This window comes from Thamnophis sirtalis, unplaced genomic scaffold, assembly GCF_051295495.1.
Source record: "Thamnophis sirtalis isolate CommonGarterSnake01/CBP01778 unplaced genomic scaffold, rThaSir2_p1.2 scaffold_1, whole genome shotgun sequence".
Taxonomy (NCBI): Eukaryota; Metazoa; Chordata; class Lepidosauria; order Squamata; family Natricidae; genus Thamnophis; species Thamnophis sirtalis.
In genome coordinates this window covers 63,266-207,444 of record NW_028261381.1, presented here as the reverse complement: position 1 = coordinate 207,444, position 144,179 = coordinate 63,266, and the positions used below count along the sequence as shown (strand labels likewise).

The 144,179-nt window shown below is 41.7% G+C and overlaps 2 protein-coding genes across 7 annotated transcripts in view; one reads left to right on the top strand and one right to left on the bottom strand.

Annotated features, from left to right (window-relative positions):
• The window catches only part of UBE2F (ubiquitin conjugating enzyme E2 F (putative)), a 68,131-nt gene extending 13,652 nt beyond the window's left edge, over positions 1-54,479 (top strand). For 3 of the 4 annotated variants that reach the window (XM_087706190.1, XM_087706164.1, XM_087706173.1), the window contains 6 exons: positions 9,801-9,868; positions 19,572-19,642; positions 24,394-24,451; positions 38,323-38,355; positions 44,555-44,617; positions 53,115-54,479. In XM_087706190.1, coding sequence (XP_087562316.1) covers positions 9,801-9,868; positions 19,572-19,642; positions 24,394-24,451; positions 38,323-38,355; positions 44,555-44,617; positions 53,115-53,165 — 344 coding nt within the window. In that variant the 3' untranslated portion in view covers positions 53,166-54,479. The remainder of the gene's footprint in view (positions 1-9,800; positions 9,869-19,571; positions 19,643-24,393; positions 24,452-38,322; positions 38,356-44,554; positions 44,618-53,114) is intronic. The other variant, XM_087706181.1, reaches the window with a different exon arrangement.
• A 4,359-nt stretch (positions 54,480-58,838) lies between these two features.
• LRRFIP1 (LRR binding FLII interacting protein 1) lies at positions 58,839-139,251 on the bottom strand. 3 transcript variants are annotated; one of them, XM_087706150.1, is made up of 14 exons: positions 139,100-139,251; positions 115,914-116,000; positions 109,348-109,380; positions 104,618-104,743; positions 102,210-102,380; positions 101,688-101,780; positions 99,340-99,432; positions 90,757-90,849; positions 90,097-90,241; positions 84,164-84,213; positions 81,417-81,531; positions 79,351-79,430; positions 62,976-63,080; positions 58,839-59,409 (listed from the first exon to the last, which is right to left on the bottom strand). In XM_087706150.1, the coding sequence occupies exons 1-14, from the start codon at positions 139,208-139,210 to the stop codon at positions 59,299-59,301; spliced, it is 1,413 nt and encodes a 470-aa protein (XP_087562276.1). In that variant the 5' UTR covers positions 139,211-139,251; the 3' UTR covers positions 58,839-59,298. The 3 variants fall into 3 exon arrangements, with proteins under 3 accessions (XP_087562276.1, XP_087562259.1, XP_087562268.1); XM_087706133.1 differs by lacking the exons at positions 58,839-59,409; positions 62,976-63,080; positions 79,351-79,430; positions 81,417-81,531 and having other exon boundaries at positions 84,160-88,991; XM_087706142.1 differs by lacking the exons at positions 58,839-59,409; positions 62,976-63,080; positions 79,351-79,430; positions 81,417-81,531; positions 90,757-90,849 and having other exon boundaries at positions 84,160-88,991.
• Positions 139,252-144,179: the final 4,928 nt, after the last annotated feature.

Genomic DNA, 144,179 nt, shown 5'->3' with positions numbered 1-144,179 from the left:
GGCAAGAAAAAAAACATTGAAATACAAGATTACAAAATACTAAGAATTGGTGGTCTAAATATCAAAAATGGTTGACTCACATCACACATCTAAGCAAAACTGAAGTACAATCTATTTTTCCTTTTTTTAAAAAAATCTTAATTCTAAGATTTGTATTACTGTTTTCATCGTGACTGTTTTTTAAACCAGTGGCAAAGAGCTCTCTCGCAAGCTGAACTAGAATTCGATTGGTGGGGTTTCCTGCCCCTAACAACACCATGCATGATCTCCCCGCCCACCGACCATTTTAAAAAACTTTTCACAAGCCAAGCCGGTCGGTTAAGACGCTGGTGGTGTTGGGGGGGGCGGGCGACTGAAGCGGTGCGCCCCCCTCTCCTGGGAGGAAGGCGGTGATTGGGGGGGAGCATGGTGACGTTGCTTAAAGGGAAACCCACAGTTATTTCTAGGTTTATTTGGGTAAACCCCAGGGGGAGGTACCACCCACTTTGGGAACCACTGATGTAGATGGACTTTAAATAATACTATATTAAAAGAAAAGGATTTTGTACAGAAAATGGAGAAATAATTGGCGTTGTTCTTCAAAGAAAATAAAAAAGAGGACACATCAATGCAGAATCTCTGGGGCACAATGAAGGCCTCTGCTAGAGGCTTGATAATAGACTATACAAGAAAAAGAAATATTAAGGAAAGACAAACTTTTAAAATACTGGATGATGACTACAAGAGACTTGAAAAAGAGCTTCAGAAGGCCCCACAAAAAAAGGATATTCAAGTAAAAAGGGGTACAACTAAATATAAAATGGGGCTAATGGAAAAGGAGGAATTGGCACCAGAAATTAGAAGTGCTAAGAATTATTTTGAAAATGCAAATAAACCAGAGAGATGGCTAGTGTATAAATTGGGGAAAAAAGAGAGAATCAAGAAAAATATTGCAACTAATAGATGGCCAAGGGCAAATTTGTTATGGAAACAGAGAGAAGAAAAAAATTATACAAGAATACTATGGGAAATTATATGAACAAGAGAAGATAGAGGAGGAGAGAGTTAAACAATATTTGCAAAAAGCAAATATACCTCAGATAACTAAAGAAACTGAAATGATGCTAGAAGGTAATATAACGATGATGGAATTTGTTGAAGTCCTTAAAAAACAAAAGCTCCAGGCCCAGATGGACTACCAGTGGAATTTTATAAGACTTTACAGGAATCGTTGTATCTCCCATTGTTAGAAGTTATGAATGAAGCCATGTTAAAGGTGAAGATACCCAAATCTTGGTCTGAAGCATATATAACACTGGTGCCAAAGGAGGACACTGACCTACAGCAAATTAAGAATTATAGACCAATTTCCCGGCTAAATTCAGATTATAAAATATTTGCTTCAATACTGAAAGACTCCAAAGATACTTAATAACTTTATTCATCCTAATTAAAATTGATTTCTGCCAAAGAGACATGTTAAAGATAATATGAGAATAATCCTGGACACTTTGGAATACTATGAGGCACATCCTGAAAAACAAATGGCGTTGATATTCTTAGACGCTCAGAAGGCCTTTGATAATGTGAATTGGCAATTTATGTTGCTACAGTTGGAACAGATGGGCTTTGGCAAGAAATTTATTCAAATCATACAAACCATATATCATAAACAAACAGCAAAGATAATGATAAATGGAGAATTGACAGATTCGATTGATATTGGGAAAGGGACAAGACAAGGTGTCAGCGTTCCAAATATCATGCAGAATTGAATCAGAGTCCAAGGCAGAGCTATCCTTAAAGTTCCAATTTAATAAGACAGACATGTTGGCACATCTGTGGAAAACCCCAAATCTAAAAACTTCCTGGGATTTCACCCAGTTGAAAGTTCATGATCTTATCCCCACACCCATAAATCCAACACATGGTCCAATCTTCTTCAGCCACGCTGGCATTTCCACCCATCTAGTTCCGGTCAGATGCAGAGGAGTGGAGACAAAAGATGACCTTGGCTTCTAGAAAAGAATGACAACAATACATTCCACCATTCTACTCCTTTCTATTCCCCCCTCCCAACTACTACACTAATGAAACAGCACAGTGAAATAAAAGAGTGTGGCAGACCAAAGATCCAAAAAGGAATATAATTGCAGGCCTGACACAACGTTGCCCACTATCACCCTTGTTGTTTGTGTTAACGTTAGAAGTCTTAAATAGAAACATTAGAGAAGACATAAAAGGAATGGAAAATTAAAAAGAAGAATACAAATTGCAAGCATTCGCAGATGACCTAGTTTTCATTTTAGAGGATCCATTGCAAACCACACCTAAAATAGAGGAATATGGAAAAGTAGCAGGTCTGAAAATAAATAAAGACAAAACAAAGATTTTAACAAAGAACAGAGTTATTATAAACTTAAATAACAAATTACTATAGACTGGCCAAATGGGAAAACTTACAACTATCGCTAATAGGAAGAATATCAACAATTGATGAATATACTACCCAGGATTTTATATTTGTTCCAGACAATTCCAATTAGGTTAGGGAAAGATTTCTTTGAAGACCTTAACAAAATAGTACTGAAGTACATTTGGCAGGGAAAGAAAACGAGAATGAAACTTAAATTGTTACAAGATGCTAGAATAAGAGGAGGATTTGGCCTACCTAACTGGGAGTTATTACCAGGCAACAAGCTTGATGTGGGTTAAGGAATGGATAACGTTAAGAAACCCTTAGATTATTGACCTTAGAAGGTCATGATTTGTTGTTGGGTTGGCACGCTTTCTTATGGTATAAGGGAACTGAAACATGGGGGTATTTCAGAAGGCATTACATACGGGAGGCCTTGTTATTCAACTGGGAGAAGATTAAAAGGCAACATTTAAAATTTCAGTCTGGTTGTCAACTATTGAAGCATTTTCATATTCAGTAATATACAAAAAGGAACAGTTAGATATGGTGAAATATTGAATGCCAAGGGTGAACTTAAATCTATGCAAGAATTAGAAGAACAAGGTATAAGAATGAACTGGTTTTCATACACGCAAATACATTCTAGATATGATAAAGATTTTAAAATAGAAGGTTTTTATGATAAAATGACTGACTTGGATACAGTTCTGACAGGTACTGATGAAAAGGTGATTAAAAAATTATATGGATATTAGAGGTTAAACTAGAAGAAGAACAAGTTAAAGAATCTATGATTGCTTGGGGGGGGATTTGATCATGGAATTGATTTAGAGAAATGGCAAAAATTATAGTCACAAAATTATAAAATGACAATGTCAACAGCATATAAAGAAAACTTGTATAAGATGTTTTACAGGTGGCACTTACCCCCGCCAGAATAGCAAGAATGTTCAAGGACAAATCAGAAAAATGTTGGAAATGTCATCAGATATCGGGTTCATATTACCATATGTGGTGGACATGCGTAGAAGCTAAAAGATATTGGACTAAAATCCACACTTGGTTGGAAAAAATGACTCAGAAACATATAGACTTTAAACCTGAGATATTTTTATTGGGAATATTACCAGAAATATACAATAGCGACTTGAAATATTTGATTGTAAACGTGTTAACGGCAGCTAGAATTGTATTTGCAAAAAATTGGAAAAATGAAAAAATACCAAGGCAGGAGGAAGTTATTCAGAAAATAATGGAAGGTGCTGAAATGAGCAAATTGACATTTGAAATTGAAGAACAAGAAGATGAACAATTTTATAAAGCATGGGATTTATTTTACCAGTGGTTAGATTAAAAAAACATGGAAATGAAAAACGGGGAATTTTTATAATATAAGAATAATAGAATAATACAGATAACAATACAAAGGTATATGATCATTGAAGATTTAGGATGATGTAATGAATTGTTATAATATAAATGAATCCAATATCTAGAATATTTCGTTCAAAATGAAGGAATAATAATTATAGTCAAATACATGATATACGATGATAATAATGTGTACATATACACCAGATTGATAATTTGTGATTTTATATACAATTTAAAGTGAGGACTATGGAAATGATGCACAAAAACTTTGCAACCAAGCGACATGCTGTATGTGATTGAAGAAGGTTCTATGTGTTATGTGTTGTCTGTCCAAAAAAGAAAAATATTCTTTTTAAAAGAGAGAGAGAGAGAGAGAGAGAAGGAAAAGGAACAAGAAATTATATTCACCGATTTTTTGGGTTTGCGGAAATACCACTCCATGAAAATATAAATTAAGAGCTGGAAGAGACACCTGCAACAATAGAAAAAGGAAGAGAGGAGGAGAGGAGAGGGAGGGGGAAGGAGAAAAGGAGAAGGTAGGAAAGGGAAGAGGTAGAGAGAAGTAGGGGAGAGGTAAGGGAAGAAGGAAGGGAAAGGAGAGAAGGAAAGAAGAAAGTAGAGAAGAGAGGAAGGGAGAGAAAGGAAGAGAGGAAAGATGAGAGAAAAAAGGGAAGGAAGATAGAGGAAGATGGAAGGGAGAAGGAGAGAGGGTAGGAAGGAGAAGAGGATGAGGGGAGAGGTAAGGGAAGAAGGAAAAGAAAGGAGGAAGGAAGGAAATATAGAAGGGAGGGAGGGAGAAAAGAAAGGGAGAAGAAGGTGGTGTCAAAACAGGCGAGGGATGGTAAATAAAGCAACCCAAATGGAATATTATAATTCTATAAATGGAATGACAAATGTATAAATGTATATATAAAAGATGTGACAGAGAAGCTTATCCAAATAATTAAGCCCATTAATTGTTATTCCTTTCTCTTTCATGTTGGGATGAATGATACAACAAAACAATATGATGAATGGCTAAAGGAACTTGTTAGGTTTAGCCTAATGGAGAGAATGTTCAGGGGAGACATAGCGGAAGTCCTCTAATACTTGAAAGACTATCACAGGGAAGAGAGCGTCAATTTATTCTCCATAGCACATGAAGGCAAGACAAGCAATGGATGGAAGCTCATCAGAAATAAGGAATTTCCTAATAATAAGAACAATAAATCAATTGAACAACTTGTCTCCCTGAGTTGTGGGTGCTCCGTTACTGGAGGTTTTCAGAAAATATTGGAAAATCTTTTGACTGGGATAGTATAAGGACACCTGCCTTGGGCAACAGGTTGGACTAGAAGACCTCCAAGTTCCTTCCACCCCTGCAACTCTATGATTCTAGTTTTGCTCTGGTCCTGAGTGTGCACCTCAGTTATTATATTAGGGAATATCAGTGGAGCTTTCTGGATGTTGTAGAAATTGTTGTAGAAACTAAACAAATAGTTACTAGTCAAAAAGCTAATTTGAAAATACCTGAACTGTGATCTATGAAATTTGGCAAGTTTCATCCCCTTACAATATTATGCAGCCACCCAGCAAATGCTGACTTGCCTTGGTTAAACCAAAAATAAAATAATAATCCAAAAGTTATTGGTTACCAAAAAGTCCATAGGATGGTAGAATGCCAATTTATCTTCAAAACGAGTGAATTGAAAAGTGAAAAGATTTTAGTATTTTAAAACTGAAATTCTAAAAGAGTACATTTTACAGGTAGTCCTCGACTTACAATCATTCGTTTAGCAATTGTTTGAACTGCACTGAAAAAGTGACTTGCAGTAATAGCACTTTCATTTAGCCTTATACACCATTTCATAGTGCTTTACTCTAAGCAGTTTACAGCATATTGACCCCAACAATCTGGCTCCTCATTTTACTGACCTTGAAAGGATAGAAGGCTGAATCAACCTTGAGCCAGTGAGAGTCAAACTGTTGGCAGTCAGCAGAATTAGCCTGCAATATTGTATCCTAACCACCGGGCCACCATGGCTCTTACGACCATTTTTCACCCAACGATTTCAGCATTCCCACGGTCACTTTTATTGTGGTTGAATCGGGTGAGCAGGTAGCCTTGCAGGGAACAATCACATATAAAGTGCTATCTCAGACTGCTTCAAAACTCTTCGAATTTGGTACTCAACACATTTTGAGGTGCAAATGTTGTCCCAATATTCTTCATTACTGGCACAACATTCCAGAATCCCAGAAACAATTAATGATGAGGACCGAAGTATCACTGTACCTAACTTCAACAGCAAACAATAGCATCAAGTTATAGTCCTATCACAGGTCCCTCAGATGTGCAATCCTGTCTAAGATGACTACCAATTGTCAGATCCAGACTAGCTGGTGCATTGCTAGAACTCATGTTGCTTCATTTTTATACTTGACTCCCTCAGAAAGCCAAACCTGTCTAACTCCTTTAATCTTCCTCATAGAACTTGGTTTCTAGGCTCCTTATCTTGGTAGCTATCCTTTGAAAGGAGCCCAGGTTTCAGACTGCAGTGGCAAGGACTAGTTATATTAACAGTGTGTGATATCTAGATGCGGTGTTTGTATTCAATGTGGCCCAGGATTGCAATGGAGCTTTTCCCTATAATATTGCATTGCTTTTTTGGGTTCAGTGGTCCCCTCATCATCTTTTTACATGGCTGTCAACAAGTCAGACCTTCCCATTTCAAATAACCATTCCCTTTTTTTCTGACAGGGTTTAAGACTTTACATATAACAGAATAACAGAGTTGGAAGGGGCCTTGGAGGTCTTGGTAAAGCAGGAAACCCTACACCATTCTGGAAAAATGGCCATCCAACTTCTTCTTAAAAACGTCTAGTAATGGAGTGCCACAACTTCTGGAGGCAAGACATTTTTTTTGATTAATTGTTCTCACTGTCAGGAAATTTCTCCTTAATTCCAGTTTGGCTTTGATAAGCTCCCCTCTGGCTCTTGCCCTTGGTGCTTTGGAGACTAGATCAACACTGTTTTCTCTGTGGTAGCCCCTCAAATATCGGAAGACTGTTGACATGTCACTCCTAGCCCTTTGTCAGACTAGGCACACTTAGTTCCTGCAACTGTTCATCATACAGTTTAGCCTCCAGTCACCTAATCATCTTTGTTACCCTTCCCTGCACTGTTTTTGAAGTCTCAATATTTTTTAATGTCATGGTGACTAGAACTGGATGCAGTATTCCAAGTATGATCTTACCAGAAGAGTATAAAGCGGTACTAACATTTCTTGTGCTCTTGATATTGTTCTCTGTTGATGCAGCTTAGGACTGCATTGGCTTTTTTGGCAGCTGCAGCACTTCTGGCTCATAGTTAAGGGGGAGTCCACTATGACAGCTGGATCCTGTTCACAATCACTACTATTCAGTGAGGTACCACCTATTCTCTCTACCTGTTCATTTGGTTTTTCTTGCCTAAGTGAAAGACCTTACTTTTGTCACCACTGAATTACATTTTATTGGATAGAATTTAATGTTCAAGTGTGTTAACATCCTTCTATATGTTGAATCTATCTTCTAAAGCGGGGGTCTCAAATTTCCGGCCAGCAGCTGGATGCACCAGGTGCTGGCCATGCCCATCCCCGTTTTAGAGAAGGGGGGGGAAGTCATGATACACATGATGACAATATGATTACATAAGTTTGATACCCCTGTTCTAAAGCATTAGTATTGCTCCCCCCACTTGTTATCATCTGCAAATTTGATGAGTTTACCTTCTATCCCCTTATCTAAATAACTGTGAAGATGTTGACGAATATTGGGTTTAAAATATCACCTTGAGGTACTCCACTGCATTTCAATCTTGAGTACCCCAATTATTGTTGAATATCTTCCTATTGGATTTTACTCAGAATTCAACTCTATTGATATAATATTGAATTGTACAATCCCTGTTAAGATCAAATGCAAGTTTGATAAGCATCTCTTCTCTTTCATTTAGGTCATTTATAATTGTTTTGGGTTAATAATTTTTCTTTTGGAGCTCTCCAAAAGAAGGAGACTACATCAAAGGAGACATTGTTTATATAGTTCTCTCTAAACCCCCTTTTGTCCAAAAGGATACTCAGAAGCATAAATAAGCATCAAATGGAAATTCAGAGCAGAATAAAAAGAATTTGAATGGCTATAAACCGTGTCCAGAGTTGACAGTAGTGATTTTTCCATTTTTCTAATTTTTTAATTATACATCTCCTATTACTTTGTAACCTCTCCTTCCATCAACATGGCTGGATCTCAACAAAGAATTTTCCTCCATATATCTTCTCTTAGAATTCAAGTGAAGTTAAGAATGCTCAATAAGTAGATGATCACTGAAGTGATAAGTATACAAAACACAGCTATGACCTTTTAGCCATCACATAACCTAGGCATCTTATACTCCAAAAAATACAATACATCTATGTAACTGTCTGCATTTAAATAACAATTCTATAAACTTCAAATAGATGAATAATAAACTGGCAGGGATAGTCAGCATCCCAGAACACAAACTCATGATCCAAAAAGATCTTGACAAACTTCAAACTTTAGAGCAATGGGCCCTCTCCAACAAAATGAATTTCAATGTGGAGAAAAGCAAGAGTTTTACATTTAGGCAAAAAAAAAATCAAAGGTTTGATTACAGATTACGCGAGACCTGGCTGAAAAACAGTAATTTTGACCTTGGAGTCAAAGCGGATGAACATTGAACATAAACCACCAGTGTGCAGCCACCGGCAAAAAAGATAATACAATCCTAGGCTGTATAAACAGAGGCATAGAATCAAGATCATGTAAAGTATTGGTGCTGCTTTACAAAACCCTACATAGTAAGACCACACCTGGAATACTACAACCAATTTTGGTCACCATACTACAAAAAAGATGTTGAGACTTTGGAAAAAGTTCAGAGAAGAGCAACTAAGATGATCAAAGGCCTGGAGACTAAAACATATGAAGAATGGCTGCAGGATTTGGGTTTGGCTAGTCTAAAGAAAAGAAGAATTAGGGGAAGCATCCCACAAAGAAGAGGGGGTCAAATTATTTTCAGGAGAACCAGAGGGCAGGACAAGAAACAATAGTTGGAAACTAATCAAAGAGAGAAGGAACCTGGAATTAAGGAGAAGCTTCCTAACAGTGAGGACAATTAACCAGTGGAACAGCTTGCCTCCAGAAATTGTGGATGCTCCAATACTGGTTATTTTTAAGAGTCTAGACAGTCACTTATCTAAAATGGTATCGTTGTGCTTGAACAGGAGGTTGGACTAGAAGACCTCCAAGGTCCCTTCCAACTCATTCTATTCTATTCTAAATATAAAACAAGGTATAGTGACTAGTTATTAAAATAATAACTAATGAATAATGAGCTCATTTATCATTGTGCTTTAGTACTGGCGTTGCATAATAAAGCATTATGGTAGTATATCTGCAAGTGCTTTATGATCTCAGCTTCTTTTCTTTCTGAACCTGTCTGCTTTTAATTAGTTCCCAAAATGATTCACAAGGGACTTGATCTGAAAATGATTGGCCATCACTCATTGTCATTATTTATGTCTCCCTAGCATCTCTGATCCTTCTCTCATTTGTTTTCATAAGGGTTCATCCTGACAATGAGCAGGATATCCCTGAGGTCAGCAAGACATATTCTTCCTGTTCACCGTCTCTTCAGGATGATTTAGGTCCGATTGGACCACCCAGCGGCAAAAGTATTGGCTGCAGTCTCAGAGCATCTAGACCGCATGCCCATATCGTCGCGACGTTGGCTCCTCCTCCACCAGACTTTCAATTTTAATGTTATTGTATTGTTTCCTGCATACATACATACATATTCTGTGAACTTCCGTAGCCTTCATGGCCCATTATAATGTTCTACTTTGATAAAACAAAGCAGGTGTTTTCAATTCTTGTTGGCTAAACTTAACTCATGCTACTTATCAAAATTAGAATTATTTCTGTTTAGAAAATGCAAACTAATATTTCTATAGAATTTCATATAGTTTGTTTCTCTCAACAGATGAAGGTTATTATCGAAATGGAACATTTCAGTTTGAAATAGAGGTTCCTGATGCCTATAATATGGTTGTAAGTAATTAAGATTGTTTAATTTCTCCAAGATTATTGATTTAAAAAAGGTACTATTTCATTAGGTTTTTTTTTTCAAATACATGCTTCATCACTGGAGGTTTTCAAGAAAAGATTGGGCAGTCCCAGATGGTACTAGGTCTCCGGCCTTGGGCAAAGAGTTGAACTAATAGATCTCCAAGGTCCCTTCCAGCCCTATAATTCTGTTTTTCCATGTGTCTCAGGGAGTTCATAGGAATGACAAAGGTACTTAATGCTAGCATGATACAAGTTTTTCTGATGTATGTTCCAATCCTTTTAAGTGTCCTCAGTTTGTTTCGTTGCTTTCTGTCATAGAAAATAAAATTTATAAAAGAAAAGTCATGTTTTTAGACAAACTTCAGTGCGTAGAGTGCTTTTCTAAATCAAATCTTGTAAGATTTAAATATAATTTTCTAATTATCAAGACAAAACTGCTTGGTGTTAAATGTGCATGTATTCTCTAAAGATAATTCTATTACTAAATGTTCATAATGTATGTACATTTTATGTATCTGTGTTGTATGGAAATAGAATTCCCACTACATTATGATCTGGCACTTTTAATATTATTTATCTAGCATCACTATTTTTTAAATAGGAAAACAGCATTTCATTTTTTTCATTAGTTTTTAGTTACAAATTCAGAGAACAGAAAATTAATAAATTTAAATGTAAAAATGCTTAAAATGGAATGTGATTTTGAGAGACTTGGATCCTTACACTAAGTTGTAATTTCAGGGTGGGAGGGGGGAGATAGTGTTTCAGTGAGTTTGTTGCATATTTTAATTTTGCTTTTATATGTTGTCATTTGTTTAACACAAATTCTTTAAATGTGAAGCACACAGAGACTAATTGGGTCAATGTGCTTGAAATTACAAACCTCTATTGAAATGTCACAATAAGTATATTGTAACCAAATTTAGATATCAGTCTTCTGTCATGTAAACTAGATTGAAAACCAGAGGCTGTAATAATTGATACTATAGAAGAAAATGGCTTACAAGATGGCTAAAAACCAAGAACATTCATGTAGTGAAACATTAATTAGGATTATTCATAGCCCAAGCCAACAGTGAGAAATAAGTCACTGAAATGGGTGACTCATTTGGAGTCATATATATATATATTCTAGGCAGTTTAAAAAAAAAACAGTCCTTTTATCCATAACTCTTGAAATACATTTTCCACCTTGGAGGACGACATCCTAGAACCTGGATGGCAAACCTTGGTGGCATGCAGGACCCTCCCTCTCTGTGGGCAGGCGCACTGTCGCCAGCTGCTCTTCTGTTTCTGGTGCGCACACGTGTGCCGGCCAGTTGGTCTTTGTGTGTGTCTGGAGAGACCAGCTGGGCGGTGTGCATGCTGGTCTTCAGGTTTCCGGGGTTCCAGTGCGCGCACACACACGCACACACACACACACACAGAGACATTCCAGTGTGGGCCCTCGGTGCCCAAAAGGTTCACCACCATCCCTGTCCTAGAAGACGTAGCCGCAGCCCAGTCTTGAATCATTTCACTGCATTGTTCCCAGATTAACTTAATGAGCAGAGCGGTTGTGCCTCGGCGGAGTTTCTGAATGGCTAAACTTTGACCAATCTGTCTTTTGAAAAGAATAACAATATTCTTTTCTGTGCTGCTCCACTGTTCTGTTTCTGTTGGCTTCATTCTTTCACAATTGTTCACAAATGCCCCCTAACTTAATAGGCTGTTATGTCTTGGAGCAGAATGCAACTATAGACTTCAAATATAGCAAGACTTCCTTTTGATCTCCAACTGATCAGTTTAGCAACAGCTACTGAAGGGTCCCAAAGATTACGCAGGTTGGCTGGTCTTTATCTCCTGGCTTCAATCCACAGCTCATCTGATGGATGCTGTGCCAGTAAACAAAAGGAAATGCTGTTCCTGACCGTCTACACAAAAGCTTAACCAGCTCAGAAGACAAATGTGAGCCTAAAGGTTGCATTTTAATCCCTCCTTACATAGGCTGGGAACTCTATGCCTCAGGATGCAAACAGAGGTGGTGATAGGCAGGGACACAGAGGAGATATCCCCACCACTTCTGGACAGCAAAAGAACAAGTTGCCAAGCCAAAAATAGCTTCTACATTCCCAAATTACAATTTCCAATGAAGAAGACTCATTTCAAGCAGGAATTATTTGAGCCAAGTTTCTCTAAGTATCCCTCAGAGTTTTATCTTCTCTATTTTCAGAAACACAATCTTCTTCAGAAAAGAGAAGATTAAGGTAAAGCCAGAAGTGGGATTCGCTTACCTTCCCTGCCAGTTCACAAATGTGAGTGCGTGCACACGCACGATCACTTCACTTGCACTCGTCTCATCTGCACGTGCGCACCACCCTTGCACATGCGCAGTGCTCTTGCATTATGTCGGGGTGGGTGGGCAGAGCCCCCTGCAGCCACCCAACAGGAGAGAATCAACTGAATGCCACCTCTGGGTAAAGCCTGTAAGATTTCCAAAAGAAAATAGAACTCCGCTTGATTCTTAATGGTTCAGAAACTTACCGTATATTCTGGGAGTTTGCAGGAAGGGAAATGAAAGCTTCTGATGACAAGAAATTCCATTTCCAGCTCAGGCAGGTAGCAAGACATTTATGTTGGCTGATACACAGCAGGCAAGCAAAATCCTGCACCTTCTTCATCTGAAGTTAAAGCAGCCTTTCAAAAGAGATGGTTCAAGTCCTTGCCTTGCTCTCCCAATTCTGGATACCTTTGCCCAATCCTCAAAGAGGCAACTCCAGCCAGGGGCAAACAGCAGAAAAACTAGCAATTTCTAATCTCCAGTAATACAGTGGAAGAAAAGTCCCTTTTAAAGAAGTTAGTTTGGGCAGGATTGGATTGATAGCAACCGTCTTTCCATAAAATGCGACCTATCCTGAAAACAAGCCCTAGCCTGATTTTCACATCTGCGCCTAATATAAGCCCTACCCCCAAAATAAGTCCCAGTTAGATCCCTGCCTCCCACTGCCTGGCTATATGAGGTGGGGTAAAGCCCAGGTGTAAAAATCAAGCTATGGCAGGGGGGGGGTTGGGGGTTGAAGGTGCCCCATGCGCCCATTTACCTCATCACGCCATTGGAGCTGCTTGTGGAAGAACGCCACGAGGCTCGTTACGCCAATGGAGCCACTCGTGGCAGAACACTGTGAAGCCTGACACACTGCTTGAGCTGCTTGCATGCGCAACGGCACAACACACCACGCAGCATCCAACGGCCAGCAGCTCCACTGGCGAAACGAGTCTCGCCATGAGTGGGTCCACCAGTGCAATGAGCTTCGCAGCAAGCGTCACGCCTCCTTCCAACTTTGCAAGATCTTTTTTTGTATTTGGGAAATTGGAAGGTCTGAACTATTTTGTTACTGTGGTCCCACCGACTCCTTTTGTTGCCCTGCATACGGCAAAGAACGGATATGGAAAGCAAGTCAGTGAAGGGATGTGGCTGCCTTGGGGTGGGGTGAGGGTTTGGCATGGGTGGCCTGACTGAAGGGCCCTCAGGTAAGCTGGTGTGGGACGCGTGGGCAGCTCTGTATCCCCTGCCTTGTTTTGTCCTCTACCCCCCCCCCCACTGCATTGCTTCGTTCTTCACAACGTGCAGCCTCTCACAGTAACGAGAGTTGCAGTTCCGGAAGATTGAGGGAAGAGCGTGCCTATGGTAGAAGCAATGTGCAGCCTGTCCCTTTCAAGTGATCGTGTGTGTGAGAGAGAAAGAGGGAGAGAAGGGAGAAAAAAACAGCAGAGGGGAGTAACGAGAATTGCAGGCAACGCTGTTTGAAAGGGTGTCCCATCCGCTGTTTCTCCCTCCCTCCCCTTCCCTTCCTCCCTCCCTCCTCCCCTCTCTCACTCACTCACACACACACATGATCGCTTGAAAGGGACGGGCTGTGCATTGCTTCTACCGTAAGCAAGGCCTGCATTGTCAAGTGTTTGGGCTGCTGAGCACCAGCCTGCATACCTACTTGGTGCTGGTGCCGGGGTACAGCTATGCTGAGTCCGGCGCACTTCAGGCCCTGGCGGCCACTGCAGCTCTCGTGCTGGCTGTGGGAGACGAGCATGGAGCTGTCCCTGGTCGCCTGCAGCAGCTTTACAGCCGCCTCGCCTTCTGCCCGGTTGCTACCCAGCAGCCTACACTACCTCCTGCTGGAGCTACCCCACACATAGCAGGCATGAGAGTTGCAGCGCCCGCCAAGCCTATAGCCCAGTGCCTGCAGCACTGAATAGGTGTGCAGGCTGGTGCTCAGTAGTGCAAAAGAGACCCCTGCCAGCCAAAGTTTCGTGTCCCGCCGGTTCTCAGGACTGCTCAATTCTCAACCAGACTGCTGCATGGTGGGAGGGGGCTTCCTGCCCACCTGAAAGAGTCTGGGTTACGTGAAGGGACTTTTCTCCCCGAGACTCTCGCAAGTGTTGGGCTCTGCCCCAGGGAGTCTAAACTGGGGCCAAGCTCCCGTCATGCCCTGACCCCCACGTGCTCTGCTAGGAAAGCGAATATCCACTGTGAGGCCAGCATGGTGCTTGCCGTGGTTGAGAAGTGTCCCAGTAGCAGCTGGTCAAGCAGGCAGGGCCGAGGTGTGCTGAGAACGTGGCCCGTTGCGGCCATGGGCAAGCAGACAGTGGGGCGGAGAGAGTGGGGCCAGCAGCAGCTGTGCTCCCACTCCCATCGGCTCCTGCACGCGCTGCCTGCTGCACATCAAGAAAACAAGACCGCCCTGAAAATAAGCCTGAATGCTTATTTCGGGACCCAAAAGAAACACGGGGGAACACGGTGATACTAAAGGCATAGTTAACAGAAATCAGCTTGATGCAGTCCTTCCACAGACCATTTTTAGAATTTTTGCTCTTTAGCCAGGCTTGGATTGAAGACTGGCAGGGGCAGGGGGGGGCACGGTGCAGGGGCACCCGCTACTTCCCCCCCCCCCATGGCTGCTGCTGCTGCTAATAAACTTTCCTTCCTGGCGCAGTCGCAAGGGAAGCAGGAGGAGGAGGAGGAGGAGGCAAAGAAGGAGAAAAAGGAGGACTGAAGAACGATGGCAGCTGTGGTAGCACCCTGGAGTCGCCTGCTACTTCTACTCCTGTGGCAGCTGCTAACAAACGCCCAACTGTTTAACTAGCTTTTCCTCCTGAGGGGGCTGCTGAGGTAGGAGAAAGAGGAAGAGGAAGGAAAAGAAGGACTGAAGAACGGCAGCAGTGGCGGAGTGTGGTGCAGGGGCGCCTGCTACTTTTGTTTCCATGGCAATTGCTAATGAACTATTCCTCCCGCGGCAGCTGCTAAGATAGGAGGAGGAGGAGGAGAAAGAGGAGAGAGCTCGGTGCTTCTTGACACTGTTTCTAAATCCAGGTGCTGAAATGCCCAGGTGGCCAAAGAGGTTACTCAGAAGCATAAAGAGGAGGGCAATTCCAGTAGAACCATTTGTGTCTCACTAAAGTGGACTTTCAAGTCTCCTAGAAAGGAAGAACCTCCCTTAAGGGTTGTCAGTCTCTTCCAATTGACAGCTTGGGAACTGAATAGTTGTGATTAAAGATCAAATTCTTAAGACATTGCTTTATCTAGAATACTTCTTTCACAAGGTCAATTGGAAAATCTTTCTCATGTGGTCTAGGACTATGGGCAAGTGTCCTCCGTTAAGAAAATCGGTGAAATTTTGGAATTTCTCCAGGAAATAGTCTGGAAGCGTCTAGGAACTCATATGTAAGTGTTGAGGACTGCTTTCAGTAGTATTTTGTCCTAGAAAGACAAAAAGTCTTACTTTGGTGCCTCATGTTGAGAGATATTATTGAAAGGGGCGGCCCTGATATTTCCAACCAATCATATGAACTACTTTTGATGGCAGCCGTGGGTGTAACGCTTGAACCATTTGTTAAGTAGAACTTGAGGTTTCTTATTTTTAAGGCTTTTCATTTGGTAGTCCGGCTGGAACCTGACTTTCAGATAACAAGTTTTGAATTTTTCATCAGGATAATTAGATTCTCTGGTCTTATTGCTCTTTTAACATCAATTACAGAGCCAGCACAAGAGACACTTCTATTTTCTTTTTGCTCTAATCCTTCTCAACAGCATGTGCTGTCCAGTCTTTTCTAGAAAACGTCCAATGACGGTGATCGCATGACTTCAGCATGAAAGCTGATCCGCTGATTGATTCTCATATTCAGAACATTATTTTTATCTAAAATTTGGATCTCTCACTGTTTCCATCCCATTGGTTCTTGTCTTATGCTTGGACGCTGTGGAAAATTAATCCGCGTGCTCTTTTCTATAATAACACTTTACGTATTGGAACACTGCTATCGTGTCTCTCCTAAGCCTTCCCTTCTTCAGGACAAACACACTGTATTTTTCAGAGTATAAGACGCAGCTTTTTTCCTCGAAAAAGAGGCTGAAAATCTGGGTTATACATTGAATGCAGCATTTTTTCCCTCCTGAAGCTCCACCCCCTTCCCCCCCAAAATGGCCATACGTAAGCCTTTAGGGGGCTTTCAGAGAGCTCCTGGTGGCGCCCACTGATTCTGCACTACATATACAAAGAGTTATGGTGCAGGAATGTCCTCCTGTTCCACGGCTGGCTCAGAGAAAAGGTCTTCCCTGGGACCACTGAGGCCCAAGGATCACGGAGTGGGATTGGCTCCCATGCCAGGTTTTGAAGAGGCAAACTAAAATAAAAAAATAGGTAGGGAGATAGAGAGAGAAATACAGTAGGTAGGTAGGGAGATGTTTCCAGGTGTATCTATCCATGTGCTGGAGAAGGAAATCGCTGACAACCTGCAGCACCTAAGACTTTGTTTCTGCTGGCACAGCACTTGGTCAATATGTAATTCTCATCAATCACTCTAACTAAAGAGCTTTCCAAAAGGGGGGAAAAATAAGTTTTTGCACTCTGCAAACCTCCCCGAAACGGCTGGTTTTTTGCAAAAACGGGCCCGTTTTTTTTCCAAATAAGACATGAATAGCCTTGGGGGGCTTCCAGAGTGCTCCTGGGAGGTGGAGGTGGGTAAAAAAGAGCAAAAAATGGCCCGTTTTTCACCAAAATGGGCCTGTTTTTTGTCAAAAAAAAGTGCGTGCATAGCTTTATGGAGGCTTATAGAGTGCTGCTGGGGGTTGGGGGGGGAAGTCCAATTTTTTGCTCATTTCTGCCCATCTCCACCCCCCAGGAGAACTCTGAAAGCCTCCATAAGGGTATGCACGGCCATTTTGGTGAAGGGGGCGGGGCTTCAGGAAGCAAAAAATGCTGCATTCGATGTATAAGATGCACCCGGATTTTCAGCCTCTTTTTTGAGGAAAAAAGGTGCATCTTATACTCCGAAAAATACGATAATTTTTGTACAAGATTCTCTTAACCATAGTTGCCATTTGTTCATTAAGCAAGTGCTGTAGCTCAGGAGGATCCCCAAGTTACACAACAATTCTAGATGTGGAATATTTCTTTGTTTAGAACTGAAGATGAGATCTGTTCCAAGCCGGTGGGTTTATGAACTTTGAACCTTCATGCCTTACAGTATTAAACCTTACCGTGTACCTCTGGTATTTCAGCCTTAAAGTATTTTGGACACCATCACTTCATTCACTCAAAGTTGGGTGTCAAGAGTGGACAGGTGATACCTGACCCTGTCTTGATGGGTAACTTCACCTGGTGACTTCATGTAGATGTTGAATATAAATGAAATAAAAGTTGGTCACTGTAGGTATCCTATAACTGAGAGTTTAAAGTTTTGCATTCTATAAACATTTTCATAGGCCTATTCAAATGTGTTCATTTTTATATAAAAAACCCCAGATCATATTGCTTTGTTAGGTTACCTTTAAATTTTTTATTAAGAAACAGAACTTCAGGGTAAAACTAAAACAAAGGTACAGTTTATTAAAAGTAATAAAACAAGACAAAAAAAGTAAGTGAGAAAATGAAAAAAATAATCACGGCAGTAGAGGAATGGATAGTGAAGAAGCCAGAATTTACAGAAATGGCAAAAGTGGTTTCATCAGAGAAAAAACATTTTTTTTCTGAATGTCCTTGCTAAAATAAAAATAAAATGATCTTCAAAAATAAGAATTTCACAGAAAAGCAAGGCCTCCAAGGTTCCTTCCAACCCTATTATTCTAGGTTCTATGATTTATGGATCTGAAGATTAAGAAATACGTGGATTAAATGAGAGGCTGAAGAGACTTGTATTGCATCTCAGGAGGAATAGGGAAAATAAAATTTTAATTATCTGTTGGAAGACATTCATAATATTTAATTTTTCCCCTCATTTAAATTTTTTCACACTTATTTCTTTCACTTTTTCTTTTGGTTTGTCTTCTATGAAGATAAATAAATTTAAAAAGAGATTGGAAGAAAATCATAAAATTATTTGTAAATTATAAATATTTTAATTCAAAATTAATTATTAATACTTTTGTGATTTTAAAGAGAAATACAAACATTTAAAACATCTATATTTTTAGCATGGAATAACATTTGTACAAACTTTATTATGAAAATAGCATGAATCCTAATTCAATAAATTTATCCTTCATTGGAGGGTTTTCCAAACTCTTGCGTTAATTTTTCAGACAAAACAGCAGGAATGGAATCAATTCCTTTAACTCAATTGAATCAGTTTCTTCTGTTGTATCAATTTATGTATGTTAAGGAATATAGATATTAAACCAATAGTAGGATTTGTGCAAAAGAGCTGATCAGAAGTTACATCTTAATATCAAGTGAGTCAAGCACCTTTATTCCTTCACAGTCAACAGTTGGTCACTTAAGCCCATTAAAACTCATGAAAACTTATATTCATCTACTTCATTTATTTGTAATTAAAACCAAAGCTTCTGTTTAATCGTAATCTTAATCTTAAACCACCACCACCACCACCCCCGGAAGATAATTTGGGTTTTTTACATTGCAGTACAGAATACTTGTTAAATTTATTTTATCAAGTCATCAAAACTTATTATGAAGATAACCCAAAGGTTTAGAACAGACAATATAAATTGTAGCTCTTCTAGATTTTGTTAGCAAGTGTATTCCAATTGGTACAAATTACCATATTCAATGGCATGGCCAATTTTTTTGTTCAGAGTTTCTGATGAATCTTATGAAAATCATATATAACACATTAGTAATTGCAATTCTGCTATAAATTTCTGTATCTTCCCATTCCTTATATTAAACAGAACTATCATTTGCTTTAAAAAAAGGATGATTTAGGAATGAAGGTACAGAAGGAAAGTAAGGAGGCAAAAAATGTTTCCATTTTTTCCAAACTTCTAAAATAAGTTTTCACTAATCTTTAAGGGAATGGATGCTCTGTTTAAAGAAGTCAGAAATCAGATCACCCTAATCAGAACTGAGCCCAGTGCTAACTTGATTTGTATCCATCAGATATCATTTAGTTTCCTAATAATACTGTATGAGTTGGCTCAAGTGAGAGACATTAAAATGTTTCTAATTTGATATATGTAAACCTTTGTTATTATTTTGTTAATAATGCATGGTTTGCCCAATACTCGATTTTTATAGCTAAGTAGAAAATTAAGAAAAAAACATGTTAGGAGGGGCAGGGATAGGAATTGCCTGTCTTTCATGTATCTTCATGGAGCTGAGATACACAATGCCTAGAAGGTAGGGAGACAGAGAAGGAGCAATTTGCCTTTCATATATGTCATCTCTGTAATCTCTCTTTTATTCTTTGACAGCCTCCAAAGGTAAAATGTTTGACAAGAATCTGGCATCCAAATATAACAGAGACAGGGGAAATCTGTTTGAGGTAATTCATTATTTAAATAGTTCAGTTTTCTTTTATTATTATTTTATCAAATATGTATGTAAAGGGGGTGGGTGGGTGAAGAGCATGTATAAGTTTAAAAAGAAAATGGAATGCCTACCATGTTTCCCCGACAATAAGACGGTTTTATTTTCTTTTGCTGCACAAAATATGGCCTTGGGCTTATTATAGGGGGAGGGCTTATGATTTTCTGGGGCAGGTGAGAAGCGAGGCACGCCTTTTACCTTTCCAGCTCTGTTGCGTTCCTCGCCATTGTGTCCAGGGAAGCCGCTGGTAGAAGAACACCCCTTCTCGTGAGTTAAATCAAACTTCTTGAGAAGGGTTTTGTTTTACCAGGGGCTTCCCTGGACACAATGGCGAGGAACGCGAGGGATTTGGAAAGGTGAGAGGCGCGCCTCGCGGCCCAACACCACCCACCTCGCCTCAATGGTAAAGGCAGCCTGCCTGGTTCCTTTCCCCACTGTCCCTTTAGCAAGGGGTGGCAGGTGGGGGAAGGAGATTGGCCATCTGTGCCCCAGGGAGGAGGGGTGCTCCCGATGGTCTTGCTGAAGGGGCAAGGTGTTGGGCTGATCCTTTTGTTGCTGTATGGAAGGAGCCTAAATCCCCATTCCAGTACATTGCGGAGCCTCTACCCGGGAAGGCGAACATGGGCTGATTCCACTTACATTCAGCTGTCCGAATTGGTCTGGGAGGCCAGTCAGAGACTGACTGCATGAAGTTGGTTGGGATCCCCAATCATCGGAGCGCTCGCTTGGCGTCTACTTTGGTCCCCTCCACTCGTGGGTCAAGGCTGCCCTCGCACCCCCCTGTGGCTCCAGCAGCAACTCCTTAGGGGAGGTAAATCCCGAGGCTTCATCTTGCAGAGGTAGTTCTGGTTGCAAGGGAGGCCTAGGGGCTGGCTCTTTGCGCCTGGCTCCCAGCTGGCGTTCCCTCTCCACGGCTTCCACCACGGCTTTGGAAGGCACATAGATGGTCTCAACATAGACAGGCGATCTGTCATCTGCTGCTTTCCCCGTGGCTTTCTTCTCCTCCTCCATCTTCACTGAGGCTTTGGGCCACCCAAGCTCGGGTCGATGCTGGGGCTCAGGACCCATATAGCACCCCGAATTTTGGGACAGCTGGTGAAGTATTTTAAGGGAGATTCGGGTTAATGTCAGGGTTCCAAATAGTATCCAAAATTAAATCAGAGTCCAAGGCAAAGTATTGCTCAAAGTTCCAGTTTATTAAGAGAGCCATGTTGGCACATCTGGGGAAACCCGAATCTGAAAGCTTCCCGGTTTCCTCCAGCCAATTGAAAGTTCACGATCTGGCACCCACACCCACAAGTCCATCCCATGGTCCAACCTTCCACTGCCATGCTGGCAGTTCTACCCATCCAGTTCCAGTCAGGTGCAGAGGTGCAGAAACAAACGATGACCTTGACTTTCTAGAAAGGAATTTTATTTTGGCTACATAGCATCTAACACCATACAATCCCCCCCCTACCATTTCCCTTCCAATAGAAAAGGCCTAATAGAATAATAGAAAGTGCCAGCCGCTGCTCTTCTGGGGCCTCACTTCCCCCTCCCCCATGAACCACTTTCATTTTTTTTTCATTTTATTAGGATTTATAGGCCACCCTTTTCCCTGAGGGGACTCAGGGCGGCTTACAATCATAGGGAAGGAGGTGCAATACAAAAACAAACAATATGTGAACAAAATAAAATGATAAAAACACAACTTGCATTCAACACTCAACACTCGGGCGGGGTGAATTTAGAAACCTATCCCCAGGCCTGTTGGGATAGCCAGGTCTTAAGGGCTGTGCGGAAGGTCTGGATGGTGGTGAGGGTGCGTATCTCGACGGGGAGGTCGTTCCACAGGGTCGGAGCTGCAACAGAAAAGGCTCTCCTCCGTGTAGTCGCCAGTCGGCATTGACTGGCGGATGGAATTCGGAGGAGGCCCAGTCTGTGCGATCTAATCGGTCGGAGGGAGGTAATCGGCAGAAGGCGGTCTCTCAAGTACTCAGATCCACTACCATGGAGTGCTTTGAAGGTGGTCATCAACACCCTGAAGCGCACCCGGAGATCAACAGGTAGCCAGTGCAGCTCGCGGAGGATGGGTGTTATGTGGGCGAACCGCGGTGCGCCCACTATCACTCGCACGGCCGCATTCTGAACTAACTGCAGTCGCAGGATGCACTTCAAGGGCAACCCCATGTAGAGCACATTGCAGTATTCCAGCCTAGAGATCACAAGGGCTCGAGTGACTGCTGCGAGGGCCTCCCGTTCCAGGTAGGGTCGCAACTGGCGGACCAGGCGAACCTGGGCAAAAGCCCCCCTGGTCACAGCCGACAAATGATGGTCAAAAGTCAGCTGTGGATCCAGGAGGACTCCTAAGTTACGAACCCTATCTGAGGGGTATAAAATTTGATCCCCCAGCCTGAGTGATGGAATATTGGCCAAATTGTTGGGAGGGAAACACAACAGCCACTCGGTCTTGTCTGGGTTGAGTACCAGTTTGTTAGCGCTCATCCAGTTCTTAACGGCCTCAAGACCCCGGTTCATCACGTCCACCGCTTCATTGAGTTGGCACGAGGCGGACAGATACAGTTGCGTATCGTCCGCATATTGATGGTATTTTATCCCGTGCCTCCGAATGATCTCGCCCAGCGGTTTCATGTATATGTTAAATAGTAGGGGGGGTAAGACCGAACCCTGCAGCACCCGATATGTTAGGGGCCTCAGGGACGATCTCTGCCCCCCGACCAACACCGACTGCGACCTGTCCGAGAGGTAGGAGGAGAACCACTGCAAAACAGTGCCTCCCACCCCCACCTCCCGCAGTCGTCGCAGAAGGATACCATGGTCGATGGTATCGAAAGCTGCTGAGAGGTCAAAGAGAACAAGGATGGACGCATGGCCTCCACTTCAGACTCACACCAAGTTAGCCTTGCTTTGAAGGCACCAGGAACGCTGCACAGGGCAAGTTCACCTGCACCCCCTTGCAGGCTTGCCCTCTCTCGCTCCTCTTCACCCCGACCGAACTGCGGACCTTTTGGTCCTTGGATGCCTTGAGCCCATGAAAATGAAGAGAAAGGCAGATTCTCTTCCCGGAGGAAGAATGTGCTCCAGATCCTCTGCAGGCGACTGCCTCTCTCTGGCTTGCAAGGGCTCTGGCTGTATCGGGAGTTCAGGCAGGCTCCATTCCACCGCCTTTGTGCTCAAGGGGAAGCGAAGCAGCCAAGCTACTTTTGCTTTGGGCCAGTCCAATGGAGGCGCCCGTTTAGTTTAAGTACTGGGTGCAAGGCCCAAGCGGAACGTGGAGAGGGGGTTTCTAGCAGGGCATGGGAGAGAGAAAGAGGCTCGTTGGGCTCCTTCCACCTCACGTGGAATGGGAGTTGCAGTCGGGGAGGGTGGGAAGCCCAGCCCGCCCGTCCTGGCCAACAGCTCTCTTCCCTAGGAAGCGACCGCCGGGATTCCCTCTCCACGTATTTGTGCACGCAAGCTGGTTTTCATGCAAGCGCCAGAAACCAGACCAGGTGGCCGACGTGCATGCACATGCCGGAAACCGGAATATCATCTTCCCGGCATGCGCATGTGCACTGAGCAGCCACTATTTCAGTTTTTGGCACTCCGGTGCACGTGAAGACCAGCCGGCGGGCGCACCAGAACCCGGAAGAGCAACAGTGATGGCTCCGTGTGCCCAGAGAAATTGTTCTGCGTGCCACTTCCTGCACACGTGCCATCGGTTCACCAGTATGGTAATAGGGTATGCAAATAATGAATAGTGTCTCTAAATCCACACTACAATTTTTTTTTTAGGATAGGGACATTTTTACACCATTGGTTGTTAATATAAAAGCAGATACCTCCTCCCTTCTTTTTACCAGATTTTCTGCAGTTCTGTTCAGTCTTAAGAGGGCTAGCGATAGCTAGTGTTCAAATAACTGAAGCTGACATAAGAAAGATATTCTTTATCCTACCAATGATAACAGACTAATAGTCAGGTTTAACAGAGTAATAGTCAAGCAAGAAGGTAGATTATGAGGAATATGAAGAACAAAAGCCCTATCAATAGTGATTATTTCAATAGTTCTCATCTGAAGAAATCAGGTATAGCTCCATATCTTTTTAAAAATAAAGATACAATTATATATCTGTTCATACGCGTTATTCTCGACTTATGACCACAATTCAGCCCAAAATTTCTGTTGCTAAGCAAGACAATAGTTAAGTGGGTTTTGCCCCATTTTATAACTCTCTTGCCACAGTTGTCTGATGAATCTTTACAGTTGTTAGTAACAGTTGTTGAAGGCATCTGGCTTCCTCACTGACTTTGCTTGCCAGAAGGTTCATCGACAAATCACATCCCATCCCGTGACTCTAGGGCATTGTAACTGTCGTAAGTATGAACTAGTTGTCAAGTATCTGAGTTTTGATCATGTCACCATGGGAACGCTACAACAGTCATAAACGTGAGAAACACTCCTAACTCTCTTCAGTACTTTTGTAACTTTGAACGGTCACTAAACAAATGGTTGTAAGTCGAGGACTACCAATATTTGATATAAATGCCATGATATGATGCTTTCCCAACTTTTTATAATGTGAACATACTTTGGCAATACTTGTAAAATATTAGTCTATAGTATTTATTAAGTGAATATGCATGTTTTGATTGCATTTCTAAAACCTAGCATATTTAAAAATGTGAATTGTCCTTGTAAGATAATATTTTGTTATCTTTTTCAGTTTGTTAAGAGAACATTCTATTGATGGCACTGGCTGGGCTCCAACTAGAACCTTAAAGGTGAGTTATATATAAATATTTCTTTCATTTTACTTTGGATATTAGAAACATTTCAGAAAACAAATGCTTAAGCTAATATTGATTTCAGTGGGAGTTTAAGCTCTAGTCCTCTAAAGTAGATGGGACTAAAAAAAATTACTTAGAAATTTACATGGCTGCCTGTTTTGTAAAAGACAACTTTGGGCACAATAAATGTGAAACATTTTCAGAGCACCCAAGGAACTATGGGAAATGGGACTTCCACTCCTCCTTCAATCAAAATAGAGCCAGAGGGGACCTTGGAGATCTTCTAGCCCAATCCTCTGCTCAAGCAGGAGATCCTATACCATTTCAGACAGGTTGCTGTCCAGTCTTTTCTTAAAAACCCCCAGTGATGAAACACCTACAGCTTCTGAAAGCAATTTCTGTTCCACTGGTTAATTGTCCTCACCATTAGGAAGTTACTCCTTAATCCCAGGTTGCTTCTCTCCTTGATTAGTTTCCATCCATTGTTTTTTGTCCTGCCTTCTGGTGCTTTGGAAAACAATGGACCTCCTTTGGGGCAGCCCTTCAAATACTGGAATATTGCTATCATGTCACCCCCAGCCCTTCTTTTCTCTAGACTGACCGTGCCCAATTCCTGCAACCGCTCGTCTTCATACGTTTTTCTCTCCGGGCCCTTAATTATCTTAGTTGCTCTTCCTTGCACTTTTTCCAAAGTCTCAACATCTTTTTTTGTCATGTGGGTGGCCAGAACTGGATGCAGGATTCCTGGGGTGGCCTTACTAAGGATTTGTAAAGCAGTACTAATGCATCAAGTGATTTTGATTCTGTGCCTCTATTTATACAACCAAGGATTGCATTAGCTTATTTGGCTGCTGCCATACATTGCTGGCTCATGTTTAAGTCATCGCCCACCAGGACTCCCTCTCACAGTTAACTGTTTTTGAGCCAGGTTTCACCTAATCTCTACACGGGTCTTTGGTTTTTCCCTGCCTAGGTGTAAAACTTTTCTCTACATTAAATGTCATGTCGTTGGACGAGGGCCTGCTGTTCAAGCCCGTCAAGGTCTTTTCTGACCCTGGGTTGCCTTCTGGTTGGCTATTCCTGCCAGCTTAGTGCCATCTGCTAATTTGATGAGTTCCCCTTCTATTCCCTCATCTAAGTCATTTATGAAGATACGGAAGAGTGCTGGGCCTAAGACAGAACCTTATGGCACCCTGCTGTTACTTCCCTCCACGTGAATGTAGCGCTATTAAGCACTGCTTGTTGTGTACTCACTGTGTGCAGTTTGTCAGCAAGTTATGAATCCATCTGGTAGTGATGCTGTCACATTGTTCTAATTTACTAAGAATTAGTCTGTGATGCACTTTATCAAATGCCTTGCTGAAGTATATTATCTCCACAGCATTTTGCTGGTCTACTAATCTAGCCACTATGTTGAAGAATGAAATAAATTTGGTTTGGCCTGATCGGTTTTTAACCAACCCGTGCTGGCTGCTAGTTATAACTTCATTTATTTCTAGATGTGTAGAGGAGGTTTGTTTTTTTATTATCTTTTCCAGAATCTTCCCAGATATCGTAGTTTCCTGGCTCTGTTTTCCCCCCCCCTCCTCTTGAGGATGGGAACCACATCAGCTCTTCTCCAATCCTGCAATCATTTTATTTCTTTCTGAAATGGATTTGCTGTTCCTTGTTGTGCCATTGCCTCTATTAACCTTTGCTTTAATGGCCTGGAGGTTGCTAGTGTTAATGTAAATCCAGATGGGCCACCAGGTTAATCCAAAATCTAAATCAAGAGGCCGCTTCCCATAGTCTCTAAACAGCTCCCGGTTATTCCACTGATCCGCTCTTGCAAACGTAAAAAAAGACCAATTCTCTCAGTCTCCAGGCCATTTCGCAACACCGACAGTAACCATAATCCACAGCAAGTTTCCAAAAGAAAACATTGCCTAGATCAAGAAAACAATCTTCCAGGTGCTGTTTGCCTCTCCCTTTGGCTTTCTGCCAAGGTCTTTCCCAGCAATGTAATAGAATAATATCTTTTTTCACCAGTAGGTGTCACCCCAGTTCTAACTTCCAACCTTGAAGCGAAAGATACAGCAGCCGATTGTTAAATAATCAAAATGTTCATTTCTCTTTATAAGGTTCTTCCAGTAGTCAAAAGATATTGTTATCTAAAGGTTTAAGTCACTTTCCACAGTATTATAAGTTCTAGTCTGGTCTTTCTGTATTTTAAGGCTTAATAGTCTCCCATTAAAGTTTCATTCCTCTTTTGGGTCTGTTGTCGATCTCTGCGTATTAACTCACTGCTTTTTCTACGCTTTGGAGAGTCTTTCTTTCAGAGAAAAAAAAAGCACTTTTATTTAAGGATAGGTCTTTAATGTAGAAATTGAAAATAGTCTTATGCAGTTCCAATGCTCTGTTCACCAATAGCTCGTTAGCGGTTCTTCGGTTACCACAGCTTCAGTCCGACCATAATGGCAATCTCTCTCCTTCGTTAGTCGGGAGGGTGACCTTGGCCCCAGTGGGACAGCCGGCGCTCTTCCGCAATCAACAAGGAGATCCCTCTCTTCTTCATCACCCCTCCAGGGCGACTTTGGCTCCTTAGGGCCATGATGGCATCTTCCCACCTTATGGATTGGCTGAATCCACATTCGGGCTGGAGGGAGGGGTTCTAAAGCCCTCCTATTTCTAACTGTTTGGTTTGGGAGGGAATTTAGAGTCTGTTCCATCTATCCTGCTATCTCATACTTTCTCAATAAAAGATTCCTTTTGAAATACCGCGTTTTCAAGAGTCTTCTATACTTTCTTGGGAAAGGAGGAGAGACAATAACATTTCTTCATACGATGTATCTGTTGTTCCCTGTTGAATCACTAATATTTTAGGTTTTATTCAATGTTCCACCATAATTCCATTATCTCAATTTTCTAGAAACACTAATAAAACCAATTATTAATAAGATTTAATCAGTCCCGGGATTATATCTCCAATTCTCCTGAATTTATTTTCCTTGAAAGCTATAAGTTTCAATATATTTTTACATACTGTTAATAATACCATGTTTCTCAAAAAATATGACCCACCTTGAAAAGGAGCCCTATCATGTTTTTGAGCACATGCGATCAAATTAAGCCCACCCACAAAATTATCCCTAATTAAGACCACCACCACCCCGCCCACTCGGGTGCAGGGAGAGGGGCGAGGCACACAGGTAAAAAATAAGCTAGGGTGGGGATGGGGGTGGAGCTGCCCTACTTACCAGGCCTCGCACACTCCAACACCTGCCTTGCCTTCTTCCGTGGCCGCCAGCTGCCACCTGCACGCATCTCCCTGGCCTTCCTTTCACCTTCGGAGGCCGGGGCAGTGCCTGGAAGTGGCGGCAAGCAGCCGCAGAGGAAGTGGGCCAGCAGCTGGCTCCTGCTGGGCGGGGCTGTGGATGCCACCGCTGCAAGGTGGGTCAGTAATTAGAGCCCCCTCCAAAAAGAAGGCCTAGCCATTTTTCCAGGGGTCAAAAGAAAATAAGACCCGGCCTTCTTTTTGGAGAAAGACGGGTAATGAAACATTTAAATGTACCTAATCATATTCTTCCACCTCCTAACCTTAATATATTTGTGGTTATAATAAATTGTATCATATGTCAACATGCATACTACTTTTATTATACTTTCTACTTTTTTCTATTAGTTTTTAACACAATCACTGTATTGCAAGATATTTTCGGGAGATCTTCCTTTTTTTCCTCTGTTCTATTGTAAACTCTTAAAGAATTATCTATTTGTTTCTTAGTACTTATTCTTACTGTCTCTTCAGTGTTTTTGTCTTGTAAATTATTTTGATTTGTCTCCTCCACCACTCCTTCTAATTTCTCATCTGTCTTCTGAATATTATGTTCATCTTTTCCACCATTTGTTGAGGGTCTTCTACATATCTTTATCTTTGAACAACCCCATCATCTCCTTATGATTCTTTGTCACATTTTCATAAATACTTTTAAGCATCACTAACATTTCTTCATACGTCTTATCTCCTATTTGATTCACTTTGTAATAATATAAAAATTGCTTAATATACCACTAAGATTCCTGTGTCCAAATATTTAAAAACTCTAAAGAAGCCAGTTATTAATAAAATTTAGTCAAGCCCAGAATTATACCTCTAAATCCCCTAAATTTATAATCCTTAAAAGCTATAAATTGATCATTTACAATCTTTATCATTTTCCAGTTTACACCTGCCCAGTTGTCCAAATTTTAAAGTCTTATTTATCTTTTCTTCCTTTTTCCTTTTCTTATATCACCTTTCTTCTTCTGCCTCATCAGATGTTCTGTCAAGTATCATTAGTAATCCAAGTCCAAATTAGCCCACCCAGTTTCTTCAAGTCTTTCAAGCCCAAATTCTTCCAGTAAGCAGTTTTAATAGGGTTTTAGTTTTTTGCAATCCAGTTTGTCTTAAAAATCTTCAAAAATCTCATTAGATATTTCCAAACATCCAAATTGCCTACTAAAACCAAATCAAGGTCAAGTGACACCTTCCAGGTGTTCTTTACTTTCTCTCCTTTCTTTGTGTATTAGACAATTATCACTTTCACTGAGGTTCCCACGCTGCAGTGAATCTTCTTCCTCCAGTAAATAGCTCCCCTGCTCTACATCCAACATTAAACAAAAAACAGCTGATTGTCAACCGATCCAGGTGTGTGTGTTTAAAAATGGAAGTGTAATGGCTCCTCTCCTAACTTGAGACAGTAAAGACTCTTGAAACAGATTATTTCAAAAGGAACCTTTAATCAGGCAGGATGGAAACCATTAGAGGCAAAGCAGCATCTGAAAACCTTTAGGCCATGCAAATGGGATTAAGCTGATAATGACCCCTCCCCTTTGTCTGAATGCAGATTCTGACCAATACACAAGTGTAAAGATGCTTCCTTAACTCTTCTGCCCTGGGAGTCAATAAAACACACATTCCCATGGCTATCTCTAGTTAGACATTAAAGTAAGACATCCCACATGGCTATCATAAACATCCCTCCAGAGATGTTGGGACCTTCAGTCTTCCGGTGACAGGAAACCAGTTGTAAAGTTGTAAAACTCAATTGTTACAGAGGTAGCTAATGATTTAACCCTGAGGCTCCCCTCCTCCCAATTGAATGGCAGTATCACTTTTAGGGATCTGACAGAAAGTAAAAGAGACAGTTTCTCCCAATAATCACTTTTCAAGAGGTTATTAAATCTTCTTCACTAGCTTCTTTGCGGATGGTAAGCCTGAGCAAGCAATGAAATGAGCTTGCTTGGAAAATAATTCAATGACTATCCAAATCACTTTATTTCCGCCACTGCCTGGTAGTTCTACAATGAAATCTATTGCGATCTATTGGGATGTGCTTCAGTTCGAATTTAAACCTTCTGAAATGCGATCTTGCTTTGGAGACAGTTTCTGGGGGCTTTTGAGGGCTTTGAGGATTTTATGGTCAGTACAGACCTCGAATGGTACGCTTCCCTCTAGAAAATGTCTCCAGGTGAGAGTAGCGCCCACTGGGCCACATAGGTTTCTTTCTCCCAAATGGCCACCTTCTTTCTGTGGCGGTGAGTTTTTTTGGAGACATAAGCGCATGGCCAGAGTTCTCCCTCTTTATTCTTTTGCAACAGCATTGCCACTACAGTCACTGGCATCTGCCTGGATTATGAATTGCTGTTCTGGGTTGGGGTGTTGCAAAATGGGTTATTTGGCAAAGACCCATTTTAATTCTTCAAACGCCGTCCTCCCACCTTGTAGTAGGTGCCCATTTGTCCAACCACACAAGCCCCAAGGTGATTGATCCATTCGTTTTTGGTGCTGTGATGAATCCGAGAAGTTCATAGTGGCGCCCTATTTGCAACTTCACCAAGTCGGTAATTAGCTTGGCTAGGGCCCCTCCAGTTAGCATTCCCATTTACTTGCTGAAACCAAATGGGATTGCCCAGCTGCTCTACGATGGACGTGCTGATTAAGCACCGGGTGCAGCCCTTGTCCACAACTGCCTCAACTTTCCCTTTTACCCCTGTCTCCGGCACTATGAGTTTGGCTTTGATGGCCAAGGGGTGGAATGGTGCACTTACCATCAGGTCGTCTTCGCTGCTTTTTTTCTCCTCTGAACTGGGAGGGGCTTCCCTATCTGGCGGAGTCTCCTCAAGCTGGGGATTGGATCCTTCTGTTTGTTGGGCGAGATAACTCTTTTTGGGTGGTTTTCGGGGGCCTTTTTTTGTCCCACAGGCGGCTTGGGTGTGCACTTGTGGGATTGAGGCTGAGGCCAAGCATTCCGTTGCTCTGTGCCCATGTTGACCACACCGATAATATTTTATTGCTCCTGCAGACTTTTTTTGGGGGGGGAAGCGTTTTGGCTTGCTTCATTTGTGTTCGGCAGCCCAAAGATCTTCTAGCAAGCTTTCCACAGTGGGTTTTCAATGGGGGTGAAACTAATTCCTTCAAAGGACGGCCAGCCCGGCGCAATACTTGGATCTGCTCTTCTGCTTCCACTTGTTGGGCCAATTGCTAAATCGGATTCGCATCAGCTGAATGAACCTTTCTGCATCTTCTAATTCAGGAGATGTCTCGTCGTGGAGCTCCGCTACCCATTCGGCTGTTTCTCCTTCATCCCGTCAGTTATCGCTGAAATCAGCTATTGGTCGGGAGGGTATTGATCTCCAAATTGATCAATGTGTGCCTAGACTCGATTTAGGAAGTAGGCTAGCTTCCAAAAGGTCCCATCAAATATTGCCCAAAATCGAGGGGGCGCAGGAGCTGGTGGGGCTGGTGCCTGGGCTTGCACGAGTGCTTGGGTAGGTGTTTGGGGCTGGAGCTCCCCTCGCGGCTCTGCTCCCTGCAGCTGAAGTTGGGCAGGAACCTGTTGGGGCATTGCGGCTGGAGGCTGCCCCTGTGGCAGCAGTTGGACCAGAACCTCACTCCCTGGGGTTGGCCAGGGCCAGTTACCTGAAACGGTGCCATCTGCTGAGGAGCAGCAGGTGTCCACTGGTATTGTGCCCATCCATGGCCCAGAAAGAAGGCCCACCCAGGTGAGACTTGACTCGCAGGCTGCAACCCAAACATCAGTGGCTGGCTAGAGAGCCAAATCCCCCACCGCTTCTACTACTGGCTGGGTTGACTTTCCCATCCTGATCCCGGTTGATGGGGCATCTGCACCCCAGGGTGAAGGGGCGCTGCCATTGGTCTTATTCCAGTGGCGAGGTTTTGGGCTGACCTGCTTTTCACTGTACGGAAGGAGCCTAACTCCCCACTCCATTGCGTTGCGGAGTCTCGACCCGAGAAGGTGAACATTGGCTGGGCCATGGTCCACCTGGGTGGTTCAGAGCTAAGGCAAGGGTTGATTCCACTCACGTGTCCGAATTGGTCTGAGACGCCGATCAGAGACTGACTGAGTTACGGTGGCTGAGATCCCCAATCATCAGAGCGCCTGGTTGGTGTCTGCTTTGGTCCCCTTTACTTGTGGGTCGAGGATGATCCTGCTCCCACCTGTGGCTCCCACAGCAACTCCTTAGGGGAAGTAAATCCTGTGGCTTCATCTTGCAGAGTCAGGTCTGGTTGCACCTGTCTCCCAGCTGGCATTCCCTCTCTGCGGACTCCTTGGCTTCCACCAGAGCTTTTGAAGGTCCCCACAATCGGTCATCTGCTGCTTTTTCTGTGGGCTTCTTCTCTTCCTCCAGCTTCACTGAGTCTTTACGCCGCCCAGGCTCAGGTCGGTGCTGGGGCTTAGGATCCCAGACAGCACCCTGAAATTCGGGGCAGCTGGTGAAGTATTTTAAAGGAGATTCGGGTTAACGTCAGGGTTCCAAATAGCATCCAAAAGTAAATCAGAGTCCAAGGCAAAGTATTGCTCTAAGTTCCAATTTATTAAGAAAGCCACGTTGGCACATCTGGGAAAACCCAAATCTGAAAGCTTCTCCATTTTCCCCACCTAGTTGAAAATTCAAGATCTTCCCCCCCCCCCCCACACCCACAAGTCCATCCCACGGTCCAATCTCCCATTGCCATGCTGGCAGCTCCACCCATCCAATTCTGGTCAGGTGCAGAGACAAAGGATGACCTCGGCTGTCTGGAAAGAATTTTGTTGTGGCTACATACAATTCCTTCCCCCGTTTCCCCACAATAGAAAATGCACAGCAGAATAATAGAAAGTGTGGCAGGCCAAAGACCCAAATGGAAAGGTGGCTGCAGGCCTGACACTCAGGCCTTGTTGGTTGGTTTCTCTCCTCTCTTCTTTGTTCTGCTCCTTCTACATTTTCCTCTGTTGTTTGAATTTTTTGTTAACCATCCATTATCATTTGTTGGCGGTTTTTCTATCTCCAATCCATATCGTGCATCAGTTCCCTCATCTCCCTATGATTCCTTATCATGGTTTCCTTGATATCTTGAAATATCAATAGTATTTCCGTTTGGAATGTATTTATTTCTGCTTGATGTAACATTTTACTTTATTTAGTTGATTAAAAGTTATTTAGTAATCCATCCAAGTCCCAGAGCCCCAAGTTTTCAAGAACATCGAAAAGTCAATGTTAGAAGAATATGCTCAGTCCCCCAACTGCTCCTGAAGATCCATAATGTTTGTAATCCTCAAAGTCTGCTGTTTTACTCCCTCTGAGTTATTTAAGTTTATGTCTTGTTTATTTTCCCCCCTCCTTTCGCCTCTTGGAATATTCTATCAAATAGTATTTGTAATCCAAGATGGCCCACCAAATTTCCCCATGACCCGTTAACTCACAGAATCAGATGTTCAGTTCCAAGGGCAATTCCCATCCTTTATAAACCACATTGGTTTCAAAATTTCAAAAGCTATTCCTCAGCCACCAAAAAATAACAAGTGGAGACAACAGGAAAAACAGCCTTCCAGATGTTGTTTGCCCTTTACTTCTCTTCCTATCTCCTCCTATGACACTTTTCCCCCCAGATGTTTTTCAAGGTCTTTCAGAGACCTATATCAATATAGTAGGCCAGTAGATGGCGGTACAACTCTAAAGTTCAATAGGGGGCTGCCGGCTGATTGTCAAAGTTCAACACAAAGAAAAAAAAATCTGTTTTTCTTTATATACGTAATTTCTCCCAACAGCCAACAGACACTATTTCCAGCAAATCTAAGTCACTTTTCACAACATAACAAATTCCAGTTCAGTCTTTTAAAAACTTCATATTCTTCCATTAGGATTTCATTTCTCTTTTGGGTCTAACATTTATCTCCATGTGTTAATTTGTTACTTTCTCCACACTTCGGAGTCTTTCAAAAATTCTTTTGTTTAAAGTGGTCTCTAATAAAACAATTAAGAATCGCCTCACCCAGTTCCAATCCACTGTTCACAAACCACTCCAGCTCCTTCCTTTCTTCAGTTGCCCCAGCTTTGGTCAGCCATAATGGCCATCTCTATTCTCTGTTGGACAGGAGGCTGTGCCCTTGGATCCAGCAGAAGAGCCGCCTTTCTTCCGCGACCAGCAAGCAATCCTTTCCTCGTCACCTCTCCAGGTTGACTTTGGTTCCTTAGGGCCATCCTGGATTTCGCAGAGCCCTGCTATCCTGACTGTCGCTGCGACGTCAAACCGGAAGTCTGGCCTAAGACAGAACCTTGTGGTGCCCCACTGCTTACTTCCCTCCACGTAGATGTAGTACCAGTAAGGGCTACTTGTTGAGTATGGTTTAACAGGCAGTTAAAAATCAATCCGATGGCGATGCTATCTATCCCACTTTTTTCTAGCTTGCCAAGAAGTAGGTTCTGATCTACTTTGTCGAATGCCTTGCTGAAGTCTAAGTCTATATTATCTCCACAGTATTTCACTGGCTTGCTAAGTTAGTTACTCTGTTGAAGAATGAAATAAGACTCGTTTGGCTTCATCTGTTTTTATCAAACCCCTGCTGACTTCTAGTTATTACTTTACTCGTTTCTAGCATTCTGGCAGATCAGTTTTTTATTATTATCTTTTCCAATATCTTGCCAGGTGTTGATGTTAGGCTGATTGGGCTGAGGTTTCCTGGGTTTTATTCCCCCCCCCCCTTTTTTGAAGATGGGAACCACATCAGTTCTTTTCCAGTCCGCTGGTAGTTCCCCATTGAAAGATGTGGTACAATGGTTCTGAGACGACATCTGCCAGCTCCTTTGGAACTCTGGGATGTAATCCATCAGGTCCCGGTGATTTGTATTCATCCAGATCATGCAGGTGTTCTCTTACCATTTATTTTATTTTTTTTGCTTATTTTAACTTTTATTTCTAGTCTGACTTTTACAGTTATGTTTTTGGCAGGCTAGACTTTTTGCGTGAAAACCAATGCAAAGAATGAGTTATGCAGCTCTGCTTTCTCTCTGTTGCCTGATACTTCTTTCTTTGCCATCTTCTCTCTTTAGTTGACTGACTGTTTCCTTGATTTTTTTTTTCTTGTTATTTATATGTTGGAAGAAACGTTTTAAAATTATCTTTGACTTTTGTTGCAAGTCTTGGTTCATTCGGAGCCTTCGCCTTCCTGACTCTGTCTTTGCAGATTCTGGCGATCTGCTGATATTCCTCCTTAGCTCTGTGTCTTCCTTTCCATTTTTTGTACTTGTCCTTTTTGTCTTTCAATTTCTGAGAGGGATCTTTGTGCAGCCATTCTGGTTTCTTGGATTTCTTGTTTTTCTTTTTCTGTGGTATTGTGCTGGACTGGGCTTTTATTATCATATTTTTCAGAGTTTCCCAAGCTTCTTGAGCTTTTTTCCCCTTCAGCATTTTCATCCAAGGAATCTTTCCCAAGTTCTCTCTGAGTTTGTTAAAATCTAGAACTCTGGTATCATTATGTTCTATTACTTGTGTTTGTGTTATGTTGAATTCTAGTATGACATGATCACTCTCACCCAAGGTTCCTGCGATTTCAACTCCCTCTGTCTCTTATTCTGTGTTTGTAAGAATTAAGTCCAATATGGATGTCCCTCAAGTTCTCTTCTCTATCTTTCGGAGAACAAAGTTGTCAGCTAGATTGGTCAGGAACCTATTTGATTTGAACCAAATAATTTATATCCAGGTAGTCCTCGACTTATAACCCTAATGGAGCCCGGAATTTCTATTGTATGTCATGACAGTTGTAAATTGTGGCACCCATGTGACTGGCCCGATTTTATGATATTTTTTGCAGGAGTTGTAAAACAAATGTCATAATTGTTAAGTGAACCAATTATCCATAATGGGTGGGGTTGTTTTTTTGCCAGAAATTAAAAGTAATAGCCAGTACATGTAATCATCAATTTATGACCACAAATGAACTCAAAATAGGTTGTTAAATCAGATATTTTCTAAGTGAGTTTGCCGCATTTTATGACTTCTTACCACAGTTGTTAAATGAAGATAAGTTAATAATGTGGTTGTTATTAGGTGAATGCAACTTCCCCATTAACTTTGCTTAGAAGATCACAAAAGGTGATCATAGGATCCTGGGTCATCGCAACCATGATGAATATGACTCGGTTGCCAAGGGTCTGGATTTTGATCATGTGATCCTGGGGCCGCTGTAACAGTTGTAAGTGTGAAAGTCATATTTTTCAGTGCTGTTTAATTTCGAATGGTCACTAAACAAGCCTGTAAGTAGAGGACTACCCCTGTACTGGCAAAGAAGCTTTTGTAAATTGTGGTCACATGACCAGGGAATGCTGCAAAACAGTCGTAAATTTGCAGCCCTCCTTCTTCCGGTCGCTGGAACTTCTAAGCTGGGTCCTGTATCATAGCTTTGAATGGCCCTAAGCAACCAATTGGAAGTGAAATACTACCTTTAAATATTAAGTAATAATGACTCTGGTGACAATATTCAACTCTGCTTAAGTCACCTCGTGAAAATGATTGCTTGAAATTAAACGAAGGGAGAAGGGAAGCCTGGGGGCGTTACTGGAGGAAAACCCATCTCAAGGTTGACTGGGCACTGATAAAGAGTGGCTGGTTTGAGCCTAGACACATGGGCAATACGAGTAGCAAAAAACTAAACATTTTGTGTTCGTACTGAATCTGCTTAGTGCTGTTTACTAGAATCTTCAAAGGTGACTTTTAGGAAACAATTCTAATTTTAGGGAATAATACCCTCATTTTTAGGGAATGATCTCCATGAACACCTGAAGGGCCTTATGAGGAATACTTGCAGTCATTTTATAAGCTGTCCAGAGTCACTGCAACAGGCAATGGGCAGCATATAAATTCAAATAAATTTAAACAAAGCAGGTGAAACAGCTCAAATTTGAGCAAAGCTTGATAGTACGTGGATAGTGACAGTGCAGATGACTGGAACTAAATGTTGTGAAATAATCTGGGATCAGTGTGTATCTGTGAGACTGTGATACAACAAATTTTAATATTGTCTTCCCCTACTTCTCAACTGAATTTTAGCCCCTCATAAGGCCTCAATAATATTTTCACGTAGGAACTAAGAAACAGCCATTTTCAATCACTAGACTAGATTTAAAAATGATTTTTAAAAACTTTTTAATGCATTTCTTAATGTACCTACAGTACATTTTTAGGGGCTGGAGTAGAAGACTTCCAAGATCCCTTCCAACTCTGTTGTTCTGTTATTCCTAGTGGTGGACTTTTTCTTTTTCTTTAGAAAAATTGAATCTTATTAAGTAATAAAGATTTTTTTTTTTAATCTACAGTTTGATGTACAGAAGTGCAAGAGAATCATTATCAATCAATTTCATGGTTCTTTTTACAATTTATATTACGTCCTTTCAGTAATTTTGTGGGAAAATTTTAGTATTTCTATTTTTAACTCAGAGGCCAGGAATGTCATTTCCAAAAAACCAACCAAAAAACCTTAAAACTTAGAATTCTGACTCCCACTGATCCACTTCAGTATCTGTTAAAGTATTTCTACTGTCAAGAGCAAAGAATAGTTCACTTCATGTGCCGTATTATCCACTGATACTTTTTTTTTTTCATTTTCAGAGAAAGACTTGTTTAAAATGGATTTTGTATGTAGTGATAGAACTGTTAAAGCAAATAAAGCCAAATAATATTTTAAATGGTGAATGGTTCAGTATGTTTATTTCCATTATTTACCACCTTGTGGGAACAAAACCAAGAAGCTACAAGTAGCAGAAAATAAATTATATGTTTTGGCTAGTTGACACTGGGTTAAATCCAGTTGGTGTAATTCCATTAACAGAATACTCTTTGATCCTTGGAAGATTTCTATCAGTGGATTAGAGAAGAAATGGTTAGCAGATCTCCTCTACAGTGCTTATAAACAGTACCACACTGTTTTCATAGTAATAAAGGGAGGAAATTGCCAAAAATGATTTCTTTAAACCATTGTTGATCTCCAAAGTGATATGATTAGTCAAGCAGCCAACTAAGCAGCATATTCTATTCCCATCACTTGGGTAATCATTTAGCTTGGAGAGTCTGAGAATATAGTCAGAATGTAACGGGACAGGCAGGTCCCACCTTTTGCGCTGCCTGAGCTGCTACATTGAGTGAAGAGGGATTGTTTTGGGCTGCATATAAATATATAATATAGTTAATGTTGTATAATGTATCTAATGTATAGTTAATGTATATGCACACAATAATGTTAAGAACTGATGGTTTTGTGGGTCGAGGGCCGTGTGCCCTCCTCCGCTGGACGTGCCTGCTGTAGAGCTTTAAGATGAACATACCTGATGGCAGGGAGAAAAAATCAGGAACTAGGGAATTTAAATTTAAATGGTTGCATAGTGTCAAAGATTTGCATTTGTTTTTAATAGTTTGCAAATCAGATTCTTTAAAAATTCTGAAATTCATAAGGATGTTTCCAGTAGCTTCATGATCTTCCTGATTGTCTGCCTATCTTATCTATCTGTTTTTATATATAATGCATTTGAGATATTTAATTTTGGTTGAATCATTTTTTTTCCCTTTTCAGGATGTTGTTTGGGGATTAAACTCTTTATTTACTGTAAGTAACAACCTCACTGAATGTGTATTTTGATTAATCTGCTAACATAATAAACCAGCCTTAATAGGACAGATTAGTCATCACAACTTCCAAAACCTGTATTAGTCTATTGATTCAAAATCTACATGGTTCTTGTAACTTTTGAAAACTAACAGATTTATTACGGTGTAAATATCTTTGGACTAGAATCTCCTTTATTAGATATATCTGATAAAGTGGGCTCTAGTAAAAAAAAAAAAAAACAACTGATGTTTCATTAGCCCCATTTTTGTTCCTTCCTAAATTACAGTGATGAAAATTGGTAAACTAACAAAAATGAAGGCATGATTTCCCCTGTTTTCAATCCTCCCCCCCCCCCCTCCAAGTAAATGTAGACTTCTATCTTGGCACAAATACAAAGGAAAAAAACATCCCCCATATCTAACTGAAACCTGAGCTCTGGCCACGTATGCAACATGCAACCATAGCCAGAAGAGCCTCAGAATCGGAAGAGGTTTCCTCCCAGGGAGCTTAACTCTCCACCGTAGAACCACCATGATGGTTCTGCTCCAGGTTGCATCCTTCATGGAGCATCCCAAAGCTTTGGCTTTGGTAAGAACTCTGCCTGACCTCTCCTAAAGCATAGCCATCTAAAGGCAACTCCTATATTTCTCCCAGATTGTTTTTTTTTTTTAAATCACATCTGTGTAATTTCAATAATCTTAAATTGTTCCTTTAAATTGTTCCTTTTCTTTCCAGTCTTTCAGTTGGCGTTTTGGGTTCACTTGGGTTTATTTGAATTTTGCTGTTCTGCTTCTTTGCTGTTGAGTACTTTGGTTTTAAGGGCCTGTCAGGGTCCCTTCTGCAAGTATGCTCAGTAAATCACATGCTGCTGCTAGGTAAACTGGTCCCCCCTCTCACCTATCCTAGGAATAAGCACAAGAGTTCCAGAAACCCAACACTCGCTCCATAAAGGCATAAATGCGGTCTAGCTTTTCAACGGGTCCCTTTGAGCAGGAGGCCCTTCATGCCCCCACCATGCAAATAGGCCTATTCCTCCCTGTTACTGCTGCCTAGGAGACTATAAAAACAATGTTTTCTTCCTCCTCCTCCTCCTCCTCCTCCTCCTCCTTCTTCTTCTTGTGCTTGTACAGTAAGCACTGGTGTGTGCAGTGCAGGAGTGGTTGTGCTTCCAGTACAGGGTGCACTTTCAGATCTTGATTCCCAGATTGGATTGAATACATGCTTCATTCGTGATGCTACGGAGGTTGACCTTTGTCATCTTCATCTTCTTACCCACCTAAATATAGTTTTTTTTAAAAAGGCTTCTGAGTTAAATGATCTGCTATGCCATTTCTAAGCACGTTGACAGTACTGAGTTAATGAAAGGGACTGTATAGGTAATCCTCAATTTATGACCACTATAGAGTCCAAAATGTCTGTTGCTAAGCAAGACAATTGATAAGTGGGTTTGGCCAATCAGTTGCCAGTGAACCAATTGCCAAGCATCCAAATTTTTATCATGTGGCCGTGGGGATGTTATAAAGGTAAGTGTGAAAAGTGTGAATAACGGTCATAGGTCACTTTTTTATGCCACTGTAACTTTAAACGGTCGCTAAATGAGTGGTTGTTAGCCAAGGGGCTTGACAAGTCCTGCCTCTTTCTTTAAACACTCCCTAACTCTACCATAATATCCTTGTAACCACAAGAGTACTTGGAGCAACAACACGTAGAGGGAGAGAAAAGTGAGGTCAGGCCTGCCTCTCTGTTCAAAACCCACGAAAGAAACCCCCCCCCCCCAACTCCATTGAGATGGAGAAGGAGCACTTTGACTGAGTTTGAAATGATAGCAGCAAAAGCAAGACAAAATCTGACTCAAAACGTGTGAAAGTTACAGATTGAAACTTTCCCCGAATCCCTCCCCTCATACTGGACATTGACGTCCAATCAATGTCCAGTATGATCTTGCGTGAAGCTCATTTTCGGGTATTTTGCCCATCCGGAGTCCTGGGACGTTTGGCCTCGACAGGATGTAAACAACTCCACTCAGCGGTGCCGTAATTCTAGAGAGCAAACCTTCCTTTTAATTCACCTGGGACCTCACTAGCTCACTAGCCCCCAACCCAAACGCCACTCCACCCTTCCCCATTACTATGGCAGCCCATAGCAAGCAGGCACCCAAGTAGAATCCCGTGCTGGAGATCTGGCTGACAGGAAGAGGCTGAATGGAGCATGAAAATGTGGAGATCCGTCTCTCAGGGCATCTCCTTCTCTTCTCCGGTCTGTTGGATGGCAAGAGGCCAATTTCTGCTGCTTTGAGATGACAAAGGTCATCATCTGGATGGATGGCAGCATGAAAGCAACGGTGAATTTTGTAGTGTTTCATTGCTATTCAAGAGCGGGCAGAATGAACACACAACGCATGCACACAGCAATAAGTAAAAAAAAGACTGAACATTTTAAAATACATCCCGAATCTTTAAATGTGTGCAGTGCATATAATGCATACTCTACACACACAAACACATACCCAAATTCAACAAACATGACAGTACAGGTAATCCTGGACTTAAAACCATTTAGTGACCGTTTGAAATTACAATGGCACTGAAAAAAGTGACTTATGACCATTTTTCACACTTACGACTGTTGCAGCATCCTTGTGGTCACATGATCAAAATTTGTACACCTGGCAATTGGCATGTATGACGGTTGCAGTGTCCTGGACCATGTGATCACCTTTTGCGACCTTCTGACAAGTAAAGTCCATGGGGAAACCAGTTCCATGTAACAACCATGATACTAACTTAACAACTGCAGTGATTCATTTAACAATTGTGGCAAGAAAGATTTTAAACTGGGGCAAAACCTATTTAAGCAGAATCTCTCAGGATGTATTTGTTAGGTTAGAACAGGGCTCCCCAAACTCTGGACCACTGCCGAGTCGTGACCTAATCGCCGTCAAGCCATGTGAGTGGCTGGCCGTTGCACAGTTCGCACCTGCGCATGACTCCACTTCTGCAAGCCTCATTGAGGGCGCCTGCGATCCCACGCGGACAAGCCTCATTTGTGGGTGGCTGTGGCCCTGCTTGCGCAAGTGTCGTTGCAAGTGCTCGTGTTCCCACTCGCATGACCCTCATTGCAGGCCCTTGCAGCGTCACGTGCGCGAGCGTCACTACATGTGACACTGCCCCTCCCACAAATCTGAGCAGCCAACCGGGAAAGGTTGTGGAATTCTGGATTAGAATATTATTATAGCTTTAGTTTGGCAAGATTCCGTCCGTTAGGTGTAAGCAAATTAAAGAATTGTACCTGATTGGATCTTGCTGTCTTCATTTCTGGGCTTGATTAACATCTTGATTAACTAAAGCTATAACTTTTTAACCTAACTGATACCCTGAGGGGTTCCAGGTCATTGCTCAAAGTCTACCCCACTGCTCCTGCAGGTGCACATTCCACCACACCTGAGCACTTCCTGTAGCTTCTTCACAAAGTAACAGTGCAGTCGTAAAGCAACAGTGGTGCTTTACTACCACCTATCTGTTTTTCCAGGCAAATGTATCATTATTTTGAGTACCATTTGGCATGTTAGAACACCCAATAGTCAAATTATGTAGTCAATTATTTACCTTTCAGATCAAATATATTCTACATTGTCCTCCTGCATCTGAAATAAATAATATTGTGCAGTAAAAATGCAGAAGAATCCTATATGATAATTAAAATCACAATCTACTGAGACCTATAACATCCTGTGCAATTTGCTAACTTTAGTTCTACTTGTGTATTTGTGCTTTCTGCCATATAATAGCCCAAGAATATAAGACATGGAATTTGCCTTTGGGTTCCATAATGTTCTTACAGGGAACACCCCATTCCTTCACCAGGATACGCTGCTACCGGCAAAACAACTGAGGAGAAAAGAAACCACAGAAATTCAGTATAGGAAGAGTCTACCCTTATTACTATACAACTGGCAGCAAAATTATATTTCCAAAATAAACTTAAAAGAAATAATGCCACATCTGGCTAAGTATTTGTTTATTTGATGGAATAAATAAAATAAAATAGAAATACTATTCATAACAGAATATTAACATTTTGTATCATTTCCAGCACGAACTAGTGCAAAAGTCTGAGACTCACCTAAACCTTGGACAGATAATCTTTTTCTGCCAAAGAAAGCTATATTCGGTAGACATGAAATGATCAACTCTTCTGCCAAAGTGAATTGACATGAATTGATCAACTATTTTTGTCCTTCATAATTGCTTCTTTGCTCCAAGAATGTTCAGGATTTCTGACATTTTGGCATCTCTTCAGCTAAAATTTGTTTAAATTCAGTATATGTTTCGGGTAAGCAAATGACCACATGAGAAGGTATCCCGTTGGGTGTGTTCAGGATCCATTGGAGAGTTTTTACCAGTGCAGGTATGCCTGCCTCCATCTACAAGTGTCCAAGGCTGAGTGCCATGTTAGCCCTGTGAGGCCTATCTGATAATACACACGAGCACCTTTAAATGAACACATGGCTTACAGACATAACCATCCCAGGTAGATATAATACATGTATATGACCTCTTAATATGCTCACAAACACATTCTGGTACACAGATGCACATCATAGTATCTGTCCAGTCTCACACATGCACACAACCTCCATAAACTTACTTATAACTTATATCCTTATATACTTAGTTAGATGAGTAATTTTGGAGCAGCACAGCTATTTTGAACATTTTCTTTGTGACTCTGAGCACCATATAATAAAAAGAAATAACAATAAACTATTTTTTAAAATGCAGCAATTTAAACCCAAAATTGCTAAGAATGGGGTTGCAGGTGATCCTTGAGTTACAAACGTAAATGGAACCTGCCAATTACATTCATAACCAAAGGATTCATTGAAGTGAATCATGTAAAGTGAACATGAAAACTCCCTGCTTTTACACACGCATTTGCTAATCAAATGTGCAGATCATTATGTGCACAAGTTATCTCTGGGTGAGGAAAGCTGTAGGGGGCATAGCAGAGGTGGGTTGCTCCTGGTTTGGGGGAACCGGTAGTGATAATTGGGCATGGGTTGCCAAAGTGGTAGTGATGGCTGGCTGGCCACGCCCCTGAACTGTCTCGCTCCGACGCTCGCCCTGCCTCGTCTTCATCATGTGCATCCACACAACTGCCTCTTACTGCCCACACACAGGTGAGCAGCATGGGCTGCTCAGGGAGCCCCGAGGTTTCACAACAAACAAAAGCACGCACTCCTGTGTTCAGCTCGGCGCAGCTCGGGTTGCTGCTTTCTTTGGCCTTTTTAAAAAAGTTTTTCAGCATATTTTATTTCCTATCTCCAGTCTGAAACATAAATTTGCCAAGCCACGCCCACAGAACCGGTAGTAAAAAAATTGAAGCCCAGCCCTGAGCTAGGATACCTGTCCAAAAACTAGAAAAAAGTCTAATGATATATGGCGTCTTTTGAGGTTCATGGAACAGTAATGCAACCTCAAGTTAAGGACGGCCTCATTAGTACTTGGAGATCATCTTGGCTTAAAAACGCCCAGGGTAAGATTCATTTACAGATGAATCTTCTCTATAGAAAGCCTGTGTGGCTCTGATGTGGCCTGCAAGCAGAGCTGGCAGCAGCTTCGGACAGTGAGGAGGGTTGGGGAGGAACCTGGGCCAGTCCTGGAGTCTGGGGAAGGCTCTGAGGAAGGCTCTGTGTCGGAGGCAGAGAGGGGGACAGGGCCATCTGACAGTTATCAGCTGCCTTCAGAGTCAGACATCAGTGAGGCAGATGAACAGCTGGAGCCTGTTCCCAGTGGGCGCATGCGCAGAGTGGCCAGACGAAGGGAGCAGCTAAAGAACAGGGGTCAATTTGGGAGTAAGGCCACAGGTAGATGATGAATGGCCCCTTCCAGAGGACATAAAAGAAGAGCAAAAGGGGAGGGGAGTTTGCAGGAGACAATTAGTTTGCTTAATTGATTCGTGACTCTCCAAGACTCCTTGCCAAGTTTTGCAGATATCAGCCTGGCTGCTCTCCAAGCCAGATAAGGTCTGTGACTGTAAATCCTCCCTTGAAAGACTTTGCTGGATGTGAATAAGCAGAATTCACAGCAAATGAATAAAAGGGTTTTTTGTCGGAACAAGGAGCTTGCTTCATGCTCTTGGGAAGCCTCGGTCAGAACATGCTCATTAGGTTTTGTCAATATTTTGTGTTTTTCAGGATCTCTTGAATTTTGATGATCCTTTAAATATTGAAGCTGCAGAACATCATTTACGTGACAAGGTGAGTAGCAGGGTATTGAAAATTACAATTCTACTGCTCCTTTCTTAAAAATTAGTTTGGTCATTTTCAAAAGGAAAATATGTATTGATACCTTGAAAGTATCTAAAATGGATCTGAGGTCAGATATAAAGGAGATATAGCCACCTGAAAGGTTATTGTACACCAAGAATATCAAGCCAACAGACAACACGTAACAGTTGTTACATGCTTATGCTTATGAATAAAATTATTGCTTAAAGGAATTTAAAAATTGTCCAATGGGAATTTCTATTTCTTGAGTTGGCTTGAGTAGCTATGTTGAAGGAGATGTGGCTTTAAGACTTTGCAATTTTAGACTAATTTCTGCAGAATTGTCAGAATGACAATTAAGTAGCAATGTGCAACAAAAACACCAATATTTTTAGAGAACTAGAGCAAGCTGATTATCTGAAATGAGAATTAGAGCATTGTCTGAAATTAGGAGGGCCATGACAGTATTTTTTCACTTGTGTGAATCTAGATTGGGAGCCCCAAAGTCAAACTCAAAGTTGCCAATTGCAACAAGAATATTTATTTATTTATTGTTTGTTTGTTTATTTGTTTGTTTATGAAAATTTATGTTGCTGTGTACTCGAACATGGTGACTCAAAGCAGCTTACATGGATATAAAAACACCATTTAAAAGAAATAAAAAATAAAATAACCACCCACCTTGGCAACAACACACATTCATACAAGCCATTTAATGGGCTCCATCCAGGTCTGGGTTCCCCACGCCCCCTGGCGGAATTGCGTCTTCAGCACCTTTCGAAAGAGTGTTAAGAGTGGGAGCCAATCTAATCTCTGGGGGAATAACTTTCAGGAGAGAGGGAGCTACCACAGAGAAAGCCCTTCTATGTCCCACCAGGTGTACGCCCCTAAGGTGGGGGTCAGCAACGTGCAGCTCTAGAGCCCTCTTTGGGTCCCCTCCTGTGGTTTCCTGTCAGATGATCCCACCACTGGGTGGCCCCGCTCCTCCCCCTCACTCCTCACTGCCCTGAGAAGGGAGACTGGCGGATGGAGACTCGCCCCGTATTCTAGAACGGGAGTGAAGCACCCCTCTACTTGCCTCGGGTGGAGAAAGACACGCAACTTTCTCCGCCCCGAGACACCAGCTGGGGCACATCTCCCCATATTCCTCTCGCGGTCTCCATGGCTGCTTGCTGCTTTTGCACTTGCGCGTAGCGCACCCAAAGAAAAAGAAAGCACAATATCAGCAAAAAAACCACAACCCAACCCTCGCCTGTTTTTGGAAATGGTTCAAGAGGGAACACACCCACACACACACACGAGAGAGAGATTTTGGGGGGGGGAGAAAGAGAAAGATGAGAGAGACAGAGGGGGCTGCCTGCGGCAGTCGGGCAGCAAGAGAGAGAGAGAGAGAGAGATTCAACTCCGTCTGCTCCCCTCAAGGCAACCTGGTGGCTCTGCTGTAGCAGCCTCACTCCTTTTGCAATGCAAGATTTATTTTTGCATCTTTCCAGAGACAGAGAGAACGTGGCCAGATTTCCTTACAGTTATTCCCTGGGCCTGGGGGCTGAGGAGTGGAAGTGGGAGAGAAGGAGGAAGGAAGGGAAGGGGAGAGAGGAGAGAGAGAATGAGAATCTATACCCCCTAAAATCCTTGGTTTGTCTTATCTAATCCGCTGAGCTGCAGAACAAGAAGAATCACAAGAAGACAAAAATCCTGACAGGGATTTATAAAATCCGTAACACAACAATCCATGTCTTGCTATTTATTCTTCATTTGAGCATTTTACATTAGAATACTTTCTCCCAAACTCTGTGATGCTCTCTGTAAAGGATAAAATACAGTTCCTATGATTTTTTAATGACTATGACCTGAAATGGTAGTTACTATGTGAGGAATGAGTGACTTTGAGACGAGAGAGGGGGGGGAGAAAGAGAGGAGAGAGGGGGGGAGAGAAAGAGATGGGAGAGGGGGGGAGGGAGAAAGAGGGCAAAAGAGGGAGGGAGGGAGAGGGATACCTATTTCCCACAGAAAATAAAACACAGAGAGCCACAGAACCTGAGTGGGAGAGACTCAGTGGGAGGGAGGGACTTGGTGGGAGGGAGTGATATTGAGTTAGCCATGCTCAACCAGGTTTTGTGGCTCCTGGTGTTTTGTTTTCTGTGAGAACTGGGCCAAATGGCTCTTTGAATGTTTAAGGTTGCAAACCTATGCCTTCGGGCTATGATGGGCAAGCCTATGGCACGCGTACCACAGGTGGCATGAGGAGCCATATCTGCCGGCATGCGAGCTGCCACACGCATGCGTGCACCGGCCAGCTGATTTTCGGCCTTCCAGAGGGCTGGGGGGAGCTGTTTTCAATCCTCCCCAGACTCCGGAGCCTTTCCTGGAGGGCAAAAACGGCCTCCCCCACACACCCCGGAGGAAATACCGAGCTCAGCTTGGAGGCGAGCCATGCGGCACACATGGGGGGGGGGAGTTGTGCTTGCATTTGCATGAGGGTGGCACTTTGCATTATGGATGCCAGCATCCTACCCGCTATTGTGCACGCACACTCACATTTTTGGCATCTAAGAACAAAAAGGTTAGCCATCACTGCCCTAGAGGATGGGATCCATTACATTCCTTGCCTCCCTGCACTAGTGGGCTGGGTAGATGTGATCAGCAAGAGACGGTCGCTCAGATAACCTGGCCCCAAGCCATGAAGGACTTTAAAGGTGACAACCAGCACCTTGAATTGCACCCGGAAGCAAATCAGCAACCAATACGGTTCCCGCAGGAGAGGTGATACATGTGCACACCAAGGTCTGCACAAAACCATGCATTGTGCACCAACTAGAGCTTATGGATGCTGTTCAGGGGCAGCCCCATGTAGAGTATGTTGCAGTAGTCAAGACTATTGCGTGACTAGGACATGAGTGACCATGAGGAGGGATTGTTGGTTCAGGAAAGGGTGTAAATGGCGTACAACCCGAGATGGCGCAAAGGGCTTCTGGCTTTTCCAGGGTTCAGTTTCAACCCATCGCTCCCTATCTAGCCCCCCCTAACAGTCTCCAGACCCTGTCAGAGGGAGGTCACTGCGTAGCTCACCGCAGGCTGAGGCTTACAGCTTTCATCAGTATATTGAGACACCTCAGTCCATGGTGACGAATGATCTCACCCAACGGCTTCATGTAGATGTTCAATGGCAGCGGAGAGTGTCCTGAGCTGTTATGATCCAGGGTTGGCGCACAAGCAACACGTGTTAGGTGAAAGCTTGTGAGCCTTTATTCATAATTCATCACCATCCCCCCAAATCCCCACAATCCAGCAATTCCCAGTCTGTTCTCCCAAATCGGTGGAGACAGCAGCCATGCATGGGTTAACTCAGCCAGTAACCAATAGGACTGAGTCTACCAAAATGACGTCATGGCCTCTGAGGAGTGTCCTCCCGCTTTTTTAGGCTCAGTTCGATCAGGACTGGGTCGCAGAGGGACAGTGGTGAGGTACCCTTGAGCAAAGATGGACAGAGAGCAGTCGGATATCACACAGCGCTCTACTTATCTCCTTCATCAAGAAAGCGGGAGGACACTCCTCAGAGGCTATGACATCATTTTGGTAGACTCAGTTCTATTGGTTACTGGCTGAGTTAACCCATGCATGGCTGCTATCTCCACCTGCCCAGAGAAGGGGCGTATCAGGTTAGGGTTAGGGTTCCCCAAAGTCTCTGCCCACAGGGCACACCTATAGCCCAAGAGCAAGGCTCAAACCCAGGAGCCTGTACATGCTTCGTGCAACTTCCTGCCAGTGGAAGTCCACCGACATCCAGGCAAAGAATCAAACTTCAGTCAACCACCAAAATTCTTCTTCCAGAAGCCATGGAGAGCATTGCTGCAAAATCCAACCCTTGTCCCCGACAAAAGCCCCTCCCCACAGCCTCTCCTTAAGTGCTGCTATTCTCCAGCTGACCCTCCTGAGGAGGGGTGGGGCACCTTTCTCCCGAGTAGTTGGGTCACCCTGCGCTGACTCTTCCCCCTCTCCACTATCTGCACACGGGGGGGGGATCGGGTGGGGAAGCATTCGCTTGTTTCCTGAGCTCCTCTGCTCCACTGCCTGCGCCTTTCCATCTACTCTCCCCTCCCTTGATCTGCCTGCACCCTCCCTCCCTGTCTGCCTACTCCTCTGAGGAGGCCTGAGAGACCCAGGACTGCCTCGTCCTTGTCCCTAGGTCAGACCTTATAGGCCACCCCCTTCATTTGCCCCGGCTCCATCTCCTCCTCGGACCTCCGACAGCCTTCCTCAGGAGCAACAGGTTGAAACCGTTCCCAGATAACAAGGCACGAATCTTCCCCGGGGGGGCTACCACCAGAACAGCCACCGTGCCAGCCTCTTAACTGGGAACCCAGTCGAGTGATTTTTGTCTTCCAGAAAATCTGCAAATTCCTCAGTGTGTCTCTTAGGGTGGACCTCAGTCTCTTCCCTCCCCAGGAGGAGACGGTTCGCCTTAAAGAGGGTCGCTGGTTGATTATCTGCAGACATAATTACTATGTATTTTTAAAAGCAAAGCGAAAAGCTAAAAATTCTCAGTGTGAGTTAGAAAAGGATACAAAAGCTAATACACTTTTGCTTTCTTATTGCAAAACCATAAAATGTCACTCCCCCTATTTAAAACAACCATTTTATCCAAGTCCTTATTAAAGATATTGAAGAATTTTTGGGACTGATACTTGTGGCACCCTACGTGGTATCTTTCCCCAGTTTGTTGGGAAGCCATAAGTGGGCACTCTGGCTACGATTGAGAAACAGCTACGCTATATAGAGTGCATTCAGAAAATATTCAGACCCCCCCTTCATTTTGTCAACTTTGTTATGCTACAGCCTGATTCTACAGTTGTTGAAAATAATTTTGTTATCATTAATCTACACTCAGTTCCTCATAAGGTGTTGAATACCAAGCGGAAGTTTAAAAAAGCAATAGCAATAGCAATAGCAGTAGACTTATATACCGCTTCATAGGGCTTTCAGCCCTCTCTAAGCGGTTTACAGAGAGTCAGCATATTGCCCCCAACAATCTGGGTCCTCATTTTACCCACCTCGGAAGGATGGAAGGCTGAGTCAACCCTGAGCCGGTGAGATTTGAACCGCTGACCTGCTGATCTAGCAGTAGCCTGCAGTGCTGCATTTAACCACTGCGCCACCTTGGCTCTAAAAAGGACCCTTACATACAGTGCATTCAGAAATTATTCACTTTTATCAATTTTGTTATGCTGCATCCTGATTGTTGTTGTGTTGTTGTATATTAATCTGTATCATAAAAACAAAGCAAAAACAGAATTTTAGAAATGTCTGTAAATTTATTAAAAAGGAAAAACTAAAATATCACATTGGCATAAATAATCAGACCCTTCGCAGCAACATGAGAACTCTGGGGCCTCTAATTTCTCTTGATGGTTGCTGACATGTTTCTAATTGGAGTCGACCTGTGGGGTAAATCAATTGATTACATACGATTTGGAAAGGCACGCCTATAGAAGACGTCACAGCTGGCAATGCATACATGGCCTTGACAAGGTCGAAGGAGCTGCCTGCACAACTCAAAGGCTGGATTATGGCAAGAGACAGATCTGAGAAAGGCTACAATAAAATTTCTGCTACACTGAAGGTTCCCATAGTGGCCTCCGTAATTCTCAAATGGAAGATCTTTGGCACAACCAGGACTTTTCTAAGAGCCGATCGCTTGGTCAAACCGAGCAATCGGGGAGAAGGACGTTAGTAAGAGAGGTGACCAAGAGCCTGACGGTCACTCTGGCTGAGCTCCAGAGACTGTCTGTGTGGAAATGGGAGAGGGCATCCAGAAGGGCAGCCCTCCACTGGCCTGAGCTTCATGGCAGATGCCTCTACTCAGAGCAAAACACATGAAAGCCCGCTTGCAGTTTGCAAGAAAAGCCCCTGAAGGATTCCCAGGCGGTGAGGAAGAAAATTCTCTGCTCTGATGAAATCAAGGCTGAACTCTTTGGCCTCAATTCTAAACGTTACGCCTGGAGGAAGCCAAGCACCGCTCATCGCCTGGCCAGCAGTGAAGCCGGAGGGTGGCGGCATCATGGTGGAGGGGTGTTTTTCGGCAGCAGAGACTTGGAGACTGATCAGGGTTGAAAGAAGGCTGAATGGAGCAAAGTGCAATGCTATCCTCAACGAAAACCCGCTCCGTTATTGTTCCAAATTCAGACTGGTTTACTGCCCAGCGTGACAGTGATGCTAAGCACACAGCCGGGGGCCTAGGGACGCTTCTGCGAATGTTCTGAGTGGCTAAATCGGAGCCCTGGCTTGAACGTCTCCGGAGGGATCTGAAAACGGCTGTCACCGACGGTGACCGTCCAACCTGACTGAGCTTGAGAGGATTTGCAAGATGAATGGCAGAAAATCCCCCAATCCGAGTGTGCAAAACCTGTCAGGTCACACACAAAAAAGACTCTGGGCTGTAATTGCTGCCAAAGGTGCTTCAACAAAGCACTGAGTGAAGCGTCTGAATTACTTAATGCCAATGTGATATTTCAATACTTTCTTCTGAATAAATTTGCAGATATTTCTAAAATTCTCTTTGTCGTTATGGGGTACTGAGTGTATTGGGAGGGGGGGGGAAAGAATTTCAACAACTGTGGAATTGACAACAGTGAAGAGGGTCTGAATACTTTCTGAATGCACTTTATGCACTCAGTTGTCACATCCTCCAGACGTTACCTTATCAGGTTATTTATCAGCACATCACCTAATTGTATTTGTTGAAGTGCAAATTAACCACTATGCCTTTTTCACAAACTGTTAAGGAAGCTATGCAAGCAAAAATAAGGTAATATTAGTCTGAAAATATTTCTGCATAACCAATCCACAATAAACTCTATTACTTTACAGTTTTCAAAGTTTTAATTAAATAATCTCTCTGTCAAAATCCCTCTACAGTCTAGAGAATCAGAATCAGACTAACTTGTTTCTGCTTTGAAATGTGCATTTCACAAAGAGGTTGGTTTAGATGGAAACTTTTGTTCAGATCTATTATATTAGTCAGTCACAGCTATCTCGGCTATCATTTTACATCTCCTCTCTTCCTTTGGATGCACATTCCAAGTTCAAGAGCCTGAAAACCGTTTCTGAGTTAACTGTTTCTGATTTTGGCAGTAGAAAAAGGGTGCTGGCCTTGAGAAGAGGGAGTATTGGGCCCTTTTTGTTGCTTCCTTGAGTTACTTATAAAGGCAGGTTATCTGTGGGACCATCTCTCCCGAAGGACATCTGCTCTTTCTATCAGATCAGATAAGGGTGGGCGTGCTCCTGAGCCCAGGTGGCGCAGTGGTTAGGGTGCAGTACTGCAGGCCACTTCAGCTGACTGTTATCTGCAGTTCAGCGGTTCTAATCTCACCGGCTCAAGGTTGACTCAGCCTTCCATCCTCCCGAGGTGGGTGAAATGAGGACCCAGATTGTTGTTGGGGGCGATATGCTGACCCTGTAAACCACTTAGAGAGGGCTGAAAGCCCTATGAAGCGGTATATAAGTCTAACTGCTATTGCTATTGCTCCTAGTCCCTTTCCTTAAACAATTCCACTCCATGGGGACCAAGAAGTGTGCCTTTCCTGTAGCTTGGAGAATTATGTTCAGTAGCAGACTCAAGCAATCTGTATTAACTGGGCAGATTCTTTTCCAGCATCGTCACTGAGGCCTCATAAATTTTATGGCACAATTTGTGTAAGTACCGTGTTTCTCTCAAAATAAGGCAGGGCCTTACTTTCTTTTGATTCCCACAAATAAGCACTGGGCCTTATTTTCAGGGAGGTCTTATTGAGGTGCAGGAGGCAGCGAGTGTGCTACTGCTATGCATAGCTACTGCTATGTTGCAATATTTTTAGGGAGGGCTTATTTGGGGGGCGAGGGCTTATTTTAACACATGTGCTGAAAAGCCCAATTGGGCTTATTATCTGGTCTTATTTTTGAGGAAACAGAGTAGAAGAGAGAAAGGACCAATTTAATAACAAGAAAACCTTGAACTATCTCCATAGCGGCTGGGGTGGAGACTGAGGTGCCATCATTAAACCATTAAGATACTTTGCTATGATGAATGTGAAGATAAATCTTAGTTGAGGGGAAAAAGGTTACATTCTCTTGGCAAACATTTAGTAGAAGTAGCAGCTAATTTCAAAGGCACTCCTTTTTGTGCTAGCAAGATCCATAGCTATTTCTACATCCTACAGCAGGCCTGTCAAACTGGCGTGGCCCGCGTAGGCCAAGCCCAGTCAGGCTCCGCAACAGAAAAAACATCCCCATAGGTCACCATAAGGCCCACCATGCAATCGGGTTTGACCCCCAGGCACTACGGGTTCCTTTTCTTTCAACAGCTTTCCTCCTCAAGAAGTCTCTCAGAGAGAAAATCACCATGCAGTCAGATTTGCTCTGCTGGAATGAAAACTATGTATTGAAATTTTAATGTAGACACGGTGCAGGGCTACTGTTTCTGTAAACGTATTTCTTTTCCAACTGCATACAGGAGGACTTCCGAACTAAAGTTGAAGATTACATTAAGCGCTATGCAAGATGATGATGGGAGATGGATAGCAAGGCCATGAACGCACCTTGATGTTTTCCTAAAACCACCGCCACAAGAAAGAGGGGAGGTTTTTTTGTCTTGTGTTCATGTTGTTTTGATTAAGAAAACAATCCTCTTTGTTCAATGAAAAGTTCACCCATACAGCAAGATACAGATGTTGGCTACAAAAAGATGTTTAACGTTCAACAATCTCTTTTTGAAATCGTATCATATATTCAGAAGTGAGATCTCCTTGATACTAAAAAGAAAGCCCTATTAAGATCATTTATTCATTTTAAAATTTTCTTAATAGCTAGTACAGAATATTTAAGTATGGCAATAAATAAATGTGGGCCAAAATTGAACAAGCATTATATTGAGCGCTTTATATTAGCTCTGTCTACTGTTGCTGTTAAATTTGAAATTGCTGATACTCGTTCATTTTTTAATCTACTGTTTTCAATTTGCATTTACTGTGCAAAGCACTTACTGAAGTGGAGGCTGAGTCTGAACACATATAAATACAGTGTATTTCTTTTAAAACCTAACTATTTTACATGCAAATGTAATGAAAGGTATAATAGTTTTTAAATACCTTTAGTTTCCGGTGTGGAGAATTGCTATTTCAGATTATTATAAAACAAAATAATTTAAATTTTCTGATACCAAAGCTTTAGTAAAAAGCTAATCCTTGAGATCAAATTAATGCTGACTGTAACTTAACGGTAACACTGTAAGAAGCCATTTTTTTCAGGATAAACATGGTATAAAGAACTTTAAATATAACTTCAGTAGCTCTAACTCATGTAAAGATGTATGAACTACAAAACTATTTTGGTTGGGCGTACACTGTGCAGATTCTACATGCAATGGGTACATATTTTATCTTAACTCTTTTTTAACAAAATGATCATTCAAAACAATGAGAATCGTACCCCTCAAGTAATTTAAAATTAATTAAATTATTGCCAAATAATTGACAAATAAATGTTTGCTTAGTTTCATACACATTGTGTGCATAATATTTTTGCCTCAACTTTTTTCATATAGAAGAATCTAATTTATTAGGTCCTTCTGTAATTTCCCAATGCAATAAACCTTCAATTTAATGGTCTCATTGGGAGAAAGAGATGTCTATAAAAGCAGGATGTCTGCTGATTCTGAATAGAATTTTACCTATGCATATTTTATGCATTTTTTTAAAAATGTAAAATTAGAATGAGATTTTATGCATGTTTGGAATGGTGAATGGGATTTTATTCATGTATAGATTTTAATCATTGCATCTGAAGTCTGAAAGTATTAAATCAAATGTTTGCTACATCATACTTTAAATTTTGATAGTAAATTTATTATAATTACACCTCAGTAAATATTATCAGTCATGACTCAAGGAGTCTACATGTCTCAGGATAATGTTGTAGGATCCAATGTGGCTCAGTCATGGGACCAGAGGTTTTGTCTTCTGGGCTTTTGATTGGAGCCCATCTTCAGGGAACTTCTTCCTAACGGAGTGTGTGCTGTTCTCTGTGTGATATTTATGTGGTGCCTGTTATATGTGGCTTTTAGATGCTGATTGGGGTGTGTTGATGGCTGGCTATCAACCATCAGGCCAGCCATCAACACACCGCAGTCCACATCTAAAAAGCCACATACAACAGGCACCATATAAATACCACACATAGAACAGCACACATTCTGCTAAAGAGAAGAAGTTTCCTGATAATGGGCACCAGAATGAGTCCAAAAACTGGGAAGACAAAACCTCTGGTCCCGATGACCGACCCAGATTGGATCTATCATCAGTGTAATGATATTCAAAACAGGGCACCCTGAGTTTCAGTTGGCATGAGAATTAATTGAATACATGGATTAAATGTTCATTGCAATTAATGGTCCTTAGAAAATGCTTATTTGTTCAAATAGAAGTTTCAAAATAAAAATTATTTCTTTGAAATTTGAGTTACTCAGAGGTTCTGAGAAAAAAGAACTATCTGTTGTCTGTCTTTGGGAAATTATTTACAAATGTTTTGAGGCAGTAATGCAGTGGGCAGATAGAAAGAGCTTGTTTCCAGTAGGATGTTTTCACAAAAACATTGTTCGCATTTTGAAGAAATTTAACCAAAATTACAAAATGAGTATTGTAAATTGACACACATTAAACGTCGTTTTTCTCCATGAACAATGCAAAATTCGTAATACTCACAGATAGCCATCTTTTCATTTTCCAATAAATGATTGAGAAATAAACTACTGTATAGAAAACTGTGAACAGAAATAATAGCTGAGAAATGACAGAAGAATACAGAAAACAATTGGGACAACTAACACAACTGAGAATTAGAAGCCATTGTTTTATGCTCACAATACTAAAGATAGTAGTTTTCCAAGGAGAGATCCAAGGATCTCTGCTTGGAAAACTGGAACATCTGGGAGATGTTGGTTTCGTGCAACATCTGCATGCAGCTGGGAGGGTTGACTGGAGCACAGCTGGCCTTTGGGAAACTGGTGTCCAATGCAGCTCAGAGTAACTGGTGGACACTGGAATACCTAAAAGGGGCATTGGAGATCTATAAAACTCAGGATCCATGAAAGAATAGAATACGCCAGTTTCCCAAGTGACTTAAAAGTTCTTTGGAATAATTGTTTGGATTGTGGTTCTGTTCCAAGTGTGGCAATGCAAGTCCCTTTAAACATTAATTTTGCATTCTTAATGGACTCTGTGGTTCTGGGTCTGGACCAGCATTTGAATGCAGCCACTTTCATTAGAGCTATTGGGACACCCCCCCCCCCCCGCTTGAGTGGCCGTGACTGTAGTTCCTGTCTCTCAATGTACTGTGGCTTGTGCAGTGAGGCTGGGTCTCCTCCCCCTCATACCTGCAGTCCATTGTTTTGGAGCCTGAAGGGCAACTAAGCCATAGGGTGGGAAATGGGGGGAACTGACAGCTTCCAAGTGAGTGAAGGCAAACTGGGTGGTCTTTCTCTGCACCAAAAGATGAAGTAAACAGGATTGTAGGTGAATGTTGAACGATGCAATTGAGGGGTGTGAACATGGCCTTGAGCAAACTGGGATCACTTCACAGTTCTGAGCAATGCATCCCAATGAATTGGCACACTTACCATATGCAGACACCATGCAGATTCAAACTTCCCTTTATTGGGTGCAGAGAACCCGTAGTACGTAGTGAAATGAAGCTGGCTCTATCAGACTTCCACATACCAGTGGCATAAGAAGGCTTGACAGTCCCTGCCCCTCCAGGTGTTCTCAGGTACGTGGGACAATCATCCGTCACTTCTCCCTTGGTCCGTTCTCAGCAGCCGCTAGTCTTGATCACTGGGTCCAGTCACTGTTAACATCCAGCTATGTAGGAGGGCACTCCCTCCGTCCACTCCCACCATCCCTCTCCGTACTGAGGCCTCCCTCCCCATGTGGGGGGAATGAAATGGAGCACAGGAACACCAGGCTGTGGCCGATGTTGCTTCGGAGAAATTGACACCACCTCTTCCCCCTCCCAACACCCCAAAGGTACATCAAAGCAGAGAAAAGGGACAAACAAAAATCCCACGCAAGCATAACCCAAATCCTCCCCCCCCCCTCTCCATGTGATATGTGGAGTCTTTCCAGGCCTCTAACTACTGGGTGGGCCCATGGTGTCACCTCGAAGCAAAGATCTGTTTAATCTCAAAGTGTTCACCTTCTACCATAGCAGGTTACGGTCTGGGGTGGGCGTGGGGGTTTAGAACGAGGTTACTTCGGGCTTTAATAGGCTGCAATGGAAGATTGGGGTCACTTGCCACAATGGTTAATTGCAGCTCCACTGTGACCAGGTTAACAATAATAATGATACGGGTGATGGGGATTTTGGTCCTAAGGATTTTGGTCCAGGTTTTTTAAATGGTTGGACCGGAAGAACCGAGTGGAAAGGTAGACTTTCGGCCCCCAACTTTAAATGATTCAGGCTCCACTCTCTCTGTCTCTCCCTTGGGGGCGGCTCTTGCTTCGTCTGGGACTTTGGGAACCATGGGGGCCAGGTGGCCTTTAGCTGGTTTTTTAAAATATTTTTTTTTCTAAACAATCCATTTGCCATTAACCAGTGTGCTGTCTGGATATATATTTTGTGCCAACATTAAAATATACAATCTTATTCATAATTTAATCTCATTTTAGCTTAATTTCCCATACCTTAAGTATCTAATATTGTAACAATCCTATTGTGATTTATTTAAATCTATTAGTTATGTTAACTACATTTTCTATACTTTTGATAACTTTTTTTTTACTATTAATTCTGATGTCTATTCTCTAACCACTGGTAAAAAAGATTTCCAAATTGTATAGTAATAGGTTTGTTCTTTCTCTTTGACAGCCAGTGTCAATCTGCTCATTTCTGCACATTCCAATATTTTCCTAATCATCTTCTCCTCTGTAGGGATCTCTTCTTCACTTTTCCAATTTTCTGCAAATACAATCCTAGCTGCTGTTATAACATGAATAATCAACTATACATTTTCTTTACTATAGTTTTCTGGTAATATCCTCAGCAAAAATATTTCAGGTTTTAAATCAATATGTTGCTGTATCATTTTTCCCAGCCACGTATGTATTTTAGTCCAAGCAAAGCCAATGGGACGGCCGCTGTTTTGAAAAAAAGGCCTGTTCCTTGAGTTCTCTGGGAGTTCTACGATGAAATCCATAGAAATCTGATCCAGGGTGAAGGATCAGCTGATGCTTTGCCGTTGTGCACGAGGGGAGGCTGGCAGCATAACTTTCAGTGTCCTTGTTAAGGGATGGCCACCAAAATTGTCATCTCGGGAGGTGCAAAGTTTTTACAAACCCAAAATGCCAATTTGGAGTCATGGCAGGCTTGCTTGGTTTTTAGTCCTTTGCTAGCTGGGACATAAAGAGTTTTCCTCCCCACCACAGCCGTCCATCTTGCATGGAGCAGGGGTTTCTGTGGTCAAGGGACCAAAGGTTACAGTGAGGGCAACATCCACAGGGGGGGGGGTCCTTTGCTTGAGATCTTGTGGTGACCCGTGCTGCTACCATGTTTTCCCGAAACTCTGACCTTCCCTGAAAATAAGTCCTAGCTTGATTTTTTGGGGGTGGGCCTAATATAAGCCCTACTCCAAAACATAAGCCCTGACCAGCACAGGAGGCAGCCCCTCCCTTCCCCTTTCACCGCATGGTGGCTTGGCCCCTTAATCACAGCCTGCAGATCAGCTGAGCCAGTGAGGGCTGGAGCTGCCTCTCGCTCTGCCCCTCTGGGCTCCTGGAGGGGCCTCTGGTGCACTCATGATCATCAGACTGTGTTTAGCAATAACATGTATAATCATTAAAATATGAAATACTATATAAATTTTAAAACATTGGCTTGTCTTTATTGCAACATTACATTCTTTATAACAAATCATTTAACTGAATTCCAAATACAGAGATTAAATAATAATAAAAACTTTTCTTCTTTTTTTTAAAGTAAAGCTATTGCCATTTGATCCTGAAATGAAGTAGTCATAAATGAACAGGAGAAAAATTGCTTATAAAGTTTTATTTGATGAAGTCAAATAAGGTCACTTTTGCTTCCAAGACCATTTTCATCCATGATTTCAAAACTGAACATTTGTTCTGCAATGGCTTCTGGTTCCAGGGTTTTTATATATATATATATATATATATATATATATATATATATATATATATAAGAACTTGATAAGGATATGCTAGGGTTGCTATTCTTTCAGATGCAGCCATTACAGGAAATCTGAAAATTAGTCTTAAAAAAAACTAATTTCCGGAAAGAAAATTCAAATTTCCAGTTTAACAGGACAATAAACGTCCTTTCAGTATTGTTTTCAAAATGCCGTATCGAACTGAGGACTTAAAGGGACATATCATGTGCTCATTGAATTGCTTACAGCTACAGTATTGAATCTGAGAGAGTGAAATCATTTGGAGCAGTTGTTCATAATCACAGTTGTATCAGCTCAGAATCTACATAGCCAAAACCTCAGGAGGTTGGCATGTGGGCAGATGGATTCATGCATGAGAACTGTGTTGTCTTCAGAAACATGGAAGGATCCCAAACAGGTGCAGCCATAAGCCTGGGCAATCAGTCCAGCAGGCCCAGCAAGAGCTCTGCCATCTTATCTATTGCTGAGAGAGCAAAGCGCTTCTATTGGCTTTCATCTTCTCTAGGCGTTTAACTAGGTGGCCATTACTGACTTCAAGCTCTTCCGTTTTGTCTAATGCTGATCGAAGCTGGGAAAAAAAAAACCATTTAAAAGAGACATTGGATTCAAATTAAAGTATAGAAAGTAGGATGCCCCCCCCCCCCCCTGACCTCCAGCAATGACTGATATGCCAGATGGAAAAGAGAGCCTGCTTGGAATCTTTTCAGCTTAAGAGATTATCTTCTGGGGGATGATTCAAATAGGATCTCTACACGGAACAACATCTGGAAAACTTTTACAAATTATTTTTAAGCTCCAAAAGTTTAAGATGTCTTTTTGCTTATATATTGTACAGGTCTACAGACTTAGTCCTTCAGCTTAGATTAAAAGGACACCAAGATTCCAGTTCATTTCTTCTGTAGGAATAGCGACACATTTTTTTCAAAAAAAATTCTAACTAAAGAAGAAGATCTGCTCTGGCAAAGTTCTGAACAAAGAGTTCAGTTGGGATTGAGGTCAGAATAGTCAAGATTTCCTTTGATTATCTGCGGAAGAGTAATGCATCAGCAACCAAGCTTTGCTGATTTGAAGGTTACAGATTTTTTTTCAAGTATTATATCTACTATCCAGCCAAATATTACATTTGACAGATTCTGAAAAATTAAGGGTAAAAATTAGGTTTATTTTATGAGACATTTTTTGGTTGGCAAAGGATATTGGAGTGAGAGACCTGTTTCCAAAAATTATATAAGAAACATGAATTTTAATGTACAGGTAATCTTCGACTTACAACCAGAATGGAGCCTGCTCATCACAGTGGCAACTCATGATGGTCATTAAGTGAGGTGATCCTGTGACCACTTAACAATCCCTACCCATTTTCCCTCATGTGATCATTTAGTAGAACTCATAGAACCTCAGAGGAGACCCTGCGGGGCTTAGGACAGACGTGGGTTTGCCTGCCCCGGCCCTCCCAAGGCCTCCTCCAACTCTGTTCCCACACCAGCAACGCCTATTACTGATTGCTCATTTACCTTCTATAGATCTCCAAACGGTAAATGCTCTACACCCACACTCTCCTCCTCCCCTCCCCCCCCCCCGTGACTGCTCACTTATGTGGAAATGGGCACAAGTGTGGCTGCTCTGAAAACGACACTCCTTCCCAGATGGAAGCCATGTGATTTAGGGGTGATGTCAAGGAATGGAGTGGCCTGCTCCCCTTCCCCAATATATGAGCCAGACATATACAAATGATCTATACCCACACCCTCCTACCCATCCCCCAATTGCTCACGTTTTGTAGATTTCTGGTTTGTGTTTGGGAAGGAGGGCAGGCCACTTAGCCCCCTGCATGGGTCTCTGCCGGTCCCATGGCCCCATCTCAGAAGTGGACACCATTTTTTTGGAATAGCCACAATTCATTGGGGATCCTGAGGAGCAGAGTGGCCTGCTGTTCTTCGCAATATGAGCTCCAGAACATTGACAATCTTCCAATGCTAAGTATGTGATAGGTCAGTGATGGGGAACCTGTTATACCTTTCTAGGGTACCTGCCTTCAAACAAGAACGGATGGGACACAAAATAGGCAATAAAGAGAAATGAAAAAGTAAATTGCTCTGGACAATTTAGTATTAAAAGAGACAAGTACCTGTAACACCCTAGATTTAACAATTGCTGGTAAGAAAGTCAAATAACTTTGGATAGTAAACATGGTAGTACCTGGCGACACCAGAATAGAAGAGAAAGAACTCAAGAAAGTCACAAAAAAGAACTCTAAATAGAAGTAGAATGGCGATAGCATCAGAAGTAAGGTAGTACCAATAGTAATAGGCAATTTTTAAACTTTCAAAACATTTGGAGCGCAACTTGAATCCCCAAAGGCATAATCACCACCAGTCAATTGCAAAAGGCAACTTTACTAGGAAACACTTAACCTACATCTGTGACAATACCTTTAACACCCTCCAACATCTCCTATCCCAACAGAAATGCCAAATCTAATCTAAAGATCTGACCGACTGTATGACAAATGGTTTTATTTATGTCTTTGAGTAATTGTTGATTCCTACAACTACCTGGAGAAGCCCTGCAGTTTTTTTGGCAAGGGTTGCCTTGCTTACTCCCTAGGGCTGAGACTGAGGTGGCAGTGAACAACAGCAGTAGGCAGCAGTGATGGGCAGTGACAAACGGCAGTGACAATTGCCGCTGCGTACAACGGCTGATTGGCAATATTCCAGGAGGCCGATGCAACCACCAATCAGCTGCTCAGCAGCAAAGGCTCCAGTGTTCCCTGGCAGCGCCAGCTCAGCTCAGTTGACTGGTGGTGAGCACAACAGAGCGGTGCCCTGAGGAGCCACATGTGCAATAATGTGTTGAAGCTGACCAGGCTGTTTGCTGCAAGGAGACTGGCCAGAGGAATACCAGATGGATCCTGGAAGGCAGAGGGGCAGATTTTATTTTTCTTATTCCTCTAAAGCCAATGTGCGTCTTATGGTCCCGTGCGTTCTATAGTGTGAAAAATGCGGTACTTTCTGAAGAAATTAAGATGGAGAAAATAGAAATATCACTTATAGGAAAGGCAAAATGCCAAGCTTAGATAAATTCTTTAAGGTGTACACAGATACATTGATTCCTAAACTTTAAGATTTTTTTTAGTTTGTGTTTAAATCTAGAGTTGGTTTTCTTTATGAACAAATATTTCTTTAATTCTTAAAGGAGCCAAAATTATACATATTACACAAATTACAAAACTGTTTAATTAATGAATAAAACAAGGTAGATGAGTCCCTGTGGATTTTACTCCGCTAGTCGTTGCCAACTGTAAGGGGCAGCAGCGCTCATCTCCATCGCAAGGCCATCGAGCCAGCGCTATCCATAGACCTTTCTGTTATGTGACCGTTATGGAGCGCTGTTACCTCCCCACCAAAGTGGTGCCTTTTTATCTACTTCCATTTGCATGCTTTCAAATTGCTAGGTTGGCAGGAGCTCAGCTTGCGGCCTGGTGTTTGAATCTCGGATCTGAGCAGCCAACAAGCCCAGCGTCTTAATCGCTGAGCCCCTGCACTGCCACCCTGATCAATGAATGCAGGTGTTAAAATGTTTTGTCTGTTATTTGAATTTATCATCTTGAAAATCAAGTTGTTAAAAGCTAATAGCTTTTCCTGAATAATCATCCTGCATAGAAAAGGAACTAATTATCTGTGATTATTAGTAAATTGTGTAGCATTAAATTCAGCTGTAATTACAGTGTTTCATTCATTAATTGGGTGCATATTATAAAACTTTGGGCAATATTTATTTTTCATTCTGTTTTTTCTTCAATTTTGTTTTGCTTTCCAGAACCACAAGTGAGAACTAATGGAGTCCATTCCCCTTTTTAGTAAGCAAGTTATAGCCACCTGCTTTATCTTCTTTATTTAATTAGTGTCTGAAAAAGGCTTTCTTTTACTCCTTTGGCACAAGCAGGAAGGAAATATAAAACACTCCAATCTGCAGAAGGTAATTTCAGGGACATTATTCATGGGTAGAGGCTGTAAAGGTTTTCATTTAATAAAGAAATGATTAATCTAGAGTCCTATTACTCATATTAAATTTTTACTTTTTTTTAATTCAACCCTTTTTCTTAATTCAAAAGTATATAGTAATGTAGGTTACCTCTCTTTGGAGCTTACGTTTCTCTGCTTTCAATTCATCCTCTATTCTTTCGGCATTTTCTGCAGCTGTTTTATAGCGAACAACTTGACCTTCTAACCGAAACACCTAGCATATGATATGATAGAACATTATTTATTTTAATAAAAATGTATACTCCATCTTCATTTCAAAGGATTGTCTATGCAAACTAAACAGAAAATGAAATTTTATAAAACTCTAAATATAATCAGAGCTTCAAAATAAACAACATTAGCACATAATTCTAAAATTTTAAATAAACTACTTTTAAGATGTCTATGAAGTAACTGGCTTCCCAAAAATGACAATATTGATTTAAACATTTATACAGGCTGCAAAACATGTTTTACTTCAAGCATGGAAAAAAATAAAATAAAATTGAAAGTATAAACTTAAGAACTAGAAATAAATTCCTACAAGACTGCAACCCATATCAGTCCGCTCCCAACATTTCAGCTAAATTGAAAAATGGTGCAAATAGGGAGATTTACATAACTAAACAAAACAAAACAAAAACTTGTTCAGAACACACTGGGTTAGTGGCAGAAAGAATGTAATTTAGCAGGTGAATTGTGCAATGCTTTGAAGGGTTTGGTCTACAAAAGTTGCTTTAGAATATGGATCTACAAACATGGCATCAAACTCCTTTTCCTAAAATAAGTTGAGCCTCTGAGTGTTCTGAAATGCCTTTTGGAATTGCATCTGGGATGATGCACAGGCTCTGATTAACAGAATCTGATCAGACTCCTGGACTGTAGGAACAAATGTGGATGCAAAGGTTTGTTTAAAAAAAACCTGTTTAGGTGAGGACTTCCTGTGGTGACGTCATCGTGCTTGGAGCTGAGGAAGGGGAGCTCTCCTAACCTCTAACTCTTAACTTCTTCGTTTGGGCTCATTTCTGAGCGCTGTGGATCCTGAAGGGACCAGCGGATTAAGGGGGAAGCTCTGAAGACGCTGGGGTGATAAGGCAAATACCCCAGCGGGTAGGAGAGACCCACTAAACGGACGAGGATCTATCCTGCCACTTGGTTAGGACTGGAGCGATGGCGACCGCTTAAGAAGGAAGCAGAGAGAGAAAGCAGTTGGAATCGAGACATCTGTTACTATTATTGACAACCCAAAGAAGAGGAGGAGAAGGCGAAGTTGGCAGAGAGGGTGAGCTGGAAAGAAAGAGGCTCTGGGAAGGAGACTGTTTTTGCAGTTCAGATTTTTGCCGAAAAGGAGTGAGAGCAGAAAGACACTGAGTTGGAATTGACAGGCTGAATAACTTGAAGGAAATTGGCTACAGTGAGAACGAAAACCCGGCATGGACAACAGGGAGTAGAACACAGTAACTGCTGAGAGGACCTGGAAGGCACAGAAAGGATTGTTTAACAGTCGGGTTGGTTGTTGACTTTTTTTCTTCTTGCTCTTCCTTCTACTGTTTTGTTTTTCCCAAAGAATAGTTGAACTTACAAGTATTTGGTATTTATTCGCCTTGGAAATTGGAATGGTACCAGAGACAGTAGAGAGAGAGAACTGTTTTGGAACGATCAGAGGGCGTCTTTACCCACCCCCCTTTATTTCCCTTTGCCGCTGGACTTGTTGTATTAACTGGTTGACACTAACAGTGATACTGAGGAGAGGGCGACACCTAGCGGACTATTAATTTGAACCGTGAAGTCTGATGCAAGAAAACCAACGGTGACATAAGCTGATATATATATATATATATATATATATATATATATATATATATATATATATATATATATATATATATATATATATATATATATATATATATATATATATATATATATATATATATATATATATATATATATATATATATATATATATATATATACACACATAGAGAGAAACTAATTGCTAGAGTTGAATACCTGTATAACTGACACAACTGAGAGACATCTATTTGTATAAGATAACAGTGTGATATATAACTCTATGATATATAATAATTAAGGATCAAAAACAGAATAGAATAATACATAGGAATGTTTAGATATTGAAATGTGATATTAAGGAAGGTTAATTATTGTTGAATATTGAGATATATAATTATTGATACCATTGATATTGCTGATAAAGTAGAAGTAAAGTAGAATTTATATGCAATTGTGAGCAAGGATAAATAGGGGGATAAAAATGGCAACTTCACTAAAGTTAGTGAAAAAAGCTACACCAAATATGATTTCGGCAACAAAATCCCCCTCCTCAAATCAAAGATCAATTGAGGGCGCAATGGGGCTGGAGAAAGGTAGAATGATGGCAGGAACAACAGGACCAGCACCAACAATGCATAGTATGCAATTGATGCTCCAGATGATACAAAAGAAGTAGAAGTCAAGAGGAAGAAACATCAGAAGACAAGACAAGAAACAGGAGAGAAGAACAGAGGCAAGAAAGAGAGAGAGAGCAAAAAAGGAAGGCGCGAGAGGGAAAAGTCAGATACAAACCAAAGCAACAAAAAACACCCCATCGAAAGATGGACCAGGAAATAACAATTATTTGAGAAACTTGAATGGACTGAACGCACCCAAAAAAAAAAAGAGCACAGATGTTTAATAAACTTAAGAAACTGAAGGTAGATATAACCTGTATACAGGAAGTGCATATTAAAAGGGAACATAGGAATTTACTGGAAAACAAAAAACTAGGGAAATTATATACAGCACTGGGAGATTAAAAAAAGAGGGATAGCAACCCAGATAAAGGAAAAAATAAACTCCAAAGAAGTCTACTCTGATGAAGAAAGCAGGATGCTAATGATTGAATTAGAGACAACAGAAAAACTGATATTATTAATAGTCATATATGCACCAAATCAGAAACAAGAGGAATGCTATAGGAAATTACACAACAAAATAAACAAATTAGAATATGAAAACATTTGCTTAATTGGGGATTATAATGCAATAGTGGATTAAAAAAATGGACTATGAAAGCAAAAAGAAAAATAAAACAAAAAAAAAATACATTACCCAAATCCTTTTTTGAGATGGCAATGGAATATATAAAAATTTTTATATAAATATAAAAAGAGCCAAGGTGGCGCAGTGGTTAAATGCAGCACTGCAGGCTACTGCTAGATCAGCAGTTCAGCGGTTCAAATCTCACCAGGCTCAAGGTTGACTCAGCCTTCCATCCTTCCGAGGTGGGTGAAATGAGGACCCGGATTGTTGTTGGGGGCGATATGCTGACTCTGTAAACCCCTTAGAGAGGGCTGAAAGCCCTATGAAGCGGTATATAAGTCTACTGCTAAGTCTACTGCTAAACTACATGATATTTGGAGAGAAAGGCACAAAACAAGAAAGCAATATACCTTTTATTCGAACCCCCACCAGTCCCTATCAAGAATTGACATGGCCTGGATATCATCTGGTCTATGTAATCAATTAGACAAAACTGAAATAGAAGCAAATGAATGGGCAGATCATAATCCAATAAAATTAAGATGGAAAGGTCAAAGAAGAAGAAAAGGGTGGATGATGAATTCAAATATTGTAAATGAAATAGAATACACTCAAATGCTGGGGAAAGAATTAAAACTATTCTTTAGAATAAATAAAAAAAGAAGACGCCTCAATTCAAAATCTCTGGGACGCCATGAAAACATACACAAGATTGGCCTTACGATTCAAGGTGAGAAAAAACTAGAAAACAAGAAGAGCAACAAGAATGTATGGGAAAAGAACTTATGGAAGCCGAAGATGAACTACAGAAAGACCCAAAGAATAAAATTAAAAAAAGAAAAAAGAGAGATGATAAAATCAACTTAATAACTCAAAAGGAATCAGTACAGAAAATTAAAGCAGCCAGACTTTGAACAAGCCAACACACCTGGACGATGGCTGGCATACAGATTGGAGAATGAAAGAGAAAAAAGAATGATATCTCAATTAAAAGATGATGAGGGAAGACTTCAATACAAAGCGGAAGAAAAGAAGCATATTATTCATAAATACTTCGCAAAACTATACGCGCAAGATAGAATGGAGGAAATCAAGATAAAACATTATTTAAACACAGAAAAGATAACATTAACATCAAAAGAACAAAGGGAGGTGATAAACAGGCCAATAACGTTTGCCGAAGTGGAGTTAGTCCTGAAAAAGCAGAAAAATAATAAAACCCCAGGACCAGATGGAATACCGGTGGAGTTATACAAATATAACGAAATAATATCGGAAGAGCTAGGAGTGGAAATTTTTAACAAAGTTTCAGGAAAAGCCAAGATACCTGAATCATGGAGAGAAGCAATAATATCGCTAATCCCAAAAGAAGAAACCAGCCTACAAGAAATTCCCACCTCCTTTAATGGCTTCACCAGCTTTTATGACAAAGGCAATCCGCAGACTGATGTGCTATGGCATCTTCTAGGAACTCTTCCAACTTCGGACCGGACCTCTTCTTTGGGTGGGGCTGGCTGCGGTCTCCACCTTCCCAGAGAATGAGAGTCTCGGGAAAGCCAACGCCCATTCTCCATTGTTGGTGGAGACAGCAACCAGGAATGGGACCTATCAAAGCCAGTACTGTCCCTACGGGTGGGCCTGCGACTGGGCTGAAAGTTCTTGGTCCTCACGCACCCACTGCAGAACCTGTCTTTGTGTGCCTTTGCCGTCACAGTGTTGGTGCAGATGAGAACATGTTGCCCCTTCAGATGCTGGCTGAAGTGCAGGAGTGCCAGGTGGATATGGCTTTCAGCTCCAGCCAGTTGATGCTATGCTGTCTGTCTGACGGGGACCAGAGACCCTGAGCGATATCTGATCAAAGATGTGTCCCTCAGCCTGACAGGCTGGCCTCATTGTCACTGTGTTCTGGGCAGGCTCCCGGAACAAAGCTCCCTGAGAAATCGCCGATGACATCCATCATCTCAGGAAACCGCGCACCGCCGGGGTCAGGATCACTTTCGCAGATGAGCTGGCTCTGTCTGCCCCCTGATGAGGAAGAAGGAACCACTGGAGTGGTCTGCTGTGCAGTCTCGCCCATGGCATGATGTGGAATAAGGACACCATCTTCTCTGCAGTTGAGAGAGGACAACCAGCGTCCGATGCCATCGATCTTAGACTGGTCTGGCGTTCCTGTGAAAGATAGATCCTTCCCTCCGTTCTATCTATGACCGCCCTCAGGTGAAGGATCCTGGTGGTGGGAGAGAGGTAACTTTTGCCCAGGTTGATGGAAAACCCGTGGTCCCTTAACAACTGGAGGGACAGTTGAAGGTCCTGCCTGGCCTGGTAAGGGGATCTGGACAGAATCAGGATATCACCCAGGTAACAGAGAATCCTGATAGAGCTGGGCACCGAGGAGTGTCCGAACGGAAGTGCCTTGTATTGATAATGCCTCCCTCAGTAGCAGAACCTGAGAAACTGTCTGTGAGCTGGTAATATAGGTATGGGAAGTACGCCTGCGCCAAATCCACTGAGGTGAGGAAGTCGTCCCTCCAGACACTTTCTAGAATGGTCTGAAATGATTGCATCTTAAAACGCCGATATACTATGTAGCAATTCAATCTTTTGAGGTTGAGTATGGCTCTCCAGGCCTACCCCCAAGGCTTTTGGAACTATGAACAGAAGGGAGTAGAATCCTAGTCCTCTCTGATCTTCTGTAACAGCCTGAATTGCCAGGATGTCCAGGTGTTGTATTGCTTATTCTACCAAAAGCCTTCGGCCCCCATCCTGCAACATCAGGCAAGTTCTGAAAAACCTCAGGGGGTAGGAGAGAAACTCAAGGGAGAGGTTGTTTGACACCGTCTCCCTGATCCAAGTGTCTGAGGTTATTGCCTCCCATCGGTGGGCAAAGAAGGCCAATCGGCCCCTGCTGGGAATTGTCATGGGGCAGTCATTTCTGACACTGGAAGGGAGGGCTAGACCCGCCTCGGAAGGATCTTCCGGCCTGATAACATTGGCCTACCCTTGTTGGACTTCTCTTGTTGGTGTTGCTGGCACTGAGACGGGCTGAACTGATGTTGGAAATGAGGGGAGGAGAATCCTCCCCCCCGCGCCTCGAAAGGGTGACCTCCTGTAGGAGGTAGGTGGTTTCCTATCTGGTTTCTTAAATTGGGAAGACAAGGCCTTTTTTTGTCTTTGGATTGCACCAACATGGCTCCAAGTGTGGACCCAAAAGCTGCTGACCTGAGTATGGGGCCGATGCAAAACTCCACTTATGCTTGGCATTGGGCTGCCACTGTCTCAACCAGAGAAGCCGTCTTGTAGCAATGGAGGCGGCCATGAACTTGGACATGAACCTAGAAGCACTAAGTGAGGCGTCTGCTGCAAACTCCATAGCAGCCTTTACCTTGTTAAAGTCCTGGTGTGCCCTAGCAGTGCTAGTAGGGATCCTATCCTGCAACCTCTTGAGCCGTTTTAGAGCTGCTCTACCAAAGAAGGAAGAACCCATAGGGCTTTTGATGGCCTGCTCTGCCCTCTTATCCTCAGGACGGAGGGATTCCGCCGGACCACTCGTGACTGCTGATGGAGTCAAAACGGACACTATCGGTGCATCCACCATGGGGACCTCTAGCGTCTTGTTCAACTCAGGTCCAACATCATAAAACCTTTTATCAGTGAGAGTTGGGAAAGGAACCCGACCCCGGGGAAGTCCATTGATGCTGAACTATGTCAAGGAATAGTTTCGGGGATGGCACCACCTCTTTGGGGGCTGCTGGTTCCAAGAATAAGGGATCGGTGTTGTCCCTTTGGCTGTCCCCATCCTCCCCAGAAGAGGATGACTAACTAGGGGACATGAGGGAACACTCTAGGTTCAGATCAAGCCTTTTTGGAAGAACTTTTCTTCTGGATGATTTGGGAGGGACGTTTATCTGCCTCTTTTTGTGCTCTGGCAAATTCACGATCTGGGGTCCACTGTCTCTTCTCCTCTGCCAGTTGCGTTGCCTTAGAGGCCTTCTTGGAGCGCCCTGTGGCTTTGGGAGAAGGGGCAGTCCTCCTTCTGGTAGTTGGTATCCCTGAAGGCCTTGAGACTTCCTCCTCCAGGGAGGGAGAATGGGAAACCACCTCCCCTGAGTACCCTTCTGATTCTGCTATTATCTGCTGAACTGGCTGGATCAAGGGCCTGTCGCTGGTCTCCAGGCTCGAGGGTCTGTTGCTGCTTCTCCTGGGAACTAACGGTGGTGGCAGGTGGCAAAGGCTCCACTGCAGGGCGGACCGGCTCGTGCTGTCCTCAATCCACAGCCGATCCTGCAGGTGGAGACGCAGCGGGCTCCCCAGAGCCACGCACATCAGTAGGCCTCAACAACACCGGCGGAAGAGCTCACCTGGGCCCCATCGCCTAAGGGGTCCTTTCCGTGTCCAGGCGCTTTTTGAGCCAGAACAAAATGGTGGCCGTGACCAGAGCACTTTTTAAATGGCGGCTGCCAGAAGAAAACTCCTCCGACAGCAATCTAAGCCACAAGGAGCGAAGCTGAAGCCGTGGTTACCTTCCCCTGATGCATCGCCGCTCTCCTGGGCTCTCTTGACACCTCCAATGTTCATCCCCTCCAAACGGTCTTAAATGGAGGGGGGCAGAGATCTGCCCAATGGGCAGAAGCCCTTCGACCACTTCAAGGCTTCTCCAAATTCCTAGGTTTCCCCTGTGCTTGCAACGATCTAAATTAAAAGAAGCCAGGGGAGCAAGTTAGTAAAAGGGATAATTGGACCAAATTGAAGAGTTCAAATTAGCATGTCTTATCCCTAAGGAAACTGAGTCTTAAAAACTGGTGAAGCCAGTAAAGGAGGCAGGATATACAAATCTTCAGAGTCGGTCTTATTGGATGATAACAGAGTTAACTCGTTCCTTTCTGCTGTCTCTACCAACAATGGAGAAAAAGTGTGTTTTGACCACTTCATACTTATGACCTTGCAGCATCCCCATGGTCCTGTGATCAAAATTCAGACATTTGGCAACTGACACATTTAAGACAGTTGCAGTGTGCTGAGATCATGTGATCACCTTTTGTGACCTTCTGACAAGCAGTGAATGGCAAAGCAAGATTTACTTAACAACTGTGTTACTAATTTAATAACTGCAGTAATTTAATAACTGTAGTGATTCAGTAAATAACTGTGGTAAGAAAGGGTGTAAAATAGCAAAAAGTAAACAAAAGGGCAAAATTAACAAAATTAAATGTCTCCCTTAACAACTAAAGTTTTGGGCTGAATTGTGGTCATAAGTTGAGAACTACCTGTATTTTTATTCCGGACTTGCAACCATTTGTTTAGCAACCATTCAGTTACAGTGGCACCAGGGGTGGGTTCCTCCCGGTTTGCCCTGGTTCGCGCGTACCAGTTGGTCGGTGAACCCGGAAGTAATTAACTTCCGGGAACGCCGGTACAGGTCCTGGCCCGTAGCTGCAAAGTGCCCTTTTGCCGGGGCATCGCAGCTCACTCGCTCGCTCCCCCGCCCATCCGCAACTCACTTGCTTGTTCCCCCGCCCGTCCGCACTAAGCCCAGTCTGCCGCTCACTGATTGGCTGGAGTCCAACCAATCAGTGAGTGGGCTGGAGGCAAAGCGAAGTGTTTAAAATCTTCGTGCTTTACCTCCATTTGAAAATTCCCTTCGGCCTTCGCCTTCCAGGAGCTTGCTGCTTTCCTCTCAGGTAAGCAACTAAGCCTTGGCGGCGGGACTCGGGAGGCTTTGGGTGGGTGGCAGTGGCCCAGCTTTCGTGAGGGAAGGTCTTCCCTCGCAAAAGCCACAGGCTGGTGCACACCACATGGCCAAAGCCGGGTGGAGGGCGGTAGCGTCGGTAGGGACTGAAGGCGGGGGGCAGCGGCCTAGCGTGAAAGACGCGGCCTGGCGGTGAAGGCAGCCTACCTTTCGCAAGGGAAGCCCCCTCCCTCTCTAGCCTCGCCTGCCTGGCTAAGCCTACCAGGCGACCTGCTTAGTGACCCTAGCCTTGTCTGAGGGTCCAGTGTCTTACCTCTTCCTGCTGCCTGCCTGCTCCCTGTTGCTTCCATCCATCGCGACGAGGATCCATCCATCGCATCGGAGTGCTGCTGATTCTGCCTGGTGGTAAGTGACCTGGGTTTTTTTTCTTTTATTTTTTTAATGTATTTTGAAATAATATTTTATTTAATGCACAGAATTTTTTAAAATAGTTTTACTTAAAAGTATTGAGTGTAGAATATTTTAAAATGGTTTACTTCAAATTATTGTGTGTGGATTCTTTTTTTAAATTGTCTTAGACTATTTTAAAAAAGATTCTATGCAAAATAAATCAAAATAAACTATTTTAAAAAATTCTATACTCAATACTTTGAAATGAATTGTGCATAGAATTTTTTAAAATAGTTTTACTTAAAAGTATTGAGTGTAAAATATTTTTAATGGTTTCATTTTAAATTATTGTATGTGGATTCTTTTTTTAAATTGTCTTAGACTATTTAAAAAAAGATTATATCCAAAATAAATTAAAATAAACCATTTTTAAAAATGGTATACTCAATACTTTGAAATGTATTGTATTGTATTGTGTATTTTTTAAAAATTTTTTTAGTTTTGTTGTAATTTATTGTGTACGGAATATTTTTAATGGTTTCATTTTAAATTATTGTTTGTGGAATAGTTTGAAATGGTTACAGTGTAAATTATTGTGGTGAATTGGACTAATGGTTACAGTATACTATGGCTAGTACAATAACTTAAAATTGTTACAATGTAAATTATTGCTGGTGGATTGAACTAAAGGTTACAGTATACTATGGCTGGTACAATAACTTAAAATTGTTACAGTGTCATTAATAATGATCTAGTAATATTAATACTATCTAGTAATTAGTAATATCTAGTAATAACATCATCTTGGCCACTCCCATCTGGTCACATGGGCGGCAAGCCACTCCCATCCAGTCACATGGGTGGCAAGCCACTCCCACAAAGGAGGCCACACCCACAGAGTAGGCTACAACAATTTTTGAAACCCACCCGAGTGGCACTGAAAAAAGTGGCTTGTGGCCCGTCTCACACTTACAATTATCAAAGCGTCTGCAGTCACATGATCAAAACGAGAGCCTTGGTGGCACAGTAGTTAGAATGCAGTACTGCAGGCTGCTGCTGCTGACAGTCGGCTGCCAGTTCGAATCTCACGAGGCTGAAGGTTGACTCAGCCTTCCATCCTTCTGAGGTTGGTAAAATGAGGATCCAAATTGTTGGGGGCAAAATGCCGCCTCTATAAATCATCACCGTGAAGCGGTATAGAAGCCTAAGTGGAATCGCAATTGCAAAATTCAGGCACTTAGCAAGTGAAATGTTTTTATGACAGTTACAATATCCTGGGGTCACATGATGGCCATTTGCAACCTTCACAGATGGTTTCTGATAAGCAAAGTTAATGGGGGAGGCTGCATTTGCTTAATGACATGATTCACTTAATGGCAACCATGGGAAATGTCAACCTCATTATCCATGACATCTGTTCCTACCATCTTCATTGCCCCTCTTGGGCTGCTGTAGCCTCGTCTCTCTCTCTCTCTCTCTCTGTTCTGCTCAGCACTGGAACTCAGCCGAAGCAGCCGAAGCAGCCGAAGCAGATGTTATCAGCAAGCCAAGAAGCCAAGGAGCTCAGTGTAATCAAGACTTAACAGAAGCCTTGAGATTATCAGCGATCTTCCTGGGAGGGTGTGAAACTGCCAAAATGAACTGATCTTCAACGGATGGAGGAGCAGACCAGCTGAGAGGGGGGGGTTGCTTGCGAAGCCTTTGACTTTATGCATTCCAGTAGGGCACCGGGGATAGGCTCAGGGGTGGGTGGGGAAGTGATTGGCCGCTGGGCTGTGCTGGGTGGGGGGGCTCAAGGGATTGGCCTGGAGGGCAGCAGGGAGCAGCAGCTCCAACAATTATTCCATTTTTTCCCCCAAGAATGTGGTGGTCAGTTAGTACCGGTGTGATAAAGAAGCATTCAAACCAGGATGGGTGGGGTTTTTTTTAATTGTTTCATTGGAACCTTGACAGGAAAAAGAGTTGTAAAATTAGACACGAGTCATATAACAACAGCTTTGCTTTGCAACAGAAATTCTGGCACTGGAAACCAGAATTTCTATTGCAAAGCAAGGCAGTTTTTACATGATACCACATGACCCCGGACACTGCAACTGTTGTAACTACATATAAATACCACTTGTCACGCCCCTGAATTCTGATCATGTGACCGTGGGGAAGCTTGGAGTGTGAGTATGTGAGAACTAGTCATAAACAACATTTTTCAGTGCTATTGTAACCGAATGGTCATAAAACAAATGGTTGCAAGTCAACAATTACTTGTGTAGAAAATAGTTTGGAATTTCATTTTCTTGAATTACATTACATAGTTGGGCTCAAAGAGGAAAAAAAGTGTGTAGCAAATAACACAGAATTTTACACACACACACACATACAGAGTCATCACCACACACACTAAGTAAAGGTTACCCCGTGTTAACAGTCTCAGCTGGTATACATATATATTCAAACATGAATACATAGCAATAGCAGTTAGACTTATATACCGCTTCATAGGGCTTTCAGCCCTCTCTAAGCGGTTTACAGAGTCAGCATATCGCCCCCAACAACAATCCGGGTCCTCATTTTACCCACCTGGATGGAAGGCTGAGTCAACCCTGAGCCGGTGAGATTTGAACAGCCGACCTGCAGAACTGCAGTCAGCTGAAGTAGCCTGCAGTGCTGCGTTTAACCGCTGCGCCACCTCGGCTCTTTACATGAATATACACATGCATTCAAACATGAAGGTGGCTGTATAAAAAGCAGTAGAGGACAAGAGACATGGATCAAATGGAGCTCTGAAGAATGGTAATAAATGCAATGTGAATTTTTTTAGTTGCATTTCATCACTAGCAAGGGTGAAATATTTTTTTTTTTTTGTATGAAAGCTATATTACAGGTAAATTTTGGCAGGCAAATCATGAGTGTTCTGTTGTATATTTGTAAAAAAGAATAAGAAATGCTTCTACTTTTCCTGGTAATTGACAAGTCTCAACAGAGCCTCTAAGCCATTAAAACAAAAGATGTGTGTGTTTGTGTGTGTGTATGTATGCAACCGTTCCCTTCCCATAGAAAGGGACAGCCTTCCAATCCAGCTGCCTGTCAGGGTTCCAAACAGCATCCTCAATAAAATAAGAATTCAAGGCAAGAGATTCCTCAAAACACCAATTTATTAGAAGAACCATGTTGACACATCTGGGAAAACCCGAATCTGAAAGCTTCCAGGTTTTTTCCCCACCCAATTGAAAGTTCAAGACCCCGCCCAACACCCATAGGTCCATCACGTGGGTCCAATCAGTCAGTGCCACAGAAGAAGATTCCTCCCATCCATATCCATCCAGGTGCAGAGACTAGGTAACCTTGACTTTCTGAGAAAGGATGTTATTTTGGCTACATATCTCCCAAGCTCCATACAATCCCCCCTCCCAATTTCCCATAGTAGAGGCCCTATACCCCGATGCCTTCCAAGCCTGTCAGGCTGTCCGTCCCCCCCCATCAGAAGAGCATGTCGTGAAACGAAAGTAACACACGAGGTTAATCAGCTACCTAACCCCCACCCCACCCCACTCCCCCCAGGGAGTGGCCCCTTTGGCTTATCAGGGTATTTGTCATGGAACTGCTTAACTAGACTATCTGCATTTACATTCCAACTTTTTACCCACATCGCTTCTGACAAAGGTGCCCTTTCCAGTGTATTCAGTATTGTAATTGACCCCCCCCCCCATGCAATGTAGAGTCTAGAATCTTCTTCACTTCATAATAGGTTTCCCCTTGCACTGCTGCAGGAGGAGGTGGGGCCCAGGTCAGAGGTCGTAACCTAGATCCCAGGGGCAGTTTTAGTTAGGCTATGTTTGAAATTTGGCAGGCTTGAGGCCTTATACCCCGACGGGCTTCCAAACCGGACACTGCCAGCCACAGCCATCCAGAGACTGCCCTACACCACAGCTGTTGACGTCCCCCAGCAATGCCCACCATGGAGGCCAAATTGTGCAGGTGTCTCTTTGCAAGCACCCACCCCCATGCCACCTGTCTCTGCCCCCTACAAGCATCCTCAAGGAGAGCCCCCCCCCAGTGCTGCCCCCGTCCCACCTGCCGCTGACGTTCCCCCGCCTGCTGACACTCCTGCCGGTGGACACGCCACAAGTAGAGCCAATTCTCCCATGTGGGGAATTCGGTGTGGAGATTTGTGTCGCAGTGCACCTGTGAATAGATAGCATGGGAGAAGAGGCAGGGTAATAATGGTGGCAATATAGCCCCGGGGAGGGCCAGCTGTGGGCAAAGGCTGGCAGTGGGTTGCCTGGCATGGTTTTTTTTACTTAAGAGTCCGTGGAGGCCCGGTCAGGGAGAAACATCTGCAGTGGGTCAGCTGAACTGTGGAGGCCGTGTGTGGTTTCCTTAAACGCAGCCACAATTACATTCTCTATTAGTTCTACATTTGTGCAAACTACATCCCAATTCACCATATTTGAGTTTTAAGAGTCAGGATCTTTATAAATCCTGATCATTGTTCATGCATGTCCTGTTTTCTGCCCTCACAATCTAGATCTTTGTTGATGTGTCTTTTAAGGTGTTTTTCTTACTGTCAAAGAATAGAAGAAGGAGGAGGAGGAGGAGGAGGAGGAAGAAGGAGGAGGAGGAGGAGGAGGAGGAGGAGGAGGAGGAGGAGGAGGAGGAGGAGGGGGGGGGAGGAGGAGGAGGAGGAGGAGGAGGAGGAGGAGGAGGAGGGGAGGAGGAGGAGGAGGAGGAGGAGGAGGAGGAGGAGGAGGAGGAGGAAGAAGGAGGAGGAGGCCAGTTTGAAGCAGCTGCATTTTATCTCGTTTGCTATTTATATGAAAGTCCAAACAAGAGACTGCATAGATCCGGACTGGTGAGAAACAAATACTTAAGAGAGAAACTGTACAATGATTCTTAGGGGGTAAAAGGAGGACCTGGGTAGTGGCTTAAGGCATGATCTCCACCTGACCCAAGATCAATGCAAAACTGAGAATGCCTGCTCAAACCTCGCTAAAGCTCTCCTCATTCATTATGCATTTCAAAACCCACTTTCAAGTGTCCAGGCTTTTAGAATGCATAATTGAGGGTTATCAGGTGTCCCCCCCCACCCCCCACCCCCCACTAGAAATACATCTAGAAAAGTTCTGTTGGTCCACTACCCTATCTAAGCTTTAACATAACTCGCTAAGTAACCAGGGTGCCAATCCAAGAAGGAATCGTGTCATTCTAATTGGTGACATTTGTACTCATATCCCACCACTGCTCACAAGCTTCTGGATGCAATTCAAGGTGCTGCTATCACTTATAAACCTTTCCATGGCATAGGACTAAATTGTTTGTGGGACTAACAGGAGAGAAGTGCTGTGGTTCCTATTGATTAAAAATGTTATCTTGTGAGAACGAAAAAGTGTATATTTTTACTATGTATTACACCCCCCCCTATTGATATTGATAAATTATACCTGTTCCATAGAAATGGATGTAGCGGTTTACTTCAAATTAAACAAACTCTTGAAGATGAAAAGCTTGCACTGGCTGCCTATAAAAGCATTGAAGCAACTAAAAAAAAGACTAGATTTAATTCTGGTTGCAAAGAGGAAAATGCGGATAACTGATGTGGTAATACCAGAAGATAGCTGAATAGAAAACAAATTGGAGAAGATCAAAAACTATCAAAATCTGAAAATTGAAGTTGAAAGATTATGGCATAAACCAACTGCAATGGTCTCAGTGGTTATCAGCACGCTGGGTGCCATATCAAAAATATATTGGACAGCTTAGAAAACCATTGCATTGCATTGCATTGCATTGCACTGCACAGCATAAAATCATTGTATTGCGTTGATTCAAATGCTGAGAGTTGCATTGAAACCCTTCCCCGTCCCCCCCGTCCCCCGCCACCATTTGCAGCCCTAGGCAAAGAGAAGCCGGGGAAGATGGCAGCCTCTCTTTCAGGTCCTCTTTGCTTCTCAAGTGAATGTCAGCTGGGGGAGGGGGGGCAAGGCTTGAGCAGATGGGCTTTGCATGCTGGCAGTCTTTGGCCGCTCAATAGCGATTGGGGGGGGCAGCAAGTCAGTGGAGAGCAGCTCCTTAATGTTAAGCGGCCAGGCATGGTCTTGGGCGGCCCATCTATCTATCCTTTCTTGTTTGCCTATTGTCCGTGGCTGAAACATCTGGACTCTGGGCAGCTGGATGCACCCCCCAACCCACTCCCAAAACTCTCCAGAGCCCCCCACCCCTGGCCCTGCTGTCTGATCCCGAGCAAGGAAGTTGAGCTCCCAAGGAACCCTCACCCTCCAAGGGAGACCACCACCACATCCACCCTTCCTTTCTATCTACCTAGTCCCATCCTAGACTTGCTGGAGAATTTTTTGCTCAAAAGGAAAAGACAACACACATTCACGTACATTGGTTGTGGAATTTCACACACCCGTACCCTCCAAGGAGTAAAGGTGGAAGAAAACTTCTGGGGGGTGGGGGGAGACTTCACAAATCCTTTTGAATTTTTAATATCTGTATGCAAACCTGGGCCTAAAATGTGACCTGTCTCCACACAACTACTAAAACCAGATAAAGAGACTCCGATCCAACAAAATTATACATTCATTCATTGAGCAAAATGATCCAGGACCTTTGAAGGTTTCCAGATTGTTCCTAACAGATTAAAACGGTTCTTTGAGTGACAGTTCAAAGTTACAATTGAACTGAAAAAAGCTTTCCATCTGTTAATTGCAAAAGGCCACACGGCTTGGATCCGCACATATAGTATGCTGATATATTACAATATTTTAGGTTCTTGTAAGGACTTAATATGAATGAAGGACAACATCAAATAAATATGCTAGAGTTTTATCCCATCTCCTGAGGATTACAGAACTCCACAACAGCTGTCCAAAACTACTTCAAGAAAGGGGTAATAGTGGGGTTCAGCTTTTAGGACGTTTCCCAAACACTCCAGTCCTCAGTAAATTCTGTTCAGGTTACCTACCAGAAACACTGGATGGCTCTCTATAAGGGATATAGTAGATTTCTGAACCAGGCCAGTGTTTGGTTTAGGACAGGTTTCTTCCAACCCTTCCATTCTATGAAGAAGAATTTGAATCCAGAAGCCAGAATATGGCAACTCACCATAAATTACTTCAGAATATTAATCAAATACTACAGAATCAAATGAATCAAATTATCATTTATTAACATTTAGTTAATATATTTAGAATTAAAAATTAGACAATTAAAATTAAACAATATTGACTAATTTCATGTAAAATGGTTTTGAAGCAAATGAGCTGAAATAATCTAATTTCTCCTCTAACACTTTTAGATAAAAAATGCAAATAACTTCACCAAACCAGGCAGTTCAAGAATATTACCAAGACTATTGTAAACTTACATTCTGTTCCAGTGCTGTAATCTCTTGCTCAGATTTTCCAAGCTTAAATTTCAGGTCACTGATTTGTCTGTTTGCATCTCCTAAATAAATAACAATATAAAGTCACGTCTGACATTAAAATAATTCTCAAATACTGTACCTCCTTTAGCATCTATTAGCATTAATTACACAGCTAAGGACGTTACCCACCAGCAGATGGTTCTCCCTCCCGTCTTCAGATTTCAGTAATGCAGCTATTCCTTCAGTTACGAATGTAACGGAGACGGCACATTCCATTCGTAGCCCAAGGATTTGTGGGAGTGAATCTCGTACCTTGAATGGGATCACTCCCTCCTTTCGCCCAAGCGTTGAGAGGCTTGTTAAGTGGCACATGAGGTACTTCAGGGTGTGGATGGTCGGGGGGGGGGGGAGGGCAGTGAGGCCTCTGGAGGCCCAAATGAGGCTCCTGAGGGGCAGATCCACCGCTCAGAAGCTCCATTTTGGCCGGCAATGTGCAGGACAAATGTTACAGAACCTCTGTGGTTGTTCGTAACGGTGAACAATTGCCACGGTGCTGCAAGATTCATGGTTTCAGGCCTTGTTCACGAACGCTAGGAGGCCCTTATTGCTTAACTTCAAACGTTCGCTAAGGAAATGCTCACAAGCCAGGGGTTTCCTGTACTTTGCCGTATTTTGAGAGTGCTTTCGAGCAGATTTTCAATTGAGGGAGAAAATAAGGAACTAAAGTGAATAGAAATGAACCAAGATCACCTTTCTCCACTCTCCCAGGAAAAATACCAGCCGGACAGTTTTGGAATAGAAATAACACTTCTTGATGTTTGGGATTCACTGATGGACATAGCTGGAATTCTGAGATGGTGCATTAAGTTGATTCTTGCTCAAATAACTGTCACTATCAGTGTGGGTGGTCAGAAAGTACTAAATTACTCAGAGTAAAATTAATAAGAATGATTGCCACCATTCACTATAGCTGCCCAACTCTTATCAGCCTTAATACCTATGTTGCAGCCAAATTCCTCCCCCTAAAGCATCTGAATTGTTAGTGTGCAGCCATACATCATATTTATTTTCCGAAAGGCCAAATATGATGAACTTGGTACTGGGCATCATTGCAACTTTTCTAACGCCTTATGTCACTCTTCCCACAAAAACGGGCGTGACACAATTTCTCTTCCCTGTTACAAAGGCCAACTCTGGGCATACAGCTGATTAACCTTCCGAAAAAGCTTTCCAAAAAAACTTTTGCTGTAGTCTGCCGGCAGCCTGCGGAGCTGACAGCAGAGTCGGACAGTGCGGAGATTGGGGAGAAACATGGGCCAGTCCTGGAGTCCGGGGAAGGCTCAGACAGGGGCAGAGAGGGGGCCAAAGCCACCTGGTCGTGATGTGCTGCCTCCGACCCCTGACATCAGCGAGGCAAAAGAAAGTGTGAGCCTGCTCCCAGTGTGCGCATGCGCAGAACTGCCAGAAGACAAGAACAGTTAAGGCAAAAGGAGTGACTCGGGAGTAAGGCTTGGAGACGATTGGCCACCCCCGGAAGACACAAAAGAAGCGGAGACAGGCGTGAGCCTTTGCAGGAAGCAATTTGTTCATTCTGGTTGGCTCAAGCTCTGAGAAGCTCCATTTGACCCTGTGCTCCATGTGGCCTTGTAAAATTAACTGGCCGTTAGGTCCCTGGCAGTGTTTCAAGGGCGATAAAGGTGGGTGCTTATCAGCATCGCCCTGAAAGACTGTGGCAGACATCTGAATTATTAATGGCTGTGAATGATCATAATTCACAGCTGGTTAAATCAAACAGGGTTTGGGGGACTAAGCGTGTGATTTACGCTTCATCAGGAAGCCTCGGTCAGAACAAACTTTTTTTAACAATGCAAGAGAAAAATGTCATTCATTTGACACGTTACAATACGTGTTCCTAGTAACTTCAACTTAGCATTCAGCTAACTCCAGCGGTTCAGAATGACAGCTATTGTATATCTGCATGACTAACTGAGAGGCCTATTTCACTCTGTAAGTAGAAAAAAATAACTAATAAATTTAAAAAAAATTAAATTTGAGATTAATCTTACTTTGAAGATCAACCACATGGATGTCTGGGCCATTTTCTAGGACTCCATCTTCCAAATGTGACTTCTCAATTTTACTATTTTGTTTTTCTTCCAGTTGTCCCTTTAATTTTTTTATCTGAAAGCCATAAAAAAAATCAATCCAAGGAGAAATGATCCAAGTTACACATGAATAGAATCATTATAACTTTCAGAAGATTGCTTGGTGCCTCCGTTTTGATTTATGAAGGAGTACTTATAAAAGAGGTAAACGTATTAAATGGCAAGATAATTTTCAGTTTACGCACTGACTTTTGTAACATAACACTGAAGAATAATGATGGCTATCAATCCTCCCTTTCAAAAAATGCAGATTTTGGAGATTCCAAATTCAGTTACTAAGATAGTAGTAATAGAATAGAATAGAACAGAATTTTATTATGGTCATAGACAGCAATAGATATCACTTTTTACAATATATTAAAAAAAATAGCACTGACATTAATAATGAATGGATAATGACATCCCTGTTAAGAAAATACATATTCTCAAACTGTTTGGGTCACTCCCTAGATTCCGTGGGTGAAAAGCTGATAAATACGGGAGTAAATATAATGTTCCAAAAATTGTTAGAGATGTCTCAAAAAAATTGGTACAAGTTGACAGCTATAATTCTGTAACCATTTTTTTTCTGGTAGACATTGTAGCAACACAGATTTTTGACACTGCATGTGTAGTAGACGGGTTTGAGCCCTGGAGGAGAAAGCCTACCTAAAAATTGTCTGCCCTCCCTGGCAATCTCTCTAGTAAGGGGAGAACATATGCTGACCTATAAATTCTGTATAATTCACAGTACAGTAAAACATGTGGGATATCTTCAACTCCTCGGGGGAGGGCCTTCTCTGTTGCAGCTCCGGCCCTCTGGAACGATCTCCCCGCGGAGATCCGGACCCTTACTACCCCCTCCAGGCCTTCCGTAAAGCTACTAAGACCTGGCTGTTCCGGCAGGCCTGGGGCTGTTGAAGCATCCAGCCCCACTTCAATTATGGATGTTGGTGTAATTTTTAAACTGTTGTATTGTCTAATTTATCCCCCCTCCCTTTTTATTGTAAGTCGCCCGGAGTCCTCCGGGAGTGGGTGGCATACAAAACTAATAAACTAAACTAACTAAACTGTACTAAACTTCTCCTTTATCACATATACATATCTGTTCTGCTATTGGTGTTCTCTTATACCTGCCCTGGAGGGGCGATCGTTTGTTTTGGTAAGATGAGATCATTTAAATATCCTGATGATTTCCACACACCCTGTTTGATTCTATCCCTATTGCAAGAAACTGGGAGGTTGTGAGTTCTAGTTCTACCGTAAGCATGAATGCCAACTGGGTGTCTTTGGGCCAGTCATGCACTCTCAGTCAGCCTACTCACAGGGTTGTTGTGGAGAAAAAAGAAGGGAGCTGTTAAGTATGTTTGCAGTCTTGAGTTATTTATAAAAAGAAAGATTGGATTTAAAAAACTCTAAAAGAACCCTCCTGGTCCATTAGATAGTTTCATATTCTGTAATTTGTCCTCAATAGTATGAATCAATAGTATGTTGTACTATAAAGAACAATATCTGGAAATCATTATTTTTTTAAATCTAGAACGTACGTACGTACGTACGTCAACCAAAGTTTGCAGTAATTCCAAAATCTCTATCTTCTTGAAAGTGTTCCTGGGGAAGAATACCTAAGAGCCGTGGAGCAAAAGATGGGAAGGGTAAGAATCATGGCTGATGCTACAAGCCATTTCTATACCTGTTTAATTTTTAAATGGATAGACAGACACCTTCCAGGAGGACAATTTGTATGTCGTTTGGTGGAGAGTGGCACAAAGTAATGATAGAACTAGAACAAAGACACAAAAGCTTCTGGTTTTTCAAAGAACCCCTTTTTAGCATTCAAATTCCAGTTGTTAAATCTACACCCTATATTCAGGCCAAATTAGAGAATTTTAATTGCCTTGTATTATTATTATTACCTTTTACACTTTTCATTACATTGTAAACCGCCCAGAGTTGCTATATCGGTGAGATGGGTGGCATAAAAATTTAATAATAAATAAATATAACTAAAATATATATTTAATTTATAATTTTATTTAATAGATATATTTAATTTATAATTAATTATATTTAATCTATAAAATAAATAAAATACTTCATGCATGCTAAGATACAGGTAATCCTTGACTTACAACCACAAGTGAGCCCAAAATTTCTGTTGTTAGGTGAGTTTTGCCCCATTTTGCTGCCTTTCTTGTCGCAGTTAAGTAAAAGTCACTGCAGTTGATGTTAGTAACCTGGTTGTTAAGTGGATTTGGTTTCCCACTGACTTGGCTGCTCAGAAGGTTGCAAAAGGTGGGATCATATGACCTGGGGACATTCATAAATATAAACCAGTTGCCAAGCATCCAAATTTTGATCACATAATCTGAGGCTGCAACAGTCATAACTGTAAAAAACGGTCATGTCACTTTTTTCAGTGCCATTGTAACTTTGGATGGTCACTAAATGAACTGTTGTAAATTGAGGACTACCTGTACTACAGTTTAGCAGGAGACAGAAATATATTCCCTGAAATTTTCCGTAGCTTAAAAAAATTCAGCAGAGTCATTTCATGCAACTCTTTTCACTCCATGAAAAATATGGCATCTAGTTTATGATCAGCAGGAATTTATGAGCCAACAGTGAGTCTACTCAAAGAGCCCTACTACAAAGTATTCCGCTCTTACCTGTTGAAGTAAAAATTCTCGCTCGTCCAGAAGTCTTTTTAATCTAAAGTCTACAAGAGAGAGAGAGAGAAAGATACAAAACACTTGGTATCTTACACACCTTTAAAGAAAGATAATGATGAAGGTTAGTGGGACAAAGGATAAATGAAATTATGCACGTACCACGGTGAATGATGTCACAGACAGGGCTGGGGAGGAGGGGTTTCCAACCCAGGGAGGTTATGCCAATCCCACAAAGCATGCTTGTCACCTCAGTAGAAGCCCCCGCGGCATGCAAAACGCTACGTCTTCTACTGTGAGCATGCAGGGTATTCTATGGCCAAACACTGGAACACAAAAGTCTCACAAATCTTTTATTCTTCAAATATGTATCATTTTACAACATAAATTTTAAAACATGATAATCAAACTGCACAGCTGAAATGTTATGAAAGGGACCCCAGGTTACGTGGGAATATGGTTCTAGCACCTATCTACAATGGCTTTTTTGTTCAGTATTGCAGAGGCCCCTACATAGTCTAGGAAAGGGTATATATCTGTTTTAAAATGCCACAGACAACTAAATTCATTCGTTCTCCTGCAAAGACACTTCCTGGCACCAGAATTCAAAGCATTGCGCAGCCCTACGGACTGATACATTCAGACACAACATAGAAACTCCTCATGTTTTTCATAAACTGGAATCCAACACTTGCATATGATGGTTCTAGATTTTTCCACATTAAAAGTTTTTTCAAATAAGGTATGTCTCAAAAATTTGCTATTTTTTAAATTGCACAAAAATAAATCTAGATTTCAAAAGATCTATTTTACTTCAAAATGTGAAATGTTACCCATTTTATAAAAAATAATTACAAGGTCTTCCAAACACATAAGTTAAAGAAAATTAATGGTCTCTCGCAAGTCACATATAGAAATCGCTTCTTTAAAATCTCTTTTAAGGTAAGGGCAATGCCGCATTCATAGCTCTCTTTGCTGCCTAATTTTTAATTTTCCTTTTAGATTATTTTTATAAATGAGAAATTAGCAGTCACAAAGTACCAGTGTACCAGTATTATTATTTACATTTGCCACACAATGCCTTTAGAACCATATATGCCAAACATTCTTAAGAGATAAGAATGATATCATTCAATTATATATCATGAAACTAAGGAATAAATAAGAATTCTTTATAAATGATGTGGCAGGTAGACAAGATTAGAATTATTCAATCTCACCTTTATTGTTTTTAGAAAGAATTCAAGGAAGTGTATATACCTAATACTCCTTCCTCCTATTCCCATATAATTACAAGAATTGCTGCCTAACATATTATTATTACAACTTTGTACAGTATAAATATCTTCGGTGAAACAACTAAGCAGTATAACCGTATCAGATAAAATAGTAATCTTTTTCAATGACAGTTTCTTCTCTCCTCCTGTCTTGCCTCATCCTCCTTTATCTTTTTCCCCTCCCAAAAGGTAGAACGCTTATTTCACAGATACATTTCTCAGCATACGGAATGAGCAATAATTATCAATTTCTTTAAAACTACAAATATGTCTTTTAAAATTTGTATATGTTTTGCGGAAATGGCAGTTGAACAAAAAATTAGAGCTATTTAAATCAATTTTACAAACAAATGAGACGAGACATTTTAAAATATAAAACTTTATTTCCATTATATACATTAGACACTATATTGTATTTTTAATGTTTTTCTATTTTTATGTAATACATTGTTACACTGCTATATAGCTATAAATCTTTTAGGGTTTGCATAGTCTTAAATTTAGCATGGCAAAGCAAATGTTAAAATTACTTTATTCATTAAAAGTGTTCCAAGTTTTTATATGCTCATAAATGTTTTATGTCTTAAAAAGTTTTATATGTTCATAAATGATTTCTTTTGGCTCTCTTAGAAAAAAAAGACTTAGTTTTATCATAAAACAGCAGTAGCTATTATCTTTCGTTTTGTGATTTAAATAGAGATAATTATTAGGGACAATCAAGACTTATATTCTAGCAAAAATTAAAGGGACAGATTTCTCAATATAAGAAAATATTGATTTACATTCTACTTTCAATATCTATTTCTTTGTAAGGCAATGCAGAGAACAAATGTAGTTTCTTTTAAGTAAATAATTACAATTTGCAGTAAATATTACTTAATACAAAGACTAAATATAAAGCGAACTGAAAGTTTTTATCATACATAAACCTACATAGATTACAGTGAGAGAAACAGGAAGAGAGACAAAACTACAATACTAAATTGGATCAAGAGCATTTTGATCTTTATGTATCAATTGCAGAGATATTAAGTTAAATCCAACAAGAGCTTGATTTGGTAAGAAAAGACTGAATTGGATGTGACTGAATGATTCTTAGTACATGATTTTTTACTGTTAAGTAGTAGTGCTTTATGTCTACATCTTTGCAACAGAAATTTGAAGTGAGGGAAACATACACAGCAAAAACTTGCTACTTCTCTAAAATTGTCATAATTTCATTATTGTCATTCATTCAGTTTGATCTTGCCTTTTTGTTCATAAAGTATAACAGTATTGAAGCTAAAGTTTTATATAATAACTTGAAATCAAATAAAAATGTAACAGACCAGTGACATTTTATCAAAAACTAACATGCATCCTTATTCATTCCCAAGAATTTTCCAATCCTAGCATTCATTAAAGTTCTCAAGAGGACAAATGCTGCATTTGATGGAATGTTAAGAAACATCTTATTGGGAATTGGGAGAATAGCTAGACTGTAATTAAACTTGACAAGAAACTTGGCAAAAAAAGGTAGCCTCCACCTACATACATGATTGACTACTTTGCATTATTTAAAGTATGACGTTAATTCAATGGTAGAACCTCTTTCAAATTTTGGCCTTTTTTTGTATTTTTGTTCTTTAACAGATGCCAGGTGAATGACGTGGAACAACGATCCCGAGATCCCTGAGTTTATGAGATAATGCAGTCTTCCCGAGATTTACCTTTCCCCTTCTTATTCCTTTGCGTTTCCTCTTGGCTTTCATCCACATCGCTCTCCGGGTTTTCCAACTGTTCTGATGTATAATCAGCAATTTGTACTGAGCGGATTTCATCCAACAATTTACTTTCCTCTTCCAGCTGTCCACACTGTGACTTTGTTGTTTCAGAAACAGATACATCACTCTGCACAAATTTGACTTCTTCAAATGTATGTTCTTTCAGCTGCTGAATACTCTCACTTTCTCTCACAAAGGCCTCAGATGCAACTTCTTCACCTGATGAGATTAAGCTGCCTTTTAAAACCTTTTCCTTATCTTTACTAGAATGGCCATCTCCCTTTTCAGAAGTTTTCAATTCTCCAAAACAAGCATCCACACCAACCTCTAAGGCTTCATGATATTCTTCTGCAATTATTTCTTCACTCTCAGGCTTGTTTTGTTCAATGAATCCAGTCTTCTGTTTTTCAGCACAAACAACCTCCCCAACATCTGGCACAATAATACTGTGGATTTCTTCACGCAGCTGCCTGCCGTTTTTACCTGCTTCTTCAGTATCCCCTTCCGTTGTAGTTGCCGTTACAGCAGACTCAACAGGATTGCCTTCTTTATCTACACTTTGTCTCCCTGCAGATACAACTTCTTTATGACTGCCAGCAACTTCTTTATTTATTATATCACTATCAGCCAGAGACCCAGCTGTGCAAGCTGATTTTATATTACAGCTGGAATCATTATCTCTGTTTGCCTCTGTTTCTTCCTGGCCCTGGCATTTGCTTTGATTTATATAATCTACAACAGCTCCTTCTGCAGGAAGATCTTTCACGGCAGGTTCCTCGTCCTTTTCCTCAAAATCTAAATAAGCATTTAAGGCCTCCATATCTTCAACGTTTTCTTCATCTGCTCCCAACTCTTCCTCGTTTTGTTTCTCAACAGCTGCATCGTGTTCTGAAGGTAGGGACTGGATTTCTTCCATTTTAACTTGTTCTTGTTCCTCTCCAAACTCATTCAAAGTAGCTTTTGTAGGACACAATGTTTTTTCTTCTTCTTCTTCTGCAAAATCTACTCTTTGGTCCTCCTGCTGCACTATCATACTTTGTGCCTCGTTCTCTTCATTCGTTTCACACATTTCTATTTTTGGCCCTTTTGTTACAGCATTTATGGAAGAATTTTGTTCATTTTTAAGAAATTCTCTGTTTAAATCTCCCTCAACAACTCCGTTTTTTGATTGTTCACTATTAAGATCAATACTGGAGGCTTTCATAAGGATAGCATCTTCCAATTCTGGTGAAGTAGAAATTGCCATGTGGCTATTATTTATAAAATCTAAAGCTTCCCAAAATACTTCACTATTCCCTTCTGACTCATCAACTACAATATCTATTTGTTTTTTTTTATTTTCCTGTTGTGAAACTATTTCTAAATTGGCATGTATTTCTTGATTGATCTCAATACTTGGATCTGCCGTATAATTTTGATTATGAGTTACATTTATATTTCCATCAGACACTTTCTCTTCTAAAATATGACTTGGTGAAGCCCCTTCAACTTTTAATTCACCTGAATAGCTTTTTTCAAGTGAAACAATTTCTTGGGTACATTCTGAGTAACTTTTTACAGGATCAAGTCCACTATTTGATTTCAGTGTTGATGTAATTTTGGCTTCAGTGATTTTCTTAGTCTCTACATTTTCATCAGCAGGCAATGTCTTTATTTCCAAACATTTGAGAATGATTTCCTGATCCTTAGTGTCCTCTGTGTTTTCCTCATGCTCAGAATTCTGCAAGATTTCCTTTTTCCCCATATTCTCCAAAATCTCATTTTCCATCTCCACTTCATTTTCTCTGCCTAAAAGATCATTATAAGAAAGTTCAAGGGACCACAATACAGGTACATCATTTAAGTATGCTATCACTTACCTTTCCATTTAAAACCCCAAGAGTATTAGTAGCATGTCAAAAAGTATCCACTTTTGTAAATTATAGGAAGGCAAAGGAAGAATGTAACTCAATTATATTGAATTTGTATTACTTTGTGAATTGTACAAATTAAAATTCCTTGTTTTTAACTTTTTTTAATAGAGCCAATAATTTAAATACACAAAGTTTTGTTAGCTTTGATATGTTAGTTGAATATGGCTGGGATAAATCTCACTGTAATTAATAACTTACAAATAACTATTATGAATAGCAACGCAATTCATTTTACAGGCAGGCCTCAACTTATGACCATTTTTTTAGCAACGGTTAAAAAGTTATGATGGTGCTGAAAAAAATTACTTATGACTAGTCCTGACATTACCATCCCAGTCTGTCTCTATGGACCATGATTGCAATTCAGTTAATTAGCAACCAGCATTTACAATAGTTGCAGCATTCCAAGATCGTGTGATTACCATTTGCAATCTTCCCAGCTGGCTAATATTTATGACAAACAAAATCAATGGGGTAAACCGGATTTGCTTAACCATGGCAAAAAAGGTTGGGGGGGGGATTCACTTAATGACCACTTAATGACCACATTGCTTACTGAGGAAAGTTTAGATCCCAATTGTTGTCATAAGTTAAGCACCATCTGTAATTACCTAAAACTTAATATTTTCAAGTGCTTTTCATATACACTGCTGGGAACCATAGCAAAGTTAATGTCTATAAAATATATATATATATATACAATGTATTATACTTAATATATTTAAATAAAATTTACAATAAGTACATTGGTAATATAGCTTTAAATTATTTGGGTTTCCTGAAATTGGGAATTAAATAACACCCAATTAATCTCTTCTCACCAAAAAACCTCACACTATAAAAATAATGGCCTTAAGTGATTGTTGTATTAAGGAAAAGTTAACATAATGTAGACCATGCAGAATATTATTGTTAGATTATAAACATTTTCAAGCAAAAAATGATCATATATAGTATCTTAATACAATGGAAATGCTTACCTTCTGTACAATCCTCAGGTACTTTAAAGACCTGACTTGGCTCTGAAACAACCTTGGAAGAATTTGATAGTCCATCCTTAGCAGCAACACAATCAGAGATTTCTCCATTGGTAGCCATTCCTAAATTGGTGATTGTTCCAGATTGCTGTGAATGCAAAACAAAATATATTTATAACATTCAGTTCCATGTAAAGTATGTTTGAAAAACTGAAATCCTGCACAATAAAATCACATGGATGCAGAGTGTGACGCTAGTATGAATATAATAACTAGATAACAGTACTAAAACTTTTGCAGCAGCAGGAGGTGATCTTCACAGATTATGCCACTATCCCAAGTGAAAACAATTCATGATACAGCTTCAGACTATAGAAGTGGCATGGTCAGCAGTCCCACTCCAGGAGCTTGAAATTTTTACATATATGCTAATATTAATTCTTCCTAATTTCCAAATGTAGGTAAATGCACTTCAAGAGCAGCATAATGAGAGAATACAATTAGTTAAGATCACAATGATGTGTTACTCCTAGTTTAAGTTTATCAAATAATGGAACACCCAAGGAAGATTCTTTTTGGTACACTGAAATAAAATGCTATTATTTAATATCACTACCTTTTATACTTTATATTTTTTGCTTGTGTTCGTTTGCTTCATCATACCTTTAATTGTTCCTTCAGCAAAATCACCTCCTCTCTAAGATCATCTCGCTCACTTCTTAGGGAATCAAAGAAAACTTTCTGCCTTTCTAATGCCTAAGTATTTAACGAAGAAGCAGAAGATAAAGATAGTAAAATCAGAAAAAAGAGGATATAAAGATTAAGAAATTTAGCAATAAGAATCAGCAATTTTAGATCCACAAGATAAAAGATTTGCATAAAAGAAAAAGGAATGCTTATTTACAGAAATTTCTCTTAACTAACATTAAGGGAGCCCTGATGCACAGTGGTTAGAATGAAATATTGGAGGCTAACTCTGCCCACAACCTGGAGTTCGATCCTGAATAGCTCAAGGTAGATTCAGCCTTCCAAATAAGGACCCGGGTTTGGTGGGGAGGGGAGGCAATATGCTGACATTTGTAAAATGCTCAGGGAGTGCTGCAAAGCAGAGCAGTATATAACTCTGAAAATGATTTCCCTAAACACTCTGTCACTAACTTATCAAGGCAAACCTAGTTCTACTTGAATTTCTTCACAATCTCTTTTTATGGCTATGGCTTTATACACAACTCAGAATTGCAACAGGGCCTTCCTCCTTCCATTCCGATAACCAGTGAATTCTATTACCGCTACAGTGGGCACACTCATTACTATAATGAAAGAGAAATATTATGTATAAAGGAAATGCAATGTGTTGCATATTAATGAAAAATAATACTTAGTTCTGCTCTAAAGACTTTATGACCAAAGATTTTTAAATGTTTAAATTTGCTGTTCTGCTGTTTGCACTAAGAAATATCCTAAATTTAGAATTAATCATATTATAATAAAAGGAAACCATTCAACCCTCTTTCTTCTGAAGGCTAAATAACAGAATGATCCAGTGACAGATGATGTTGAAGTGTTAGTTGCTGAGATTAAATGTTATAGAGGATGATAAAAACAAATTTGAGGAAAACCACTCTGCAATTGAATGGTCCTAACTTCCTCGTCTATCCTTCTGTTAATAAATAACAGAAGGAGTTATTTTAATCACATTGTTGGAGGTAAATACTAAAATCATCTTTTTTTTAAAAAAAAACCTGCCCCAACCTCTTTTTTAAAAACAAAAAGTGCTTGGGGATATAATAGTTAACCAATTTCAGACACTTTTAAAATATATTTTGCTACAATTCATTTTAGTATGCTTTGCCTGTTTGATAACATGCATTAAGGGAACTCCTGAGCTCTGGTTTTCAGATGGCCTTGAGAAGCAAGGTTAATGTTCTTGGCTAAAGGGTAGATTTCTAAATATGCTGTTAGGGAATGGAAAGGCTTCCTGGTCAGGCATGCCTCGTTCATTACCCAAGAAAGAAAACCTCCCCCTCCATTTGAGTAGAGATAAAACTGCTTTTACTAGACATAAAATGAAAGCAGCTAAAGAAAAGCAAGGTCTGAGACAAAAAGGCGCAAATGTCTACATATCAAACGATTACCCAGGACCCTCCCCCTAATGATCCCAACCCAATGTCCAATCTGCAACTCCCAAAGGTGTCGTGTGGGGTTCATCTTCAAGTGGCCTCATTCCGTTGGTATGCAGACACGGTTGACCTTGATCAAACCTAAACACAAGCCATCAGCGTACGCAGAAGATGGTGAGACCAAAACTCCCTTTATGATACTCCTCCAGCACCAGCAATTTCCCTCCCAAATACCACAAACCCACACCCTCCCCATTACTATGGGGACAGCAAGCAAGCAAAGTAGAGGCTGACACTTCCTTTGATATTATTCAGTTTACTGTGGATTGAAGAAGAAGGCAAAGGCAACAAAATTTGGTCCTTCTCTGAAGAAAGTAACGCAGTTACTTTCAGCCAGAGAAGTTGATTTTGAATATAATAAAATTAACTGTGATACACAATAAATGCATGAAAAGAGAGAAGGAAGTCAATTAATACATCTCCTAACTAAACGAAGATCTATGAAAACATGAAATACGCACTGCCACCTCTGAGAACAGAGGAGCTTCAAAGCAGCATTTGTATCCTTATGTAGGCAATAAAAATACACATAATACACGTTGTGCCACCTGATGCATGGCCATCTAAATTACAGCAGTGGATTCAGCTGATTCATCCAAATAAGACATGACACACACAGAGTGCTAATAATATGGCTATCATTCACATTGCGTAAGAGAAGATACAGAGAGCTCCACATCAGCTCTTGACTGACAGGCCAAGAGAAACATACCTACCCCCCCCCCCAGAGAAAGATACATCCAGATGCCACCTGGGTTCCAGATGGTATTTTAAACCTTGAGGGGTATCTCCCAAGAAAGAACATCCATAAGTTCACAAACCAGAGATATACACGGTGTGTACAATTATTAGGCAAGTGAATATTTTGACCATAATTTTTGTGCCTATTTTCCACCTCCAAGCTGTATAGATTTGAATACTTAGTGGATATAAGCCTATCAGATGACGTGTATTTGTGTAATGAGGGAGGGTGGCTTACTAGACTCTGGGTGCACCAGAAGCCTTGTTAGCCTTGATGTAGTGGGAAAATTGGGGGTGCGATTGAGGGAACTGAAAAACCCCTTTCTCAGCAGGACATAACAGTGTGATGGGGGTGCTCCAGCCACATTTCTAATTGAACTGGTGGAGCTGAACACAGGAACCCATGCAGAGACCATCCAATTCATTATGGCTCAGGGGATGATTGAAGCCATGGTCCTGAGGCTTAAATGGGTCAAGAAGTGGAATCCCTCCATAGACTGGGAGCGAAACCAGCTGAAGCTATGGAGGAAAGTTTCCAACCAGGAAGCCGTAATAAAAGTGATAAGGAGCTGCCACAAGTTGTTGATTAGATTAAAAGTGAAAGAAAGTGGCACAGGGAAAGCATGGGTGGGGGGGGGGGAGCTGGATCCATCAATCCCCAAGGAATATTGGGACCTAGCTGAAGTGTTCAGAGAAAGAGAGTCTGATATGCTTCCCCCCCCCCCATTGCCTCATGGACTTTGCTATCAAGATCGTCCCTATGGCCAAGATGCCAAAATCCAAACTATACTTGATGATGCCCTGGGAACTGGAAGAATGCAATATTTTATCGACAAAAATTTGGCCAGGGGTTTTATTCAGCCAACACAGTCATGCATGGGCACACACCCATGCTGCTCCAAGAGAAAAAAAGATGACCGGCTTAGATTATGAGTGGATTATAATGCTATCTGTGTGCAAAATATGTACCTCTTTCCACTGATAAAGGACATGCTAGGTCACCTGGCCAAGCAAAAACCAGACTTAAGGGAGGCTTATTACCAGATGCAGATTAAGAAGGGGGATGAATAGAAAATAGCATTTAATTCCCTTTGGGCTACTTCCAATACAAAACTCTCTTTGGGCTACAGGGAGCCCCACAGTGTTCATGCAGTTAATCAATGAGGTGCTACGTGATCATTTATACAAAGGGGTGTTGGTGCGCTTGGACAATATTTTAACAGTATTTTAATTTACATTGAAATGATGAAAGAACACATGAAACTAATAAGGGCATGGCTCAAAAAAGTTCTAGGGGGCCAACTGTATGTGAAACTCTCCAAGTGTGAATTTCATAAAAACTAAACTGGACTATTTGGGACACCAGATTTTCCAGGAGGGTGTAGAAATGGACCTGGCGACGGTGAATGCCGTCCTAGAGTGGGAAGCCCCTTGTACAAGAAAGCAGTTACGGAGCCTCCCTGGTTTCACTTTCACTAACAGTTTATCCGAGCCTTTGCCCAAAGAGAACTGCCAGTCACAAATCTCTTAAAAACCAAAATAACCACTAAACCAACCACTAAAATGGACAATGGAATGCTTTCGAGAAACTGAAAAGCCTTTTTGGACAAAAAGTTTGTCATTCAGGCAGATGCCAGCAACGTAGAAGTGTTTCTCCTCCAAAAGAAATTACAAAGCGGGGGGGGGGGGGGGATACAACTCTTTGACTAGATCTTGTGCAAACTCTCCAAAGCAGAAAGGCACTGGGCAGTCTGGGAGAAGAAAGTTTACGGAATTGGCTGGGCTCTCCTCACCTGGAGACAATTCCTAGAGAGCAGCAAGGTCCCTTTTGAAATCTGGACTGACCACAAGAACTTGGAAGTGCTAAAAAAAACACAAGAAAGCTATCTCCCAAACAAGACTGATGGACTCAATACTTCAACTGGTTCAACTTCACCCTTTGCTACCTCCCCAGAGTGAAGAATTTCCTGTCCAGGATGCCCCAGTACAATAGCGCCAAAGAGAGGGTTGTCAATTCCATCATTCCTTTCCAACACCAGGCTGCACCAACCCTTACAAGGCAATATAAAGCCTCAAAAGAGCAGATAGCTGGCAACGTATCTCAAGCGCTAAAAGGAGTTCTAGCAAAGTGGTTCCAACCACATAAGAAAGAACTTTCATTAAGGGATGATCTGATGTGGATGGGGAATAAATTGTATGTGCCTACAAACCAGTGAACCCTGATTTTGCAATGCAGCCATGACACTAAGACCGTGGGACATTTTGGATTAGTTAAAACTCTCCACTTTGTGAAATGCCCGTTCTGGTGGCCATGCATGAAAAAAGACACTGAGAACCATGTGGCCAGCTGCCCGGTCTGTGCCTCAGCCAAAAGACACACTGGCAGGACACTAGGATTGCTACAACCCATCACCAGCCTTATTGCCCATGGAAGGGAATATCAATGGACTAATTTTTGCCAAACTGTACTAAATTTAATTTTCATAAGTGAATTATAGATTTCTTCCATATTCACAAAATGTCAAGAGTCCTCAAAATCTGCCCCATGTTCCTGCAGGTACTGTCTGAGATAGACAGATAAAAGGCCTAGAGATAAATATTCCTAAACTACTTCTGAAAGTTTGAGCTCAGTCTGAATATTGAAATCCTCAAAAACAAAAGTTTCAGAGTCTTCCAAGATCGGCTCAGACAGGAAAACTGCCCAGCAGTGGGGTGTATAGAACACCAACAAGATCTTTGATCTATGCAACCCAATGTTGGACCTCTCACATTTTAGAACTGGATAAGAAAATGGAGTCTCCAGCAAGGATAGTAAGGATGGTCTCAGGCACAGAAAACTGAACGTTTGATGAAATGACTCCAGGTGACATTCCCCATCTCCTCAACTATTCCAGATTTCAACCAATTTCCAAATAAGCAATAGATCTCATAATCTAAGCTCATTAAGTTACAAAAATATTTTTAAAAAGAGCTACTCATTTCTGTTTCCCCTACAACATTATGTTCTGCAATCAACAATAGCAGATACTAAAACAAAACTCCCCCATCCCCCGAATTCAGAAACATGACACAACTGCAATAATTTTTCAACTTACCTAGGACTTCCTTAAACTGACCAATGACTCTCACAAACTGTCCATTTCTTCATCATATATATTTCAATAATAGCATAACCCATAATTAAGCCTTGCCACCATTAAAATTAAGCACAATAAATGGTTATAACTTAGGTGACCAGATGTCCCGATTTCAGCGGGAAAGTCACGCTTTATAACAATTTGTCCTGTGTCCCGGGGCGTTTTTAAAAACTCCTGATTTTCTGGCTTCATGTTGAAAGCCCAGTGGATTTGCTTAAGAAATCCTAACCGGGGCAAAACAAAAGACACTCTGTATAACTAACCTCTCTCTCTCTCTGTCTCAGTACTTTCATTGAAGATATTAAAAGTTAAAGCAACAAAACGGAACACCCCCCCCCCGGCGCCCCTTTTACCTCATTTTATAAGAAAAAATGACCAAGTACCATAGAGCTCCAGGAAATGCTTGGCTAGAGAAGCCGCGAGTGTTACTTCCTGGATTTTCCGGAGGGGAGGGGCACGGAGGTTGGAGGTCGGCTCGTGTGGAAAAAATGGTGGCAAAGTTTCTTTGAAAAATATTTCCCTGACTAATTTCACCATTTTAATTTGCTCAGTTCTTTGTATTAACATCTATCTCATTCAGGATTGACTTGGAGTGCTCACTTGTGCCTGCTGGTAAGTGAACTGGGTTTTTTCTTTTCTTTTTTAATGTATTTTAAAATAATATTGTATTTATTGTGCATAGGATTTTTTAAAAGTTTTATTCTGTGTGGATTCTTTTTTTAAATTGTCTTAGACTATTTAAAAAAAAGATTCTATCCAAAATAAATTGAAGCCATTTTTAAAAATTCTATGCACAATACTTTGAAATGTTTTACTTCAATTTATTATGTGTGGATTCTTTTTTTAAACTGTCTTAGACTATTTAAAAAAAGATTCTATACAAAATACAAAATACCAGCTGCAGTTATTCACTTAAGAACTGTGGCAAGAAAGGTGGTATAGTGACCAAAGTTACAATGGCATTGAAAAAAGTGACTGATGACCATTTTTCACACTTAGCGACCGTTGCAGCATCCTCATGGTCACGTGATCAAAATGTTGATGTTTGGCAAGAGTTACAATTTATATTTGTAAATTGTAGTTATCTTGAAATTAAAAAAAATTACAATACTATTTTTGCATTATATGAAAATATTTGTTGCTCCGTATAAAATTTTTAATTAAGCCCCCCCCCCCTGGTTAAAGGTGTCCCTCTTTACCCATCTGAAAATCTGGTCACCTTAGTTATAACTGTGATCCAAATGGCACTTCCTAGAAACATCTGTGCAACCCTCACCTATAACAGTGTCTAGCCACAAATCAGTCTCTCTCTCTTTATCCTTGCTCTGCATTCTTGGCACAATACTCTCCCACTCCCTTAATGCCTAACTTATCTCTCTGGCACATCTGTACACTCTGCACCCACATCGCTGTCTTCAGAAACCACACCAAGTTAAAAACAGTCTGCTTTTTTCATGGGAGAGGGCAGCATCTCACCACACATCTAGCAGCAGTTTTTTAAAGGTTTTTTTTTTAATAAAGGCATAATAAAACATTTTCTAACTCTTTAGCTCCAAAGGTACATTTGAAAGAATTACCAAGAGTACTTGAAGTCTTTAAACAATAAGAAAGAAAGAAAGAAAGAAAGAAAGAAAGAAAGAAAGAAAGAAAGAAAGAAAGAAAGATAGTAAGTAAGTAAGTAAGTAAGTCTCATAAGAGATATGAGTTGTAGTTGAAAAATGCCTTTGAAGCTCTGTTAAATTTTTATGTTGTTTTTTTTCTGGAAAACAATATTGTATTATGAAGGAACTCCCCCCCCCCCAAATGTACATATGTAGGCTCTCTATTTAAAATGTCAGAAATAATATAATGATTTTCACTACATTTTGTTTTTAATTTCTTCAGAGTTTCTGAAATTTTAAGACAATATATATCTTTTATTTAAAAAAAATAAAGTTAATATCAATCTGCAAGAAATACACGCCTGATTCTTGGACACTGACTGGATGGGTTTATCTTGGCAAGAAGGTTCGCCTTCTTCCTACGGCTGAAAGGGAAGTAACTGATCCAAGGTCACCCAGCTAGATCTGTGCCCAAGGCAGGAGGGTTCTAGCCTGACTCTGGTTTCTAGCCTCTCTTACTAGCCTTATCTCTGAGCCTAGATCAGTTTCTAGCCTGATCCTTTAACCGTTAAACTGGTTTTTATACTGGCTATTTCCTATATTATATAAAGATGCAAATATCACTGCATTTTTTTTCAAAGGCATTTTTCAACTACAACTCATATCTTACTCTACCATTTTCCCTAATTTATTTACCACATTTTTAGACCACCAAAGTCCCAAATTCTTATCAGTTTAAAAATAGAAATAATAAACAATAAAAATATCCAAATAGAAACATCTATATACATTATTTAAAAATATAGAAAATAAATAAATAACAAAGCCAAATTATAGCCCAGCCAAGATGGGATCGTGCCAAAAAAAAAATTCCTCTGGAAGAGCTTAGTTTTCAACTGTTTCTAAAAGGCAGCTGGGTGTCCACTGGGAAGCCAAACCAAAGGACTGGTGTGGCCATAGAAAAGCCGCGCGGCCAAGCCCTGGCCCCACCCCACTAAAGTGGGAAGCCACTCGGCATTGATTTTTTTGATTCCTGGCAAGGGCAATTTGGTTAGAAGGGGTTTGCCCCCTAACTGCTTGCTAGGGAAGAGAATGATTAGCCCAAGATCACCCAGCTGGCTTTGTGCCTAAGGTAGGACTAAAATTCACCATATTCTGGTTTTTAATCTGGTGCCTTAACCAACTGGCTCCCAAATAAAATTGGCCCACCCAGTTTCATTGTGCCAATATGAAGTACTATATTTTTCTTCCGAAATCTGTTTTTGGGTGGGAATTATCATCATCAAATTTACCTTAGTACTTAGTATTTAGTATTATAAAACTGCAGGTTTCATTCTCAATGTATCCTTGGGTTTATTCAAATGGATTTTGGAATCAAACCTAATTGAAATTGAAAATTTGGGAGGACTTGACAATTCACTTTGAGTAAAAAATACAGATTATAGCCTATCTATCTGCAAGCTTGATGTTCTGTAGAAGTCTAATAAATTCTTCTGATCCTGACCCATTTTAATTCAGAATGTGAATTTAAAACAGAACATTGAAAACTTGGGGGGGGAAAAAAAACAATGCTATAAAAAACCCTACCCCTATCTTTTTTTCTTTCCATTCTATTGTCTCTTGAAGATCAGTTATTTCACTGACAAAACCCTCTTGTTTTTGTTGCAGTTGTCGGATTTCCTAAGATGTAAAACAAGAAGATAGAAATCAGAGAAGATAGTTAATGAGAAGGTGAACACTCAAGGCTGCAACATTCACAAAGAACAATTAAATAAAAGGATGCATGAAATAAAGCCAAATGTCTGTACGTTCAAATGCATGGATTTACATTCAAATCTCAAAATATTTCAAGATAATATACAGTTCTACAGACTTTCCAATTTCCCAATATCTACAGTATCCCCAACAGATGGCCAAACAATACATTCGTGATAAAGCAAATGTAAAAGTGATAGCAATAAGTTATCTATTGAAGAGCTCTTTTGCTTTGAAACCCACTGTTTTGTCATGGAACACACCTGAACAATTCTATCCTTCTTCTTCTATGCGACAGCCCTTCACATAACTTGAAGACAGCTACGTATCTCTTCTATTTTCAGGCTAAATGTACCCAACATCTCAAAGTACACCCCATAAGTTTAATTTTTGTCTTCCAGACCTCCCGTTTGTTCTCCTCTGAATATGTACCAGTTTGTTAATATCCGTCAACAATGCAGGGCTAGCTGTCAGCCCAAGCGGGTGTGCAGGTGGGCGCTCTGCGATTTCCAGCTGTCCAGCGGACTTATCGAAGTCGAAGCAGTCTTGGTGTGTGTGTGTGGGGGGGGGCAGTGGGAGAAGAAGGACAACCTTCCGTTGAGTGTATCTGGGTAGCAGCCCATGTCAGAAGACGGAGAAAGCTTTCACAAAAATGGATGGGGAAGAAGACTGTAATGGCCGAACCGTAGAGCTGACAGCTGGCTGATGCAAACAGTGGCAAAGTGGAACAACAGTAGACCGGAGCTGGCTGAAAATTTAGTTCTGACTTCTGCAGAATGAGTGGAAGGAAAGGGGAGCAGTTCTGTGTGAAGACCCTAGTGGATTTAAGAGAAGGAGGGTCTCCAGACAGAAGGAGGGTGGACGTTTCTTTCCCCACCCCACCCCCACCCCCATTACAGAAGCGGCACAGGGAAATTGTGGGGTATCTTTAGGATCCATAAGGATAGAAGACCAAAGGAGAGACAAACTGAAAAAGGAGCTTTGGACTGGAGATTTTGGTGGGATTGTATAAAAGAATTGGATTGTGCTGGGGAAAACTGGATAAAACATAGAGACAAAATGGCTTTCCCCTTTGTTTTTGGACACTGACAATGCATTTTTGGAGCAGAGACAAGACACAAAGGAGACAACTACTGGGCAAAAAGGATATCGCACCAATAATGCAACGTGTGACACACACACACACACACACACACACACACACACACACACACGTGTACATGCACGCAAGAGAGGCGCCCCCCCCCCCAATCTTTCCATGCTTTTTTCACCCACCCCAGGCTCCAGAGGCTTTATAGGAGCCTGGGGAGGGTGAGAATAGCCTCCCCGCCCCCCAGAGGCCCCCCAGAGGCTTCAGGGACCTTCGGGAGGCTTCCCTGAAGCCTCCAAAGGGCCAAATACAACCCTCCGAGCAAACCAGAAGTTCCAGTTTGCTCATAGGGTGGTTTTTAGTCCTCCGGAGGCTTCTGGGAAGCCTCCTGAAGGTCCCTGAAACCTCCGGAGGGCTTAAACCGACCCTCTGAGCAAACCGGAAGTGACTTCTGGTTTGCTCATAGGGTCCTTTTTAGTCCTCCGGAGGCTTCAGGGATCCTCCTGAAGGTCCCTGAAACCTCCGGAGGGTTTAAATTGACGTTCCCTAACTTCCTGTTTGTGCATAGGGCCGGTTTTTTTGCGCTCCAGAGGCTTCATGGAAGCTCCTGAAGCCTCCGGAAGGCCTCTGGGGGGGGCGGGGGAGGCTTTTTTCACCCTCCCCAGGCTCCTATAAAGCCTCTGGAGCCTGGGGAGGGCAAAAAAAGGCTTTAAAAAAGGCTGAACTCAGCTGACAGGGCAACGCCTCGCGTTCACCATCCCGGGCCTAGGGCAAACAGCTATGGTCCTAATAGCAGAGGTGAAATAGTAGAGGTGAATGACTGGGGGAGAAACCCTGGGGGTGAACAAGAAGCGGCAAAGGGTACAAGGGGAACAGTCACACACACACACAGAGGAATTCACAGAGATTCAGAGCACCCATTTTGATTTTTAAAGTATTAACAAAGTTGAAGAATATCACAAGGAGAATCACTTTTGTCAGTGAATTTTATTCGTGCAGTCTCAAAATACTCGTTTGTGGGTAGGGAGCAAAACGCTTTCTTCTGACATAATGACAAAAGTCTGTTATTTACACGCATTTGTGTACTTACAGCAAGCAGTTCTTCTTTTTCTTTCAGAGCCTCTTTGAGTTCCATGAACTGGAATTTCAATGTAGCATGAGCATGTTTTTCCCTCTCAAAATCCTACAAAATGAGCATTTTATAATTAGACAATATTGTGTTGCATCTGTACTCAAAATGCTTTTATCCGGGCATTGTTTTGTTTTTACTCACTCTATATGCTAAGTCACGTATTTTATTAGATTTCTGTTCTACCCCACTCATGAATTTATGCCACTATATGTTCTCTATCATGGCCTAGACATAATCTTTTGCATAGTGAGGCCATACTCATAGGATTTACCTGGAGAAGCATACCCTGGGGATAAGGGAATGGAAAGGAATCTCACCTTTATATTTAGTCAACAGTTCCATCAATATTACCATCAAAATAATATTCATTTAGGAAAAGAGTATTTTAACAATTTTTGCCTAAAATCTAGATCTTTCATAGGGTGTTTTCTTCAACCATACAGCTGATAAAGACACTATTGAAGATTTATTACTACTTACTTTGTTTTTTTCTTCAAATTGCCTCTTAGATTCTGCAAGCTGCTCCTCTAGTTCCAATAATGCATCCTGTAGGGTTTCTACTTGGTACATAAAATTTGTTTTCTCATTATCTAATTGAGCATTTGAAACCATAGCTTTCTTATATTTTTCTTCAACTTCATCAGAAGAGTCCTAAAGATAAAGAAAAATTCAAAGGAATATTTTCAATTTATTTATCAGGCCTAAATCTAATAGGTGATGTATCACAGGCAAGACGGACAAACTTTCTTGCAAAGTATGCTATTTGTTCTAGTTTGTTATGGAAGTATCAGAATAGGGTATGTCACAAGGTAATGGCTTCCACTTAAAACTTTTCTGAAAGATTTCACACTTAATTAACTAAGCTAAACTAAAGCAGCATTTGTATACTCACAAACTAATCATACCAACTGAATGTCAAGGATATGTTAGCATATTAGACATTTAAAATGCAACATAATTTAATTGAGTGATTGAACTTAGTGAAGCATTCTTGACATTGTCTTATATATTTACAAATGCATTGTTTTTTTTTAAAGGAAAAAACCTAAATCCTCTGAACTTTTCCCTTTTACATTTTCTTTTCTTTTCATGATGAGAGCGGCGAGGCTGCCTCACCTGACTGCATGTCACTGTATGTATGTATGTATGTATGTATGTATGTATGTATGTATGTATGTATGTATGTATTTGCCTTCATATTATGTCAACACTGAGGGACAAAAAAGACCATCAGCAAACAGCTTAAATCTACAAATATGGAGTCAGGAAAACTGCCTAGAATTAGCTAAGATTGGCAACTAATGCCAAAATAACTTGCCCCAAAAGTTATTTTGATATGTAAGAAACAAGAAGAAAGTCAAGGAAACAATAGGTCCCCTAATGGGAGCAGCAGGTGGCAAGAAGATGACAGGTAGCAGGGAGACAGCAGAACTGCTTAATTCCTTTTCTGTATCTGTCTTGATGCAAAAGGAAGCAACAGCCCAACCTATCAAAAGGCACACAAAGGGAAATAGGAATGTAAAATAGGCAAGAATCTGGCAAGACAATCCCTGTGTTCACCCTGTATAACTACAAATCACTTGGACCCAACGGTTTACATCCCAGGGAATTGGCACATGTCGTTTCAGAACCAATGAATGTAGTTATTTCAAAGCACAGGGGAAGTATGAGAAGACTGGAAAAAAAGGGTAATGTGGTTCCAATCTCCAAGAAACTATAAGCCAATCAGTGGACATCAATATCTGGGAAAACACTGGAAAAGAAAATCAAGTGGTGGATTCATGAGGACCTAGAAATGAATGAGGCAATTACTAGAAGCCAGCATGGGTTTGTTAAAATAGATCATGCAAGACAAATCTTATTGCTTTTTTTTAATAAAATGACTAAATTAATAGATCAGGGAAATGCTGAGGACAGAGCGTACATGGGCTTTGGTAAGGCTTTGACAAAGTAGACAACAGTCTACCTCTAGATCAGGTAGAACAACGTGGGACAGAAAGTACCACCACTGGATGGATTCAACGTTGACCAACTGCATCCAGCAGGTAGACTTCAGTGAAACGTCTACATGGCGGGAAGCATGCACTGAGATACCACAAGGTTCTGCCTAGTCCCAGTGCTCTTCAGCATCTTAATAAATAATCTAGATGAAGGGACAGAAAGGAAACTCATCAAATTTGCAAGTGACATCAAGCTGGAAATAATTGCTAGAAAGTAGACTCAAGATTCAGAAGGCATCCTGACAGACTTAGGCATTGGGCTCTATCCAACAAAATGCAGTTCAGTAATGAGAAAAATAATGTCCTGCACTTAGGCAGAAAAATCAAATATATAGATGTAGAATTGACGGCATCTGGCTCAACCAAGAGTATCTGTGGGAAGGATCAAGGTGTCCTGATGGACGACCGTTTAAGTATAATGATAGTGCCACCTTATACTGCACTAGCGAGTCCACACTTTGAATACTGCAGTCAGTTCTGGTCTCCACAATACAACAAAGATCTTGAGACCATAGAAAGTGTGCGGAGAAGAGCAACAAATGCAATAAGGGCTCTGGAGGCTAAAGGTTATGATGAACAGTTAAGGGAACTAGGTAAGTCTAGCTATCAAACAGAAGGATTAAGGGTGACCTGATAGCTGTTTTCCTGTACTTGAGGGACTATCACAGGGACTATTTGTATTTATTTGTCTTGTATTTATTTATTTGTCTTGTATGCCGCCCACTCCCGAAGGACTCCGGGCGGCTCACAATAGAGGGTGGTCAACTTATTCTCCAAAACATCAGAGGGCAGACAAGAAGCAATGGGTGGAAGCTCAGACCCCAAACTGTGATAAGACCCTGCACTGGGAAACAAGACAAAGCCTTTCGCCGTTAACAAAGGTCTTACCTTAATTTCTCTAACAGAGGCTTCCGTATCAGTTGAGATGGAGGTATCCCCACTGCCTCGGCCAGAGAAGGTTCCACCTAGGGAGGCCAAGGGAGCTGCTGACAAGCTTGATGCAGTTTGGATTCCCTGCAATTACACACACACACACACACACACACGCTCACATTATATAAGTGATGTTTACGAGACAGTTTTATTATACATTTTTACAGGTAGTCCTTCAGTTATGACCATAATGAAGCCTTCAGAGTCAGAAGAATGTTAAATGGATTTGCCTCGTGTAAACACCAGTCATCCCTGCTCTCCCCAGCGTATTAGTTAAACAAATGTACAGGTCATTAAGTTCAGGGGTGGGGGAGATCCTGGGGAGCCTAGTTCAGGCACAGGCATCCATCTGTCTTGGGACTCCCTCACCCCAAGATACCCCATGTTCTATTCCCCCTCCCTTGCGTGCCTTGCGTGCTGACCCACTGCACAACTGACTTGCCAGCAAGAAACATTGGGGAAGGAAAGCTGTGCATGCGCGCCTTTCCTAAATCTGCCCTCCTATGAAGGTGCCCTGCCTTTCTGGGACAAAAAGGACCATTTCCCTAGTTTTCCATAGCTTTCCTGCAGAGAAAAAACCACCTGCCAAACTTTAGCCAGCTACAGCACATGAGCAACAAATGAGAGATGTGCTGGGTCCTTGAAAAACTGTTCTGCTGCTTGTTGACTGCCTGAATGACCCAGCTGGGACTTAAAGGAAAGTCCTAAATAGTTCCCAGAAGGAGTCAACAAACAGATCTCCCCCCATCGAGCCACTTCAATCCCGTTTTGCTTTGATAGCAGCATGCCATAAAGAATAGCGAGCAGGATAGGAGGATCTAGGGAAGGGCAGTGGCGGGATTCAGCCGATTCGCACCAGTTCACCTGAACCGCTAACTAACTTTTTCTGCAGTTCGACAAACCAGCTGATCCCGCCATTGAGTCTGGGAAGGGGGGCCAGATGTAGGCTGGAGGAGGGGGCTGAGTGGCTGCAGCCCTGGCTCACCTTCCTCTCTGCCAGCAGCCGCAGGAGGAAGAGCAGGTGGGAGGGGGTCAGGGATGGTGCCCAACCGGGGAAGCTGAACCACTGTCCAGCCCAGAGCTGCCAGCAGGGGTGGGAGGGGCAGGGCTGGCAGAGGGTGCCTGGCTTGAAGTTCCCAGACACCCCCCCCCTCTCTCTCCCTCTCCCTCTCTCTCCCTCCCTCCCTTCCTCTCTCTCTCTCTCTCTCACACACACACACACACACTCCCTGCTTGCCTGCCTACCTACCTATCTCCGTATCCAATCTCACTTGAAATGACTGGGCACCATACAAATAAAACCAATTACACAAATGATTTACTCCTTAGTATCCTGCTCTGTTTGCACAGTATTAAAGCAACATTTTTAAAGAGCACAACTGCAAAAACCAGTAGAAGGTATAATAATGGCAATACAAATATAATAAATAAGACAATACAAAATAGAAATACCAGCAAGAGTTATAAAAATGCTTTAAAAATCCCCAAAATCCTGAGAAAATAAAAAGAACTTGCTCTCAAAAATCAATTATAAAAGCAATTCAGTTACTCTGGAGGGCAGAAGCACCATAACTTTTCCCCCCGCCTTGCCCTCGCTTTTAAAAGCTTCTTTTCTGTTACAGATAAACTGTTCAACCTGTGATTCTTTGTTCTTGAAATCACTGCTTTGAGATTCTGGGCACTTTAACTCAGATATAAGTCTTAGCTTGTGTTGGTACAACATGGTCACACTTTAAAAGCTTGGTTTTCACACTTAAAACTAAGGTTCTAACTACGTATCTGTGCGTAAGTGTGTGAGAAATGGGCTTATTCTTGTAAAAGAAAAGAACCTGAGTGACTCCATATTCACACTTTCCATCACTCAAGCAGCACCTTTGTAACACATTAAAATAAGATCTTATGTAAAAGATTCACTAAGGGGGAAAACAAGACTATAAAGTTGATTGAGAAATTCCAGGCCAGGTCAGCCTGGCATTACTGGAATCAGCCAGTCTCAGTTCCAGGAAACTGTCATAATGGGATTGATTGTCTTGGTCCTATTATGTCCTCTTATGGTGAAAGAGGATGAGGTGAATTCCGCAAGGTGATTTTTTATCTGGAAATTGTTTGCTGAGTAGCCAAAAGATTGTATAACACAACATGTAAGGGAGGTGGACTATTACTCCAAAATGTATTTAAGCCATGTATTCAGACCTATCCGACATTCTCTTTCTATCTTTGTCCTTTGGCTGACAAAGTAGAAATTGACCCGGGCGAATACCGTGGATGATGCACCATCAGGGAACAGCAATGCCCCTTTGTATGCCGGGACTGGCTTCCTAAAGCCTAGCAAGAATCCGGAGACATTTGCAGCCCTCCCAAGAACAAGTGGAGAGGAGCAGAAAGCTCGTAAACCTTCAGCCAATTTCCAAAAGACACCGTTGGGGGGCACTGAAAATGGCAGCTGCTTCCAAGAGCCCAAGTGCTGCAAAGTCCCATTGGGGCAGGATGGGGGGGGGGGGAGGAGGGGCATATATCATCCCCATTGTTTGTTATAAATGACTATGGAGGCACTGCAGCTGTCATAATTTTGAAACACAGTTGTATGTACTTTGGGGGTATCGGTCATAACTTTGAACAGTCACTAAGTGGTCTGACATTTCTTGAGGACTACCTGTAACATTCCTTTTGAGTTGTTGAAAACTACATTGTAAACCAATGGTCACCAACTGGTGGTCCGTGGACCACTGGGGGGTCCGTGAGACAAAACTATTTGCAATGTTTATATTGCAGTAAATCAGGGGTCCTCAAACTGCAGCCGCTGGGCCAGATGCGTCCAATGGACATTTCTGTTGCTGCAGAGTTTCCCCCCTTTGGGGTCCTTTTGTACGGGTCGGAATGGGGCAGAAATTCTGACTTGGGGTCTCCTTCAGCCTTCTGGCGTGGGGCTTTGGGCGAAGTCTGGATGGAAGCACCACTGGTGGCAAAGAGCCGGAGGGCCTCGTTCCAGTGGGACTGAATTATGGCCTGGAACTGGCTGACCATCTCAGCCCACTGAGCCTCCAGGGACCAGCACCTGGCCTTGCACTCCTGCAGTTCTTCCCTCTGCTTGGAAAGCCTACGCTCCTAGTCCTCAGCGAGGTGCTTCTGCTGAGCCTCCTTCTTGGTCAGATCCAATCTGAACTGAGCTGTTTTGCCAACTCTTTCTCACGGTGGCTGCTTAGCTCCAACAACGGCTGCCTCTTGGGGCCCTAAGGAGCCCGGGTGGGCAGGCAAGGAGTGACAAGGCTGGCAAGGCGCCCCCCCGGTGTGAGTGACATCAAGTTGGTCACACCCACCCAGTCACATGAGCACCTTGCCATGCCCACCCAGCCAGTCACTAGGCAGATATTAGTGGCCCGCAGGATTTAAAATTATGAATTTAGTGGTCCTTGAGGTCCGAAAGATTGCGGCCCCTGTTGTAAACCATTCCATGTATAAGATATTCTACTCTTCTAGTGGCTCTGTACCTTCAGTTACTACTTCTTTTACTTTAAGGGCATGCTAAACATATATATATGTGCTTCAGCCAGCAACAAATGAAATATTCTTATCCAATGTGTGTGTCAAAATGTATTGTCAGGCTTACTCTTTCAAACAAATAAATGGGAAAGGACATTAAAACATTGTCATTGTTGACTCAAGCAAAACTGACTATGTTATAAATTGTAACACAAAGCTAACAAAAATACCACAGCAGAACATCAATGGTATTATTAACAAATTCACTAAATCACGTTTCTAAATATTAGATGGCATGTTTAGACATTATAATAAGCCAGCTCACAGCCACTGGCTTCCTTACTCATTAAACCTTCCTAGTGTCACCTCATGACAATTTCCTCTATTAGGAAGAAGCCAAAACAAAACACAAAACAAACAAAACACCCAATAGTTATTTAGAGTAGGAATGTGCAGAGGGTTCAGAAATATTTCCAAAATGCCTGGTTCAAGCATTAAATGCTGTTTTCTAAGAACTATATTTCATCCTATTCCCTTCGTTTTTAATCCAAATTGAAATTATGCTCTTTTGAGGAACGTTGCTTCATGTATTGTGCAAGGTTTGAGCCCTCTGACTAATCTGCTTTATGATTAAGCCTTTTTTGGGGGGAGGGGGGGCTTGGGGGGAACAAGAGTAAAAGACCAACAACTATTTTCATCTTTGATGCTACTGGCTGGGACTCGGCTTGAGGAGGAGCTGAAGTCATTTAAGCATATATCACAGGCAGCTGCCACTGGGACTAAGTTGACTGAGACAATTACGCTTTTTTTCAAATTTCTATTATTCCCTACGATGGAACATTCAAAACATTTCGCATTTGGTTCTGTTCTGAATTGTTGCCAAAGAGTTGTAATGCAACATGGAACATACCCAGCTTGGAATTATCAGACCAACTATTTGATGAAGCAAGGAATTTATTTCAGGGGTTCCACAGCTTTGCTTCTTTCCTTGTAGAGGACAATTACGAATGAGTATATTGCTATTTGTACTTTTCCATTGGCAGTCTGATTCAGAAAAATGATTTATTCCATTTTAGGTCAAAAAGAAAGATAGGCTTTTAGCACAGGGGATCATTCGGTTGAATTGGTGTTATCAGGATACTGAGAATTATTAATATAAAATAGTACATGTTAATATACACTCAATCTTAACACATATTGCTTACCTTCTCAAAGTCTTTTTCAGGCCTTTCTTCAACCTAGAGCGAATAAGAAAAAAGAAAACTTAATTTGACAATAAGGTGGCAAGTCCATGAACTGCTTCATTTGAAGATATGTTCAAAGAATCATAATTCTTGACTTACAACCTTTTAGTTAGTGACCATTTAAAATTCGAATGCACTGGTCATTCAAGTGACGGGCAGCCAATCCTTACTTTTATGGCAGTCATAGTATTCCAACCATCACTTGACCACAAGTAAGGCACTTGGCAACCAGCGTGTATTTCTTTTCTTTTTTTTATTAAAGTTTTCTTTTATTTTTAATTTTCAAAACAAACACAACACATAAAATCTTCCTTTTTTACATACTGTGGAAAGTGTATCAGTTGGTTACAGAAGACTTTCGTGCATCTCTTCCACAGTCATCAAGCATAATTCATATTAACTCAAGTATTTTAACTCAGATATTTATACATGTTACCGTCATCATACCTCCATGTTCATTTGACTATAGTTGTTTAAACGTCCTTCATCATAAAATATACCAAGATTTAATACATAATACATTTAAGATTTAATACATAATACATTTAAGATTTAATACATAACCACATACTGGCATTTCATTTACTATTTCTAAAATCCTCCAATGACACTAAATCCTTATATCCTTATATAGAGCCAAGGTGGCACAGTGGTTAAATGCAGCACTGCAGGCTACTGCTAGATCAGCAGGTCAGCGGTTCAAATCTCACCGGCTCAGGGTTGACTCAGCCTTCCATCCTTCCGAGGTGGGTAAAATGAGGACCCAGATTGTTGGGGGCAATATGCTGACTCTCTGTAAACCGCTTAGAGAGGCCTGAAAGGCCTATGAAGCGGTATATAAGTCTACTGCTATTGCTATTGCTATTGCTATCCTATTCTAGGTAAACATCCATAATATTTAATAACAAGGTTTTCTATCCTTCTTTCCAAATCACTGTTTACAATTTACATCTCACTTCCTTATATTGTACCCATACGTTATTGTTATTATCATTATCCTTCCTTTATTTGACTATATCCTGCATCATATCATTTTACCCCCTAGTAATCAAGACTTAACTAAATCTAACTTATTATTATTATACAATTGTATCAGAGCGGCCAGTTGTTTCGCCGGATTTGGCATTGGTTACTAGTCGGGCCCCATCCAGGGGCCTAGGACGTCGTAACGTATTTTCGTAATATGCGTGCAGATCCAAGCAGTGCGGCTTTTTGCATTTGACTGATGGTGATTTTGTCAATTTTTAACTGTTTTAAATGTAATTCCAGTGCTTTTGGAATTATTATTATTATTATACAATTGTATCACAGCGGCCAGTTGTTTCGCCGGATTTGGCATTGGTTACTAGTCGGGCCCCACCCAGGGGCCTAGGACGTCGTAACGTATTTTCGTAATATGCGTGCAGATCCAAGCAGTGCGGCTTTTTGCATTTGACTGATGGTGATTTTGTCAATTTTTAACTGTTTTAAATGTAATTCCAGTGCTTTTGGAATAGCACCCAGTGTGCCAATTACCACTGGAATTACCACTGCTGGTTTGTGCCATAGTCGTTGAATTTCGATTTTTAAGTCCTGGTATCTTGCGATTTTTTCATGTTCCTTCTCGGCGACCCTGCTATCACCTGGTATTGCAATGTCTATGATTGTGACCTTATTTTTCTCAACCAGTGTGATGTCTGGTGTATTATGCGCCAGTATTTTGTCGGTTTGTATACGGAAATCCCACAAGATCTTGACCATCTGATTTTCTGTGACTTTTTCAGGCTGATGTTCCCACCAGTTTGTTGCTGTTTTAATATTATAATTTTTGCACAAATTCCAATGGATCATTTGTGCTACTGAATTGTGCCGCAATTTATAATCAGTCTGCGCGATTTTTTTACAGCAGCTGAGTATGTGATCAACAGTTTCGTCAGCTTCTTTGCAAAGTCTGCATTTGGCATCATCAGAGGATTTTTCGATTTTGGCCTTAATGGCATTTGTGCGGATAGCTTGTTCTTGCGCAGCCAGGATTAGTGACTCTGTTTCTTTCTTTAATGTACCTGTTTTTAACCATAACCAAGTTTGTTCACTGTCCACTTTATCTTTTATTTTTTCCAGAAATTGACCATGCAGTGCTTTGTTCTGCCAACTCTCCATTCTTGATTTTATCACATCTTTTCTGTATTCTTGTTTTGTCTGTTGGGCCTTCAGTAGATTTTTGTTCTTTACTTCGATTAATAGATGTTCTTGGCTTTCTTTTAAATAATCAGCCAGTGCATGTTTTTCTTCTTCAACTGTTTGCTTCACTTGTAATAATCCTCTGCCACCTGATTTTCGGGGCAGATATAGTCTATCAGTATCACCACGTGGATGTAAACTGTAGTGCATTGTCATTAGCTTCCTGGTTTTTCGGTCCAAAAGGTCCAAATCAGCTTGTGTCCAGTTAACTATGCCAGCTGTGTATCTTATAACTGGTATTGCCCAGGTATTTATGGCTTTGATTGTATTTCCACCATTCAATTTAGATTTCAAAATTTTCCTAACTCTGTTGGTGTACTCTCGTCTGACAATAGTTTTTACTTCTCCATGCTTGATGTTATCCAACTGCAGAATGCCTAAGTATTTGTAGGCTTCATTTTCTTTGCATTTAATTAGTTGGCCATTGGGCATTTCAACTCCCTCAGATGCAGTGATTTTGCCCCTTTTTATGGATACAGTGGCGCATTTTTCCATGCCAAACTGCATTGAAATATTGGTGCTGAATACTCGGACTGTATTTGTCAATGATTGGATTTCTATTTCTGACTTTCCATAGAGTTTCAAATCATCCATATATAGTAAATGCGAAATTTTTTCAGCTTTTTTGGCTGTTTGGTAGCCTAATTTCATTTTTTTTAAGATTACTGATAGTGGGATCATTGCGATGATGAAGAGAAGAGGTGAAAGTGAATCACCCTGGAAAATTCCTCGCTTGATATTAACCATTCCGTAGCTCTCATTCCCTACTGCCAACTCAGTTCTCCATTGTTTCATTGCCTTTTCAGTAAAGGATGTAATATTTTTGCTAATGCCAGTTGTTTCTAAGCATTTTATGATCCAACTATGTGGCAGTGAGTCAAATGCCTTTTTGTAATCAATCCAGACCATATTCAAGTTCGTTTTTCTGTTCTTACAATTTTCTAATATCATTTTATCAATTAGAAGCTGATCTTTTGTGCCCCTGCTCCTTCTTTTGTTGCCTTTTTGCTCTACTGGCAAGATGTTGTTTGTTTCCAAATAATCCATCATGTTATCTGCAATAATGCCTGTGAGTAATTTGAAGGTTGTTGGCAAGCATGTTATTGGTCTATAGTTTTCAGGTGTTGTTCCTTTAGTTGGATCTTTCTGAATCAAGTATGTTTTTCCAGTTGTCAACCATTCATCAATTTGGCCCTTTTGTAAAATTTCATTCAGTTGCCTGGCCAATATTGCATGTAAACTGGTCAGATATTTGAGCCAGAAACCATGTAATTGGTCCTTTCCAGGTGATGTCCAATTCTTTACCTTTTTAACTCGATTTTTGATCATCTCAGTTGTTATTTCTAATACTTGCATTTGTTTGTTGCCAATGCTTTTCTCAAAGTCATGTATCCACTTTGCTTCCTTGTTGTAGTCCTTTGCATTTTCCCACAATTCTTTCCAGAATTCAACTGTGGCCTGCTTTTCTGGTTTTTCACTTTTGGTGTCACCATTCACATTAAGACTTTGATAAAAACGCCGTTGGTCTGATCGAAATTGCTGATTTTGTTTAAATTGGATGATTTGTGCCTCATATCTTTCAATTTTTCTAGCTGTTGCTGTTATTTGCTGTTTTACAATCTCTACAGCTTCATTGATGTTTCTTGTATCCAATCTATATCTTCTGATTAGCCGATCTATGATTTTGTTGTTTTTAAGTCGTTGCTCATGCATGTTCTTTAAGTTACTAGCATCTGCCCTTAATTTTTTGATTTTTTGTTCTAAACGGATTTTCCACTTTGGCTTTGGTGCTTTTTCTGTTGTGTGACTAGGTACTTTAATTTTAATGCCTAGTTCATTAGTGACTATTACAGCTGCGCTGTACATTAACTGGTTTGTTTCCAAGATGGATCCCGGTTCAATTGTTGAAAACACTGCATTAACCATTTTCATGATAGGGGCCAAAATTTTCTTAGGCACAGTTTTTAGTGATGGTAAACGTTGCCTTTCCTCATTAAGCAGAAAATGTTCCATGATCTTATCCTTCAATTCTTTTTGTTTTTGAGTTAGTTCATCAGTTGGTTCAATGATAACTGGTTCTAGTGGTGGTGATGTTATTTCCTCCCCGAGAGCTTCTTCTGGGAGTTCTACTATAGTGTCTTTAGTTGTGTCTTGAATATCAGTTATTTCCGCTTGTGATATTGTTTTTTGGGTTTTGCAATTTGCCTGAATTTCCTCATGTTCAACTTCACTAAACACTTTATTCCGTATAATAAATCGCCTTTGATCTGCTAGTCGTTGTTCAGTAACATTTGAATCTGGATATTGTTGTTTCCATAATTCATACATTCGCTTTAAATATCCTCTTTTTTCTGGCTCTGAGTTGTAGTAACAGGCCATTATGGCACGGTTTTCATCTGCACTATATTTTTGTCGTTTTGTTGGCTGGTCCACTTGTAGCCCACTTGTCGACGGATGTCCAGGGACCCCAACATCCGCCGCGGCCCTTGTTAACCCGCGCGACGACCGATGCGGTATGGAATTCTTATTCGTTTTTTTCACCATATTGTATGGGTTGGCGGGGGGGGGGTTTACGGGACCAGATGCCAACCTGATCCCAACCTTCCTCCTTTCTCATCCGGGCTTGGGACCGGCAACGGCGGAGTTGTTGTTGTTGTTGTTGTTGTTGTTGTTGTTATTATTATTATTATTATTATTAACCTTTATATATAATCCAAAAGGGTTTCTCTTCCTTTCATGGGTGCCATTCAATATTCATATCCAGTTATTACTTATCATAACACTACACATTGTATACATTATTATCATTATCAATTATTTATTTAACTATATCTATTATCACTAAATTTCACTAGGTTTAGCTAGTTTTAACATACTCTTCCATCTATCAAACAGTATCTTTCCAATAACAAAACAGTATCATATCTTCTGCCATTTGTGGCATCAGTCCTCTAATCATCTCCTTAATCAGCTTTGTATGGACTCCTCTTACCTCGCAACAGGACAGAAACAACTGTCCCTGAGGGCAGCAGCTATCAAATTTAGATAATTTGGAAGTTTTAGAATAGTCAATTATAATTAAAGTTATTCCAATGAATGTAAACAAATTTTAGTAATTTCCTACCTAGGAGCCAAAGCAGTGCTTGGACCAAAAGACTGAGAGGAAACTGGGAGCCAATAGGGAATGGTGGAATATTTAAGAAAATTCCCTCAGTCTATGGACCAGTCAGGCTGTGACTATATCCAAGTGTAACCCCTCCCTCGACTCTACAGGAAAAAAAGACACCATCTACGCAATTGTTAAGAGACAACTTTCACACAAGTTCATTTTCATTGTCTCAACTCACATTAACTTTAAATAGCAATAGACCAGACAAAATATGTTTAAGTAAAATTAACATTTTGAAGTTCTATACTGTTATGTAAAATAATTGTTATTCTTTTCCAGTGTTTAAAGATGTTAAGAGTCAGGATGCGAAACAACAAGCTTAGGGTCAATCCAAGCAAAATATAGAAGCTTTGGTTGAGGAAGTGCTCTAATTCCAGATTTATTCCATCTTTAAATCTGGATGAGGTCGTTTATCTATGAAACTTATGAATTGGCTACTCCAATCTATGGGCGTGCTCTTCCATGATAAATCATTTTATAACTAGTGTGTTAAAATGAAGCATCAGCTGACACTTGATTATCTCAATATCCAACGCTTCATGCAGAGATTAATTACTCTGCCAAGAGAGACACTGGATGGATCTCTGGATACGTAAGGCTTCCATGACACCAAAGCAGGAGCTGAAGAGGCAAACCAGTGAGCAGTTGGGAGACTTTTGGTTTTGGCATAAAATTGCAATAGAGAAGGAATACTGCTAACACTCAAATATTAACATATGAATGAACAAAATATGAGGGGAAAGTCAAGGAGAACTTTTATGTTTATGTGTTTGTATATCTGTGTATGGATATATGTTTCCTTTTGAGAGTGAGCATCAGAATTTCATTTCTAATGTGTGCCAGTGTGTTCACTGAAAAAAAATGACAATAAAGATTGTCAGATTTCGTGCACATAATCAACAAGTTTTCATTTCAGTTGCATTCCTTAATAGACTGTCCTCAAGTAGGAAGAACGAGATGCATTTTATTTCTAAACATGCATGCTGGTATTTTTTGAAAAAGAGATAATTTCATAACATTCTTGTAATGGGCACCAAGTATGACTCTTACAAAAATTGTCTATTTTATCCCAATTGTGAAGAAATTGTTGTACTTCAGAAGTCAAGATAATGCAGACAATTAAGAAGCCCTCACATACCTCCTTCTGGTGCTTCTCAAGTTCTTTCATCCTAATTTCCCGTGCTTCAGCTCGTGCCGCACGCTTTGCCGCGAGTCTTGCTTCTCCCTACCAAAGGAAAAAAGTGTCACAAGATTGCAGCAATATCTAAACTGAATTAGCTTGAAGGTCCGGGCTCTTATTATCACATTAACTTTATAATTATAAACCCATATAGTATGTTTCGATGATAGCCAGTGCGATGTAATGGCTAAGATATCAGACTAGATTTCTGAAGTTATGAGTTCTAGTCCCACCTTAGACAGGATGTCAGGCCTGGAAGCTATCTTTTGCCTTTTGGATTTCAGGCCTGCCACACTTTCTACTGAGAGCCAAGGTGGCGCAGTGGTTAAAATGCAGCACTGCAGGCTACTGCTAGATCAGCAGGTCAGCGGTTCAAATCTCACCGGCTCAGGGTTGACTCAGCCTTCCATCCTTCCGAGGTGGGTAAAATGAGGACCCGGATTATTGGGGGCAATATGCTGACTCTCTGTAAACCGCTTAGAGAGGCCTGGAAGGCCTATGAAGCGGTATATAAGTCTACTGCTATTGCTACTGTGGGGAAACGGGAAGGAGGATTATACAGAGTTGGGTGATGTGTAGCCATAAGAACATTCTTTCTCCAAAAGCCCCTGAAACCTGGACGGGTGAGGATGGGAGGAATCTTTCTTCATGGCAATGAAGGACCGGACCATGGGATAGACACGTGGGCGTTGGAGGCAGGGTCTTGAGCTTTCAACTGGGTGGGAAAACCTGGAAGTTGTGCCAATATGACTCTTTTAAGAAGTTGGAATTTTGAGGAACCTCTTGCGCCTCGGATTCTTCATTTATTTTGGATGCTGTTTGGAACCCTGAGACAGGAAGCCACCTAGCTGATCTCAGGCCAGTCACTCTTTCTCAGTTCTAGGAAGCAACGAGGGGAAATTCGCATTTCTGAAAATCTTGCCAATGAAACTTGAGCCAATGCTGACTTGATTGCACACAAACTATTTTTAGACATTTGCAATTCCTAAAGATTGCTGTGATGGAGGTTTCATCTGAAAATGTTAATACGATAGGGTAAGAGCCTTTATCCCCATTAATTCAAGGGAAGAAATTGTAAAATTGAAAGTGTGGAAAAACCCTAGAGATCCTGGTTCAAATCCCTTTCTTCTAGATTCCTGGAACCCCTTTAGCCCCTTTTCCAGGCCAGACATTTATTTGGGTATTCAAGAAATCTCACTGAGATAGTAGGGTTGTCTTGTCCTTTTAGATAAAACCACCACCACCACCACCTCCTATCTTGGGAGGAGAAAGCAGTTTTCTCTCTATTTACAGTATAATTGGGTTTTGGGTTTTATTAACACTTATAGGCCGCCCTTTTCCCTGAGGGGACTCAGGGCGGCTTACATGAATCAAGGGAAGGGGTATACAAACAATAACACATACAAAACATAGAATAAAATAATAAGCAAGCTTCATTCATCATTCGGGTGGGGGCAATTATCTTTGTCCCCAGGCCTGACGGGCTAGCCAGGTCTTAAGGGCTGTGCGGAAGGCCTGGACGGTGGTGAGGGTACGAATCTCCACGGGGAGATCGTTCCAAAGGGTCGGAGCTACTACTGAAAAGGCTCTCCTCCGTGTAGTTGCCAGTCGGCACTGACTGGCAGATGGAACTCGGAGGAGGCCTAGTCTATGAGATCTAATTGGTCGCAGGGAGGTGATTGGCAGAAGGCGGTCTCTCAAGTACGCAGACCCACTACCATGGAGGGCTTTATGGGTGACAAGTAGCACCTTGAAGCGCACCCGGAGATCAACAGGTAGCCAGCGCAGCTCGCGGAGGATAGGTGTTATGTGGGTGAACCGAGGTGCACCCACAATCACTCGCGCGGCTGCGTTCTGGACTAGCTGAAGTCGCCGGATGCTCTTCAAGGGCAGCCCCATGTAGAGCACATTGCAGTATTCCAGCCTAGAGGTCACAAGGGCCCGAGTGACTGTTGTGAGAGCCTCCCAATTCAGGTAGGGTCACAACTGGCGCACCAGGCGAACCTGGGCAAATGCCCCCCTGGTCACAGCCGTCAAATGATGGTCGAAAGTCAGTTGTGGGTCCAGGAGGACTCCCAAGTTGCGAACCCTCTCTGAGGGGTGTAGAATTTGACCCCCCAGCCTGAGCGATGGAGCACTGGTCGAATTGTTGGGAGGAAAGCACAACAGCCACTCGGTCTTCTCCGGGTTGAGTACAAGCTTGTTAGCCCTCATCCAGTCCATAACGGCCTCAAGACCCCGGTTGATCACGTCCACCGCTTCATTGAGTTGGCACGGGGCGGACAGATACAACTGGGTATCGTCCGCATATTGATGGTATCTTATCCCGTGCCTTCGAATGATCTCACCCAGCAGTTTCATGGAGATGTTGAATAGTAGGGGGGATAAGACCGAACCCTGCAGCACCCCATATGTTAGGGGCCTAGGGGTCGATCTCTGCCCCCCCACTAACACCAACTGCGACCTGTCCGAGAGGTAGGAGGAGAACCACCGTAACACAGTGCCTCCCACTCCCACCTCCCGCAGTCGTCGCAGAAGGATACCATGGTCGATGGTATCGAATATATATATAATGGGACACTCTTTTAACTAATAGGTAATTGTTTGCTGAATGTGGACAAACCTCATAATGAGGGGCTCTCAAAGAGGCTGATGCTCAGTAAGCAGTTTTGAAAACGTCTATAAAATGGGACTTGATTAGGACACCTACATAAAAAAGGCCATGAAAAAAGCGATCAAAGATAATGACTATATTTACACTAAATTTATTTCATTTTTTTTATTTCATTTATTGATTTTTATCCCAAGTCTATTATTTTTATAAATAATTCAAGGTTAAAAATATGTAATGGTCCCTTTTTCATCGTATGTTCCTGCAACAAAAATTCAGTGAGCTAAGTTGGCTGAAAGTCCAGTTGCCTCTTGAAAAAGCACCTTTGGGATAAACTGACGAAGAGAGAATGAATAACTGATTGAAAATCAACCAGTTAGCTTAAATGCCTAAAGTGGGACTAGAATTTACAGTGACCCTGATTTCTATCCTGGTGTTTTCTTCACATTACAATCTATTCTCATTCTTCCTTCAATAATATCCATCAATCTGTTTTTCACAGCCAACAATGTAATCCCTTAACTCCCAATTTTGTACTAGATTCTTTCCTTCTCCCTTTCTGTTGAAAAAAGACCCCAATCTTCATTCTTTAAGGGCAAACACCAGAATATGCAGTACTTATTTTAGCACCTTTTTCAGATATAAATAAATCTATGGAATTTAAAGTTTCGATTCCATTGAAACTTACTGTATTAAGGAATACAGAAAGACTGGGTAGTTTATCAAGAAGTAACCAGAATGAATCTTGTCTCTATTACCTCGATACTACTTTTTCCAAGAATAATGTAATATTAATTGACAATAAGCTAGAGCTTCTCTTCATATTCTCCATTCAGTATACTTAAAAATTGAAGCAAATCTCTGTATTGTTATTGGAACATCAGACGGATTTAGCTAACTGATAAAGTAGCCATTAAATGAAGTAGAAAAGGCAAGGCATTGAATTTTTCAAATTATATAGAAAAACCCAATGTTGGAGGAGTTGAAATGGTGGTTTTGTCAAACCTTTCTTTGCATTTATTTCTGTCTATGCGAGGAAATAACTAAATATCCAGATATCCAAGCATCCAGAAACTTCCATGTTATGAATGGAAAATTACCTTCATCCACCAGATTACATGCCCTTCTACTGACCCTGTATGTATGCAGCTCTTCATTTTCATGAATGGTTAATGTAGATTTTCTTTTCCTTCGTGTTTCTGCTTTATGTTATTTAAACTACCCTGTTTGCTAGCATTTAAGCATTCAAAGAAATAGATTCTATTTATTCTATGCTGAAGCAGTTTGATAGATTTTTCACCTAGAAAAGACTGAGCCAAATTTTAGTAACATCCTACCATAACAACTGTGTAATAAGGGCTTTTTCATGTCTTAAAATATTTTATCTCCTTTCAATAACTCCATGAAAACAATTCTAGAGAACAGAACATGCTTGCTCACTGCTTTTACTCTGCTGGATTTCTTTTAACTGATTTTAATGGAGCTGCAATTTCATGTAGGAGATAATTGGCAGAGTTATTTCTTCAGAACAAAAGTGAATCATTTGTTAACTAAAACTAATTTATAAAGTATTTACATAACAAAAAAATACCAATATAAAGAACAATTTTCCATCAGTGCCATATCTATAAAGGTACTTATTTCACTTCATTAATATTTAAAATTTTAAAAACCAGATTACAAACACATTACATATTTGTACTCAAGCCCTTGTAGGCAGAGTATTCATCAGCTTCTTGGAATGGAAATTTTAGTAACATTTGTTTTGAAAATTGTACTACTTCACTTTCCTAGAGTTAGTATTGATTGATAGGTTGCTTATAACTTTCCCCTCTAAATAGTTTGATGAATTGACATTATAGTACATTATTTGTACAAAATACATTATTTATCCTTTAGCGTTACATGAAGAGCATCAGATAATCATAACTTGAATTGATCTCTAAGACAAGTAAGCAATTTTAATCAGAGACTTAAATGAAGAAGAAAACTGGGGAATCAAAAAACTTTGTTCAGTTTTAATATTAGTTTTCCTGGTACATTATTCAAATGACAAGCAGCATTTGAACATGTTACCAGTATTTGAGATCTAGTCCCAAGAATTCAAAAATGAATTGCAAAAACCATTAATCTTATAAACAAAACAAAACCAGGAAATAGAAGCTTTATAATTCTATATAAAGATTTCAAAAACTATCATTTCGTTTTTTTAATCTGTTTCTTTGAGTGTTAAAGTTTCCCTATCTAAAAATCATTCTACTTCTGTGGGGGCAGCCAGTAATAAGAAGAAATTAACTCTGCTGTTTCTCTCTTTTTCTCCCTCTCCGTATCTTCTGAAGATGATGGAGAATTATCCAAAATTTTCAGTTCTCAAGTTTATGAAAAATATTCCCTTTAGTCTCCCACTCTTACCTTCAAAATCCTCAATATGAAGTATATTAGACTTCCCAGAATGTATACTGGAAATATATGCTTCCATTTCCCAGAGTGTATACTGGGAAGAGAGGGAGGCAATCATTCAGAATACCTCTCCACCCCACCATTAGCTGCAAATCCTGATGCAGCAAACAATCATCTGGCTAAGAACAACGCAGAAGAAACAAGCACAACCTGATTTTCCTCCTTTCAGAGACACAAATTATAAATATAATTGCAACATGTCAGAGTTTCTACCAGCCCAACAGGAAGGGGAAATAAATGCTGCCGTCAACGCCCCCAGACAAGCTTAATAAGGGAGCCAGTAAAAGGTGAAGGAAAAGGTTTCTCTCCCCAATTGTGTCTGACTCTAGGGGGCAGTGTTGATCTCCATTTCTTGGCCAAGGGAGTCAGCATTGTCAAAGACATTTTCTGTGGCCAGCTGGCCAACAAGGGTATATGGCAAAGGTGATTTCAAACCTCCTCCAGTAGTGATAGAGGGAGAAACACACTATGAAGAAAATTTTAGACTCTAGGTAAGTGATGGCGAACCTTTTTGGTTCCCCTGCCAAAAGCAGGGGGAGCATGGGGGGGGGGAATGGGCAGACATGCCATACCCATAATGCTATTCATGACATACCGCCCCGCGCACATGCACGCACAACCAGTCCCCCCCCCACACTTTTTGCACGTTTTTCACCCTCCCCAGGCTCGAGGCTTTCTAGGAGCCTGGGGAGGGCAAAAACAGCCCCCCCCCGCACCCCACAGACGCCCTCCGGAGGCCTCAGGAGCTTCTTTTACGCCTCCAGAGGGCAAAAAATGGACCTAGGGGGAACCCAGAAGTTCAGAAACTGTGACTTCCGATTTGTCCGTAGGGCCGATTTTCAACCTCCAAAGGCTTCAGGAGGCTTCCCTGAAGGCTCCGGAGGGGGGGAAAAACGGACCTACAGACAAACCGGAAGTCGCTTCCCGTTTGCTCATAGGGCCGTTTTTTGCCCTTCAGAGCTTTCAGGGAAGCCTCCTGAAGACCACTGAAGGTTCCGGAGGGCGAAAAATGGGCGTATGGGAAACCTGGAAGTTCAGGAATTGTGGTTTGCCGTAGGGCCGTTTTTTTCAAGGAAGCCTCCTGAGGGCAAAAAACAGTCTCAAAAGAAGGCCGAAGTCAGCCCTCGCGTGCCCTAAGAAATGGCACCATGTGCCACCTGTGGCACACGTGCCATAGGTTTGCCATCCCGGCTCTAGGTTGTATAGAGGTTGTTTGCAATATTTAGTGCATTGGAAGGGGTTCCCTTTATCCGAAGCTACTTGGGTAAAAAGTTGGAATGTAAAAGCTGCTAAGTTAGTAAAACAATTCCATGATAAGTTTTCCGAAAAGCTATAGCCCCCCCCCCCCCTTAGTGGGGAGGAGATTGTTAGTTGTGCTAATGTTAACCCCTACATCATTCTCTTTTCAGGAAATGCTTTTCTTCGGAAGAGAGGCCGCCTGTCAGGCCTACAGCCATGTTCCTCTTGGATCTTTGGCCTGCCACACTTTCTATTTTTCTATTATGCCGTTTCTATTGTGGGAAAATGGGATGGTACGAAGTTAAATTCAGATTTGGGTTTTCCCAGATGTGCCAAAATGGCTCTCTAATAAATTGGAACTTTGAGCAATACTTTTCCTTGGACTCTGATTTAACTTTGGATGCTATTTGGGACCCTGACACTATGAGCTTGAGACTAGAGTTTTAGTGGCCAAAAATGAAAGCAGACGTGGAAGACTATGTAAGGAGCTGTGCCACCTGTGCAGCAATGAAAATGAGACCAGGGAATCCCCCTGGCCTCCTCCAACAAATAGCAATAGCCCCTGCAGGCCTTGGGAAGAAATAGAAATGGGTTTTATAGTTGAACTCCCAGAGAAGGGGGGGGGGAACACAGTCATTTGGAAAGTGACTGATTTATTTTCCAAACAAGCACATTTCATTGCTTGCTCCGGGTTGCCATCTGTGAAAAAACTAGCTAAGCTGTTCATCAAACACATCTTGCACAGAATTCCCCACCGAATCATCTCGGATCAAGGGGTCCAGTTCACGGCCAAATTTTGGAGAGAGATCCTGAGATCCGTCGGATCCACACAAGGATTTAGCTTGGCTTTTCATCAGAGTACTAATGGAGCGGTGGAGAGAACTAACTCCATGGTGGAACACTACATATGATGCTATGTGGATTAACCAACAAGAGAACTGGGCAGACTTATTGCCCTTTGCAGAAGAGGCTTACAATAAGGCCACACATAGCAGTACTGGACTGACCCGCTTCCAAGTTACTAGCAGCATGGCATTCATCCCCATGCCAGAACTAGGCGGGGAGCCCCCCTCCTCAATGACTTTGATGGAGTGGATGGAATCTGTGAATAGGGGATGGGAGAATACTAAAAATGTGCTAGCAGACACCACTGAAGATTATAAAAAACAGGCAAACATTGTTCCCTTCAGCCCCCTTTCCGAGTGGGAGACAAGTCAATATCAAAAGTTCATTTCAATACTTTGTTATATATCCTTTGCTGGCAATGACAGAGGTCAAACGTTTTCTGTAAATCTTCACACAAGGTTGGCACACACTGTTGCTGGTAGGTTGGCCCATCCCTCCATGCAGATCTCCTCTGGAGCAGTGATGTTTTGGGGCTGTTGCTGGGCAACACAGACTTTCAACTCCCTCCAAAGGTTTTCTATGAGGTTGAGATCTGGGGACTGGCTAGGCCACTCCAGGACCTTGAAATGCTTCTTACGAAGCCACTCCTTTGTTGGCCGGGCGGTGTGTTTGGGATCATTGTCATGCTGAAAGACCCAGTCAAGTTTCATCTTCAATGCCCTTGCTGATGGAAGGAGTTTTGCACTCAAGATCTCATGATTCATGGCCCCATTCATTCTTTCCTTCTTACCCGGATCAGTCGTCCTGGTCCCTTTGCAGAGAAACAGCCCCAAAGCCCCGTGCTTCACGGTAGGTGTCAGCCTCTGCTTTGCTACTTGCTTTCGGCTGCCATTGAAACGGGGGGGGGGAGGCATGGTATTTGGGAAGGGGAGTTTTAAGTACAGGAGGGATTGTTAATAGGGAGTTTTGTTGTCACCATCTACTGCGCATGCTGGAGACAGTGGATGAGCCCGCCAAGGCCAACTGTCCTGCATACCAACATGAAGATGCTTTTTGAAGATGGAACCCACATGACACCTGAGGGTTGTGAGGATTGGACTATGGGATGGGGATACAGCGGGGGGAGGGAGAGGGTTGGGTCACATATTGATATCTATGGTTACGCCTGCTTTTGCCTCAGACCTTGCTTTGCTTAGCTGCTATCTACTCATAACCAGTAAAAGTACTCTTAATTCTGCCAAATGGAGTTACGTGGTTTCTTTCTTGGTTGCTGAGGGAGGCTGGCTTGACGGTAGGTATGGTGTCCTTTGGATGCAACTCAGCATTCTCTCTCCTCCAAACACGACGAGTTGTGTTTCTACCAAACAGTTCTACTTTGGTTTCATCTGACCATATGACATTCTCCCAATCCTCTTCTGGATCATCCAAATGCTCTCTAGCAAACTTCAGACGGGCCCGGACATGTACTGGCTTAAGCAGGGGGACACGTCTGGCACTGCAGGACCTGAGTCCCTGGCGGCGTAGTGTGTTACTGATGGTTATAGCCTTTGTTATGTTGGTCCCAGCTCTCTGCAGGTCTAGGTCCCCCCGTGTGGTTCTGGGATTTTTGCTCACCGTTCTTGTGATCATTTTGACCCCACGGGGTGAGATCTTGCGTGGAGCCCCAGATCGAGGGAGATTATCAGTGGTCTTGTATGTCTTCCATTTTCTAATTATTGCTCCCACAGTTTATTTCTTCACACCAAGCTGCTTGCCTATTGCAGATTCAGTCTTCCCAGCCTAGTGCAGGTCTACAATTTTGTTTCTGGTGTCCTTCTACAGCTCTTTGGTCTTCACCATAGTGGAGTTTGGAGTGTGACTATTTGAGGTTGTGCACAGGCGTCTTTTATACTGCTAACAGTTCAAACAGGTGCCATTAATACAGGTGATGAGTGGAGGACAGAGGAGCCTCTTAAAGAAGAAGTTACAGGTCTGTGAGAGCCAGAAATCTTGCTTGTTTGTAGGTGATCAAATACTTATTTTCCACCATAATTTGCAAAAAAATTCTTTCCAAATCAGAAAATGTGATTGTCTGGATTTGTTTTCTCTTTTTGTCTCTCATAGTTGAGGTCTACCTATGACAGTGATGGCGAACCTATGACACGCGTGTCAGTGCTGACACGCGTAGCCATTTGGGGTGACACGCACAGGATTCATCCCTAAGGTGACCAGACGTTCCGCTGTTGGGACGCGATGCATCTGTAGCGGAGGAGCGGGATCCCGAGGGAGGCTGTTGCAGAAGGGCGAAATCTGAGATTTCTTCGCTTCTGCAGCAGGATAACATTTGTTCTTAAGAGGAAGGGGGGGGGAGAGACCACTACAGTTGCATTTCTTTTCTTGCTGGGGATTTAGAAGTCTTATGTTCACTTTTATTCCCGGGGAAAAAAACAAACCCGAGCCTCCGCCGTTGTCCAACCCTCGCGTTTCCTGGCAAGAAATCCATCCCCCATTATGACGAGGTACGCCGGCTTTCGATTGGTAAGGCATCCTCGGCATCCCCCGGGTGATCTCCGGGCCCCCGGCTTCCCCATCTCCTCTCCTATGGGGAGACGTGCATCATAATGTTGTAAGCTGCCCGGAGTTACCTGTGTGTGAGGTGGGCTGCCCTATGCATTTGCGTTTGTGTGCTGGAGAGAGAGTGAAAAAGAGAGGGAGAATTATATTAATTAGAAGCTTCCAGCAATCGAGACGGACGTCGGCAGCGACTGTAATGACTGCTCGGGCGAGGTGTGGAGGAAGAACGGAAGGTCCCTCCCGCCCGCGACGACAGCTCCAGCCATGGACAAGCAGACTGGCCCCAACAACAACAACGCACTACTCTTGCCGCCACCTCCGGATGGGAAGCAACCACGCCTGTGCGGCCCCTGTGCTGCGGTGGGAAGCGAGTCTGCAAGGCGTGGTTGCTTCCCACCCGGAGGTGGCGGCAAGAGCAGCGCGTTGTTGTTGTTGGGGCCAGCCTGCTCGTCCATGGCTGGAGCCGTCGTCGCGGGCGGGAGGGACCCTCCGTTCTTCCTCCGCACCTCGCCCGCGCGGTCGTTACAGTCGCTTCCCTCGTCCGTCTCGATTGCTGGAAGCAGTAACAAACGGTGCGTCTGCTCCGCTGTCAGCGCCTTGACAGCCACCCCAGCCGGCGGCTACCGGGCCTCGCTGGAGTCAATTGCAAAACCGCGTTCAGCGCTTTGAGGACCTGAGGCATCTTGGGAAATGCAGTTCCCTATCGGAAAGAATGGAGTAGCTGCGAATTTGTAACAACAGAAGATAATAACTTGGTGCTTCGTAGGTTACGAAAATCTCAAGTTTGATTTGCACACTGTTTTTTAAAAGTTAGATAAAGAAATTATGCTGTGAAAGCGACTAGAAAGCCTCCCCTCCCCTTCCTGTGTGCGAGAAAGGGAAGGAGAGGAAGGAAGGAGGGAGGGGGGAAGGAAAAGAAGAAGGGAGGGGGGAGAAGATGGAAGGAGAAAAGATGGATGGAAGGAGAAAGAATGGGAGAAGAAGGAGGAAGATGGAAGAAAAAAAGAAGAAAAAGAAGAAGGGAGGGAGAAAGGGGGAAGGAGGTAGGAAGAAAAGGGGAAGAGAGGGAAAGAGCAGAAAGACAAAGAGGATGAAGTTGATAGGCAAGAGGAAAGAGGAAGGAAGGAAAAAAGAAAAAGGGAGGGAGAGAGGAAAGAAGAAAAGATGGAACTAGAAAGGAAAGAAGGGAGGGAGGGAGGAAAGGGGAAGACAGGGAAAGAGCAGAAAGACAGAGAAGGTGAAGGTAGATAGGCAGAAGGAAGGAAGAAGGAAGAAATAGGGAAGGAGGGAAGGAGGAAGGAACAGAAGCGAAGAGGAAGAGAGAAATGGAAAGAGCAGAAAGACAGAGAAGGTAGATAGGCAAAAGAAATGAAGCTGAAAGAATGGAAGGAGGAAGGAAGAGAAAAGGAGGAAGGGAGTGAGTGAGGAAAGAAGAGAGGATGGAAGGAGAAAGGAAGGAAGAGAGGGAAAGAGCAGAAGACAGATAAGGTGAAGGTAGATAAGCAAGAGGAATGAAGGAAGAAGTGAGGAGTCTCGAGGAGGGGGAAAACATTTAGTGACCAGAGTTACAATGGCATTGAAAAAAGTTACTGATGAACAAAGAAGTTACTAAGCAGGTATATTAAATAATTTGTTTTTGGTTTATTAAATACAATTATATTGCAATTATATATTTTTGTAGTTTAAACTATAAATTGCGCAAAATTATGTTTTTGTCGAAGTGACACACAACGCGAGTTATGCTCGATTTTTTGCCGATTTTTGACACACCATGCCAAAAAGGTTGCCCATCACTGACCTATGATTACAGGCCTCTCTCATCTTTTTAAGTGGGAGAACTTGCACAATTGGTGGATGACTAAATACTTTTTTGCCCCACTGTATATACAGCTAAGATTACCTAGCCAGAAATTGGGACCTAAGTTCTTAGGCCCATTCCCAATAGTGAAAGTATTCAATCAATCCAGTGACAGTCCAGCTCAATCTCCCCCACATTTTAGGGGAAATATATCCTGTGTTTCTTTGTAGCCTACTGAAACCAGCCCTGGGGTCTAGGTTACGACCTAGGGCCCAGGTCCCACCTCCACCTATAGTTGTGCAAGGGGAAACCCACTATGAGGTGAAGAAGATTCTAGACTCTAGATTACAGAGGGGACAATTACAATACTTAATACACTGGAAAGGATAAGCCACATGTGTAAAAATCTGGAATGTGAACGCAGATAGTCTAGTTAAGCAATTCCATGACCAACACCCAGATAAGCCAAAGGGTCCCCCCAGGGGGTGGAGGTGGTTAGGTACCTGATTAACCCCATTTTACTTTCGTTACAGGACATGCTCTTCTGTCGAGGGGGGGGGGGGTAGCCTGTCAGGCTTGGAAGCCATCGGATTATATGGCCTCAAGCCTCCCACATATTCAAACATAGTTACTATGGGAAACTGGGAGGGGGCGGTATGGAGTGTAGGAGATGTGTAGCCAAAATAACATTCCTTCTCAGAAAGTCAAGGTCACCTCATCCCTGCACCTGGACAGATGTGGGAGGAATCTTCATTCACAGCAGTGACTGACTGGACCATTCGAAGGACTTGTGGCTGTTGGGGCTTGAACTTTCAACTGGGTGGGGAAAAAACCTGGAAGCTTTTAGATTTGGATTTTCCCAGATGTGCCAACATGGTTCTTCTCATAAATTGGTGTTTTGAAGAACTTATTGCCTCAAGCTGTTATTTCATAGAGGATGCTATTTGGAACCCTGACACCCTTTTTCACTGACAGAGCGCTGGAGCCACCACAGGCGCCCCCAACATGAGTGATGTCGAGGTGGCCACGCCCACACTGGCCATGCCCTCTCCGCCCCACCCCCAGGTCAAACACAACCCTGATGAGGCACTCAATGAAATCGAGTTTGATACCTGTGCCCTAACGGCTTTAATATTTTGGGCTTTAGTTTTTTCATTAAGGCTATGCTATGCTTCAGATTAATTTCCAAATATAGTTGGTGCGTCAGAGCACGCAGGGATACAAATGTATCGTTTGTCTGCAACTCTTTAAAGAGTTGCATTTTTTCTCAGGATCGCATGATACCTACAGATTGCAAGCAAAATCCCACCTGTCTATAAAGTTACAGACAGGTGCTATGTCACAACCCTGCATATCAATACAAGCTACCATTGTGAAGGTAATAGAGTGTCAGATGTCAGAGGTACCGTACTTTTCGGACTATAAGACACACCTTTCTACACCCAGAGGGTGAAAATCTGGAGGTGAAAATCTTATACTCTGAATGTGGCCCCGCCCCCCTGCTCCGGCGCATTTTTGGGTGGTTCCAGGTGGCGGGGATCCTCACTTCCACATGGAGCCTGATTCCTGAAGTGGGCCAGGGAATTGCATTGAAAGCCTTTTGAACGCCGCGTCAGAAGCCCCTCAGAAGCGTTCTCAGCCCGAAACAAAGCGGCGGTGAGGAAGGAGTCTGGTGGCTGCAGCAGAAGTGGTGGCGGCAGCTGAAGCACAATCCCGGGTAGCCGCCTCCAGCTCCCCCTTCCCTGAGCATGTCCTATTGCTGCTGGCGCAGCTTTTGGTGAATCCGGCTTGTTGGCGGGGCTCTTGCCATCACTGCTGCTCCTGCTGCCATTGCCACTGGAGAGCAGCAACAATGATAAGAGCCCCACCACTGAGCTGGATTCACCAAAAGCAGCACCAGCAGCAACAGGACATGCTTGGGGAAGGGAGGGGCGGAGCTGACTGCCCAGCATTGTGCTTCAGCCGCCATCACCGCTTCTGCTGCAGCCACCAGACTCCTTCCTCACTGCCGCTTTGTTTTGGGCTGAGAAATAACGCCTCTGAGGGGCTATTCCCAGGTGGCACCTGAGGCCGCCTCACCTCCTTCTGCCCCGCGGAAAAAAGAGCAGCTGATAGTCCACATAACACCTGATGTATTGTTCCACCATCGCATTGGCCCTCTCTGCTGCGCAGTTCATGCTGGGATGAACCGCTGAGCTGAGTCCTTGTGTGGACCCAATGGACCTCAGGAACCCTCTCCAGAACTTGGCTGTGAACTGGACTCTGCGGTTTGAAATGATCCTCTTGGGCAACCTGTGCAGGTGATAAATGTGTTTCACAAACATTTTCGCTAATTTCTTTGCGGACGGCAACCCTGAGCAAGCAATGAAGTGTGCCTGCTTGGAAAACAAATCAATAACTGTCCAGATTACTCTGAAACTCTGAAAATCTGGATGCGTCTTTTACACTGAGTACAGCATTTTTTGCCTCCCAAAACCCTGCCTCCTTCACCAAAATGGTCATGCATAGCCTTTAGGAGGCTTTCAGAGTGCTCCTGGGGGCTGGGGAGGGCAGAAATGAGTTAAAAATGGCCTGGTTTTGCTCAATTTTGCCCCCCCCCCAGCCCCCAGGAGCACTCTACAAGCCTCCTAAAGGCTATGCATGCCTTTTCTTTTTTTTTTTGGAAAAAAATAGGCCCATTTTCGTGAAAAACGGGTTATTTTTGGGAGGTCTGCAGAATGCAAAAAGTTTTTTTTAATTTGCCTCTTAAAAATCTTGATGCGTCTTATACTCAGGTGCATCTTATACTCCAAAAATGCGGGCACGTCAGACAGCCTGTTGCATTACTTCAAGCAAACATAAGTCCTTCAGAGGTGAGTGCATAAGTAAGGTACATTGGCAAAATGGAGCAGAGTTATGAAGGATTCAGATTCAATTTCAAAAACATTTTACATATTACGTAAAGATATAAACATAACATTAAAGATGCATTTTTCTGGAATTCTGCATTGCCTTCTTTCCCATGTTTTGAAGCATCTTTTCAAAGGCAAAAAAATCTTGGACAAAAATACACATATGGTTGGAAAAAATGATAAAACAACATATAGATCTGAAACCTGAATTATTTTTGTTGGGCATACCACTCGAAAAATATGATAGAGGGAAAATATATTTGATTTTACATGTACTAGCTAGGTATTGAACTGAATCTATTTTAATTAAGAACACACAATGCTACAAAATTTATGGAACACAACTAAAGCATATATCCAAGGTTTAACAATAGTCTACGTGGCACAGAGAAATAAGGAGAAGAAGAAACACCAAATGGCACTCCAGAAAAAAATCTCAAAGAATTGGAATGTATACTACAGGAAGAACCACAAAATAATAAAATTAAAGGAGAAAAAGAAAAGATCTAGTGAAACATAAAATTAATTTAATGCTACAAGAAGAAATGACACAAAATCTTACAATGACGAAACAAAATTTCTTCGAAAAAGCTTATAAACCAGGGATATGGTTGTCATATAAATGGAAGAAAGAGAAAGGGAAAAAATTAATGCAACAATTACAGGATGAGAAGTGGAACCTTCATTACCAGTCAGAAGAGAGAAAAAAATGTCATCCAAAACTTTTTTTAAAAAATTATATAGTGAAGAGGACATATTAGGAGAAAATATTAAACAATACTTAAAAGAGAGGAATCTGCCAAAAATATCAGATGAAAGTAGGGAAATGCTAAAATAAAGTTGACGGAGATGAAAGAGGCAATTAAAAAAACAAAAGAATAATGAAACAACAGGACCAGATGGGATTCCAGCAGAATTAGACAGAAAGATTCAAGAGCCACTTGAGGGATAATGTTGGAACTACATAATGAAGCACTAGAGCAAGCCAGATTACCAAATTCATGGATTTGGGCATTTATAATATTAATTCCAAAGGAGCGTACCGACAATCAGCAGAATCAGTCTAAACAATCAGTCTAAAACTATAGACCAATTTTATTACCAAATGCCTACTATAAAATATTTGTCACAATTATAGTGGAAAGGTTCAAAAAAATATTAAATGAAATTATTCACCCCGACTAAAATAGGTTTCTTCCAAAACAACAATTAAAAAATAATACAAGAATGACAATGAATGTGTTAGAATATTATGAACCCCGCCCTGAGAAACAGACAGCGTTGATAATTGTGGATGCACAAAAAGCGTTCAATAATTTAAATTGGCAGTTTCGTATTACCCAATTAATCACAATGAAATTTGGAGAAAAATGCATAGGGATGATCAAGGTAAAGTAGAATAAAATATGGATTAAAAATATAAGAATGAAGACGTGGCATAAAAGAGACGGTCTGCTTAAAGGAAATGTCATCAGCCTCTAACCACCAGATGTTCCAGCCAACGTCCCTGTGTCAAAAGTCCAAACCCCAAGGGTCAGATGAAGTTCGTTAATGACACGTGGTCCATACCTGGACAAAAGGAGAAGTAAGACCCTCATCTACTTATAAGGCTTTTCCCCCCAAAATAACCAATAAGAAATGAGTTAAGTATTTCCGTGTTGCGATGCCTTTGAGAATGTATAAGAAACGTGTGCTTCGATAATGAAGGTGGTTCAGACTTTGCAATGTTAGCCATTTCGCTAACTTTCTGAACCTGGCTGCCAAATAAACTTTTCCTGTATCCTGAGAAGTCTAAAGCCTGTCATTTTCTGCAACAAAGGCAATATAGCAAAAAATAATAGTAAATGGAGAATTAACAGATAAATTTAATATAGCCAAAGGGGTTAGACAAGGATGCCCACTATCTCCCCTTCTATTTATCCTATCATTAGAAGTATTGTTGATACAAATTAGGCAAAAACGTGAAATAAAAGGATTAAGAATAAAAAAAAGAATATAAAATACAGGCATTTGCAGATGATCTGGTTTTCATCATAGAGGACCCTTTAGAAACAGGAACAGTACTAATGCAAGAAATAGAGGAATTTGGTAAAGTGGCAGGATTAAAAATAAATAAATAAAAGACAAAGACAATAACTAAAAACCTTACACATAATCAGAAATTGAAATTGGAGGGGAAATTGGGAATTCAGATAGTTAAGAAAGTGAACCATCTTGGAATTTGGCTGAATGCAAAATGCTACTCTATAAAAGAAGACAACTATGTTAAACTACTACAACAAATAAAAAAAGATTTGGAAAATTGGGCCAAATTACAGTTATCATTCATTGGAAGAATCCCGACAATAAAAATGAACATTTTACCATTTTTTTTTATTTCTATTCCAAACAGTACCAATAAAATTAGGGATTTTTTTTGGTGGAATTAAACAAAACAATTTTAAAAATCATTTGGCTAGGGAAGAAAGCCCAAATAAAATCAAAATCTCTACAGGATAGTAGTAGCAAGGGAAGTTTTGGACTCCCAGATTGGGAATTCCACCGCCATAGCCGTAACATGGCTTAAAGATTGGATAACACTTGAAAATAAAAGGATATCAACAATAGAGGGTCACAATTTACAGCTTGGCTGGCATGCATTTATCTGGGAAGGGAAGAACAAATCCGATGCATATTTTCAGAGACACCAGGTAAACTCTGCTAGATGTACGGGGGAGACTCCAGATAAACTATTATACCGGAATCCCATTGTGGCTATCAACTATGGAAGCAATGATATATCCCAACATATTAGATTTAAATAAAGCAGTGGGATATAAAGAGACATTGGATGAGCAAGGGAAACTTAAATCTAACCAAGACCTAAAATCCCAAGGAATAGAAATAGACTGGGCCACATCTACAAATCCAGACAAGATCCAAAAAAGACTTAGAACAATACGGCTTTCAAAGAGAACAAGAACTGGATAAAATATTATTGGGGATAGAAGAAAAAATGGTAACTAAAGCATACAACTGTTTCTTAAAATTTAAAATGGAAGAGGAAACTGTAAAAGAGACTATGATAATTTGGGCCAAAAATTTTGGATATAACATTGAACTTGAATACTAGGAAAAACTATGGGAGAAAAATGATAATAATGTTGGCTAAGGAAAACATGTACAAATGTTTTATCATTGGCCAAAATGTTCCCCAATAGATCGGCAAACGTTGGGGATATAATCATGAACAAGGGACATTCTACTATATGTGGTGGACCTGCCCAAAAGCTAAGAAATATTGGATGGAAATGTAAAAATGGTTAGAAGAAATAATGGAACAAAAAATATACATGGAACCAGAACTGTTTCTTCTGAGGATCATAAAGGGAAACCTAAGCAAAGAAATTCAATACATCACACTCCATAAAACAACCATAGCCAGAATTACTTTTGCTCATAATTGAAAACAAGAAAACATTCCTTCGAACGCAATAATAAAAAAGGTGCTCGATTGTGTAGAAATTGATAAATTAACCATGGAACTTAAAGACAGAGAGGAAACAGAATACTATAAGATCTGAAATAGGTGGTACAATTGGCCAGAAACTAAATACAAAATTAATAGAAAAGAGTACCTAGGAATAATAGTAAAGTGAAAAACTGTATATACCTGTAAACATAGCAAATAACACTAAAAGTTAAAAGGTGTGTGTGTGTGTTTGTGTGTGTGTTTGTGTACACATACATACATATTTGTTTTCTGAGGTTTTCGCGGGTGTTAGTATGTAGGTCTTTATTTTACGCGGGAGAAAACCCGAATAACCAAAGACAGACATACATACATACATACATACATACATACATATGTAATGTATAACATGTAATGTGTAAAAGACCATAAAACTGAAACATTTGTAAATAGAATGGATACAAGTATCAGAACGCTGTAAAGATTGGAAATGCTGTTTTAAAGTTTAAAAAGTTGAATAAAAATTATTTACTAAAAGAAAAATAAGTTATGTAAGCCACTTTCAGTCTGGTTGATTAATGTCAGATGGAAGACACATTTTAAAAATAAATAAAATAAGTCAGAAAGTTAAACATTGTGTTTTATTTCAACTATATAATTAGGACTTTTTGTGTGCGTGAATTTGTGTGCATTTGTCAGTGTTCAGCAACCATATGGCCAAATCAAGGTAATTTTCTAACCAAAGTGATGTCCCATTGTCCTAGGACTAAAAAAAGGGGACTGTCCCACAAACATTCAGTTAGCTTTGTGCCTAAGGTCTGAAAATCAGGTCCCCCCCATCTCCTAGTTCAGTGTTTTACCCACTAGTTCTCATAACAAACAGAAACACTATTTAATTAAGAAACTGAAAGAAGTTAAAATTGCAATGATGCAAAAATACAAACATAAATGCTCGATTATTTAAAATTATAATTGCAAGTATTAGAAATATTACATGAGAAAATTGCTACAATTACATCTAATTCTCTAAAAGTCCATCCATGCATGAATTCAATTATATTTATCTTGTAGTTTACAAAGTTACAGAAATAATGGAAACCATAAATCACTTCACACTCCACTCTGCCCAAATAAAAATGTAAGCAACATACATTGGAACTTGATGCAGGAGACTACGCAATTTAACTTGTTTGTACAGTTTCCTTTTATTGGTTCATAGCCATTTCCCTTTTTAAAAAAATGTATCCTGTAGATGTCAAGAAGCAGAAACAACTCAACCATCTGAAATTTCCTGTCACAAAACAATTGTATGAATATGTAACACATAAAATAATTAAATACAAGGCTCAATTTTACACTATGATTTAACAAATGCTTACTTAAAATTGTTAAGCATTCCGCATTTCTTCTTCTATTTTGGGTTTGGATCTATACTATTATTTCTGCCAAAGTCAACAGCTTTCTCTAAATAAAGTCATTCCTGTGGTTCTTAGAATTTAAACCTCTGATATCTGTGATATTCTACAATGTTGTTGTTTAAAATGGTCATTTATTAGTGTTATTAATGTTATTACAAATTATAATTGCAAAGGTAAAAATGAATACATATGATAAAAATACAGATAGATTATATATAAATAAAACCAGTAATAAAGAACAAATAGTTAAATCAAACTTTGACTCATAATCCTATGCAAGTTTTCCCAGACAACTGTGAAGTCAAAAACAGCGGATATAGCAAAGTCTACGCACCCCTGTGAAAATGCATTTTTGAGATCAAGACCACTTAAGAATGGTTTCCATCTTTAATGTGAATATTATATAAGCCATGTCAGGGTTCCAAATAGCATCCTCAAGAAAATAAGAATCTGAGTTCCTCAAAGTTCCAATTTATTAGAAGAGCCATGTTGGCACATCTGGGAAACCCGAATTCCCCACCTAGTTGAAAGTTCAAGACCCTGTCCCAGCACCCACATGTCCATCACATGGTCCAATCAGTCACTGTCCCAAAAGAGATTCCTCCCAATGATGTCCCTCCAGGTGCTGGGGTAAGTCTCCTTGAGTCTCTGAGAAGGAATGTTATTATGACTACAAACCTCCCATGCTCTACACCAGGGCTAGTCAACCTTTTTATACCTACCGCCCACTTTTGTATCTCTGTTAGCAGTAAAATTTTCTAACCCCCCCCCCCCACTGGTTCCACAGTAATGGTGATTTATAAAGTAGGGAAGTCAATTAAATTAAAAAAAGGAAAGGGCTTCAGTATGGAACAAAACCTCTACAGCCCACCATGAAAGCTGGAACGCCCACAAGTGGGCGGTAGGAACCAGGTTGACTATCTCCCCTCCCAGGCTTGTGGTCCACTGTAAAAAATGGCTTCCAAGCTACACAATTCAATTAATTGAAAAACAAACCAAAAAATTTAGGAGGAGAAAATAAACACTAAAAAAAAATGGTGGCGTAAAGGCTTTGTGCCAAAATTGACTGATATGTAGAACTGTTCATAATTCCCTCCACCTTGACTAAAGGCCCAGTTCCAGCTGGAGAAAAAGAATCCTAAAGCAAAATGCTGCCACCACATTTCACGGTGCCATTTCACTTGATGGCCATCTAGGCCTGAACATGGCTAGCCTTAGATCTTACGTAGAGCCGTGATGGTGAACGTATGGCACGCGTGCCACAGGAGGCACGTGGAGCCATTTGTCATGGCACGCGAGGCATTGTCCTGTCAGCTGGTCAGCACACATGCAGGAAAACCGGCCCTACAGGAAAACCAGAAGTTCGGGAACGTACTTCTGGGTTGCTTGTAGGGCCGGCTTTAGGCCTCTGGAGCATTCATGGAAGTGACTTCCGGTTTGCTTGTAGCGCTGGTTTTTCATGCTCCAGAGGCTTCAGGGAAGCTCCAAAAGCCTCCAGAGGACCTTGGGGGGGGGGGCTGTTTTCGTCCTCCCCAGCTCCTATAAAGCCTCTGGAGCCTGGGGAGGGCAAAAAAAGCACGCCAAAAATGAGTGGGAGCGCTGGTCGTGTGCACATGTGTGCTGGCGTTGCGTGCATAGCATTATGGGTGTGGCATGCCCATGCACGACGCCCCTGCACTCCCCCCCCCCGCTTTTGGCATGCAAGCCAAAAAAGGTTCATCATCACTGCCCTAGAGCCAGTGAGAGACGCCCCCTCTCCCTGGGTGTGCGCACAGGAGATGGTGTGCATTGGCGTCCTGGGTGAAAGGAAGTGCTCTGAACGCAGTCCGCCTGCAGAGCAAGATGGTCCCCAAGGACACCAGGCTCCACATATGTGCACCGCCTCCTGTGCGCTTGCCATGGGCTGGGGGCAGGACACGGCGGGAGTGGCCCCTCACTGCTCCAGCCGGCCTCACAGATCTAAGGCTGACCATATTCTGGCACCGGATGGCTGCCAGGTTGTAGATCAGTGCCTGGTCAGCCTGGGTCAGGCCAAACGCTACAGGCCGGTCCTTCACTGTTTCCAGGGTGACCAGATCTCCACAGGCCAGATCTAACCACATCTTGAGTTTGGCACCCATGCCTCAGAAATTGAAGTAATATGCTAATCTTTATGTCTCTATTGTCTATACCTCTTAGGAATACATGTCTTTGAGAATTTTGGAAAAAAAATGGGTAAAATGCAAGATATCAAAGATGCATTTACTTTAATTCCTGCACTAAGCAAAAAGTTGGATTTGCTAATACCATCTGACCACTTCCAACTCTATTTTTTTTAGCTACGTTAGAATCAGTGATAAAACTGTTGATCACAACATATGAATAAATGGTTTCCCATCTCCTTTTCAGACAAATTATTAAGGGAGTCCTCAACTTACAACCACAATTGAGCCCAACATTTCTGTTGCTAAGTGAGATATTTGTTAAGTGAGTTTTGCCCCATTTTACCCTTTTTTTTGCCACAGTTATGGTAAATGAATAATTGGTTGTTAAATTAGTAACTCAGTTGTTAAGTGAATCTGGTTTCCCCATTGACTTTTCTTGTCAGAAAATGATCACACGATCCTGGAATCTTTTAATTAAAAAGAGCCAGTTGTCAAGCATCCAAATGTAAACAATGTAACCATGGGAACGCTGCAACTGTTATGTGAAAAATGATCATGTCCCTTTTTTTGGTGCCAGTGTAACTTCAAATAGTCACTAAACAAACTGTTATAAGTCGAGGACTACCTTTTTAACAAATATAGACTCTATACATTTATACTACTTAATTCAGAATATATAAATTATATATTCCCGATTATTTTTATGGTACTATTCCTGTTATCATTTCATGTTAAATGAATTAGTTCAAATCCACAATTTCACCCTAACTTCTTAATTTCATATACTACTAAACAAATGTAACACTGTAACAGAAAATTAGTACGCGTATAAAAGTTGTGAAATTTAAGGAGTGACAGGTATTTATCATCAGCCACTTTGGCGGTATTGGTGAGGGTGCTGGGTGAGCGTGCTGGCGTAGAGACACCAGGATACGGTGACGGGTTCTAGTCCTGCCCTGGGCGTGGAAGCTGCCTTGGGGATCTTGGTGGAATTCCAATCCCCCCCCCCCTTTTCTCTCTCTCTCTCCAACCAGCACAACAACTCACAGGTCTTTTATTAGGGGGGAAATGGGAATAGGGAGGGGAATTGTTATATTATATGTTTGACACCTGGAGTTTCTGATGAAATAATAAAGGCAGGATTTTTTTAAAAAAAAACCCAAATAATCCAACATATCAGCATGTACAAAATATACAAAATATTGAAATATATTACAGATTGGGGGGGGGGAGGTCTTGAACTGCAAAAAGTATATATATATATATATATATTCAAGGACAGCCCACAGTGGAGGAAACCGAAGGGAACTCGGGATTTATGGGTATAAAAAGCACATTATCTCGTCGCCCGCACCAACTTGGTCGTGTTGACGCTACTTCCCCTTCATTTCCACCGGGGAGAGAGACGAGCGAAGTCTCCGCTGATGAAACTTAAGAGGAGGCGGAGTGGAAGCCCGGAGAGAGAGAGAGAGGGAGAGAGAGGGAGAGGGAGAGAGAAGGAGGCGACGAGGCAGAAACTCCTCGCGGGGAAGAAGGGGCGTGTTGGTGGCGGGGGAAGCGGCGAGAGGGGGGAGGACGCCGTCCAGCCCCGCCTGCCAGGGGCGCCCCCGGCGGAGGGAAGAGGCCCTGCGGAGAGCCGAGAGGCGCCCGAGGCTCCCGAGACCGAAAGAGGAAGGAGGGAGAGGAGGAGGAGGAGGGAGGGAGGGGGCCGCCCAGCGCCGGCGCCGCCGTACCTCGCGAGCGATCAGGTTGAGGGCCTCGTCCTCGGCCGTGGGCCTCTCCCGGGCGGGGATCCTTTTGCGCCCCGCGCTGCTCCCTGGCGGCGTCGTCCCCGCGGTCTCCATCGCAGCCGATCAGCTCCGCTCCTCCTTGGGCGTAGCAGCAGCAGCAGGGAGGGGGGGAGATCGGAGGCGCCGCGCAGGCGCGCAGAGGGTCCGGGCGGCGGAGGGCGTGGCGCCGGCGCCGCCGAGGAAGCTCCGCAAAAGGCGGTGCGAAGCGAAGCGCCCGAAGAAGGTTCTTCGCCTCCCAGGCAGGGAGGGGAGCGGAGCGCCGATGCGGGAGGATCCTCGATTGACAGTTTGGGTCCCTTCGGGGATACTTTTTTTTTTAACCCTCTGCGAATCAAGACCAACGCGCGTCAAGAGTTCCGCCCCCAAAAACTTAAGGCTCCGGTGAGGCTTCCATGAAGATCCTCAGCCGTCCAGATTTTGTCCCAAAGATGCTTTTCCTAAGGCTTTTCCTCCCCCCCCCCTTGAAGACGTTTCGCTTCTCATTCAAGAAGCATCTTCAGTTCTGACTGAACGGTGAGGAATGTTTCGCATTCTCCGCAGTTATGTGGTCGTTAGCACTGAAGGTTAAGCTCTCCAGGAGAGGTTGAGGCCACTCGGTGGCTTATTTATACCTTCAGGATAATAACCTGAACCAAACAGGTGCAAATAGGTGTATGGGACCTTCCTAGAATTTGACTGAAAGGCCCGTGTTGTGCCCAGGAGAGAGACAGGGCGTCATATTCCACCCCCCGCGCCCTCTATTGAAAGGGGGCTGTTTAACACAGACGATCCCTCTCTTAGCCCACTTTCACGGCCAATGAAACCCCCCCCTCTGGACAAAGGAATCCTGGTTGCCTTTTGGAAAGCGCCTTTGGGAGCCCAATTAGTTGCACCAAGAGAAATCTGGCCAAGGCACAGAAATGATGCCTTCCTTGCATGTCATCTAGCCATCATCCATCTTTTTGCAGCCTGGATAAGGTTACCTCATATTACCTTATATATTTTCATGGTTTTGACCTGAAATAGAGTTAAAGATTTGGGCTTTAAATTTATACAAATATGTCCCTTACCAAGGTCTTTTATTTAGAACGCTACTGAAATGCAAAATGAATAAGGCCATATGTGTTCACTCAAGAATATAATTTTTAATTAACTGGTTTTAAACTACTTGCTGTACATTTGTAAAAACATGCAATTATTTAAACTATTGGGAAATGCAATTTCAACTGGAGAGGATTCAGAGAGAAAAATAGGGAATAGAGGGAAAATCTTGCAAAATATCAGAGAGCTGGATGATAATACTTTTTAAAGTATTATCATGTAGTGTAGAAAGTATTAAATCAAACTCCCAGCCAATGGGCCGGATGCGTCGTGTGCTGGCCAGGCCCATGCCCGCTTTAGTGAAAGGAAAGATGGGCGGGAAGTCCTGATACGCCGTGACGCCGCAGTGATGACGTGAGTTTGAGACCCCCGGGCGAGACCATGTCCACCCTATGCCATGAAAACTTAGGGCCATAAAAGGAGAGTTTACTGTCTCTCAGCGTAACCCACCTTACAGGGATACCATTGTGGGGAAAATTGGTGGGAGGGGTGTTAGGTAGGCCTTGAATTATTTATAAAAATAATAAAGACAAGATGTAAATAAATACATAAAGCAGAAAATAAATAAATACACAAATAAATGCACAAATAAATAATATTTTTTAGAAACGTAAGTAAAGTAAATGTTCAAGCTGCCCCTCTTTTGTCTTTAAAGAATTATAGAATGTATAGGCATTAGAGTATAGGTAAAGCAGTCTGTAATTTATAAGATTTATAATTTAATCCTATTACTCATTTTCCTCCATTTATAAGCAGCTTTATAGCATAACTTATATATTGATAAATGGCAAACTATCTTTGAATTATTCTGTTATTTCACAAAAATAAGCTCCAGTAACATTTTAAAAAGGGGGAGGGTACATTTTAAAAGGGAGAGAATAGTTTCTATGCAAGTTATGAATCTAAATAACTTCCCCTTAAAACTGACTGTTACCGGTAGTTGGTATTCATAAAAGTGATCTGCTAGTCTTCCGTCACTTGTCCTATATATCATGGCTTTTGCAGTCCTTACACTATATGTCACAAGGACTGCTTTTTCCTTCTGGATCTGCTGGGTCTTTTGGTTTATTTAGATGATTTGGAGGGTTTTAGTTGTGTAAAATTGAGATTCTACAAGGACCTGTACTTCAGATTCATATTTTTTGTTTCACAACAATTCCAAAATTAATCAGAAGTGTGACTGTATCATTCACTTTTCACAATGGGCATATTCTGTGATTTCAGGTGGATTGGTGTTGTATTTAATAAACTATTTTCTATAATAAATTCTATAATTTCTATATCTATAAAGCTTTCTCTTTTTTCTCCATTCTATTTTCTCTTGCTTTTTGAATCTTTCTGTTTTCTTTTCTTAGATATCTATCAGTGTTTTGTTTACCATCCCTTTCCCTTTTTTAAAAAAAAAGTTACAAGACAACTCTTTCACAACAGGAACATAAAAAGCTGAAAGTAAATTCTGCTTAAAAGAATTCAAAGAGAAACATACAATGTGAAGTGTTTTGGAGACAGTAGGAGATTGTGTCAATTGCCAAAAAGAGTAAAACTATCAATCAATCTTTATTGATTAGCCCCTGGGCCATATCAAAATACTAAGTTCCAGAGACACAAACTACAATTTAAAATATAATCAGAATAGAATGCAATAATTTAAGATGCAAATTAAATATGCTAGAAATTATATTACAATGTCACCCCTAAGTCTACCCCGTCAAGTAGTCTTTCCTGCTGCACCAACTTTGTCCTCATTTCCATCAACTTTACAGTAAATTTGGCAATCCATTTCACCAACTGCCGATTCGTACCTAATTCAAACAACGTTGCAAAAAGCCCTCTTCGGACTTAGGGGTGCTGGTATAAAAGATCCCACCCAATTGGTCTTCCCTCAAATCTGAGTACAGGGTGCAATTAAAAATTACGTGAGATATTGTTTCAACTTCCCCCGTCCCACATAAACAGACTAAAGATTTTAAAAGCCAAACATTTCCGCTATTCACTTCACTGGTCCCCGTGAATGTGGTAACTGTTTGCAGCAGGTGGTATTTTTTAATTAAAAAGTTATACACTGTTTGTCCCTAAGTCTCAGTTGGGGATTGTCTAAACGGTCCCTGCTTCAAACAATTGTGCAATATTTGTGGCAACTGCCACTTTCCTGAAAGGGCTTCCTGTTCACTTCCATTCCCATAATTATCATTTTTTATTGCCCCATCAGGACAGTTTCTTTTATTAGAACGACAGAGGTGGAAGGGATTTTGAAGGTCTTTTAGTCTAACCCCTTGCTCGAATAGAGACCCTATGCTATTTCAGAGAAACGGCTGCCCAACTCAGCTACTTCTGAAGGCAAGCCGTTTCACGGTTCTGCCAAGGAAATTTCCCATCTCTGCCTGGACTCTGACTCCAGAAGAGGCTGACTTTCATAACGGACTTGGCGGTGCTACTGAGACCAACGGTGCCCACACTGGCGGGAAGCACAGTCACAGGACGAGCGAGAACACGCCCACAACCTCCAATCCGCCACGCCTGGTGTGAGAATATGTTAATTCCGACGGAGCACGTGCTCCTTCTGCACCAATCCCCGCGGAGGGGGGGAGGAATCAGACGAGCGTCCTTCGTGAGGCGAACTTCGGGCGGGGCACGCGGGGAGGTTTCAGCCGTTGGGCCGTTTCTGTTCAGGGAGAGTTTAGGAGGCGTCTCAGCGGAGGTTTTATCCCTGCTGGGTCCCCAAACTCTCTCTTTTGCTCTCGGAGGGAAGTTATGGGGAGTTGAAGCAGTTTGTGAGTGACGCGCCTAAGGAAGGAAACAGGGATTTCAGTAACCAGGTAACCGGTTAAATTGCTTCGCTTTGGCACCTCGAGGTTCGCCACCGATGGCTGAGAAAACCCGTCTGTGGTCCGCTCCCGTCTGGGGCCCAGATTGCCCTTGTGGGATATATCTCTCTCTCGCTGAGCCTCTATGTCTGGAGCGCATGAGGTGCCCCGCTGCTCCCAGCCTTTACGTTCTTCTAAAGGCTCCGCCGGTGTTTTCTCACTCGTTTGCCTGGTTTAGAAAAGGCAAAACCGGGGCAAAGTCTTTTGTACGTTCAGGTTTAGGAGAAGCGTCGTAGAAGCTTTTGAGAGGATCTTAAATTGCAGCGAAGGCCTTGATTGCGGTGCAAAGGCAAATTGATACCAATAAAAATTGCCTGCTATTAACAGTAACTTTTCTAAGGCTTAGAAGGTTAAATTACAGCCCGTCTTGTGTTTCATTGGGGGGGTAAAAGCTTACCTTGTTGGGTAATAACTGATTTTACTACTTGAATACTATATTGGAATGATCTTAAACATCTTTACTGATAAATACCACAATATTTATGACCAAGAAACAATTTAAAGTAAGTAAAATATGTTTTAAAACCACTTAATAAGAGCAGCATGATCCTGATCCGTTCAGACTATTTTACACTCACAGAAATATGCTGGAAATTGCTGGAATACAGAAAAGTTTGGACGCCCCTCTGGGTCTAAAGTCTTCTTGCCTCTGGTGGGACGGGTGACAGGCTGAAAGTATTTTGGAAGCTCCCCCCTTAGTTGAAACCACCTGGAATGATGTGGGCCAGGGAAGGTGGGTATTTGGCCCTGGCCTTCATAATCTGATCATAATCTGTAACTGATCATATAACCTGATCAGTTACACAAGCTTGTGAGGGAAATACACAGCAATTAGGAGAAATGGGGAAAACTCTGGTGGAGAATAAAAAGGTTTGCAGTTGATAAGAAAAGACTCTTAAGTTTTCATCACAGAATTTATGTATTAGCTTATATAAATAAAAATGTAATGGTGGTTTGTTCAAAATTGCTAATCTCCAAAAGTTCTTCACCGATTGCTTTGAAATTTTGACACAACGTTGCATTCGAATACGCGAATGTTTTTATATACGTATATTATATAGATGTCACACCTGTGACAG

Bases quoted from the DNA above. Each gene is read 5' to 3' on its own strand.
- LRRFIP1 (XM_087706133.1), bottom strand. From the start codon at position 139,210: ATGGAGACCGCGGGGACGACGCCGCCAGGGAGCAGCGCGGGGCGCAAA. The intron at 109,381-115,913 runs GTATGTGAGGGC...TATTCGCTCTAG, and splicing joins TTGAGAAGCACCAGAAGGAG to GTTGAAGAAAGGCCTGAAAA. The intron at 104,744-109,347 runs GTAAGCAATATG...GTGTAATTGCAG, and splicing joins CTGAAAAAGACTTTGAGAAG to GGAATCCAAACTGCATCAAG.